This window comes from Eretmochelys imbricata, chromosome 23 (assembly GCF_965152235.1).
Source record: "Eretmochelys imbricata isolate rEreImb1 chromosome 23, rEreImb1.hap1, whole genome shotgun sequence".
Taxonomy (NCBI): Eukaryota; Metazoa; Chordata; order Testudines; family Cheloniidae; genus Eretmochelys; species Eretmochelys imbricata.
Window position 1 is genome coordinate 8688287 of NC_135594.1, and position 112853 is coordinate 8801139.

General features: G+C 52.0%; 1 protein-coding gene across 1 annotated transcript; it reads left to right on the plus strand.

The window, feature by feature from the left end:
- The first annotated feature begins 35329 nt into the window (after positions 1–35329).
- On the plus strand, positions 35330–87858 carry LOC144279295 (scavenger receptor cysteine-rich domain-containing protein DMBT1-like). The gene is made up of 15 exons (XM_077840776.1): positions 35330–35351; positions 36768–37115; positions 37910–38218; positions 39815–40162; positions 40957–41265; positions 42023–42346; positions 45252–45581; positions 56724–57053; positions 57876–58199; positions 59221–59544; positions 60168–60497; positions 77573–77902; positions 79033–79362; positions 80454–80567; positions 81573–87858. Exons 1-15 carry the CDS (start codon positions 35330–35332, stop codon positions 81701–81703), a joined length of 4203 nt encoding a protein of 1400 aa, XP_077696902.1. The 3' UTR covers positions 81704–87858.
- The last annotated feature ends 24995 nt before the right edge of the window (positions 87859–112853 follow it).

The window sequence follows — 112853 nt, forward strand, 5'->3', positions numbered from 1 at the left end:
ACACTGTGAGGTTCAAAACAGCCTTTCAGGTAGAACAGCAAAAAAGCCAAACACTGGCTCCTGGAGGAAATGCACAAGCATTAGGGCTACCACAGGAACTGTGTGCAATAGAAACCTCCCTGACATAACGCGACACAACGGGACCTGTTGGACCCAGGTCACAGCAAAAGAGTTTTCCAGCAGGTGGGAAGAGAAGATAAAAGGGGAACAATAACATCGCGGGGGGGACGGGACGGGACCTCAGACTCCCTGCAATAAGATACCTGGAAACACCTGAGAGACAAAGATTGAACCATGAGAAGTGATGGTCCTAGGCTAGAGAGAGAGATTCCTAGCCTGTGCAAGGAAACCTGGGAAATCCAAGCTGCAAAACCAAGGCAGCTTCTGCCTTAAGAATATGCCAACCTGTTTATCACTCGGGGAGAATTTGCTAATGGATATCCTATCTATCTGGTGTGTAAAGCTTCGTTTGTGTGTTTTGTTTATTTACTACGGTAATCTGCTTTGTTCTGTTTGCTATCTCTTCTAACTGCTTAAAATCTACCTCTTGTAGTTAATCATCTTGTTTCTTGTTTATACCACAACCCAGTTTGTAGTATAAATTAGTAACGGGGAGGAGGGGCAAAGAGTTGTTCATACCTCTCTCGACATCGAGGGAGGGGGCGAATGTCATAAAACCTTTGGGTCTGTACTCCAAAGGAGGTGGGCACCAGAGAACTGGGACAAGGCCCTTCAGCTGAGTCTTCCCAGAGCTGATCTCAGTGTCTGTGTCTTTCTGCAGCTGGGTGTGGCCCTGCCTGTGTGTATGGCTGGAAGAGGCTTGCGAGCCGAGCCCAACAAGACAAGGTAACGGGGGCCCAAGGTGCCAGAACAGGCGGGCTCAGTGATAAGCCAGTACATCAGGTGGCACCTCAAAGGGGGGCAACCCATCATGCTGGGGACTGGCCAAATCCAGTGGGCACAAGTGGGAAGGGGCATGCTGGGTGCCTTTTGTAACTCAAGAGAGGATGTTTTTAAGATGCTCTAATTTAAACAGGAATTATTTGGGGACAGGTCTCTGGCCTGAGTTATACAGGAGGTATAGAAGGACGGATGGTGCATGTGGACAGGGCAGTAGCTGACAGATCAGAGGAGGGCTCTTGGTACCTGTTCATTGCCCTTGAGAAAGGCGTTGATGTAGTCTAGGGTGTCTTTCTCCTGCGAGTCTGGCCCCATAAAACAGGAGGCATTCCCAGGTGATGGTGAATCTGATCAAAGACAGAGCAGTGGTAATACCTGGGGCTGCCAAGCTGCAGGCTGGGTGACAGAGATCTTAGCAGAAACCCTTGCCCCCCGCTCCCACCCCAGCAGGGTAGCAGCCCCGATGCACAACAGGGTCTGGCACAGCCATCCCTGGTTTCCCGAACTCTTTGCTGCTCAGCCCAGCAAAGATCCAGTCAGAGCCCTGGTTCCTAGCGGCCACCCCACTTCCCCGCCGCACCCAGCATGCACGCTGAGCCTGGGGATTTGGGGAGCGCCACACCTGGAAGGAGGCATGATGTCAGGCTATGAGTGGTGTCCCCGCTCTCCGGGCCATTGCTGGAGGGGGCAGAGGGAATGGCAGTGAATCGCTCTGCTCCCCGCTGCAGGAGAGGGAGGAGCTACCCAATCTGCGCGGGATACGGGGACCCAGGGCCTGCCCATTCTGCTTCCTCTGACTGCCTCTCCTGCCATCGACAGCCACGAGGTGTAACCTGGGCAAGCCCTGGGCTCCCATCATCAACCTCCCCACCCAAATGCCCTGTGCTGTGCCATGCATAACCCCCCTGCAAAGGAGCCAGCAGATGGGGCTGCAACATCAGGGGGCATCTCATGCTTTGGCCGGCGCCCTGCAATCCTAGGCTTAACAACCCACCGTGCACAGAGCATCCCCTTCGACTGGTGGAAAACATCTTCCGACCCTGTGTGTGACGGATCGGGGTGGGCAATTCAGTCAGTCTCCACCTGATGCTTCTGCTGCCGCCCCTAATGCCCTGATCAGATGTAGGGGCTGCAGCTGCTGCCAGCAGGAGGGGCCATTCCCCCCTGCCTGAGTTTTCCTGTCTCTCCATCTCATGGCAGCCCAGAGTTGCACAAAGGTGATGGAGTCTTCTCCCGCCACTGACACCCTGGTCTTGCAACCCCAACCCCCAGAGGGGCCAAGCCCCACCGCAATGCAGGGCCATGGCCCCTGCCATTTTTGCAGCCCCTCCGCCCACCCAGGAGGCACCCACTCACCAGCATGGAAGAGCTGAGGCACACACAGCTCCTGCTGCTGCTGTGGGCTCTTCTGCGGACTCTTCCCTGGAGGAGGTCTCGTCTCCTCCCAGGCAAGGATGGGCTTCAAGGGGACCTTGCGGACTTCGTCAGCCATCCTGCAAGAAGCCAGGACAAGGCATTGCTTGTGAGGGATGAGAGGCGACTGCCCCGTTCAGCATCAGGGCCAGTCCACGTATTACTGTTCCACCAGCGCCTACAGCTGCCAGCTGAGATCAGGGCCCTGTTGCCCCAGGTGCTGCAGACAATCCCTGGGCCGTAGGGCTCAGACTCTAACTAGCCAAGGCAGCCAGCAGGGAAACAAGCCAATGGATGTGCTCAAAGTCACCCAGGCAGTCAGCAGTACAGGCAGGATTAGAACCCAGGTCTCCAGACTCCCAGGCCCATCCCGCAGGCCAAAGGCCTCCCCCGGCTCACTCCCGCCTCTCCTTCTGCTGGTTCACAAACTGCCCAGCAGACAGGCTGCATCCGACCACTCAGGATTCTTCCTGCCCAGGGAAATTACCCTGATCCCTTCCCCCAGGAATATTGGGGCCGTGGCAGGTCCCAGCTGGGGGAGGGAAGCGGGGTGGGGGAGCGGGGGGCGGGCTGGTGAGCAACAGGAGTTGCTCTGACGCCACCATTAAGTGGAAGGAGCAGAAGGCGGGAGAGCAGCAGGCAGGCAGGCTGTGCTGGGGCAGAGCTTTGTGGCGATTTCGCAGCTCGTCTTTCCAAGGCCTGTGTGGCAGCAGCTGCTGCAGAGAATCCCAGGCCTGATTCCGCCCACGCTGGGTCTCCTGAATGGCCCCTGCCCTGGGGGGCTCCATTCCTCACCCAGTGTCTCCTGCTGACTCTGCAGCAGCTGTACAGCAGGCGTCCTAAGGCACCTCTAGTCCTCTCCAGAGCTCAGGGGGACTGTCCTGGCATCGGACTGTCCTGGTGAATGGAACAATGGCTCCGGGCAGACGGAGAATGCCTGTTCCCCCGGCAACCTCAGTGCCATTCCCTCTGGAAGTGATGGTGTCAGCAAAGGTGCTGGAGGTGGTCAGGTCTCATGGTTGGAGCTGGACTCAGGAGGCCAGGGCGTGGGTGGAGCGAGGCTGGAGCGAGAGCAGGGCTGGAGTAGGACAAGGGGCAGGGCCACCAGCTACCTCCCGGTCTGGGCACTTACCTGGCCCCACCATGCCAGTGGCTGAGCACACACCTGTTGTGGTATTTAGGCTCTCAACCCCCCCCCGCAGAGCAAGGACCTGCTCTCCCTCGTTAGCTGAGGCCTGGGGCGGCGGGGACTCACCTGATCTCATGCAGAAGACTTACAGAGGAGCGGGGAACTGAACACAGCTCTCCTGGGTCCCAGCCCAATGCCTCATCTAATAACCTGTACCGCCTTCCCGTGCCGTGCCACCAGCCCTGCCAAACCCTCCTCCTTGTCTCCGTCCCCTCCGGGCTCGACTGGTGTGACCCCTTCTGTCGAGCCGCCCCGGGCTCCCTCCTGTGCGCATGCCGCTGCCCGCTTTCTGACTGGCACCAGGCTAGACGGCCGGCACCGGGGCACTTGGCAGACGTGCGCTGCCCAGCCAGGAGCTCGGGGAAGGCTCGGTGTGGTTGGCGATGCAATGGAAAAGCAGAGGTGGGCAATAGAAGATTCTCCTACCTGCAGTCAGGAGTGGGCAGAAACCTGCACGTAAATGGGCCACCCACTTTCTGCTGCCGGTGGCGGAGCTGGATCTGCTGGCTCAGCGTTCCCCAGCGGCACCTGCCAGCTCTCGCTCTGCCAGAGCCAAGCCTGGCAGTGAGGGGATGAGGCTGTGCCAGCCAGCAGGGGCGTGTCACAATGGGCAGACGAGTCACAGACCAGCCAATGTGTGACTCCCCAGCCATGGGATGCCCCAGCCCAGACTTGCTCTGGCCTCGCCAAGGTTTTAGAGCTTGTCCTTTCCCACCAGGTTCATGGCAGGGACCTTCCGCTCCCCACAGTCACAGACGTTAGGCCGGAAGGGACCGCTGGGCTCCTCTAGTCCCAGCTCCTGCAGACCCCAGGCCAGAGCCCCTCCCTGCATCCATGCTATTGGAGCCAGGGGGTCTCTGGATCCCCGAGTGGGAGAATCACTTCCATCCCGGTTCCTCCTTCTCGTAACAGTGCAGAACGGGGATTCATGAACTCTCCCCACCCATAGCTCCCAGCTCACATGGGAGGCTCTTTCCACTTTCCCAAGCTGCTGGGTGCTTTGGCCATGGTGTGTAAAATGGTCCCATCTCTGCTTCCTCTCCCACCACTGCAATGATGCAGAAGCTGCTTTAATAGCAGCCCCCACCCCCCCACGCCCAACTGAGTCTCAGACCTTGCTAATGCTCAGTACCATGACAACCCCAGGAGATGATTGCTGTGGTGTGTGATGAAGTGGGACTGTTCTTAATGTTTCCTCTGAATAGTGTGGGGTGCCTCAGTTTCCACGGTATGTATCTGATGAAGTGAGCTGTAGCTCACGAAAGCTCATGCTCAAATAAATTGGTTAGTCTCTAAGGTGCCACAAGTACTCCTTTTCTTTTTGCGAATACAGACTAACACGGCTGTTACTCTGAAACCAGTTTCCCCTATGCAGTTCTTAAGTATCTAGGTGGTGGGGTAAGCGTGTATGATCATTGCAGAGCCCTAGAGGGCAGGTATGTGCAGGAGTCTGGACACAGAGAATGGCCGACACCCTGTTTCCTGGCAACTGATGGCCTGGCCCTTCCCCCCTGCAAGGTGAGAGCTAAAAGGGTTGGAGAACAAAGGAATTGGGTGACCTCCTGGCCTGGGAAAGGGACAAAGCCCAGAGGAGGAGGGGCTGGAGAGAGTTTCAGTGAGGCTGGCTGGGGACATGGAGTGAAGTACAGACGTGGTTGTCTGGCTCACTACCTCCCAAAATGGATTCAGCTGAGGGGTCCTGTTCTCTGCACCTACAAGCTCTGTGTTAGACCATGTTCCTGTCATCTAATAAACCTTCTGTTTTACTGGCTGGCTGAGAGTCACGTCTGTCTGCGGAGCTGGGGGGCAGGACCCTCTGGCTTCCCCAGGAGCCTGCCTGGGCGGACTCGCTGTGGGAAGCTCACGGAGGAGAAGAGGATGCTGAATGCTCCGAGGTCAGACCCAGGAAGGTGGAAGCTGTGTGAGCTGTTTGCCCTGCAGACAGGCTGCTCGCAGAACGGAGACTTCCCCAGAGTCCTGACTGACTTCATAGAGAGCAGTTCCAGAGCATTGCCCAGGGACTCCGTGACACAGGGGTCTCGGCCCAGGGGGAGGCAGTGACTCCTAGAAGCGGGGAAAGCAGCAGCACTGTAGATCAGGGAGGTCTGGCAATGCCAGTGGCTGGCTGGGGTCTGGCAGCCCTGGCACTCAGAGCAGATTGTCAAAGGCCAAACCCCACTCACCACCGGCTCTGTAGCTCCCCCTTGCAGAAGGTCTGTCTTAGACACCATCCTGGCCCTCATCCCCCTGGCATCCGAGCACTACCCAACCTCGATAGCATTTATTCTAACTGCCCCCTTCAGGGCAGGGTCTGGCAGCTACCCCCACTGTACAGACAGGGAACTACAGCACAGAGGGAAAAAGGGACTTGCTCAAAGACAAAAAGAGCATCTGTGGCAGAGCTGGGAAATGAACATGGGTCTCCTAGGTCCCAGGATGGCACCTTCTCTTTCAATCTCCTGCCCCCTTCGTCCCTAGTTCAGTGTGAGCTGTGGGAGCTCTCTGGGGCACAGGAGCTGGCTGGTGCCCAAATGGAGCTACGTTGCCTATTGCACAGATCTCGCTTTTCCCCAACATTGAAAATGCTGCTCCAACCATACCAGGGCCCGCCAGGATCCTTGCAGCTGGTCAGTGCTAAACTGTGAACTGTGCCCTGGCCTCCCAGAGCGGGGCAATGGGAGAGGGTGGGGCTGGCCCAAGGGCCTGCTGGATTGTGGCTCACGCGTACGGGGTCCCAGTGCTACAGAGCTCTGTGCCGGGATGGCGCTTTGTGGGGGTTTCGCAGCTACTCTCTCCAAGGCCTGTGTGGCAGCAGCCGCTGCAGAGAATCCCAGGCCTGATTCCCCCCACGCTGGGTCTCCTGAATGGTCTCTGCCCTGGGGGGCTCCATTCCTCACCCAGTGTCTCCTTCTGACTCTCCAGCAGCTGCACGTCAGGCGTCCTAAGGCACCTCTAGTCCTCTCCAGAGCTCAGGGGGACTGGCCTGACATCCGACTGTCCTGATGAATGGAACAATGGCTCCGGGCAGCCGGAGAATGCCTGTTCTCCCGGCAACCTCAGTTTCATTCCCTCTGGAAGTGATGGTTTCAGCAAAGGTGCTGGAGGTGGTCAGGTCTCATGGTTGGAGCTGGACTCAAGAGGCCAGGGCGTGGGTGGAGTGAGGCTGGAGCGAGAGCAGGGCTGGAGTAGGACGAGGAGCAGGGCCACCAGCTACCTCCTGGTCTGGGCACTTACCTGGCCCCATCATGCCAGTGGCTGAGCACACGAGTGTTGTGGTATTTAGGCTCTCAACCCCCCCTCCCCACCCCGCAGAGCAGGGACCTGCTCTCCCTCGTTAGCTGAGGCCCGGAGCTGCAGGGACTCACCTGATCTCATGCAGAAGACTTACAGAGGAGCAGAGAACTGAACACAGCTCTCCTGTGTCCCAGCCCAATGCCTCATCTAACAACCTGTGCCGCCTTCCCGTGCCGTGCCACCAGCCCTGCCAAACCCTCCTCCTTGTCTCCGTCCCCTCTGAGCTCGACTGGTGAGACCCCTTCTGTCGAGCCGCCCCGGGCTCCCTCCTTTGCGCATGCCGCTGCCCACTTCCTCACTGGCACCAGGCTAGACCGCCAGCACCGGGACGCTTGGCAGACGTGCGCCGCCCAGCCAGGAGCTCGGGGAAGGCTCGGTGTGGTTGGCGATGCAATGGAAAAGCAGAGGTGGGCAATAGAAAATTCTCCTACCTGGAGTCAGGAGTGGGCAGAAACCTGCACGTAAATGGGCCACCCACTTTCTGCTGCTGGTGGCAGAGCTGGAACTGCTGGCTCAGCGTTCCCCAGCGGCACCTGCCAGCTCTCGCTCTGCCAGAGCCAAGCCTGGCAGTGAGGGGATGAGGCCGTGCCAGCCAGCAGGGGCGTGTCACAATGGGCAGGCGAGTCACAGACCAGCCAATGTGTGACTCCCCAGCCATGGGATGCCCCAGCCCAGACTTGCTCTGGCCTCGCCAAGGCTTTGGAGCCTGTCCTTCCCCACCGGGGTCATGGGAGGGACCTTCTGCTCCCCACAGTCACAGACGTTAGGCCAGAAGTGACAGCTGGGCTCCTCTAGTCCCAGCTCCTGCAGACACCAGGCTAAAGCCCCTCCCTTTTACCTTTATTCTTAAGGTAAAAGCACAGTGGAGATACCGTAAATAAAAACAATAAACAGATGTAAACAGATGCTAAGCATACCTCTGGTCACCCATTGGTAGAGCCGTTCCTTGGGTATGGCGAATTGGGGCAACTGCCCTGGGCCCTGCACTTTGGGGGACCCCGCGGGCGGGGAGGTGAGGCAGAAGGCAGGTGGACAAGCAGGGTGAGGAGGCAAACAGGGAGGTGAGTGGCAGGTGGGTTGGGGGGTGAGGATGAGCCCCCTACCAGATCCTCCCCCTCCCCCCAGTGTGTCCTGCCTGCAGGCAGGCCCCACCAATCACCACTTCCCCCTCCCAGCACCTACCACAGATCAGATGTTTCACGGGATCAGGAGGTACTGGGGGGGAGGGGGAAGGAGTGAGGGTGCAGCATTTGTGGGCTGAACTGGGTGGGGAAGAGGCAGGGCAGGAAGAGGCAGGAAGGTATGGGGCTTTGGGGAAAGGGTTGGAATGGGGGCAGGGCCTGGGGGAGCACCCCCCAGCAGATAGGCACTGTGTTTCTAATGTCCTGGGCCCTGCACACCCCTAGGGACAGCCCTGCCCATTAGCCTGATGGGGCCCTAGTTGGTCAAAGTCTTGCTAGCCCTTCCAAAAGGGTCTCCCCTGCACTCTTGGACAGAAGGTCCGGTTTGTTTCCTGTGTCAGAAAGAAGGCCCCTTGTCAGTTCAAGCTAATCCTTTTTTACCCAAAGCCCTTTCTTTCCCTCCTAGTCTCCCTCAAACACAGTTTCAACCATCTTATGCAACCTACTCCAGGGGGTGGAATATCTGTTTCCAGTCTCAGGGGTGATCACTCCTATTCCTTTAGTTCCTGCAGGAATTGCGGTACCCCTCCCCTGTAGAGTAGAACACAATCACATGTAAACTATTTCCCCCTTTCATTTTTCCTGATTCCTCCCCCCGCCCAAAACTGAGAGGGTTCTGCCCCGTGACATCTGGAGCATTCCCTGAAATGTTGGAATTGATTGGTGCGATACAATGTGCCCCTGTGTCCACACCCTACATGCTCCACCAGTGGGGTGGCATAACTGACCATGCCTGGCACAGACCAAGAGGAAAGATGCTTACTGAGGGGCTGAGCCAGCCAGACCAGCCTGGCTGATGTCACAGGGAGGGAAGAGAGAGTGGAGCAGCTGGGGGCTGTGTGCACAGCTGTCCTGGACTGTGATGTCCCATTATTACAACAGGTCTGGGGTTAGTAACTGCTGCAGAGAAGGGACAGAGATTGGCAAAATTTAAAAGTAACAAACTCAGAGGATCCTGACATTCTCCATTCTCTGAAGATGTGACTCTTCCTCCTGCCCTGGCCCTCCCTGCTGCTAGAACAGGTTTATCAACAGCCAGCTAAGGTTCTCTCTTGTCTTTTCCCCACTCCTCTTTTTTTGTCTCTTTTTACATTTTCTGTATTTTCACAGGGTTTGCTTTCTATTTTCTATTCACAAGCCTGTTTACTCTCCCCCACATGGTTTCCCCACCCTACAGCCCTTCCCACATGCACCCCATCCAGTCTCACCTCTAAAATGTGTTCTTTCTATTTGCTCCCCATTAAGTCTGCTGCAGATGGTCTAATAGCACAACAATTTCACAGTTAATGATAGGAAGGATTGTACCTGCCTAGGGTGGGAGATTCAAAAGTGCCTCCGTGACTGTGAAGTTCATGACCCATGGAAAGTCACCTACCCCTGGTTATTACAGACTCTGAAACTTTCCTAAATTACCTCCTACCCACTGTGCAGCATGTGCATGACACACAATGCTAGGAGTTGAAGCTTTTGTCAGCATAAATTTACAAAGGAAAACATTAACTCCTCCTTTTTCTTTTTGGAATAATGTGGCCAAATCAAACTCAGGTGCATAAAAAAAAAATCTTTGTAGGTTCATAAATTTTAAGGTGCCTAAAGACCAGCCTGATTAGCTAGTCTGACCTCCTGCTTAACAGATTTACGCTCAGGAATTCCTGCATCCAGCCAATAAGTTGTAACAGAGCTAGAACAGATCTTTTAGAAAGCCATCCAGTCGCCATATAGAGACACTTAGATATGTGCTGGATTCTCCATCATGTGAAAAGTTGTTCCAGGAATTAATTATCTCCACTGTTACAAGTCTACATTTAAGTTCCAGTCTACATTTGTCTAGCTTCAGCTTCCAGCCATTGCAGCTGGTTCTGCCTTAGTCTGCTAGTATTAATGCATGACACCATCATGGGTTCTTTCTCATTCCGCTCATGCCTGTGCATACATGCACATGTACAGTTAAGGGCATTAGTGTATAACACTGTGGGAACATCACTATTTACTTGTGCTGAGTGGGGGTGAATTTTTGCACATGAAGAAGTAAAAATTATTCTTGCAAGTGGAAAGAGAGCAGGAGTGAGAAAGAGAGAAACAATTAACTCGAGTCCCAGAAAAGTTTGGCCAAAGGATTTGGCCCTGGGACTGTTTCCTTGAACCAAGTGGGGCTGCTTTCTAGGCATTACTGCCCATCAGAATGACTGCTGTGTGATCCAGGTGAATGGAGTGGGAGGTGGACTCTGCAATCACTCACCCTTGGGTGAGCAGATGTTCCACTGGCCGTCATTGTCATAGTTGGTGGTGGTCATGCACCAGAGCCACTTGTCTTGGCTTCCCTCTCTAGTGCATGAAGAGTATGATTTCCCCTTGTAAATAAAGGAGAAGGAGCAGGTCGGAGAGCCTGAGTCTGAAAGTGAAACACAGAGAAATCAAAGACAGACAAATTACAACCACAAGTGGCATAAAGAAGTGTTGCCTTATTGGAATCAATAGGCCAGATCCCCAGATGGTGTAAAACAGCCACAGATAAAGTGAAACCCATGGAGTTATGCCAATTTACACCAGCTCAGGAGGGGAAGAGTAGGTAAATCTACAGTCAGCGACACAGGCACTTACAGGAAGTTCTTCATTCTGATTTCAGAATTGGTCTAATACCCAAATTCATCCTAGTCCTTTTTAGAAACTGGCTCTGATAGGGTGTTTTTTTGTTTGTTTGTTTTTTATATTGCAAATGATTTACACCAGAAATGCTGTGGGATTTAGCTGCATCTTGGAACAAGGAATCAGATCTCAACCTCAGTTACTCCAGAGTCCATTTGGAGTGACCACAACAATTGTGATAGGAGTCCACCCAAATTCTGATCCCAACTAAGATCCGGATCCTATTGTTTCAGGTATTGCACAGACCCCGAATGAGATCAAGGATATGTGCAAAATGCTGCACAAACACATTGCAAAAGACAGTTGATGCTTCAGAGAGCTCAAAAATCGATGAAGCAAAGGGTGGGAAGGGAAACTGAGGCACAGAGAGAGGCTGTGACTTACCTAGCATTACAAAGGAAGTCACTGAGTCAGAAATAAACCCCAGGTGTCCTAACTTCAAGACCAGAGCCCTGGTCACTGAAGAGCAAAGAGACAAATACTTTCAGTCTCTTTATAGTTTTAAAGGGTTTAATTTTCATTTTTCCTTCTTGATTCTGTTTTCTCTCTCCTTTATGTTTCTCACTAAACCTCTACCCCAGTGGTCACCAGCACCGCTGTGCCACAGGAGATCGCAATCAACTGGGAGATCCTCTAGGATCAACCAGTTGATCATGATCGATCGGTTGGTGACCACTAACTAGTCTAGATAATATTTAGTCCTTCCTCGGTGCAGAGGACTGGATTAGTTGACCTATTAAGGTCCCTTCCAGTTCCACATTTCCATGATTTCTATGAATGGTGGTGTTAGGATCCAACAGGCTGTGGAATCCAGTAGAGCTAGGCCTTTGGGGGATTCTGTTCTGACTTTAACATGACAGTTAAAAGCATGAATTTGGTGCTATTCCAATGAATGTGTGTTTTAGGGTCCAAACTGTCTGTAAAATCTAATAGAACTTGGTCCTTTTGTGGTGAAATGTTTGTGTTTAACCTGCTCTATAGCACTTGCCAAGTAACAGCCATGAAAACAGCACTGTTTGACCAAGTGGATATCTCAGGGTCCAACAGATCTGGGCTTTTTTTGTTCCAATTTCTGTTCTCAATGTGCTCTGCAGTGATCTACTTGTGGGTGTGTCATATGAATATCTAGAATACTTCATTATGAAATACATAACACTGGCCCTAGCTCACTGCATGCTTAAGTTGGTGTCTGTAAGAGGGTCAGCACCCACCTCTCACAAGTGCCCCCTTCCCTGGCTGATAGTGCCTGCAATCACAGGTCTTCAGCAAATCACTCCAAGCCACATTCACTGACCCCTGCTTCTGGGGTCTACAGTCTCAGATTCATTTCCCAACCCTGGTAGGGGCTGTAGCACTAGGGCTTCTTCTCAGAGGCCCTGCCTTCTTAAACAACCCATCTCAGTACCCACAGCTGGTGTCCTTTCAGCAGTCCTCCCTGAGCTCAGTCTGCAACCAAACCAGCAGGGCCAGGTTCTGGGCTCAGTCCCCCAGGCTCAGCCTGCCCCCACTGACCTGTCCACAGTCCTGCCGGGCACTTGGTCTTCCCTCTTCAAGCTTCACAGAATATCAGGGTTGGAAGGGACCTCAGGAGGTCATCTAGTCCAACTCCCTGCTTAGAGCAGGACCAATCCCCAATTTTTGCCCCAATCCCAAAATGGCTCCCTCAAAGATTGAACTCACAACCCTGGGTTTAGCAGGCCAAAGCTCAAACCACTGAGCTATCCCTCCCCCAGGCAGGAACCAGACTCTCTGCTCTGCTGCTTGCCTTTTATATGGCTTTTCTGGCACCTGATTGGTCACTCCAGCAGCCCCTCAGCTTGTTGCTCCTCTGCAGCCACTGTAGTTCTCTGCAACTCTATTCTGGAGTGTAGAGCTGCAAAGCCGTGAGGCCTCCAGCAGCGGGGCCCTGGACCTAGTCCACCCCATCACAGAGTCCAACATGCCATTAAGTACAATGGAAGCAGTCATAAGCCAAGTGCTGCCTTGAACCTGAGACATAACCCTTCATCTAACCCCAGACCTGTTGTAATAATGGAACACCACAGTCCAGGACAACTGCACCTGTATTCCCCTCTATGGTGTCATGAAGGATCCTGGCTCCTCAGCCATCACCATAATTAGACTGAGACTCTTGTCTCTCTATGTTGATCCAGGGTGTTATCCAGACCAGTGAGAGGCTCTGTCATCACCTGACCTGTAACCTGGGGTTCCTGTAATGCTTTGCTGCTGTAGCTCGCAACCTGGATCACTCACAAACAGCTACCAACATGCAGGTGCCCCTGAGTATCTGTATGTAACTGCCGGATGCTAGCCACACACTGCTTACAATCTGGCTCTCACCAGCCTCAGTGACTACTGCAGGGTGAACCCAACGCACGCCCAGTCATGTATTTACCCCCACAACGTAGGTTTGCATTGTCCAGCCCTCTCCTAGACAGTCCAGATGTACCAAGTCCATAAGAACAGACCAAAGGTCCATCTAGTCCAGTATCCTGTCTTCCAACAGTGACCAGTGCCCGGTATCCCAGAGGGAATGAACCCAGGGACTACGTGATGCTTGGGATGAGTTGTTGTCTGGTAGTTTGCTTGTTGTGTGCTTCCTGGACTGAAGTTCTAGTGTGGACTCTTTTGGGGGCAGCAAATGGCAGTTTTGCAAGGGCATGTGACAGTCAGACGCATCTAACAAAGTTACTGTAAACACAGACCAATAGCCTCCGCCCCCCCCCCCAGCCCCCGTCCCCCCCAAAGAACTAACAAACAAAATATCCTGCAGGAATCAAAATAATGCAGGCAGAAATCCAGCAGTAGAGAGGGGACTATGCAGTTTTTTGCACTGAATGTAGCATGTACAATGACCTGCCTAGTGGGCAGATGGCATACGCGTGCACTCAGTGCAAGCAACTCATGGCCCTCAAAAAACCAAGTGTCAGCTCTTGAGGCAAGAGTGGCTGAACTGGGGGAGCTAAGGGAAAGAGAGAAAGAGGTACATGGAGGAGACTTTCTGGCACACAATAATGTGGTCCTCTCTCAGTCTGAAACCCTATTTGCTGTTGAGGAGGATGAAAGTCTCAGGGAAGGAGAATATCAAGCTGGAGCTGAGGGAAAGAATCCCTTAGTTGAGACCCTCCTTCCAGATCTCAGGATGTCCTCCCACACTAAAGATATCCCTCCAAGGAAAGGGACCCTAGTTATTAGGAAGAGACAGGCAAAAGTAATGGGGGATTTGATTATTAGAAATACAGATAGCTGGGTTTGTGACAACCTAGAAAATCGCATGGTGAATTATGGGCCAAATGTGAAGGTTTTGGATGTACAAGACATCCAGATAGAATTATCTGCAGTGCTGAGGAGGAGCTGGTGATGGTACAGGTAACAACAATGACAAAATTAAATACATCATAAGCAGAAGTCTGCCAGATAAGCAGTGGGAACACTGAATGATTGAGGTGCTAAAGGAGCACTCAAGGAACACAAGGCCATTGTGGAGAAGCTAAATGAATTCTTTGCATCAGTCTTCACTGATAACTGATAACAATGAAAGTTGGTAGAAGGGGCAGGAAAAGGAGACAAAGACTAGATTAGTCCAAACAGAAATAGCTATTGATGCCACCAAATGTCTGAAGTGAGCTGTAGCTCACGAAAGCTCATGCTCAAATAAATTGGTTAGTCTCTAAGGTGCCACAAGTACTCCTTTTCTTTTTGTGTTAGCGTTGTGACTGATAAATAAGGGAAGGGTAGGGACTGGAAATCAATGGACCAAAGTTCGTGTGTCAGAAATTAGGCCTAATTGGTGAATGAAACAATGACTGAATGGGCTTGTAACAAAGGACAATATCCTGGATAAACCTTACTGAAGTAAGTTAAAAGAAAAGGAGTACTTGTGGCACCTTAGAGACTAACCAATTTATTTGAGCATGAGCTTTCGTGAGCTACAGCTCACTTCATCGGATGCATACCGTGGAAACTGCAGCAGACTTTATATACACACAGAGATCATGGATGAGCTGAGTCACTCTCCTGCTGGTAATAGCTCATCCATGATCTCTGTGTATATATAAAGTCTGCTGCAGTTTCCACGGTATGCATCTGATGAAGTGAGCTGTAGCTCACGAAAGCTCATGCTCAAATAAATTGGTTAGTCTCTAAGGTGCCACAAGTACTCCTTTTCTTTTTGCGAATACAGACTAACACGGCTGTTACTCTGAAACCTGAAGTAAGTTAAACCTTATTGAATTAATTTTAATACTTTTGTGGTCCATTGTATTCCAAATGCAATTGTTTCATGTGTTGTAGAATTACATGTAACTTTTCTAGGAGATGTGACTAATGTAAACCTTGGGAAATGTTAAGCACTTCAAAGAACTGGCTGGGATAATACGTGTGAAGTGTGTTTCCTAGCAGGCACACGGGAGGCCTTTTGAAGCTATGCCCTGAGGAGAAAAGCCCACTATCTGCTGATTAGCTGCACCTGGAAACCCCAGATCCAACTATCCAACTGAACTGTAGAAAGGGTGGTCTAAACTTTTCATGAGTGTGCTAGTTCTGAGCTGAGGCTGTTAGGAACTTGTGACCACAGAAGCGATTCCTTGGTGGTGTTTGAAGGACTAATCACCTGCCAGAGCCCACGCTGCAGTTGGGGTGATCTCAGGTAAGATTACTAGCATGCATGTAGGTTCTGTTACTGTTTTAACATGCTTTCTCTGTAATGCTTTTACCCTGTGAGTTAATGTGCTTGCTTAGAAAGAGCTGGGTGCTAACTTATCAGTGTGCAATGACACTGCTGTTAGTCACTGAAGAGAAGGCAAAAAGCAGCAAAGGCAGCCTGGAAACACCCCAGTCAGGAGGGAGAGAGACAAAGGTCTCTACCCAAGAGAGATGACAGCTGGGGAGCTGGGAACCTAGACTGGGTGCCCTTGCTGGACAACAGAGAGGGGAATACAGGTGCAGTTGCCCTGAATTTTGACAGGGCTATTTTGCCCGCTACCTCTGCCTGTTTGGAGCTTTAAAAAGGGAGATTTGGGGGACCAAATTGGCCGAGCAGACCCCTGGGATTCCCTGAGGAGAGGTTGATAGCTATTGCTTCACTCCAGAGACTCTGACTTCAGAGGTGGGACTCATTCACTGGGATGTCCAGGCCAGCACACCAGTGAGGAAAACCGTCCTCAAAGCTGGATCATAAAGACCCCAGCTGCATGCACATGAGATCCTCCCCGGTCTTCCCTTCCCTCCTGTGCTCCTTTGCAACCCTTGCTATCTTCGTCCCATCCTACCCCCCTCTCTCTGTTCTTTTCCTGAGCCATTTTGCAAGAGTCACATTTCTAGATTTCAAGGCCAGCAGGGACTCTTGTGACCATCCAGTCTGACCTTCTACATAGCACAGGCCGGAGACCCTCCCCCGGCAAGCCCTGCATCTAACCCCTAGCTTGTGGCTGGACTGGAGCATGTCATAGAAAGACATCCAAAATTATCCAGTCCCCTGAAGGAAGCCCCCCTTCTTGTGTCTCTGCACGGCCCTTCCTCAGCCTCCTCCCGCCTGGGATCCTCCGTCACCTGTGTGACCCCAAACTGATACTGGCCATTCCAGGCCTGACAGACCCCAAACAGCCAATCCCATCCCCGCAGCTCCCAAACAGCCAATCACATTCTGGCCATCCCCACAGCTCGGAGAATGGAGGGATGCACGCCCCCAGTGGGGGGCAGTAAGCAGAGCTAGGCAATGTGGGGCCGAGCCCCTCCCCTGCATGCAGCACAGGAGCAGCTCGGCCAGTGGGTGGCACTGCAAAACCACGCAAGGGCTCCTGCTCCCCATGCTGGCTCCTCTCCATTCCCCGTCTCCACAGGCTCCAGCTCTGTCCTAGGCCACCCCACTCCAGTTACCATCTCCCTTGGTGGAGGGAGCCCACCCACCATCACTGCCAGGAGTGGGGGCTGCCCAGAATGGGGCTGGCTCCCAGGTCCCAGCACTCAGCCAGTGGGGTGGCGTAACTGGAGCGGAGGGGCGGGGGGAAGCCGGAGCCTGTGTTGATGGGGTAGTGGAGCCTGGGGAGCCCTACGAGGCAGCAGCTTTGCAAGCAGCCTGCAGCCCTTGGTGGCCTGGCTCACACACACACTGTGAGCTCTGAGCAGTGTGGCACTGGCCAGGGTCACCAAGCCTGGCACAGACCAGGAGGAAAGTTGCTCACTGAGGGGCTGAGCCAGCCAGACCAGCCTGGCTGATGTCACAAGGAGGGAAGAGAGAGAGTGGAGCAGCTCCCCCAGGGTGGGGCTTGGGATAGCCAGATTCAGGTCTCGGTTGGGCTCCCTCTCCCACCCCAACTCCTGGGTTATATGGAGGAGCCAGCTGGTTTGCAGGGACCAAAGGTCGGTGTGGATTTCCCCTTCTCTGCCTCATGGGAAGCACCCCATCTCCCATCTCTGTCCCAGCCAACGCTGTGGGTCCCTCTGTCCCATCCCCCAGACTTTCCCCCTCCGTATAGTAACCAGCCCCAGATGTTCAGTCCCCCCACAGAGGAGCCCCCTCCCCCAGATGTAACCATCCTCACCCTCGGGCCCTGACCCTTCAGCTCTGCTGGAGACTTTTGCAGATGGGATCTCGGCACTGGAGGGGAGAGGGGTGCACTGTTCACTGTCTCCAGGGGGCACCCACGGCTCTATCCAAAGGCAGGGCACATTCTCGTGGGGCCCCAGTCCAGCCCTCATGTACCCAGCACTGTGCCAGTGACCCTGCTACGCACTGAGCCCTGACTTCCATGCAGCCGCCCATGGCCTGTCCCTGTGCTGTGACAGTTTGTGCAGACTCAGGGGATGAGGGTGAGGGGTTCACATGGCCCAGCCCCAGGCACCTGACCATTTACCAGCCTCCTGACTCCCTGCCATTGTGCTGCCCATCCCCCAGCCTGCTCCTGTCCCTGGACTCCCTGCGTAGCTCTGTGTCCTCTGCACCAGTCTCCCCTTCCCCCGCTCACCCTGCTCCCAGAGGGGGCATAAATGTGTGAAACACCACCTCAGGACGAGCCCAAGCCGTATCTCCCTGCTGCCAGGGGGAGAGTCACCGCTGGGGGCTCCTCTTTGGCCCTGTCCACACCAGGCCAGTAGCTGCAGTTGGAGGCTCGCAGGCTAAGACGTTAACTAGCCCGGCTGTAAACCCTCGTGCAGGCTGAGCAGAGCCCTTTAAATGCTTGTGAGCTGGGTGTGGCCAGGCCCAGGGGAAGCACACACGGTGCAGGCTGAGTTGTCAGGGCGCTGTCTGCACCAGGCTTTGGAACAGGCTTGGTGGGGGTCAGAGCGAACACCTCTGAACAGCCGCATGTCCTGGCAGCCACACGCCTCGGCTACACATTCAGACACCGTCTCCATTCAGATTGGGGGTAAAGCTCATATTAGGCCTTGTCCCCATGGGAACCTTCTCAGTTCTTGTCACCTTTGTCAGCTGCTTCCTGTGCAGGGGCTAGACCATATCAGCAGTGAGGACCTTGGTAGCCAAACCCAGTACCCGCCTCCATCAGCTCTCGGTTCAGTTTCGGCTGCTCTCTTGGGACAGGTTTCAGAGTAACAGCCGTGTTAGTCTGTATTCGCAAAAAGAAAAGGAGTACTTGTGGCACCTTAGAGACTAACCAATTTATTTGAGCATGAGCTTTCGTGAGCTACAGCTCACTTCATCAGATGCATACTATGGAAACTGCAGCAGACTTTATATATAGAGGTATTGTTTCATATTCTCTGTGTATATATAAAGTCTGCTGCAGTTTCCACGGTATGCATCTGATGAAGTGAGCTGTAGCTCACGAAAGCTCATGCTCAAATAAATTGGTTAGTCTCTAAGGTGCCACAAGTACTCCTTTTCTCTTGGGACAGGAGACCAATGAATTACGAAACATGTTTACCAATGAAATATGCTAGGCAGACAGTGATCACGTAGGCATCAAATGCTTCCCTGTTCCGCTGAGATCACCAAGGAGGGGCATAGACCAAACATCCACCCTGAGCACCTTCAGGAGCTAGCCAGAGACTGAGCCACGTGACGCTCGATTTGCAAGGAGGCCGCGTCCTTTCGGGACTTGCCGAGATGACAACATGGGAACGTGGCTTGGGCACAAGCTCAGGTGTGAATGGACCTGCTCTATGGGTGAGGTCAGTGCAGTGATGCCCCTTCCCTGGGCAGACAAGGGCTGTGTCTACACCACAACCGCAGCAGGGCCATAGCCCAGCGCTGCGGCTTCGCCGCTGTGGTGTCGTGATGCAGACGCTGCAGCACTGGAAGGGGCTTTGCCATCACCGTAGTTAATCCACCCTCCAAGCTAGGTCGACCTAAGCTATAAGTGTCGACCAGACCAAGCCTGAGCCTCCTTCAACTGGAATAAGGGCACCCACACAGCCCTCAGCATCGCTTTAACTGCATGGAATGATCCTCGCACACTCAGTCCAACCCGTGCGCCCGTCCCGTGTTCTCCAGGCCTCCGTGGATCAGTTCTGCTGACTCCCGGTGAACCAGCTCCGGGGACAGTCCCTGCACCCCATGTGTCCCAGAACCAGCTGTTCCAAGAGGGGTTTGTTTGCTCAGCATGTTCCAGGAACACGTATTTCACAATCCAATGATATAAATAAAGCCACAGCGCAGGGCACAAGGGTCACTTCTCTGTGGGCTCAGTTGCGCACACCCACTGGGTCACTGCAGGGGGGCGTGGAGGGAGGGGTCTCTGCAGTGAGAGGCCTGTCACATCCCCTGTCCCCTTGGATCCCTGCCCCCTTGGGTGCCTGCCCCATCTCCCCAGCCTCCCAGCCCGTGACCGTCACAAGCAGGGGCGGTGAGTTATATCTCCACGTGGTGCCTTAGCACCAGCAATATTCAGAGCCCAGGGGCCCAGCTCCACCAATATTTGGGGCCGGGTGTCCCCCCCGAGTGTCCCCCAGCCCTCTCTTGCTGCCCCCGGCCCCCCGCGCACCCTGCCTGGGGCCCTGGAGCAGAGCATCCCTGCCCCTGCCTCTGCCTCTTCCAAGCAGCTCCATGGTCCTCGTGCCCCCCAACTCCACTGCCAGGGCAGACTGACTGAGCCTGCCCTTCCACCTCAGACCTTTCCGGCGGGACCCTCCACCAGCACAGCCCCCCCGCCCCCCACAGTCACTGCTTCTTTCCCATGCTGGGCAAGGAGGCAGCCCCATCCCTCACCCCCAGTGAGGCTACAGTCAGGGGCAACAGCAGGGGAGGAGGCGCACGCAGCACCCACCGGCACCCACCGCGTTGGAGGCGAGGGAGATTCCTGGACCTGAGAGGGGCCCTAGAACACATGCAGTGACAGTGGTGGGGGTGAGTGTGCTGATGGGGGGGTGGGAAAGGGGGGCTCCTCCCCCAGAGCTCGCTGTTGCTAGCAGGGAAAAGGCTGGGAGGAGTCCTCCTCTCTGGCCCCTGTCCCGGAGCAGCCTGCCTGCACCCCAAACTCATCCCCAGCCCTGCTCCACCCCAGACCCCACACCCCCAGCCAGAGCTTTCACCTCCCCACCGCACCCTCAACTCTCTACCGTAGCCCTGAGCCCCTCCAACACCCCAAACACCTTATCCCCAGTCCCAGCCAGAGCCCTCATCCCCCCAACCCTCTGCCCCAGTCCTGAGCCCCTCCAACACCACAAACCCCTCATCTCCAGCCCCAGACAGAGCCCTCATCCCCTTGCACTCCAACCCTCTGCCCCAGCCCTGAGCCTCTCTAACCCCCCAAACCCACCAGCCCCAGACAGAGCCCTCATCCCCCTCACTCCTACTCTCACCCTGAGCCCCTCCCACACCCCAAACCCCTCATTCCCAGCCCCAGACAGAGCCCTCACCCCCTATACCCCTACTCTTGCCCTGAGCCTCTCCCATACCCCAAACCCCTCATCTGCAGCCACATCCCACAGCCCTCACCCTGTACCCCCTCCCTCTGCACCCCCTCCCATCCCCAAACTCCCTCCCAGAACCTTCACCCCCTCCCTCCGCACCCCCACCCATCCCCAAAGTCCCTCCCAGAGCCTGCACCCCCTCCCTCCGCACCCCCACCCATCCCCAAACTCCCTTCCAGAGCCTGCACCCCAATCCCCTTCCCCAGCCTAGGGCCTGCACCCCAGACCTCCTCCCCCACCCAAACTCCCTCCCAGAGCCTTGGGCAGGTGGGGGGCGGAGTTTGGGCGGGGGCGGGTTCTGGGCACCACCAAAATTTCTACAAACCTGCCACCCCCGACACACTGAGCTCAGCCTGCCACTCTCACAAGGACGATTGCCTGTCCTAACGCCTGGCCACGCTGCCCCACAAGGACTGTGCTATGAACATGGGGTTTCGTGGGTGCCTCCTGCTCCCAGATGGGCACCCCTTTGGCAGGAGCTCAGCTGCCTGTGCTGGAGCTGGGAACACAAGGATCCCCATCCTTCTGGCCTGGTTTTGGGGTGAGTGACCTTTTCCCTTTGCTCTGGCTTTGAATAGCCCTGGGGGCAACCTGTGATTCTCCAGCCCCACCCATCAGACGTGGCTTAACTGTGTCCTGGGAGCCAGAACTCTTGGGGTCTATTCTGCCTTGGGAAGTGGAATGGGGTCTAGTGGATAGAGCAGAGGGGCTGGAAGCCAGGACTTCTGGGGTTTATTACTGCCTTGGGAAGGAGAGTGGGGTCTAGTGGATAGAGCAGGAGGTGATACCAGGATCTATCTAGCTGCATGTATGATTTTACAATACAATTAGTTTAACTTTTGTTAAGTGTTAAAAGAGTAAAAAGAAATTGCCATGTCTCTGAGTCCTGGAGGTGTTTCCCAGATGCCCTGGGCTGGTCTCTTTAGGAACACGGGACACAGGATGCGTCATATAATCGTAGTCACATACTTATCAAGCGCCATCTTCACGTGAGTTAGCACATTGTCCCCTTACCCATTAGGAGGTTGTTTCTGAACCTTCTTCTCATTTCCAGCCTAACATGACTCCTGGCCCGTTTATCCCCACTTGTTCTTGTGCCAACAATTTCCTTTGGCTTTATTTAGAGTTAATCCTGCTTTGAGCAGGGGGTTGGACTAGATGACCTTCTGAGGTCTCTTCCAACCCTGATATTCTATGATTCTGTGAGTAGCTCTTCTCACTCCCTGTGGTTCCCACGATGGATTCATACGGAGCAACCAGATCCCTGCTCAGCCTGTGCTGTGCCAGCTAAACTAGCCAAGCTCCTCTTGTCTGACCAGCCTCCATCCCCCAACCGTCCTAGCAGCCCTTCTCTGCACCTGGTCCCATCTGAATCCATCTGTCTTGCACTCAGGTGACCAGAACTACACACGGGATTCCAGGATTCCTGTCCTGCTCTCACTGTGTTGTTCAGTGTTTGATGCTTCATTTCTTAATTATTATTTATTATGCAAACACAAGAATTCATGTTACAGCAGCACTGTATGCCAAGCTCAAGGCCCTGTGGTGCTGGGCTCTGCACTGGCAGGACGACAGGCAGTCTCTGCGCTCGAGAGCTCAGTTTAAATGAGAGGGGGATAGGGACACAGAGAGGGAATGTGATAGCAGGGGTTGGGAATGGACCCTGGTCTCATCACTCCCAGCCCAGTGCCCCTCCCTGGTTGTGTCGCAACACACAACCAGAGACAGCCATTATCCTGCTGGCCTCACAGTCAGTCATGAAATGTGCTGTTCCTAGATACAGCCCTTCTCAGACTCAGGTAGGCACTTTCAGAGCCTGTGAGACAAGGACAAGTTAATATTACAAATCTCAGCTCCCTCTCAGCATCCACCAGCATTTCCAGAGGGCCAGCAACCAACTTTGTAAGCCCAAATAAAGAGACGATGGCTCTGTCGCTGGACACTGAAAGAAGAGCTCATCACTGAGAAAGGTTGCAGATGACACAATTGTGGGAGTGTAAATAATGAAGAGGACAGGTCATTGATTGAGTGATCTGAGCACTTTGTAAACTGGGTGCAAGCGAACAATATGCATTTTAACAGAGCTACATGCAAATGTATATATCTTGGGACCAACAACATTGGCCATACTTACATGTTGAACTCTCTCCTGGGAAGCAATGACTCTGAAAAGGTTTGGGGTCACGGTGGATGAACGTGAGCTCCCAGTGTGACACTATGGCCAAAAGATCTGCTGTGATCATAGGATGCATGACCAAGAGAATTTCTAGTACGAGTAGATAGTTTATTTTACCTCCGCATTGGGCACTCGTGTGACCGATGCTGGAATCCAGTGTCCAGTTCTGGTGTCCCTAATTCAAGAAAGAGGCTGAAGAATTGGAGAGGGCTGAGAGAAGAGCCATGGGAATGAGGAAAGGATTAGAAAACCTGCTTTATAATGATGGACTCAAAGAGCTAGATCTTAACAAAGAGAAGGTTAAGGAGTGACTTGATCACAGTCTGTAAGTATCTACTCATGGAACAAGTATTTCATAATGGGTTCTTCGATCTAGCAGAGAAAGGGAGAACAGGATCCAACACCTGGAAGTTGAAGCTAGACAAATTCACGCTGGAAATTACTCATTTATCAAGGGTCGTGGTGGATTCTCCATCACTGTCAGCTTTTAACTCAAGATTGGATGTTTTTCTAAACAGTCTGCTCTAGGAGTTATTTCAGGGCAGGTCTCTGGCCTGTGCTATACAGGACTCAGACTAGATGATCACAGTGGTCCCTTTTGACCTAGGAATCTATGAATCTGTAAAAATTACTGAGTCAGACTAAAACTTTCTACCATCCTATCAAACTGTGCTGGGTGTGCGGGGCTGGAGAAGGTTTTGTGAAGCCCCTGGAATCTCACAAAGCTGCTGAAACACTTTGCATTCAAAGTTTCTCCCTTGATTTGAGACGAGTGCCGTTGCGACCGCACTAGGATTCCAAGTCTCGTATAGAATTCATTCACTAGACTGAACGTAGTACATTGGTTCATTACATACTTATTAGCCATGATGGATCATAGAATCATAGAAGATTAGGGTTGTAAGAGACTTTAGGCGGCCATCTAGTCCAACCCTCTGCTCAAAGCAGGACTAACACCAACCAAATCATCCCAGCCAGGGCTTTGTCAAGCCGGGCCTTAAAACCCTCTAAGGAAGGAGATTCCGCCACCTCCCTAGGTAACCCATTCCAGTGCTTCACCACCCTCCTAGTGAAATATTTTTTCCTAATATCCAACCTAGACCTCCCCCACTGCAACTTGAGACCATTGCTCCTTGTTCTGTCATCTGCTACCTCTGAGAACAGCCACGCTCCATCCTCTTTGGAACCCTGCTTCAGGTACTTGAAGGCTGCTAACAAATCCCCCCTCACTCTTCTCTTCTGTAGACTAAATAAGCCCAGTTCCCTCAGCCTCGCCTCATAAGTCATGTGCCCCAGCCCCCTAATCATTTCCGTTGCCCTCAACTGGACTCTCTCCAATTTGTACACATCCTTTCTGTAGTAGGGGCCCCAAAAGTGGACGCAATACTCCAGATGTGACCTCACCAGTGACAGAGGGGAATAATCACTTCCCTCGATCTGCTGGCAATGCTCCTACTAATGCAGCCCAATATGCCATTGGCATTCTTGGCAACAAGGGCACACTGTTGACTCATATCCCAATTCTTGTCCACGGTAATCCCCAGGTCCTTTTTTTCAGAACTGCCACTTAGCCAGTCGGTCCCCAGCCTGTAGCAATGCATGGGATTCTTCCATCCTAAGTGCAGGACTCTGCACTTGTCCTTGTTGAACCTCATCAGATTTCTTTTGGCCCAATCCTCCAATTTGTCTAGGTCACTCTGGACCTTATGCCTACCCTCCAGCTTATCTACCTCTCCCAATGAAATCCAAACCAATTATTAACTCACCCACGATCCTGGCTTCTTGCTCGAACTCCAGTGCTCCAATTTTCAAACCCAATTTCCCCCATTTTTGAAAGGACGCACACTCCCCAGTCATGCGGCATGTCTACATTGCACACAGGGCATACTGCGGGGGTGTGAATTGCAGAGCACACCAAAGAGCTGCACTTGGACGGCCCTGTGTGGACGTTGCTGGCGCGAACTGAAGTTTCCTAATTCGAGTTAACATGCTGTTTGAAAGAAGACTATGGTAACTACAGTAACAACGCCCACCTACACTAGGCGGGCAGGGGGAGCTCAAACACTGTAACTGCCCCACACACACACACTAGGGAGAGTGCAAGGCCTGGCCAGACGTGGGGGGAACAGGGTGTGTCATGCTCCTCTTCCAGATGTGGTCTGACTACAGAACTTGTTCGCCCACCCCAGCTGAATTCATCGTTAGATCCTTTAATGCCCTGCCAGGTATGGCTGAGGTTCGGCTCCATAAGGGATGTTACACACAGCGCCACCCAGTGGCTGAGCGAGCACTACAGGTTAACATCCCAGTCCATCTCCCCCATTAAGTTCCATGCTCCTACCATTTATTCACACTGTCACACTGGCTGTGAAGTTCAGGACAGATCAGTCTGCCCAGTGTCTCTAAACCGTCCTGGGTTCCTAACTGTAAAATGCCAATGTGTAGCAGCTTGGCCATCTGGCTGGCCATTAGTTGCAATGACTGCTTGGAGTAGTTTTGGAATCCTTGAGTTGTTGGCTATTTGTTCTGCATCTGCCGTTTGTCAGCTTTGCTCTGTGGATTGTTCCTTCTGAGGAACTAACTGTAGCTGCGGATGGTTTCTGTTGGATTCTCCCCTGTCAGTCTCAGTCACACGTAATCTGAGCGCTGCATTCTTTCCGTTGACGACCGCTGGAGTCATCCATCCTTTTTCTTCTTCCAATTCGATGTGAACACGGTCACCGGGTCCCAGACCCGGCAGATCTCAAACAGAGTGATGGCTCTTGTAAACGTGTCTTATCGTGTAGGGACCAGCTGCCCTCACTGGCACTGGGTGGGTTGTTCGGCTGCCCTCTCCCCATGCCAGGAGAGAGGGGAGGGGACAAGGTGGATTTGGGACCCTGGGATTGAGGGGACCTCTGGCCAATCAGAGAACTGTGGAGTAGGGCCAATGGGCAGTAGCCATCACCCCAAGTCAGTCTGATTGACCAGGCAACCAGGCCAATCAGGGAGCCCAGCTCAGATCTAGCCTTCATGCATGTTGGGGAAGGAGACAGCGAGAGCAGCCACCGGGGAGGAGCTGGGGTGGGGCCAGGGAGAGGCCGGGGACTGGGTGGGGCTGAGTAAAGACCTAGTAACACATGTGGGAGCTGGCAAGTGGGGCGGGGCTGGGCTGGGGTCAGTGCGTCCGGCGAGGGTCAGTGATGGGGACAGCACCAAGGTTGGTGGGGGGGTGGGGCCAGGGTTGGTCGGAGGACAGGGTGAAGGTTAGTGAGGCAGGCAGGATGTGTGAGGGGACGGGGTCACTGAGGGGAGTGGAGCCAGAGTCAGCTAGGGAGGTGGGGCCAGTGAATGTGGTCATGAACAGTGAGGGGACAGGACCAGGATTGCTGAGGGGCGGTGTCACAGGTCAGTGAGGGGCGGGGTCAGGGACATTCAGAGGGTGGGGCAGCAAGGGGGCAGGGTGAGGGTTGATCAGGGTCTGGAGGTGGGGCAGGGAGTGGGGCCAGTGAGCAGGGTGAGAGTTGGTTTGGGGGGCAGGGCGAGAGTTCACGGGGGAGCCGGGCCAGGGTCAGTGAGAAGGGTAGGGTGAGGGTTGGTGAGGGGGGTTGGAGCCAGGGTTGGTGAGTGGGGCATGTCCTGTGAGTGGGGCAAGAGTTGCCAAGTGGGGTGAGAGGCGGTGGGGTGGCAGGGCCAGGATCAGTCAGGTGGCAGGGTGAGGAGTGGGGTGAGGTTCAGCGAGGAGTGGGATGAGGGTTTGTGAGGGGGGTGGGATGACAGTTTGTGAGGGGATGGGGCCCCACCGTGACATGGTGACAGGCCCAGCCTGGCAGGACCCTATGGAGGGGAGCGAACCAAGCAGCAGAGACGGGGCTGCAGGGGGGCCTGGGGCATCATGACCTTGCTGTGAAGGAGCAGGAGACAGGCAGAGACCTAGCGAGGGGGAGTGAGTGGGCAGCAGAGAGGGCTGAGCTGTGGTATCCTAGAAACTGCCAGTCCCCCTTACTGCCCTGAGACTTGCCATGCAGGGAGCCATGACTACCCTCGCCTGAGGGGTTTCTGGCAGCCCTTGAGCCAGGCTGATGACTGCAGTCAGCTCTGCAGAGACTTCTCTGATCTGGTCCTGAGGCAAGGCCCCTGCATTAGCCATGCACGGCCTGGACTAAGGCAGCCCCACCTCACAGCAGGTCAGGGAGTCCGTGGCTCAGAGGAGGACGGGTTTTTCTTTTCTTGATTTCTCTCCTTTTCAGTTGATCCTTGGCCTCAGGGGCTGAGTGATCTGATCCCGCAGTGCGTACTTGGCTGGGGCATTCACCAGTGTGGGAGATGGGCCTTTGTCACTCACAAAAGCTACTGGGGAACAATATCTAGTGACCATCCGAACTAGGCTCTCTGTTGGGGGGAAGATGTGGGGCTAGCACAAAAAGAGAAAAAAAGGGGGAAAGTCTGGACACTGCTGTGATCATTTCTGTGGAACATCGAAGGAAGCCCTAACCCAGGGAATGGGACTTCACCCTCATCACACCCCTTTCTGGCACTAGCAAACTGAACAGAGAAATTTCAGCACCCCAGAGAAGACACTGTTACTGTTAAAAGTATGTTGGTTTGTATGTGTACATACAGAGTAAATAGTTCGGTATGCTTCCCATCCAGGTGTAGGTTGTAGTGTGATGATGGTTTTAGTATATTTTAAGCCTTTCAGCTGCTTAGTATATTCTGAAACCTGCTAATAAGTTTTTTCCCAGTTTTAGGCTGTTCCTGAGAGAGATTAATCTATTGTATTTGAGTTGGCATTTTGTGTGTGTTCCCCTTTTAACAGCTTAGGTGTGGATAAACCTACTACCCCAGTTAGGGGAATGTTATTTATTGGGAATCTATCTAGTAGCCAGGCAGGAGCACTCCAGCTCGCAGATAGACCCGACATGGATAAGAGGAGAAGCTGGGGAGGAGGTATTGTGGAATTTGGAACCCCCTGTGCAATAGTTTCCGTTGTTCAGATTCAGTCCTGAGGTCTCACAAGTAGCTGTGAGGTCCCACAAGAGGGAGAATGACTGGTAATTGGGTTGCAGCCTTAAACCCAATCCCAGGGTGTTCTCGGGTCCCAGTAGGCAAGGCCCTGCTGGTGTAGCCTTGCTAGGTAAATTGGGGGAAGGAAGTCCCCTGGAGTTACTAGTGTCCCTCCCCTTCCCGAGGACTGTGCACCATGCCCAGCCTGTTCCTCTGGGTAACACTAGGGTTGGTAAGAGATGGGTTGCTTCTCACCGAGATAACTTAGGGTGGAGTAGGGTCCTGTCATAAATATAAAGGGAAGGGTAACAACCTTTATGTATGCAGTAATATAAAATCCCTCTTGGCCAGAGGTACAGAATCACTTACCTGTAAGGGGTTAATCAGTTCAATTAACCTAGTTGGCACCTGACCAGAAGGACCAGTGGGGAAAGAAGATACTTTCAAATCTGGGGGGAGGGGGAAGGTTTTGTTTGTGCTCTCTTTGTGTTCCCTCTTGAGACAAAGAGAGAGACCAAGCAGGTAATCCAGCTCCTACTGAAATGATATATCTAACATTACAGAAATTGTAAGTAATAGCAAGGAAATGTGTTAGATTATCTTTTGTTTTAGCTTGTGAATTTTCCCTGTGCTAAGAGGGAGGTTTATTCCTGTTTTGTAACTTTGAAGTTGAGCCTAGAGGGGAATCCTCTGTGTTTTAAATCTGTTTATTACCCTGTAAAATTACCTTTCATCCTGATTTTAGAGAGGTGCTTCTTTTACTTTTTTTCTTTATAATAAAGTTCTGCTTTTAAGAACCTGATTAGTTTTTAGTATCCTAAAAACCCAAGGGTCTGGTCTGTGCTCACCTTGTTTACCTATTTGGTTGGTATGTTATTCTTAAGCCTCCCCAGGAAAGGGGGTGAAGGGTTTGGGGGGATATTTTGGGGGGGATAGGGCTCCAAGTGGCCCCTCCCTGAATGTTTGTTTAAATCACTTGGTGGTGGCAGCAATACCGTCCAAGGACAAGGAATTTGTGCCTTGAGGAAGTTTTTAACCTAAACTGGTGGAGTATAAACTTAGGGGGTCTTTCATGCAGGTCCCCACATCTGTACCCCAGAGTTCAGAGTGGGGAGGAAACCCTGACAGGTCCCATTTTACAATACCCCACCCCTAATGACATTACAATAATCTCAGTTTTGCCTTTTTATCCGATTTGGCAAATCTCTTCATGTCTGGCCCCTTTGGAGATTGGTCCAACTTTGGAAAAGAGCCTGTTCTGAGTTGTTTTCCCATCAGGAGTTGTGCAGGACTATATCCAGCAGCTGCTATCGGCGTTGATCTGTAACTCGGAAGAACAAAGAATGGGACTTCCTGCTGTAGGATTTTCTTGGCTGTCTGTACAGCTCTTTCAGCTTCTCCGTTCACTTGGGGTAATGTGGGAGGCTCACAATAAGATCAAAATCATATTTAGTTTGGAATGACAAATTCTGCTGCTCTGAATTGTGGTCTGTTGTCTCTCACTAGTTGCTCTGGATTACCAAAGTGAGCAAAAGTGCACTTCAGTTTCTCCATAACACTATGATATGTCTTTCAAGTACATTATCTCTATATACCTGGGAAAATAGTACATGATGACTGGGTAATGACAGCCTCTGAATTTCCATAAATCTGCAGCTAGTCTCTTCAAGAGTAGAAATGTTTGTACACTGTACAGTTCAGCACTGTCTCTTAAATTGATCTGTATTGGATCTCCTTTCAAAACCTCAGTATCATAAGAATATAAGAATGGCCATACTAGATCACAGCAGTGGTCCATCTAGCCCAGTATCTTGTCTTCCAACAGTGGCCAATGCCAGGTGCCCCAGAGGGAATGAACATAACAGGTAATCATCAAGTGATCCATCCCCTGTCACCCATTCCCAGCTTCTGACAAAAAGAGGCTATGGATACCATCCCTGCCCCTCCTGGCTAACAGTCTTTGGTGGACCTATCCTCCATGAGCTTCACTAACTTTTGAACCATGTTATAGTTTGGGCCTTCACAACATCTGCCCACAAAGCGTTCCACAGGTTGATTTTGTGTTATATCATCAAATCCTCCAGTGAGTTCTTCCACCTTTCTCACTAGGCCCATGGTGGTTGATAGGCTGCTGCTGAGAAGGTTGATGTTCTGTGGTTCTTTGATCACATGCACTCTGAATGCAAAGCTTTTGTCTTAGTAAGCCATTTCTGTGGTAAACTGGCCCATGCATTTAATAGTACCTCCAGGGCTAGTCACAGCCCTCAGGTGACTTCAGCTATGGGAGGATGTGACAGGGTGCACTTACCCCAAACTGGATGGGGAAGGGTTAATTCCTCACTGTGGGTAGAAGAGGCCACACCCCCATGTCCCTACCAGGCATGCCCCAAGGGTAGCGCTTCTATAAAAGGGAGCAGCACAGCTCAGTGAGGGCAGACTGCTGGAGACGAAGGACTCACGCCCCAGGCTCCAGCCCGGGAGCTGTCGAAGCCCCAGACTGTGCAAGCCAGAGGTGCCAAGACTCAGGCACATGCCCAGGTACCTGAGGACACCACTCAGAGGTTGGAGCCACCGGGAGCAGCACAGCCTAGGGAGACTGGAGACCCAGAAGATGTCTAGACCAAGACTACAGGAGTCACAGTAGGAAGTAGCCCAGGGAAGGACTAGCCATTGTCCCTACAGCAGTCAGCATGTATCAAGCAGATCCCCACTGATGAACATCATCCGTGTTTGTGGGGAGGAAGCTGTCCAGTCCCAGCTTCACTCCAGCAGTAGGAATTACGATACCTTTGGGCAGATATCAAGGGACATGATGGAAAGGGGCCATGACCAGGACGCTCTGCAGTGTAGGGTTAAAGTGAAGGAGCTGCGGAATGCCTACCACAAAGCCCGCAAGGCAAACAGCCGCTCCGGTGCTGGTCCTGCAACCTGCCATGTCTACAAAGAGCTGCACATGATACTTGGGGGCGACCCCACCTCCACTCCGAGTACCACCATGGACACCTCAGAGCACAGTCCAACAAGGCAGGAGGAGGAGGAGGAGGAGCAAAGCAGGAGCGAGGGTGCACAGGAGGAGGAAGACACCCCGGCATCCCTAGATGCTTGCAGCCAGGAGCTGTTCTGAAGCCAGGAGGAAGGTAGCCAGGAGCGGCAGACGGTGCTTGGGGAAGGACAAACACCGGAGGAGGTTCCCAGTAAGCGGCTTTTATTTTGGGAAGGAAGTTATTCAGTGCGGGCTCTTGGGGCAAGGAGAGTTAGGACTGCATGCATGCCTAGATGCGGAATACGGCATTGATGTGCTCTCTCACATCGTGGTAATCGGCTTCAGTGATCTCTTCAAAGGTCTCATCCAGAACTTGGGCAATGCACTTAAGCAGGTTTCATGGGAGAGTCACTGTGGTCCTTGTCCCAGTCAGGCTAACATGTCTGCGTCACTGTGCCATGAGGGGCGGGAGGGCCATTGCTGCACACAGGCAAGCTGCTTATGGGCCAGGGCAGAAGCTGGATTGTAGTAGAAGACCCTCCCTTGCTTCCCAAGTCACCCTCAGCAACGAGATGTCTTTTAGGACGAACTCCTGTGGAAAATGTGAGGACAGTGTTCAGTATAGGTGCCCCCTGCAGCTGTTGGCTCTCCCCAAGACACAGAAACCCAGAGGACAGTACAGCCATGAAAGAATCAGTCTCCCTTGACAGGTTTCAGAGTAACAGCCATGTTAGTCTGTATTCGCAAAAAGAAAAGGAGTCCTTGTGGCACCTTAGAGACTAACCAATTTATTTGAGCATGAGTCTCCCTTGAGTAGAAGCAAAGAGGACATGCAGCACTCCCTTAATGAAAATCAAAAAGTGCAGGAGCAGCGGGAGAGTGAAAGGAGGGTTCTCCAGCAGAATGCGGATCACCGGCACCAAAGCACAGAGCAGCTGATAAGCATCATGGAGCACCAAGAAGACTCAATCCAGGTGCTTGTAGCCATGCAGGTGGAGCACTTATGCGCCCAACCCCACGGCAGCCCTTGTCCCAAAACTCTTTACCTTGTGCCCCCATATTACCTCCAACCCACTTTCCCCAACATCCGAGTTCATATTTGCAATCAGCTGCCTCTAACACCTGTAGCTTCACCACCTAGCCCTGAAAACTAGGACCCTGACCCACTGCACTCAACCCCCAGCACCATGCAGTAGAGCCATCCTGAAGTGCAGCACTCATTGCACAGCACTCCAGACAGGAAGGCTGAGTATGATAACAGGACATACGCAAACCTGTGATTGAACCATTCACCACCCCACCCCTTTGCCCTTTGTGTTTCCCAAGCAGTTGTGTTTCTTTTCAATAAATACATTTTCTTTTCATTAAATGGATTTTTTTTGCTTTGAAAACATTCTTTATTATTGCATAACATAAAAGATACCTTAGCCCAGGAAAGCAACAGGCACTGCAAGTCAGTGTATCATACGTAGCAAACACAGATTCCTACTAACATTGGAACCACTGCACTTCACTCCTGTGCAGGGCACCAGACATTACTGGTGGCATTCAGCCTCAAATTGCTTCCTCGAGGCATCCCTAATCCTTGCAGCCCCACGCTGGGCCCCTTTAATAGCCCTGCTCTCTGGCTGTTCAGATTCAGCCTCCAGGTGTTGAACCTCCGAGTTCCATGCCTGAGTGAATCTTTCACCCTTCCCTTCACAAATGTTATGGAGGGTACAGCACTGTTCCGTGGTGGTGAGCATGTCCATGAATACCACAAGCAATCTCGTGTTGCATGCATTACTCACATCAATATCATTGTCGGAGTCCTCACTGTCACTTGGACCTTAAGGAGTAACTCGACTGCCAAACGTGATGTGCTGGCGAGACTCGTCAGCATATTCCTCAGCAGTTCGGGCTCCATTCCCACAGACCAAAAGGGAAGACAGAGCGTGCAGTACAAAAATCATTGAAAGATGGCGTCAATTGTGGATGGAAGCAGAGGGATTGCTGGGATGTGAACCAATGCATCACGGGGCATTAGGACAGGATCCAGAATGCCCTGCACCCCCCGCCTCCTTCCCACAAGCCACAGCACCAGAATGGGAAGAGGTGCTCTGTGGGATAGCTGCCCACAATGCACTGCTCCCAATGCCACTGCAAGTGCCACAAAAGTGGACACGCCAGTGCGCTTGCAGCTGTCAGTGTGGACAGACTGCAGCACTTTCCCTACTGCACTCTACAAAGGCTGGTTTAACTCAAAGTGCTCTACATTTGCAAGTGTAGCCATGGCCTAAGGGCTTGGCTACACTTGCAAGTTAGAGTGCATTAAAGCAGCCCCAGGCACCCTAACTCCCGACCCGTCCACACTGGCAAGGCACTTAGAGCACCTGGACTCTGCAGCTGGAGCGCTCCTGGTAATCCACCTCCCCGAGAAGTATAACGCTTGTTGTGCCTCCGCTGAAACACCCCAGCATCATTGTGAACGAGGTGTTGCTTTACTGCGCTGCGATCGGCCTCCCGAAACATCCCATAATCCCCTTAAGTCAAGTGGCCACTCTTGCCATTGTTTTGGAATCGGCTGTAGGAATGCGGATATGCCCTTTCAAAGCTCCGTTTCTGACAGCCGGCTGCTTATCTGTTCCGGGACAAAGCAACCATTAGTGTGGAATGTTACTTGCTGTGAATGTGTGAGAGAGAGGTGGTGGGGAGGGGCGTCTGAACTAACAAGACAGCACGCTGACACACTCTCAGCACCCCAAAAACCCACTCTCTCTCCCCCCACATACACACAGCACACTCTCTGTCACACTCCACACACACACACCCCCCGCATTTGAAAAGCATGTTGCAGCCACTTGAACACTTGGATATCTACCAAAATGCACTGCTCTTTGTGGCGTTGCAAGAGATGTTAATGTGGCCACGCCAGTGCGCTTCCAGCTGAGAGTGTAAACACTCGGCAGCGTTTTCCCTGCTGCGGTTCCCGAAGGCTGGTTTGACTCTCAGCCCTCTACATCTGCAAGTGTAGCCATGCCCTAAGCTGACAGGAGAGCTCTCCAGTTGGCTTCACTACTCCAGCTCCATGAGTGGCAGTAGCTATGTTGGTAGGACAGCTTCTTCTGCCCACATAGCGCTGTCCATATTGGTGCTTAGGTCGGTGTAACTTACATTGCTCAGGGGGTGGCTTTTTCACATTCCTGAGTGACATAAGTTATACCACAGCAAGTGCTAGTGTAGACATAGCCTAAGCTAAACCATAGCTAGTTTCAGGTTTCTCAATTTGCTCCTGCCTTTTGTTCTGTTGTTTGACTAATTCAGACTGGTTTGCTATTTGAATAGCTGTGGCTAGAGTTAAATCTCTCCTCAGTTGTAGCTGCTGTGAAATTTTTTTATCTGTTAGCACACAGAAATTTTTTTATCTGTTAGCACACAGAGGCTGATTATTGGGTTATTTTCAACCTTTGCATTCCCAAAATCACAGTTTTCTCCCAATATATGTGGAACTCTTATAAAACATTCCAAACTTTCCCCTGGTTCTTGAGTTCTCTGGTGGAAAGAAGCTTTTTCATAAGCTACATTTCTCTGAGATATAATGTATGCATCAAACAGAGCCAGATCCCTTTCATAGTCACCTTTGTGACTGTCTTCAGTAAAGTCAAAGGATTTAAAGATATGCTCTGCCTCCTTCCCATAGCCTACATTAAAGACGATACCTGCATATCTCCAGTTTCCTTGCAACTTGGCAGCAATGTGAAATCTTGTTTCCAGTCTATCCATGGTGAAGTTTGTGAAAGCTAAAGTTCTCTAGGGCACTAAAGAGTGGCATGGTGTTGAGATCCTGCAACCTGTGTAGCTTTGTTCCTTCTGTTTATGTTCTTATGTTACTCCACACACTATGTCATGTTCTTCTGTACCAGACATGGACTGATCACAGAGCTTGCTTTTACATACCACGATCCTTTAATGCTCTGCCAGGAATGGCTGAGATCAGCTTAAAATAAGGTATTTTACACACATCACCATCTAGTGGCTGAACAGTATAATACACTTTTGCATGCCATTACAAGGTGTGTGGGGTTTCACTCCAGGGTCAGGGGATACTAGCCCCAGTAAGGCCTAGGGGGAGCAGGGTGTGTGGGACCTTCAGTGATGAGGCAGTATGAAAGCAGGTGGCTCGGTTTGGAAGGGCGGGTGCAGTGTCATTGGTTCTGATTTCAGAGTAACAGCCGTGTTAGTCTGTATTCGCAAAAAGAAAAGGAGTACTTGTGGCACCTTAGAGACTAACCAATTTATTTGAGCATGAGCTTTCGCTGTAGCTCACGAAAGCTCATGCTCAAATAAATTGGTTAGTCTCTAAGGTGCCACAAGTACTCCTTTTCTTTTTGGTTCTGATGTCGCTCACCACATCTTGTATTTTGTCTGCTACTTAGGGCTCCTCTGCACTGGAAACATTACAGCGTAGATGCTACCAACGCTGACAGAAGAGGTTCTCCCATCAGTGTAGGCAATCCACCTCCCTGAGAGTCAGTAGCTAGGGTCACTGAAATATAACATGCAGCTGAGACCTTTTCTCTCCGTGCATCAACAGATGGCAGGGAAGAGCTTACTCGGGCCACTACTTATATCAGCCAGTGTTTGGAGATCCCTGAAATGTCCAATCATGGAGACAGAGACTTACCTTATCCCTTTGCTTTCTTTCAGCTTCCATGACAGGATTCCCCTTGGCAGGTAAATACGAACATAGGCAGAGGGTGCGGGGTGTATGCGGGGTGCATGCTGCAAGGTGCAGCTCTTTGTGCAGCTGGCTTATAAATCGGGGTGGGGAAGGGCAGAATTAAGATGATTTAATCTAGTGGTTCAAATGTAGAACTGGAGACCTGGGTTCAAATCCTGCCTCTGCCAGACTCACCCTGTGCACTCAGCCTATCACTGCCTCGCTACGTGCCTCAGTTTCCCCACCAGTGAATTGTTAACAAGGTGGACTGTGTGGCAGAGTGAAGGGCATCCTGGCTATTGGGTCCCTGTGGAAATACTCAGGCCACCCAGCATCTCGAGAACTCAGCCTTGCCTAGCAAGTCCGAGTTACATTTGGGCTGTGGCAGCGCCTGGCTGAGCCGCTTAAGTCTGGGGTGGCCCAGATTTCCCCTGGAATAGGATCTGCCCCAAGAGATATTTTTGCCTTTAGTTATTGTTAGAGCCATTTTAGCTCAGCTCTGGCTGTAGCTGGTGCATGGCCCCAATCCCTGCACTGGGGGAGTGGAGGTGCCGTGAGTGACACCAGCTGGGGCCTGCAGGAGGCGGTGGTGGTGTGCCAGGAGCTGGGCTGCTGTGGCACCCTCAGCACCAGGACAGTGCTCAGTTCAGCACGGGGCTGGCCCTGTCTATGTGGATACTGTGGAACATAGAGGAGCTGAGTCAGCCCCAGTGGAGGCTTTCGGGGAGCAGAACTACAGCCCCGTGAGGCTGCTGCTGTTGGCTCTGGTAGACGGGGGCATCGGGGCGCAGACGGGGAGGGGGCTCGGGCAGGGGCAAAGGGCAGTTCAGCCTCCTGACCAGTTACGCCCTTTGCCCCTCGGCTGGGAGCCGCTCGGACTGAGGGCTGGGCTGGGCTGCACACACCTGTCCTGTCATGGAGGGGAATTAACCCCAGCAGCTCATTTCACATTTTGGGCATCAGAGAGCTGCAATGGCTGCAACTTCCACTCACTACCAGCTTGGACCCAGGGCCCCAAGACGTGAAAGTGCAGTGCCTGTTCCCCCCAAGCCAGCCACAGCCCCTGCCTGAGCTGGGGCCAAAGGGGAACCGGTGCCCTCCAGGGGAAAAGCTTCAGGTCTCCTTCCCCCAATGTACTGTGTCACCTCATCCTCCTCGCACAGACTGTACTGGAGCCAGAGTCCCCTGGGGGAAAGACCCTGTGTCCCATCCTCCATCCCACGAGTCAGCCATTCCACCGTGCCTGGGGCTGGATCAGAGCTGGTGACCTCCAGAGAGGAACCCCCCAGTGTCCCATTCTCAGCCCCCCGGAGCAAGCCAGTCTGCCACACTGAGACTGAATGGGAGCCAGAGCAAACGATAGGGAACAAGCCCCATATTCCTTTCCTTTAGCCCATCCCTGAGTGTTTATCCCCTTGGGGTGTTTGCAGACTCTGGCATTTCAGAAGTGGCTCAGCTCCGACTGGTGAACGGCCCGAGTCGCTGTGCTGGGAGAGTCGAGGTGCTTCACGACGAGCAGTGGGGAACCGTGTGTGATGACGGCTGGGATTTAACTGAGGCCAGAGTCGTGTGCAGGCAGCTGGGCTGTGGGATGGCGTTATCAGCCCCATGCGTGTCTCGGTTTGGACAGGGAACTGACCGTATCTGGCTGGATGAGGTTAACTGCACAGGGACAGAAGCTGCCCTCTCCGAATGCAAGGCTCGGCCTTGGGGAGAGCATAACTGTAACCACGTGGAAGATGCCAGTGTTGTGTGCTCAGGTAAGCCTCATCTCTTCTGTCACGGTGGGTGCTGCAGGGAGTGGATTAGGAAGCTTTTAGCCCAGCCCCTGGTTCCCCATCTGAGTTCCCGTGCCCCAGCGCAGCGCTATGGGCCTGTACTGAAGGGAGCAGACTGGGAACACAGGAGGGGGTGCTCTCCCCTAGCAGTCTGGGCTGACCCCAGTCCTCCCGCTGGCTGACAAAAGGTCTGTGCTGCAGGGTATGGGGCTCTCGCCTCACAGTCAGCGACGCTCACAGTTCCCCAGAGCGGCGCTAGGGGGCGTGAGCTGCAGAGGGTGGAGTGTGGGGCACAGTGAGAGGCCTTCTCCCCGCTCTGATCGCTCTGATCCCCCGCCCTCCCTGGCACAATGGGGCGCTGGGTAAGCATGGATCCCAGCTGTGGGACTTGGTGTCAAACAGAGCTTGCAGTCGCTCCTGGGGATAGAAACCCAGGGTCACTTTGACAAGAGTTGGGCTCCTAACTCAGCCATGCTGGACAATTTGCACCACAAACAATTAGCCCTGAACCTGTAACGTCCCCCGCAGCTCTGACTGGACAAACATTTCCCCCAACTTCCTGTCTGCACAGTCACCATATTTCTGTGCCCTGACTCTCAGCTGCCCTGTCCCACCCCGAAGTGGCAGCATGTCAGCAGTGGGGACTGAGCCCTTGGCATGGAGTGGCTGTGTGAGGAGGCCAGTCACACCCATCCGTGGTAGGCGATACGGTCATTGGCATCACTTGTGATCAGATGCACAGGAATCTCCTTGAGTATTTATTGCATTTGCAGACTCGGTCATTCCAGACCCAGGTCCTCTCCAACTGGTGAATGGCCCCAATCGCTGCGCTGGGAGAGTCGAGGTGCTTCACAACCATCAGTGGGGAACCGTGTGTGATAACGGCTGGGACTTAACTGATGCTGGAGTCGTGTGCAGGCAGCTGGGCTGTGGGAAAGCGTTATCAGCCCCAGGGCGGGCTCACTTTGAAAGAGGATATGACCGAATCTGGCTGGGTGAGGTTAACTGCACAGGGACAGAAGCTGCCCTCACCGAATGCAGGGCTAGTTCTTGGGGAAAGATTAACTGTCACCACGGAGAAGATGCCAGTGTTGTGTGCTCAGGTAACCCTCCTCTGTCACGTCATTGGGGGTGCTGCCTGGAACAGGCTGGGAAGCTTTCAGCACAGTCCCTGCTTTCCTGTCTGAGCCAGTGCTGACCCTAGTGTCTCCGCGAGGTGTTGAGGGCCTGTGCTGCAGGGAGATGTGTATGTGTCCCTCTGAGAAACCTTCCCCCGTCTCTGCTTGCTCCAGTTCCATTCCAAGCTATGGCACAATCTGGCACTCCGTCGCCATTGTTCCTTCCAGTCAGATTCAGTGTCAGCTGGAGCCTATAGCTGTTCACTGGGACTGGGAACCCTGCATCACTTTGCTGAGCATCATGCTCCTGACTCCATTGCCCCGGGAAATTGGCAACTTAACTAATGTTATCCTTGGGCAGACGGGATTGGACACTGTCAGGTCCAGTAACAAGGTGGTGTTGCCTAGTGGCCAGAGCCAGGATGGCATCAGGATCACGGCTGGACGTCACACAAAAGGTGAAAGCCAGAAACAGAGTCCGAAGCCTTGCCCAAGGTCAAGCTGCAGTCAGAATTGGTCCCTGGAGTTAGGGTGAGGAAGCAGGAAAAAGGGGCAGTAGTGGGAGCAAGGAGCAGGCACAGGGCCAGGCAGCAGGAGCCAGTAACAAGGTGTGGTAACAGGAACAAGGAGGAGGAACTGTCCCGGGCCAAGCATCAGGAGCCAGGAACAAGGGGTGGTAATGGGAACAAGGAGGAAGAACTGGCCCGGGCCAGGCAGCAGGAGCCAGGAACAAGGGTTGGTAACGGGAACAAGGAGGAGGAACTGGCCCGGGCCAGGCAGCAGGAGCCAGGAACAAGGGGTGGTAACGGGAACAAGGAGGAGGAACTGGCCCGGGCCAGGCAGCAGGAGCCAGGAACAAGGGGTGGTAACGGGAACAAGGAGGAGGAACTGGCCCGGGCCAGGCAGCAGGAGCCAGGAACTAGGGGTGGTAACGGGAGCAAGGAGGAGGAACTGGCCCGGGCCAGGCAGCAGGAGCCAGGAACAAGGGGTGGTAACGGGAGCAAGGAGGAGGAACTGGCCCGGGCCAGGCAGCTGGAGCCAGGAACTAGGGGTGGTAACGGGAGCAAGGAGCAGGAATCGTGTGAGGTGGCAGGAATCTGGTCCCTGGGGTCTGGCCAGCAGCAGCCTTAGCAAGGAGTTGCTCAGACAAAGGGTAGGATGGGAACAGGGAGCTTTACAGCTGGAGGTGTCCAATCAGCAGTCTGCTTCTCGTCACCGGCTCGTGGTGGGTGGGCCTCTGCTGGTGGCCCATTAGCTACAATTCCCTCATCTCCCGGTGATGTGACAGGTAAGGCTGTAGTTCAGCAAGCTTGTGGATCTGGGCTTGAGCCCTGTAGTGCATGGGAGGTGCCTAATTCTTTCCCATTTCCTGCATAAACAGCTCAGCCAACTTTGCCGAGCTTGTCTCTCAGCTGCCCTGATTCACCCCAGAAGTGGGAGCATGTCAGTGATGGGGAGTGAGCCCGTGATGGGTATTCGCTGTGTGGACCCGTGCGTGGGAAGCACTACATTCTCCAGTGTCACTAGTGATCCGATGCACAGGAAACTCCCTGAGTGTTTATCCCCTTGGGGTGTTTGCAGACTCTGGCATTTCAGAAGTGGCTCAGCTCCGACTGGTGAATGGCCCGAGTCGCTGTGCTGGGAGAGTCGAGGTGCTTCACGACGAGCAGTGGGGAACCGTGTGTGATGACGGCTGGGATTTAACTGAGGCCAGAGTCGTGTGCAGGCAGCTGGGCTGTGGGATGGCGTTATCAGCCCCACGCGGGTCTCGGTTTGGACAGGGAACTGACCGTATCTGGCTGGATGAGGTTAACTGCACAGGGACAGAAGCTGCCCTCTCCGAATGCAAGGCTCGGCCTTGGGGAGAGCATAACTGTAACCACGTGGAAGATGCCAGTGTTGTGTGCTCAGGTAAGCCTCATCTCTTCTGTCACGGTGGGTGCTGCAGGGAGTGGATTAGGAAGCTTTCAGCCCAGCCCCTGGTTCCCCATCTGAGTTCCCGTGCCCCAGCGCAGCGCTATGGGCCTGTACTGAAGGGAGCAGACTGGGAACACAGGAGGGGGTGCTCTCCCCTAGCAGTCTGGGGTGACCCCAGTCCTCCCGCTGGCTAACAAAAGGTCTGTGCTGCAGGGTATGGGGCTCTCGCCTCACAGTCAGCGACGCTCACAGTTCCCCAGAGCGGCGCTAGGGGGCGTGAGCTGCAGAGGGTGGAGTGTGGGGCACAGTGAGAGGCCCTCTCCCCGCTCTGATCGCTCTGATCCCCCGCCCTCCCTGGCACAATGGGGCGCTGGGTAAGCATGGATCCCAGCTGTGGGACTTGGTGTCAAACAGAGCTTGCAGTCGCTCCTGGGGATAGAAACCCAGGGTCACTTTGACAAGAGTTGGGCTCCTAACTCAGCCATGCTGGACAATTTGCACCACAAACAATTAGCCCTGAACCTGTAACGTCCCCCGCAGCTCTGACTGGACAAACATTTCCCCCAACTTCCTGTCTGCACAGTCACCATATTTCTGTGCCCTGACTCTCAGCTGCCCTGTCCCACCCCGAAGTGGCAGCATGTCAGCAGTGGGGACTGAGCCCTTGGCATGGAGTGGCTGTGTGAGGAGGCCAGTCACACCCATCCGTGGTAGGCGATACAGTCATCAGCATCACTTGTGATCAGATGCACAGGAATCTCCTTGAGTATTTATTGCATTTGCAGACTCGGTCATTCCAGACCCAGGTCCTCTCCAACTGGTGAATGGCCCCAATCGCTGCTCTGGGAGAGTCGAGGTGCTTCACAACCATCAGTGGGGAACCGTGTGTGATGACGGCTGGGACTTAACTGATGCTGGAGTCGTGTGCCGGCAGCTGGGCTGTGGGACGGCGTTATCAGCCCCAGGGCGGGCTCACTTTGAGAGAGGATATGACCGTATCTGGCTGGATGAGGTTAACTGCACAGGGACAGAAGCTGCCCTCACCGAATGCAGGGCTAGTTCTTGGGGAAAGAGTAACTGTCACCACGGAGAAGATGCCAGTGTTGTGTGCTCAGGTAACCCTCCTCTGTCACGTCATTGGGGGTGCTGCCTGGAACAGGCTGGGAAGCTTTCATCACAGTCCCTGCTTTCCTGTCTGAGCCAGTGCTGACCCTAGTGTCTCAGCGAGGTGCTGGGGGGCTGTGCTGCAAGGTGTGCTGTTTTCCTGTGAGACATACACCTCTCCCTGGGCCAGGAAACAGGCGCCAGAAGCAAGGGACGGTAACAGGAGCAAGGAACAGGAACGGGGTGAGGAAGCATGAGTCAGGAACAAGGATAAGGAACTGGGGCAGGTCCCAGGGATCTGGTCAGCAGCCGCCTAGCAATGGGTTGTTCAGATAAGGGGTAAGATGGGAACAGGAATCTTTATACCTGGAGATGTCTAATCAACAGTCTGCAGCTAGTTACCTGACCATGGTAAGTCAGCAGTTGTGGCCTCTGCTGGAGGGCCATTGGCTGCAGTGATGCATTATGCTCTAGTTGGGCAATCTCATAGGCCTAATTTTCAAACCTGCAGTAACTAAGAAAGACATAATTCTTCCCCACTTCCTGCCTAAACTACTGGGCCAGCTTTCCGTAAACTCTCTCATCTGCCCTGTTCCACCCCAGAGGTGGTAGCATGTCTGTGGTGGGGAGTGAGCCCTTGATGGTCAGTCGTTGTGTGCTTATGCTGTTTAGACCCATCAGTGGGAGGCGCTGCGTTCCCTGGCATTGCTAATGTTAAGATGCACAGGAATCTTTCTGACTACACCCTTGGGATGTTTGCAGACTCAGGCCTTCCACACCTGGCTGAGGTGCGACTGCTGGACAGCCCAAGTCGCTGTGCTGGGAGAGTCGAGGTGTTTCACAACCAGCAGTGGGGAACAGTGTGTGATGACGGCTGGAACATAACTGATGCCGGCGTCGTGTGCAGGCAGCTGGGTTGTGGGACGGCGTTATCAGCCCCAGGGAGGGCTCAATTTGGACAAGGATCTGGGCCAATTTGGCTGGCTGAGGTTAACTGCGCAGGGTCAGAAGCTGCCCTCTCCGAATGCAGGACTAAGTCTTGGGGAGACCATAACTGTCACCACAGAGAAGATGCCAGTGTTGTGTGCTCAGGTAACCCTCCTTTGTCATGCCCCTGTAAGTGCTGCGAGAAGCAGTTCGGGGATTCACTGGGGCGCTCTCCCCTCACAGTGAGTTCTGACCCTGATGCAAAATGCTGGGCTGGGGCTCAGCGGAGGCTGCTTTCCCTGCAGACTCCTGCGTTACCACAAAGCCCCATGTCGTGTCTAAGGGCCTTGCTGCAGGGAGCAGTTTGGAGATGACAGGAGGGGGCTGCTCTCTCTCTGAGTCAGTGCAGAGCCCAATGCCCCAGCGTGGTGCTAGGGCACCGTGCTGCAGGCTGAGGTGTATACATCGCTGTGAGTGTCCCTCTGCCATGTCTGCTCACTCTGATCCCCCCACCCAACTCCAGCCCTATGGGCGCTCTGTGACCAGTGAGTTCTCGTCAGACTCACTTGCTGTCTTATTCTGATGAGACGAGAGATTTGGTTGCCTAAAGGAAGAGCCCTGATGTGCTCTGCTTAGACATCTGCCATTTTTGTATGCAGTGTAGTTGCAGCCATGTTGGTCCCAGGATACAAGAGAGACAAGGTAGGTGAGGAAATGTCTTTTGCTGGCTCAGCTTCTCTTGGTGAGAGAGACAAGCTTTCGAGCCACACAGAGCCCAGATCTGAAGAGTAAGCTCCAAAGCTTGTCTCTCTCACCAATAGAAGCTGGTCCAATAAAAGACATTACCTCATTCACCTCATCTCTCTAGATCGGGGTGGGCAAACTTTTTGGCCCAAGGGCCACAGCTGGGTGGGGAAATTGCATGCACGGCCATGAATGTAGGGCTGGGGTGCGGGAGGGAGTGCAGGGTGTGGGAGGGGTGCGGTGTGCAGGAAGGGGCTCAGGGCAAGGGGTTGGGGTGGATGAGGGGTGTAAGAGGGGGCTCAGGGCAGGGGGTTGGGGTGAGGGGAGCGGTGCAGAGTATGGGAGGCGGCTCAGGGCAGGGGGTGGGGGGTTGGGGTGCAGGAGCGGTGTGGGGTGCGGCAGCAGGCTCAGGGTAGGGGGTTGGGGTGTGGGATGCAGGAGGGTTTGGGGTGCGGGCTCCGGCCCAGTGCCGTGTACCTGGAGCAGCTCCAGGGTGGCAGTGGTGCGGCACCACTAAGGCAGGCTCCCTGCCTGCCCTGGCCCTGCGCCACTCTCGGGCATGGGGAACTGCAGCCAATGGGAGCTTGGGGTTTGGAACCCACAGGTGAGGGCTGTGCACGGAGTCCTCTGCCACCTTTCCCCCGACCCAGGGGCTGCAGGGACGTGGTGCTGGCTGCTTCCGGGAGCAGCACGGCGCCCACAGCGCCACAGGGGTGGCAATCCCGCAGGCTGGATCCAAAGCCCTGAGGGGCCAGATCCGGCCCACGGGCCGTAGTTTGCCCACTCCTGCTCCAGATTCCTGTAAGGCTTTTGTCTTGGCACTGCACGAGAACGATGCAAAATCGACATTGTACATGATAAATCAATTAAAAACTGGCCAACTTCCTGGTCTCAAAATGTAATTGTGAATGGGGAATCATCATCGAGCAAATGTGTTTGACTGGGGTCCTGAGGGATCACTTCTTGGCTCTACACTATTTAACAATTTTATCAAGGGACTAGAGAAAAACATAAAAACATCACTAAGAAAGTTTGCAGATGACACAAAATTTGGGAGACTGGTAAATAGTGAAGAGGACAGGTCCCTGACACAGAGTGATCTAAATCACTAGGTAAGCTGGGTGCAAGCAAACAAGATGCCTTTTAGCATGACCGAATGTAAAATTATACATCTAGAAACACAGAATGCAGGCTGTACTTACAGGAGGGGGGACTCTCCCCTGGGAAGCCCTAACTCTGAGAAAGACTTGGGAGTGGGTGGTGGATAATCAGCTGAACAGGAGCTCCCAGTATGACTCTGTGACCAAAATGGCTAGTGCAATCCTGGGATGCACTTACAGGGGAATCTCGAGTAGCTGTATAGAGGTTATTTTACCTCTGTAGTTGGTGCTGGTGCAACCAATGCGGGAATCTTGTGTCCAGTTCTCTTGCCCACAGTTCAAGAAGGATGCTGATAAATTTAAGAAGGTTCAGAGAAGAACCATGAGAATGATCAAAGGATTAGAAAACCTGTTTTGTGGTGACAGACGCAAGGAGCTCAATCTGTTTAGTTTAACAAAGAGAAGGTGAAGGGACCACTTGATCACAGTCTATAATTACCATCATGGGGAACAGAAATGTGATAATAAAGGACTCTTCAATCTTACAGGCAAGTGATTAATAAGATCCGATGTCTGGAAGTTGAAGAGAGAAATTTAGATTACAAATAAAGTATAAATTTGTAACGATGAGGATTATTAATTGTTGGAACATCTTACCAAGGGCTGTGGGGGATCCTCCCTCCCTGGTAATTTTTAAATCAAGATTGGCTGTTTCTCAAAGATCTGCCTGAGGAATTACTCCAGGGCAGGTCTCTGGCCTGTGCTACACAGGAGGTCAGACTAAGTGGTCACAGTGGGCACTTTGGGTCTTGGGATGTATGAATCCCGCTGATCAGATTCAGTGTCAGATGGAGCCTGCAGCCATTCACAAGGAGTAGGGACCCTGGGATACTTTGTCAAGCATCAGGCTCTTAATCCCATTGCCCTGGCCAATTAGCATCTTAGCTGATGAGCCATGAACTTTTAACTTTTGGCACTATGGTGACTGGATGCAGAATTCTTCTCCATGTCCTCTCTAAATGACGGCCAGATTTCTCTCGCCTGTTTCTCAGCTGCACCCTGGTGGTGGCTGCATATCTGTGGTGAGGAGTGAGACCCTGATAGGTGGTAGCTGTGTGTGGAGGCTGTTCAGACCTGTCAGTGGGAGGCTCTACGTTCCCCAGCGTCACTACTGATCAGATGCACAGGAACCTCCCTGAGTGTTTATTCCATTGGGGTGTCTGCAGACTCCGATATCTCAGAAGTGGCTCAGCTCCGACTGGTGAACGGCCCGAGTCGCTGCACTGGGAGAGTCGAGGTGCTTCACGACGAGCAGTGGGGAACCGTGTGTGATGACAGCTGGGATTTAACTGAGGCCAGAGTTGTGTGCAGGCAGCTGGGCTGTGGGACGGCGTTATCAGCCCCAGGAAGGGCTCAATTTGGGCGAGGATCTGACCGTATATGGCTGGACGATGTTCAGTGCAAAGGGACAGAAATTGGCCTTTCCGAATGCAGAGCTCGGCCTTGGGGAGACAATAACTGTCACCACGGAGAAGATGCTGGTGTTGTTTGCACAGGTAATCCTCATTTCACAGTGCGTGTTGCAGGGAGCAGGGTGGGAAGCTCATTACAGGGCATTGTCCCCTCACAGCCATTACTAACCCCAGCATGGTGCTTGAGGCCTGTGCTTCAGGGAGCTGTATGGTGGTTCCAGTAGAGGACACTCTCCTCTCACACGCTGTGGTGACCCTAATTCCCCTCTACGGATCTATAGGCCTGTGCTGCAGGGAGCGACATGGGGCTCAGTAGGGGGTGCTCTCTCCGTGAAGTCAGTGCTGGCCCCTGTGCCCCAGTGCAGTGACAAGGGGCCTGTGCTGCAGGGAGGAGGCCTGGGTGTCAGTAGGGAGCGCTCTCCCCTTGCAGTTGTGCTTGCCCTAATGCCCCAGTGCAGTGCCATGGGCCCCTAGCATGAGGAAGCCTTGTCTGTGCCCGCTGGGGGGCAGCTCTCCAACTCCCTCAGCCATAGGCCACACAAGCTGTGCCCTCTAGGCGTTGAGGCATGGCCTCTCTCCAGGTTGGCAATAGGCACACTCCAGCCCCCAGCCCTCCGAGTGTCCCCCTAAAGCTCCCAGCCCCTGTCCCACTGGGCATTCACAGCAGTCACAGATCCGCTGCTCCCAAAGGAACAGGGCCCCCAGCTGACCAGCTCCACCTCCACCTCCCATCTCTTCCCCAATCAATGCACAGCCCTAGTTCACTTCATAGTGACAAGGGCAAGTGATTTCACAAAGAGTAGAGATTCGAGGAGTAGCAAGGAGAAGGGTTGGAAAGAAATGGTTCTATGGCCAATAAAATCACACCACCTTGACTAGAGCCTAGACTCACTGAACGAGATACTTTTCTGTCTGGTAGAGCAACGCTCACCCCACCGTCCTTCCAGGGTTTTACTCCAGGCTTGGCTGTGATCTCCTGTTCCTGAGACAAACACTGTCAGCCGCCTCCTGGGTGAAAGGGAGCTCTTGTCCCCTCTCCTCTTTCTTTGTAGGTACAGACCATTGTCTCTTCCCAGAGGAGGTCTCTCTTCGGAGACATATCCTGGGGCTCTTTGTCTTTGTAAATTCTCAGGCCCCCACTGGGTCCAGACAGTGAATATAGCCCGTCTCCACGGCTGTGCTTTGTTCTGTGTGCTGATTGGCTCAGCCGAAGGGATTGCCATGGCGCAGGTGACAAGCTTCACTTCAGCACTTCTGCAGCCTCATATTCCACATTTTACATCTCTCTTCAGCTATGTCCCATACAAACATCTTGCCCCCATTAGGGTGATGAGTGGGCTGCTGGCTCTTGGTAGAGACCTCACATGCCACCTTTGATGATCTATTGTACATATATCTCACCCAGGGGATCCCCGTATAACTCTAGGCATCCCTATGCCCTCTGCCAGTTGGCATCTAGTTATCCCTGGGCCAGACCCCCCTGCAGCACAATGGGGGGCTGGGTAACTATAGCTTCCACTGGTTGGATTTGGTGTCAATGGAGCCTGCAGCCGCTCACTCAAACTAAAAATCCAGGGCCAATTTCTCAAGAACCAATATCTATAATCACTGTGTTCCGAAGGATTTGCATCTCAGGAAATTAGCCCAGAACCTGTAACTTCCCCAACAGCTGGATATAGGACACTTCCTGTCCTACACAGCCTAAATATTTCCCTGTCCTGTTTCTCAGCTGCCTTGTCCTACCCCAGAACTGGCTGCATGTCAGTGGGGGGAGTCTTCTTCTATTGCATATTTCACAAGTCAATATCTATGTAACCCTTCTGCGAGGTGGAGTCAGCAGCGATCAGGGCTGAATTCAATATCTAGGGGTTCCTTTTCAGCAATACCACAGAACTGGCTTGAGTTCCCATCCAGTAACCTGGGACAATTACACACCACCCCCTGGGTGTTTCTATGAGGCAAAGCTTCCCCGCTCACAAGCACAGAATCTCAGTGCAGAAAAGAAACTTTTTAATAAAAGGAGGGAAGTAACCCAGCGTTAACTTGACAAAACGCCGGAAATAGGTTTAATCATGACCAAACCACCTATCCCAGAGTACATTGGACAGTGTCTTGCCTCAGGTTCTTTAGTCCAGCAACCAAAAGTTCCTTTAACATGCCCCTCCCTTCTCTCTCCACCACACCCCACTCACAGTGGTTGTCCTTAGTTAGTGAAGATGCAGAGGTGCACCTGTGTGAGTTCAGCTCCCACCATGGGGGTGGGGAGGAGAGCGCCTGGCTCGCTCTGCTGTCTGGGTGCTTGCTCTGGTGGCAGCTGCCCTGCCAGCCACTCACCACTGTGCTCGCCCTCACCTTCTGCTGCCCCCGGCCTCTCTACTGTGACCTCTGCAGGTCTAGCTCTTGAGTCTCTACCCAGCTCTCAGTGACTGTCAGCTCTTAGTGGAGAGACCTTGGTGCTGAAGCAGGCTGAGCAGAAACACTGTCTCGCAGCAGGTGATTTCAGCTCTAGTGATCATTTAAACCAAAAAGACTCCTAATAGAGCCTTAATTAGCTCTACCTTTGAAGGGGGTGGGGTAGCAGATTGAACCATGCCTAGACCTCTTAGACAGAGCCCTCAGAAGAAAAACCCATCTTCACTCCCTCTCACTCTTGATAGGGGTCTGGTGTCTGAGCCCCCTGGTTAGTGAGTTCAGTTCAGTTGTGGGTGACCCCCTCAGTCAGGGCAAGCTAAGCACAGTTGTGCTGCCCTTTACTCACACAATCAGGGTAACATTTCATTGCGCCTGTATTCAGTACTACAGTGATTTGTAACCCAACACCAGGCAACACAGCTCTTTCTGCTGGATACCTAGGCAGAGTGGGTGTGTCCATGTAAATACAGTCTGGTCCTGAAGCCTTTTCCTCTCCCCAGCTCATCACTAGCTGTCAGGGGATAGCTCATTCCAACCTTGCTTACCTCTAGCTAAGGGATCGGCAACCTTTGGTACGCGGCCCATCAGGGAAAGCCGCTGGCGGGCCGGGCTGGTTTGTTTACCTGCAGCGTCTGCAGGTTTGGCCGATTGCAGCTCCCACTGGCCGCGGTTTGCCGTTCCAGGCCAATGGGGGCTGCGGGAAGAGGCTGTCAGCACATCCCTCGACCCGTGCCTCTTCCCGCAGCCCCCATTGGCCTGGAACGGCGAACCGCGGCCAGTGGGAGCTGCGATCGGCCGAATCTGCAGATGCTGCAGGTAAACACACCATCCTGGCCCGCCAGCAGATTTCTCTGACGGGCCGCATGCCAAAGGTTGCCGATCCCTGCTCTAGCTTGTTCAGCCATCTGACTGTGCATCCTCAAGGTCCAGTCTTCTAACGGGGCTCTCCTCCATCACGTGTGACCATCTGTATTGCTGCCCCACCTCTTGTTTCATTAACCTTTGCTCTCTCTCGTCCTCCCACTCTGTTCCCTGGTCACTCCTTACCGTTCTTTTTACAGCTTCTGCCACTATTAAAAAAAGCTGCCTATCACTTACCAGAACAATTTACCTTTCCCCTGCTCTATGCAAACCTTAATTTTAAAACAACACCTTTATGAAATGGTGGGTAGCTATTATCCATGCTTAACAGAAGAAGGAACCCAAACACAGAGGATTGCCCCAGATCACTTTGTGAGCCCATGGAACAGCCTGGGCTAGAACCCAGGCACTTCTACTCGTTGTATTATTATTTCTAATTTGAATTCCAGTCGCTCTTTGAAGATGTAACGGCTGCTTGAGAAGATCAGGCTAAGCCAAAACTCTGCATTGCAGCAGTCCCTCTGGCCAGTCCTGTCAGGGGCCCGTGAAACCTAGTCCAGGATATGTGTCCCAGGTTGCAAATAGGAAGATAGAAGTTAGGGCTTCTGAAATTCATCAGCAAGCCAGTCTCTGTATCCCAGAGTTGCCGCCCCTCTGTGAGGACACAGCTTCTCAGCCCAGCGCTGCCGTCATTCACCTGAGACTGGTCCTGGGCTGGCAGCACTAGACATGAGTGCAGCAATAGCTGCCACAAAACGATGTTGCCAAGTCAGTCGTGGCAAGTCAGGAGGAATCACAGGGGCAGGTGTTTCCTTCAGGAGGGGGCCGATCTGCTTGGAGGAAGTGTGCATTGCCTCTGCACTGGGCGCAACCCTTGTCAGCCTGGAGCGCAGCAGGTTGCTGCCAGCCGTCACTGCGCTCCAGTCAGTTCTCACGGGGGATCATAGAATCATAGAATATCAGGGTTGAAAGGGACCTCAGGAGGTATCTAGTCCAACCCCCTGCTCAAAGCAGGACCAATCCTCAACCAAATCATCCCAGCCAGGGCTTTGTCAAGCCTGACCTTAAAAACTTCTAAGGAAGGAGATTCCACCACCTCCCTATGTAACGCATTCCAGTGTTTCACCACCCTCCTAGTGAAAAAGTTTTTCCTAATATCTAACCTAGACCTCCCCCACTGCAACTTGAGAGCATTCTTTCTCATTCTGTCATCTGCTACCACTGAGAACAGTCTAGATCCGTCCTCTTTGGAACCCCAAATGGCTCTGCAATCACATCCGCAAACTCCTTTAGCATTCTTGGATGCAGCACATCTGGCCCCATGGACTTGTGCTTGTCCAGCTTTTCTAAATAGTCCTGAACCACTTCTTTCTCCACAGAGGGCTGGTCACCTCCTCCCCATGCTGTGCTGCCCAGTGCAGTAATCTGGGAGCTGACCTTGTTCGTGAAGACAGAGGGAAAAAAAGCATTGAGTACATTAGCTTTTTCGCTTTTTCCACATCCTCTGCCTCCCCCGTTCAGTAAGGGACCCACACTTTCCCAGATCTTCTTGTTGCTAACATACCTATGGAAACCCTTCTTGTTACTCTTAACATCTCTTACTAGCTGCAACTCCAATTGTGATTTGGCCTTCCTGATTTCACTCCTGCATGCCTGAGCAATATTTTTGTGCTCCTCCCTGGTCATTTGTCCAGTCTTCCCCTTCTTGTAAGCTTCTTTTTTGTGTTTAAGATCAGCAAGGATTTCACTGTTAAGCCAAGCAGGTCGCCTGCCATATTTAATATTCTTTCTACACATTGGGATGGTTTGTTCCTGGACTCTGGGTGACGTTTTCAGGGAGCTATGGAGCCAACACATGTAAATTCAATGCTGATGTCAGGCTAAGGCAGCCACTAATGACACGGGTGACTGTGTTCATCTCCCAATCACCAAGGTGCTTATGACAGTGTTGTACCAATAAAATAAAAACCAGCAGGATCTTATTAAAGGGAAAAAGGCAAAATACCACATTTATTGTGAATACAGAAAGAATCATAGTAACCAGTTAGTTATAGTTATAACATTCCATTCAATCTCATATTTATTCACACATTCATTCATACAAACATACACACACAGGTTCTGCAAGGTTGTTATCATAGTTACCAGCCTTAGAGTTGCTCATGCCAAGCCACTGGCCAGGTGGCCTGGACATGAGGAGGGAGCAGGGCCTTGTCAGATGCTCATCTGATGCTCCTGGAAGTTGGTTTGCAGAATCAGACCCCAAAGTTCTCACTTTTTAGAGTCTATTTTTATAGGAATTTCTTCCTATGCCAGTCTATGGGAATTGCTTCATCATGCTGTTGCTGAATCAATCAGCAGATAGCACATTCCTGAGGGCTCCGAGCTGCTAGATGTTATCTTGTTCTTTGGTTCTCCCATTCTTGAGGCTGTTGGGTGGATTCCAGTCTGCCCTCCGGGGGGGTCCTCTGGTTATTTCCACTTGACGCCTTCTTCAGCCGATGGACACTGGATTCTTAGGCTGGCACCTCCCTGATCATTCAGTTATTATCCACACCAAGCATCCATCCACATACATCCTCTATCTCTATTTTAATCACAATTGTTAATACAACAAAAGGGTGGGGAGTCTCTGGGTGCTGTTTCTGTTGTTAGAGTATTGCTTTGAGTCTCTCTCTCTGTGAATTGCTTTGAGAATAGACTCTGTCTTAGAATGTACTAACACAATTAGCAGCTTGCAAGTTTCACACATAGAGGGAGAGAAACAGCACCAAAAACCAAGAGACCTCTTAATTAGTAATACCCTGGAATTTAAACTCTGGGGAATCAAACTCATTTGTGATTTTAATACAGAACTTCTTTAATATGATCCAACATAATCCCCCTTTTGACACTAAGATTTATAATCATCAGTGTCACTTTCTATGTAGCCTATTCAAGAGAAAGTACTGTGAGGCAATTTGAGTTTGTGATTCCAATTCATGCCACATACATGATCCTAGTGATGTATCTTTACTACAAGGTTCTGGGGCAACAGGCAAGGTGAGGCACACCCACTTTTGAGGAGTCCATTCGGTACAACCTCTCGTGTCCAATAGCTTCCCTCCCTCCCCAGCCCACTGGCTCAAGGTCCAGGGTAGCCAAAAGGATCCCATGTGTAATATGGGGAATGGGTTAACCTTCAATACCTTTGCCTCCAGGGACTGTTGGTGTGCAATTTTGACAACAATTTCTCCCATTAACAAGTCGGGTTTACAGTACTAGAAACATATTGCATCCATTCATATTGATAAGTGTCAAACAATGATCTCTTTCTTTTTTTAACAAATGCATCAAACCCTTAATATTTCCCAATATGACCCAGAACATTTTGTGTTCCAAAGTAGCTAGTGCAAGTATCTGCATTTCAGTGCATCCCATAGCTATGGCTGTGTAGTTTCCTATTTCTAATATTTTTTTTTTCTTATGGATAAGCCATGTGGTAGTATTAAGCCATTACTAAAGATTCCATCGGCCTTTTAGGTTACCAAGACCAATTTGGACCAAGTCTACATTGGCATGTACTTGTTTTTGTATCAGGCTGTCCTGTAGCTGGGACAGAAAGCTTAATTTATTTTTAAGTTCCTGGAGGTCTTCAGTATTTTTTTTTTTAAACACACAACAGTGCTAGCAACAAGACAAAACACAAGACAAAACACAGAACACAATTTCTATTGTGACAGTAGATTCATGGTATTGGGTTGCTTTTCAGCTGGCATCAGCTTTTCCTGATTTTCTGAAAGACAAAAAGAACATGTTTCTACCCCTTTTGGGGTGGCAGATTATTGCTTAAAATCTTTCTTTTACAAATACCCTTGCTGATTGCAGGCAAAACAGAGAAATTGCCCCCACATTTTCCTGTTTTTGTTCTATAGGCAGGCCAGGTTTCAATGGCTTTTATCTTTTAAGGGTTATGGGGAAATTATCCCATTGTTTAGTCATTAAATTCCTGAGTTTTTCTTCTTATACAGCAGACCAAGTTTATAATGTTTTTCCTGCTGTGTTAAGCTTTAAGTTTTATTTACAGGTAATAACCGAGAAGCATCATTACCATACGACCTTAAAGGATTTTTCCAAAAATCGTACACACTATACGTTGTTACAGGGATACTTATTATCATTAAATTTATTAAAATTATCTTGTTATCCCATGCCTTTTATTTAGACCATTTGTTTGCTGACCAGGTATGTCCTTTATCTGCAGCTCCTTTGTGCTGCTAGTTCTTTCCTTCCTTTATCATTTAGGTAATTTGCATTTTCACAGAAGCTTCCTGCTCTTGGATTTAAAGCCATCAGCAGCTCAGAGACTCTATCTTAAAAGGGACACAATCAACTTTCACCAGAGTTTTGATTACTTTTAACTTTTGCTTCCAAAACACACAGCAATCTGAAAAAGAAAACCCAACCTATTGTGGCTCCCTTTGGAGCCCTAATAGCATTTTAATTAAGTAGCATGGTATGTTTGCATTTCTTTTGCCCCTTCTACAGTATACCCTGCACATGTTCTGGGGCAAATGCACATTCCTTCCATAGTTTAACTTCTATAACATTATCCAGATCCATTTTTACATAAGGTGTCACTATTTTTTTTTTTGCTTACAGAGTTTTCATGTACCTTTGTCAAAGTGACAGTCTGATTACTCAGAGCCATTTTAAGACTCAGTGTTTCTAACATTGCTTCTTTTTGTTTTGTGCACCTCACCCCTGCTGTTGCTTCAGAGAGGCACTGTCTTTTTTTTAATTTTTTTTTTACTACAACTCTCATCTGCTATTTTGTTACAAAAACAAACAAACAAAAAACAAACAAAAAGAATCCAAATTTTTTTTTTTATATTCTCCTGATTTTGACTGCCCTGCTGCAGCCACAACTTAAAAACATTTTAAATTTTGTAAAGCATTGAGTTACCTTTTAAGGGTTAAATGCCAAATCCCAAAGCCAAACAACACTAATTACCTGTGTCTAGCAAAAAGGTCTGTCAGTTTTGCAACTTTGAATTAAAGAGTCAAATGGATTTTTAGTGGCATTATTTAAAACAAAAACAAAACTAACTGGTCCTTAGAACTTTACATATTTACACACACACAGACAGATACATACACGTTTTCTTTTCCTTAACATCCCTTCCACACTGCTCTGTTTTTTACATCTTACATTCCCTTTATACATTTGAGGCAGTTAAGTTCCAATAGAACCCTCTTATGTTCTTTTATCAAATTTGACTAAATTGTCCAGTCAAATGATTTTAATCAGATAGTTTATTTTTGCCTGGCTAATTTACAGACATTCCTTTGGAAAAGGGCCCATTTTTCTTTCAGAATGGCTGCAAAGAAACCAAGAATGCTCTTTCTCTAACACTTTTCCGTTTTAACATTTTCGGTTAAAAGTTGTTTGGGTGAAATACAAAGTTTAACTGCTTAATTCCCTCCAGCCTCTGCAGAGTTAACTTTTTTTTTTTACTCTTTTCTCTTTGTAATTATGCCTGGGGGTGCCGTACATAGGACCTTCTCCCCCTTTACCTGCCTCCCTCCAGCCTCTGCAGAGTTAACTTTTTCACTCTTTTTGTATTCCTGGAGTGCCTCTTTCACTATTTTCAGCTGGCTTTGGGTATTTGTAGCCAGCACCTTCCAATTGTCTGCTCCCTTTTCCGTTTGTGCCTTTTCCTCTTTACATGAGGACAAGCGGAGGGAAGAATCCTTACATGCCTCCCACAACAACCAAATTGCTGCTGCATCTCTTTTGGCAGCACTAGAAGGTTTGTATATGAGGATATACTGAGCCAATCTATCCTCTAGGTCCGAAATAGTGCAGACATCAGCTAGGGCTTGTTTAGTCCAAGGACTGTGCCCAAATTTTTGAAGGATTTGTTTAAAAGGTGTAATTTCTTTAACAAAAGGTGAGGTTGGAGTTCCTTCTGACTCCATTCCTCCCTCTGGTACTCGCTTACCCTGTTTTCTTTTAAACATCTTAACATGGATATTTCAATCTCTTTGTCACTGCTGGTATTACATAGCAAGTGACACAGCCTAGATTCTGAAATCATAGCTTAATCTATGCGTTTTTCCCCTGCTACCTTCCCGGAGGCCAGCAGGTCCCCTGCTACCTTCCCAGAGGCCAGCAGGTCCAGTTAACCTATTTCTCCCTGCTACCTTCTCGGAGGCCAGCAGGTCTGGTTTAATCTGTTTTCCCTACTACCTTCTCGGAGGCCAGCAGGTCCCCTGTTACCTTCTCGGAGGCCAGCAGGTCTGGTTTAATCTGTTTTTCCTGCTACCTTCTCGGAGGCCAGCAGGTCCCCTGCTACCTTCTCGGAGGCCAGCAGGTCTGGTTTAATCTGTTTTCTCTACTACCTTCTCGGAGGCCAGCAGGTCCCCTGCTACCTTCTCGGAGGCCAGCAGGTCTGGTTTAATCTGTTTTTCCTGCTACCTTCTCGGAGGCAGCAGGTCTCTTGCTACCTTCTCGGAGGCCAGCAGGTCCGGTTAACCTAATAGAAATGCCTAGCTCACTAGAGCTGGCGGTGTGCACACCAATATTTACAATAACTGAGGTTTTTTACCAATATTCCCCCTTTCGCATTTCTCCACCAAAATGTTGTACCAATAAAATAAAAACCAGCAGGATCTTATTAAAGGGAAAAAGGCAAAATACCACATTTATTGTGAATACAGAAAGAATCATAGTAACCAGTTAGTTATAGTTATAACATTCCATTCAATCTCATATTTATTCACACATTCATTCATACAAACATACACACACACACACACACACACACAGGTTCTGCAAGGTTGTTATCATAGTTACCAGCCTTAGAGTTGCTCATGCCAAGCCACTGGCCAGGTGGCCTAGACATGAGGAGGGAGCAGGGCCTTGTCAGATGCTCATCTGATGCTCCTGGAAGTTGGTTTGCAGAATCAGACCCCAAAGTTCTCACTTTTTAGAGTCTATTTTTATAGGAATTTCTTCCTATGCCAGTCTATGGAAATTGCTTCATCATGCTGTTGCTGAATCAATCAGCAGATAGCACATTCCTGAGGGCTCCGAGCTGCTAGATGTTATCTTGTTCTTTGGTTCTCCCATTCTTGAGGCTGTTGGGTGGATTCCAGTCTGCCCTCCGGGGGGTCCTCTGGTTATTTCCACTTGATGCCTTCTTCAGCCGATGGACACTGGATTCTTAGGCTGGCACCTCCCTGATCATTCAGTTATTATCCACACCAAGCATCCATCCACATACATCCTCTATCTCTATTTTAATCACAATTGTTAATACAACAAAAGGGTGGAGAGTCTCTGGGTGCTGTTTCTGTTGTTAAGAGTATTGCTTTGAGTCTCTCTCTCTCTGTGTATTGCTTTGAGAATAGACTCTGTCTTAGAATGTACTAACACAATTAGCAGCTTGCAAGTTTCACACATAGAGGGAGAGAAACAGTACCAAAAACCAAGAGACCTCTTAATTAGTAATACCCTGGAATTTAAACTCTGGGGAATCAAACTCATTTGTGATTTTAATACAGAACTTCTTTAATATGATCCAACAACAGCATCTGCCCTGCAGCACTGCACAGTATCCCACTGGAGGGAATACCAGCACCAGGAGTGAGGGTGTAAATCTGCTCCCCAGGAGGTTCCTGCCAGTAGTGTGGGAGGTGATCTTTTTCATTAAGTGCTCTAGTGGGAGCAGTAGGTCAGACTGCAGTCCAGTCTGCCTAACTAGGTGAGAGCTGGCTGGGAGGGGAGTGGACAAACTTCAACATTGCCCAAGTGATTAGCCTGGTCAGTGGTGGGGAGCCCTTGACAGGCAGTGGTTGTGTGCAGAGACCGGTCAGATCCATTGGCAGGAGGCACTACGTTCCCCAGCGACACGAGAGATCAGATGCCCAGGAACCTCCCTGAGTGTTTATTCCCTTGGGTGTTTGCAGACTCTGGCATCTCAGAAGTGGCTCAGCTGCGATTGGTGAATGGTTCGAGTCGCTGCGCTGGGAGAGTCGAGGTGTTTCATAACAAGAAGTGGGGAACCGTGTGTAATGACAGCTGGGACCTACAGGATGCTGGAGTCGTGTGCAGGCAGCTGGGCTGTGGGACGGCGTTATCAGCCCCCACCGGGGCTCACTTTGGGCAAGGATCTAATCATATCTGGCTGGATAATGTCAGCTGCACAGGGACAGAAGCTGCCCTCTCCCAATGCAGGACTACGCCTTGGGGAGACAGTAACTGTACCCACGAAGAAGATGCCAGTGTTGTGTGCTCAGGTAACCCTCCTCCATCACTTCACTGTGGGTGGTGCAGGGATTGGGCTGGGAAGCTTTCAGCACAGACCCAGCTCTCCTGTCTGAGTCAGCACTGACCCCAGTGCCCCAGCATGGTGCTAAGGGCCTGTATTGCAGGGAGCCTGTTGAGGGTCACAGTAAATGTCGCTCTTCCAATGTTGTCAGCACTGACCCCATTTTCCCCACACAGTTCTACATGCCTGCGCTCCAGGGAGCTGGATGGCGGCTCAGTAGGGGGCGCTCTGCCCTCGCAGTCAGTGCTGAGCCCAGTGTCCCAGCACAGCACTTAGGGCCTGCGCTGCAGGGAGCGGTACGTGTGCCTCAGAGAGAGACCCTCCCCGTCGCTGATCGCTCTGATCCACCTGCCCCGCTACAGCACAATGGGGCGCTCGGTAACTGTGGATCCCATTTGCAGGATTTGGTGTCCAATGGCGCCTGCAGCCACGCAGGGTCCCCTTTTTAAAGTGTAGGGCTCCTACCACCATCACTCCGGGTGATTTCCGTCTCAACTAATTTGCCTGAACCTGTAATGCCCCACACAGCTGTGACTGGAGACTGGGTTCTTCCTCACTTCCTCTCCTACACAGCCCAGGAGTTTCTGTGCTCTGTCTCTCAGCAGCCTTGTTCCACCCCAGCGGTGGCTGCATATCAGAGGTGGGGAGTGAGTCCTTGAAAGGCAGGTGCTCTGTTTAGAGGCTGTTCAGACCTGTCAGTGGGAGGCCCTAAGTTCCACAGCATTACTAGCAATAAGATGCACAGGAACCTACCTGAGTGTTTATTCCTTCGGGGCATTTGCAGACTCAGACATTTCAGAGCAGACTTCGCTCCGACTGGTGAACGGCCCAAATCGCTGCACTGGGAGAGTCGAGGTGCTTCACAACCAGCAGTGGGGAACTGTGTGTGATGATGACTGGAACCTACAGAATGCCAGAGTTGTGTGCAGGCAGCTGGGCTGTGGGATGGCGTTATCAGCCCCAGGCAGTGCTCACTATGGGCGAGGCTCTGACCCCATCTGGCTGGATGACGTTCACTGCACAGGGACAGAAGCTGCCCTCACCGAATGCAGGGCTCGGCCTTGGGGAGACAATAACTGTCACCATGGAGAAGATGCTGGTGTCAAGTGCTCAGGTAACCTTCATCCATCACGTCACGTGTTGTGTGCTCAGGTAACCCTCCGCTATCCTGGTGGATGCTGCAGGGAGTGGGGTGGGAGCTCAATACGGGGCAGTCAGTTCAGATCCCAATGTAACAGCACTGTGCCAGGGACCTGTGCTGTAGGGAAAGCGTGCGGGTTCCTGAGAGACTGCTTTGCCCTCGCAGTCAGTGCTGGCCCCCATGTGGGTGAAGGTACTGTGCTGTAGGGAGCTGTTTGGGGACCACACAAGGGGGCCTTTCCCTCTGGAGTTCGTGCTGACCCCAGTGTCCCAGGGTGCTGACGGCTGTTGTGCTGTAGGAGGCAGGGTGGCGGTTTCAAGAATAACGTCCTCCCATTGCAGGCAGTGCTGGCCCCAGTGCCCCAGCACAGCTCTTAGGGCCTGTACTGCAGGGAGCGGGGTGGGGGCTCAGTAGGGGGCGCTCTCCCCTCGCAGTCAGTGCTGAGCCCAGTGCCCCAGCACAGCACTTAGGGCTTGCGCTGCAGGGAGCAGCACGTGTGCCTCAGTGAGAGACCCTCCCCGTCACTGATCGCTCTGATCCCCCTGGCCCATGATAGCACAGTGGGGCACTGGGTAACCGTAGATCCCATTTGTGGGATTTGGGGGTGAATGGAGCCTGCAGCTGCTCAGAGGCAGTAGAAACCTGGGATCCCTTTATGAAGAGTGGGGCTCCTTCCCCCGTCACTCCGGGTGGTTTCCATCTCAGCTAATTACCCTTGAACCTGTTATATCCCCCACTGCTGTGACTGGAGACAGAGTTCTTCCTCACTCCCTCTCCTACATAGCCCATGAGTTTCTGTGCCTGGTCTCTCAGCAGTCCTGTCCCACTCCAAAGGTGGCTGAATGTCAGTGGTGGGGAGTGAAGCCCTGACAGGCAGTTGCAGAGGTGGTTCACAGCCGTCAGTGGGAGGTGCTACTTTCCCCCGGGTCACTAGTGATCAGATGCACAGCAACTTACTTGAGTGTTTATTCCCTTGGGGTGTTTGCAGACTCAGACATTTCAGAGCAGACTCAGCTCCGACTCGTGAATGGCCCGAGTCGCTGCGCTGGGAGAGTCGAGGTGTTTCACAACCAGCAATGGGGAACCGTATGTGATGACAGCTGGGATTTAACTGAGGCCAGAGTCGTGTGCGGGCAGCTGGGCTGTGGGACGGCGTTATCAGCCCCAGGCAGGTCTCAATTTGGGCGAGGCTCTGATCCCATCTGGCTGGATAACGTTCACTGCACAGGGACAGAAGCTGCCCTCTCCGAATGCAGGGCTCGGCCTTGGGGAATCCATAACTGTCACCACGGAGAAGATGCCAGTGTTGTGTGCTCAGGTAACTCTCATCCATCACTGTGGGTGTTGTGGGGAGCGGGATGGGGGCTCAGTAGGGGGCGCTCTTCCCTCACAGTCAGTGCTGAGCCCCGTGTCCCAGCACAGCACTTAGGGCCTGCACTGCAGGGAGCAGTACGTGCGCCTCAGTGAGAGACCCTCCCCGTCGCTGATCACTCTGATCCCCTGCCCCATTACAGCACAATGGGGCGCTGGGTAACCATAGATCCCATTTGTGGGATTTGGGGTCGAATGGAGCCTCCAGGCACTCAGGGGCAGTAGAAACCCTGGGTCCCTTTATAAAGTGTGGGGCTCCTACCCCCATCATAGTGATTTCAATCTCAGCTAATTACCCCTCAATCTGTAACATCTCCCACTGGTGTGACTGGAGACAGGGTTCTTCCTCACTCCCTCTCCTATATAGCCCATGAGTTTTCATGGCCTGTCTCTCAGCTGCCCGTTCCCACCCCAGAGGTGGCTGTGTATTAGTAGGGCAGAATGAGCCCCTGCCAGGCAATTGGTATGTGTAGAGACTGATCAGATCCGAGGCACTACGTTCCCCAATGTCACTAGTGATCAGAGGCAAAGGAATCTCCCTGAGTGTTTATTCCCTTGGCGCATTTGCAGATTCAGCCATTCCAGAGCAGGCTCCAATCCGACTGGTTGATGGTTCTAGTCGCTGCGCTGGGAGAGTCGAGGTGTTTCACAACCAGCAGTGGGGAACCGTGTGTGATGACAACTGGGACATAACAGATGCTGGAGTCGTGTGCAGGCAGCTGGGCTGTGGGACGGCGTTATCAGCCCCTGGAAGAGCTCAGTTTGGACGAGGATCTGACCATATCTGGCTGGATGACGTTCACTGCACAGGAACAGAAGCTGCCCTCTCCGAATGCAGGGCTCGGCCTTGGGGAGATAATAACTGTCAGCATGGAGAAGATGCTGGTGTCAAGTGCTCAGGTAACCTTCATCCATCACGTCACTGTCAGTGCTGCAGGGATCGGGCTGGGAAGCTTTCAGCACAGACCCAGCTCTCCTGTCTGAGTCAGCGCTGACCCCAGTGCCCCAGCATGGTGCTAAGGGCCTGTACTGCAGGGACCCGGTTCGGGGTCACAGTAAGTGTCGCTTTTCCCATGGTGTCAGTGCTGACCCCATTTCCCCGGCACAAGTCTATGTGCCTGTACTGCAGGGAGCGGGGTGGGGGCTCAGTAGGGGGCGCTCTCCCCTCACAGTCAGTGCTGAGCCAGTGCCCCAGCACAGCATTTAGGGCCTGCGCTGCAGGGAGCAGTACGTATGCTTCAGTGAGAGACCCTGTCCCGGCACTGATCACTCTGATCCCCCTGCCCCACGACAGTACAATGGGGCGCTGGGTAACCGTAGATCCTTTTTGTGGGATGTGGGGTTGAATGGAGCCTGCAGCCGCTCAGGGGCAGTAGAAACCTGGGATCCCTTTATGAAGTGTGGGGTTCCTCCCCTCATCACTCGGGGTGATTTCCATCTCAGCTAATTACTCCTGGACCTGTAACATCCCCTAAAGCTGTGACTGGAGACACGGTTCTTCCTCACTTCCTCTCCTACACAGCCCATGAGTTTCTGTGCCTGGTCTCTCAGCTGCCCTGTTTCATCCTAGCGGTGGCTGCATGTCAGATTTGGGGAGTGAGTCCTTGATAGGCAGGCGCTGTGTATAGAGGCTGTTCAGACCGGTCAGCGGAAGGCGCCAAGTTCCCGAGCATCACTAGAGATCAGATGCACAGGAATCTCTCTGAGTCATTATACCCTTGGGGTTTTTACAGGTTCACTCAGTCTAGGCTTTGCTCCATTCCAACTGGTGAATGGCCCAAATCCCTGTGCTGGGAGAGTTGAGGTGCCTCACAATCAGCAGTGGGGACCGTGTGTGACGACAACTCGCAGTTATGTGAAGCTGCCATCATGTGGAGGCAGCTGGGCTGTGGGACGGCGCTATCAGCCCCAGGCAGGGCTTGATTTGGGCTAGGGTCTGATCCCATCTGGCTGGATGATGTTCACTGCACAGGATCAGAAGCTTCCCTCAGTGAATGCATGGCTAAGCCTTGGGGAAATCATAACTTTCACCACAGAAAAGATGCCAGTGTTATGTGCTCAGGTAACCCACATCAATCACCATGATGCAGGGAGGGGGATGGGAACTCAGTAGGGGCACTCTGCCCTCACAGTCAGTGCTGACCCCAATACTCCAGTGTGGTGCTGAGCACCTGTGCTGCAGAGAGCAGCTCAGGGACCACCATGCGAGCTGGATGTCAGTGGTGGTGATTCAGCCCGGGACAGGCAGTCACTGTGTGCGGAGGCCATTCAGACCCCTCAGCGCTACGTTCCCCAGCATCTCTAGCAATCAGAGGGACAGGAATCTCTCAGTGTTTATTCCCTTGGGTGTTTGAAGGCTCAGGCATCTCAGAAATGTCTGCTCCAGCTAGCGAATGGCCACAGTCGCTGGGCTGGGAGAGTCAAGATGTTTCATAACCAGCAGTGGGAAACTGAGTGTGATGGCAACTGGGACTTACATGATGCTTGAGTTGTGTGCTGGGCTGTGGGACAGCGTTATCAGTGCCACATGGGGCTCGGTTTGGACATGGATCTGACTGTCCCTGGCTGAATGATGTTAACTGCACGGGGTCAGAAGCTGCCATCTCCGAATGCAGGGCTAGGCCTTGGGGAGATCATAACTTCAATTATGCAGAAGATGCCAGTGTTGTGTGCTCAGGTAACTCTCACCTTCCTTTGCCCTGTTGATGCTGCAGAGAGCCTGTTGGGAAGCTCAATAGAGCATGCTTTCCTGTCTGAGTTAGTGCTGACCCCAGCACCCCACCACTGTGCTGTGAGCCTCTACCGCAGAGAGGGGTGTGTGTGCTGTGTGGAGAGGCCTTCATCCCCATTTGATTGTTCTAGTTAGTAGAAAATTGATAAGGGAAGCAAAGGGGCAGAATAAGACATCTATGGCCAGCAGAGTTAATGGCAACAAGAAAATATATTAAGAACCAAAAGAATAAATATATTTTTAAATATAATTTTAAAATAAATATATATTTAAATATATTTTAAAAATATATTAAGAACCAAAAGAATCCTGACAATGATATCGGTCCATGCTTAGATGGAAATGGGAGAAATATCAATAACAATGCAGAAAGAGCAGAAGTGTTCAATAAATATTTTCGTTCTGTATTTGGGAAAAAGAGATCGTATAGTTTCACCATATGGTGATGATAATACTCTGTCCATTCCACTGATCTGTCAGGAGGATGTTAAACAGAAGCCACAAAAGGTAGATAGTTTAAAATCAGCAGGTCCAGATCATTTGCATCCAAGGGTTTTAAAACAGCCAAGTAAGGAGCTGGACTGTTATTATTGATTTTCAATAAGTCTTGGAGCACTAGGAAAGCTCCAGCAGCCAGGAAGAAAGCTAATGTTGTGCCAATTTTTAAAAAGAGTAAAAGGGATAACTCGGCTAATTAAAGGCCTGTCAGCCTAACGTCAATCCCAGGGAAGATAATGAAGTGGCTGATATGGGAGTCAAACAATAAAGAATTAAAGGAGGGTAATGTAATTGATGGAAATGAACATGGGTTTATGGAAAATAGATCTTGTCAGACTAACTTGATTTTTTTTTTTGGATGAGATTACCAGTTTGGTTGACAAAGGTAATAGTGTGGATGAAATAGACTTAGACTTCTGTAAGGTACCGCAAAATATTTTGATTAAAAAACTTAGAACAGTATAAAATTAACATGGCAGGGAGTGGTTCTTGGACCTATGATATTTAACATTTTTATCAATGACTGAGAAGAAAATATAAAATCATAGGCATTAAAATTTGCAGACGATACAAATTGGGGGAGTGGTAAATAATGAAGTGCATAGGTTACTGATTCAGCCTGATCTGGATTGCTTGGTAAACTAGGTGCAAGCAAACAATATACATTTAAATGTAAATTTCTATATCTAGGGACAAAGAATGCAGATCATGTTTACATGATGGGGGATTATATCCTGGGAAACAGTGACTCAGAAAAAGATTTTCAGGTCGAGGTGGACAATCAGCTGGGCATGAGCTCCCACTGAGACTCTGTGGTCAAAAGGGCTAATGCAATCCTGGGATGTATTAAGAAAGGAATCATGAGCAGTAGAGAGGATATTTTACCTGTATATTTGGCACTGCTGTGGCCATTGCAGGAATATTGTATTCAGTTCTGGTGCCCACAATCCAGGAAGGATGTTGATAAATTGGAGAGAGTCATAGAAGAGCCACAAGAATGATTAAAGGATAAGAGCCTTACAGTGATAGGCTCAAGGAGCTCAATCTATTAACAAAGAGAAGGGTAAGAGGTGACTTGATCACAGTCTACAAGAATCTACCTGGGGAATAAATATTTAATAAAGAAAAGGAGTACTTGGGCACCTTAGAGACTAACAAATTTATTTGAGCATGAGCTTTCATGAGCTACAGCTCACTTCATCAGATGCATTCGATGAAGTGAGCTGTAGCTCACGAAAGCTTATGCTCAAATAAATTGGTTAGTCTCTAAGGTGCCACAAGTACTCCTTTTCTTTTTGCGAATACAGACTAACACGGCTGCTACTCTGAAACCTATTTAATAAAGGGCTCTTCCATCTAGCAGAGAAAGGTAGAACAGGATCCAATGGCTGGAAGTTGAAGCTAGACAAATTCAGAGTGGAAATGAGGTATACATTTAGAATGGTGAGGGTAATTAACCACTGGCACAAATTACCACAGGTTGTGGTGGATTCTTCATTGCTGACAATTGTTAAGGCAAGAATGGATGTTTCTGTAAAAGCTCTGCTCTAGGATCAGACTAGATGCTCAAAAAGGTACATTGTAGCCTTGGAGTCGATGAATCTATGACCCCCTGCCCTGCTATGGCACAATGGGGCACTGTGTAATCACAGACCCCACTGGTTGGGTATGGTGTCAAATTGAGCCCGTAGCCAATTACATGGACTAGAAATGAGAGTCACTTTGTCAAGAGTAGGTCTTGGATCCCCATTCTTGTGGCCAATTTGCATCTTAGTTAATTAATCCTGAACCTGTAATGTTCTTCTGGAGCTATGATTGGACTCAGGCTGCTTCCCCACTTCCTGTTCTAAACAGCTGGGCCATATTTCCCTGTCCTGTTTCTCAGCTGCCTGGCCCTACCCAAGAGGTGGCTTCATTTCAGTGGCGAGGAGAGATCCTGTTCTCCCATTCTCATGCAGTCTCGGTGGGTGGAGCCTGTTCAGACTAACAGAGTTTAAGGCTGGAGGGGAGCGTTTTGAGCATTGAGTCAGGCCATCAGCAAAACAAGGCTAGAGAGAATCTCTCTTGAGTCAAGGCCACAACTTCTGTTTGAGTTGTAACAGATTTTTAAGAAAGACGCCCAGTCTTCTTCTTCCTGTATAGACTTAAAGTGCCAGAGGATCTCACATGTCCCTAGATACATTGTTTCAGGAATTAATTAACCTCACTGGTATCAATGCCCTGATATTTCTGAATATATCTAGCTTCAGTCACTGGATCTCATTCTGTTTTTGCCTGCTGGATTCAAGAGCCCTCTGTGTCCTCCAATAGGTACTGATAGAGTGTAATCAAGTCATCTGTTAACTTTCTCTTAATTAAACTAAATAGGATGAATGAACTGTAAGGTGGATAGAAAGCTGTCTAGATCGTCGGGCTCAACGAGTAGCGATCAACAGCTCAACGTCTAGTTGGCAGCTGGTATGAAGAGGACAACAAGGCGTCCAGTGACAACTTAAAGACTAACAGATTTATTTAGGCATAAGCTTTTGTGGGTAAAAAAACCCACTTCTTCAGATCCATGGAGTGAAAATTAGAGATGCAGGGATTATATACTGACACATGAAGAGAAGGGAGTTACCTCACAAGTGGAGAACCAGTGTTGACAGGGCCAATTGGATCAGGGTGGATGTAGTCCACTCCCAATAATTGATAAGGAGGTGTCAATTCCAGGAGAGGGAAAGCTGCTTTTGTAGTGAGCCAGCCACTCCCAGTTCCTATTCAAGCCCTAATTAATGGTGTTAAATTTGCAAATGAAGAAGAAGACATCAGGACATCAGGAATGGTAACATACAAAAGCCAGTAGGAGAACACTTCAGTCTTCCTGGACATTCTATAACAGATTTAAAAGTAGCCATACTTGAACAAAAAAACTTCAGAAACAGACTTCAAAAAGAAACTGCAGGACTAAAATTCATTTGCAAATTTAACACTATTTCACTAGAAGGGTGGTGAGGCACTGGAGTGGGTTACCTAGGCAGGTGGTGGAATCTCCATCCTTAGAGGTTTTTAAGGCCTGGCTTGACAAAGCCGTGGCTGGGATTATTTAGTTGGGGTTGGTCCTTCTTTGAGCAGGGGATTGGACTAGATGACCTCCTGAGGTCTCTTCCAACCCTGATAGTCTGTGATTCTATGACAGAGCTTCCTACGTTTTTTTCATTGTGATGCAGGTTTTCCAGAACTCAGACCCTACTTGGCGCTCTTTTCTAAACCCTTTCCAATTGGTCATCATCCCGTTTGAAGAGTGGACACCAGAGCTGGATACAATATCCAGTAACGGTCTCACTAATGCTGCGTACGGAGGTGATACCACTTCCCTGATCCCACTCAACATCATTCTCCAATTTATACATCCTGGGATTGCAGTGGCCCTCCTAGCTACAGCACCGAGCAGAGAGCTCATGTTCAGTTGGTTTCTACCATGACCACTACATTCTTTGCGGAGTCATTCCTTTCCACATTACAGCCCCCCGTGCTGTACACGTGACCTACATTCTTTGCGGAGTCATTCCTTTCCACATTACAGCCCCCTGTGCTGTACACGTGACCTACATTCTTTGCGGAGTCATTCCTTTCCACATTACAGCCCCCTGTGCTGTACACGTGACCTACATTCTTTGCGGAGTCATTCCTTTCCACATTACAGCCCCCTGTGCTGTACACGTGACCTATGTTATTTGGCCTATATCCCAAAAGGGACTCAGGCAGCCACATCCCAGTGCAGTCAATGGGACTTAGGCACCTAAATACCCTTGAAGACGTGGGCCTTTTTTCCTAGGTGTGTGACCTCACACTTGTCTGTGTTTAAATACATGTTGTCCAAATGAGTCCATCTTACAAAGTGACCCAGTTCGCTGTGTAGAAAGGACCTGGCCTCATCATTATTTACTGCTCCACTAGTCTTTGTGTCTCCTGCAGACTTTACCAACAAGGAATTGATATAGCCTTCTAGAGTAGATAAAGATATTGAATAGCACTGGATCAAGACCAGATCCCTGTGAGACCACACCAGAAACAATCCCCCCCCCCCCCACCCCTACGGATTATGTTGGTTCTGTATAGTGTTAATGTTTCTTATCAGAATATCTAACTCCTTACAGAGTCTAAGTATGGGCAACCTTCTGGCAGGTGGAGCCGGCAGCAAGGGTCAGGGTCCATACAAAACAGAAGAAACACAATACAAAACAAAGCAAAACAGAACCGACTCAAGCCCCCACCCACTGATCTGGGAAAATTAAACACCACCTCGGGCGCCTTGCAAAGGCAATACTTGCCAACTTGCAAGCACTGACTCTGCGTATAGCAAAGATAATATCTAATGAAAAGGCAAAAGGAACCCGCATTAGTTTGGGAAAACATCACAACCACCATTCAAAAGCATATGACCATGAGCAAATACCCACCCCAGAGTATGTTGGGCAAGTGTCCTTTCCCTCATTCAGATCGTGCTTACATATAGTACATAAATACTGTTATATTTATCAACCGAACCTGTAATCCTGCTTCTTCCCAAAGGCAAAACAGAAATACTGATCTCCCATGTCTGCCTTTTCTGCATCCTTATTGACAGTTTTACCATCCCTGCCATGCATCGGATCTAGGCCATTCCTAGGATTTCTGTTTGTTCCTGATACATTGCAAACACAACTTTTTACTGTAGTTACTCCTTTTTGATCGGAGCAGTTAGCTAATTTTCAGGATCAAGTGGGTTGTTTCTGATAGAAGGGGAGATTGAAGATGCTGTAGCTAAGCGGGCAAACATGATCCTGCGATGTGTAAGTGGAGGAATATCAAGTAAGAGGAGGGAGACAGTTATTAACATTGCTGGATTTCTGCAACGCAGTCCTGGTTATGTACAAAGCATGTACAAAGTCCCGTCTCGCTGAACACAGCAGAAATCAAACTAAGGGGGAGAATTTCGTTGCTCACAGTTCAAAGTCTCTCTCAGCTCACCCTGACCCCAAGGCTCTTAGCAGGTTTCAGAAGGTCACATGATCAGCGATTCTCTGGCTGTGTCTGGGCTTCTTTGCTCCTTCTCTGCGTCATTCTCTGTAACTTCAGACTCAGATAAAGATCCAGCATCAGCCCCATCTGTTGGTATTGGTGCTGTCTGCACTGATCACTAGAGCTTTCCCCTCCCCACTGCCAGTTAAATGAGAATTTAAAACAATAACTCCTAGGAACCCAGGTACTCTGCCATCCACACAGGTTTCCTTGTCACCCTGCCTGCTCGAGTCCTGTATTCGCTCATGGAGATATCAGTCATAGCTGGACGTAGATTATCAGTGAGTTCAGGGCTCATGCCCTCTCGGTGAGTGAGGCCTATCTGTGGTGGACAGGCTGTCTGTAGAAGATGGCAGTGTGCTGAGGTAAGTTGCATCATTTCGGTATCAGCAAGGATAAATTGTTCAGCTTTTAATGACCATGTAAAATCCCCTCCAAAAAGGAGTACGTTCGGGATTGTTTTCCAGGAGGCTTTTTCCAGGCGTGTAGCCGCTGCTGCACCTTCTGTCCTTCCTGCACGGGCATTCCATTCTCCTCTCTCCTGGCATCTCGTGTCTGCCACGCTCCCTTCCGGCTCCTCTTTTCCTCCACCTGCTGGAATGCTGTCCTCAGGCCACTGAGACAAGGCCAGGGTTATGCTACACAATTACTTCGGTATAACTACGTTGCTCAGGGCTGTGAAAAATCCGCACCCCTGAGTGACGTAGCTACACAGACCTCAGCTCCCCATGTTGAAAGTGCTATGTTGGCAGGAGAGCATCTCCCGTGGACATACCTACTGCCTCTCACGGAGATGGAGTTAGTAAGCCAACTGGAGAGCTCTCCCCTCGACTGAGAGCAGTGGCTTTCAATCTGTGGTGACAAAAGGTTGTCGTTACCATAGAACCGTGGTTTTCAGCCTGTGGTCCATGAACCCTTGGGGGACCACAGACTATTTCTGAGATTTCCAAAGGGGTCCCCTCCTCCATTCGAAATATTTCAAGGTTCGCAAATGAAAAAAGGTTGAAACCCCCTGGCTTAGTGCGCCTTCATCAGAAGCGCTACAGCTGCACAGCTACAATGAGTTGGTAGTGTCGAGCTGCCCTAAGACTCCACCGTATCTCTGACCTGTGTAGGTGCAGGGGGCCTGGCCAGTTCTTGCTGCTGAGCATCAAGTCCCTGAGAAGCCCGGGTTTTCAGGGTCCACAGATTATCTCAGAAGCAGAGTAAGGCATAGTTGATTGATGGCTGTGCTAAGATAACAAATGATATCTTCTTTTCCCAATCTTGTTGGTCTTCATCAACTCAGGCTGTAAGAATGGAACCAGTGGTGTGGTTTACTCTCTCCACTGCCCCTTTACTCACAGGATAGGCAACACGGGTACTCACCTTGGTTATCTGGAGTTCTCAGCAAACCTCGTGCAGTAACCGTGATACAAATTCCTTCTCCTCATAACTGCAGACGCAGCCTGGTGGGATGAACTGCAACCCTATCTGTTTCATCAGTGCAGTCATAGCTGTTTCAGTCCTTTCACCCTTCAGTCACTGCAGCACCACATGCTTTGGGAAAGTGTCGTACATGGTCAGTGACTATTTCCAATTTCCAAGCAGTGTTTCTGGCAGTGGGCTTTTCAAGTCCATCTGTGTCACCATTAGTAGGTTGGGGCAGGGCATGACTCCCAAAGGACTTTTGCCTCTCCCTGCTGACAGATAAGACAGGAAAGTATCAGATCCTTAATATCTGCAGAGAGGAGCAGCAAGAACATGTGTTGGATACATAACTCAGGTTATTGGGTCTGACGAAAAAGGGAGACAAGCTTCTTGCAGCATACATGGGAACTGGGGAATACTGCAGTGTGTCAATTTGCCAAGGCTGTTGAGCTCTGTGATAGGGTGAACCCAGGGGGATGGAAGGATGACTTAGCCAATTGGAGGGGAGATGAGAGGAGGACACCTTTGCCCAAGGGAGGGTGAGCGATCTCCTGCCTCGCCTTGCTTAGGGAGTGTGAGTAATCTCCTGCCTCACTGTGTCCGAGGCAGTGTGAGAGATCTCCTGCCTCACCCTGCCCGAGGGAGTTTGAGCGATCTATTGCCTTGCTGTGCCTGAGGTAGTGTGAATGATCTCCTGCCTTACTGTGCCAGAGGAGGAATCTCCTGCCTGGCCTGCTGAGGGAGTGTGAGCGATTTCCCTCCTCTCCCTGCCTAGCAAGTGTGAGCGATCTCCTGCCTCACCCTGCTCAGGGTGTGTGACACTATGGGCAATAGATCTATTGTGATCCTGGGATGCATAAATAGGGGAATCTCAAATGGGAGCAGAGAGGTAATTTTATCTCTGTACTTGGCACTGGTGTGACTGCTTCTGGAATCCTGTGTCCAGTTCTGGTGTCCAGAATTAAAGAAGGATGTTGATCAATTGGAGAGGGTTCAGCGAAGAGCCACGAGAATGATTAAAGCATTAAAAAACATGCTTTGTAATGGTAGACTCAAGGAGCTCAATCTGTTTAACAAAGAGAAGGTTAAAGGGTGATGTGGGGAGGTGCACTCACCCCATACTGGAAGGGGAAGTGTTAACTCCCTGCTGTGAGCTGAGGAAGTCATATCCCCACGTCCCTACTGGGCATGCTCCAGGTGCAGCCCTAGTATAAAAGGGAGCAGCTAGGCTCAGTTTGGGCTGACTACCGAGGAGGAAAGATGTTCCTTGCTGGCTCCTGCCCAGGAACAGCTGGAACCCCTGACTGTGGATGCCGGAGGCACCGAGACCAGAGATATGCCCAAGTGCATGCTGACACCCGAGAGGGATCAGAGTCACTGGGAACCGCATGCACGAGAAGCCTGGTGATCTCGACGGCAGCTCCAAGAGACATGGTAGGAAGTGGCCCGGGGGGGACTAGCTATAGTCCTGTGGGAAGTTGGTGTATTTTGGTTGGAGCTCCGCTGACTCAGTGGTGGAGCGCCCTGCCACTGGTAGGGCCCTGGGCTGGGACCAGTGGAGCAGGGTGGGCTTGGGTCCTCCTACCCTGGCTGCCACACACCCCCCCAGCTGGTGGCCCATTGGCACTGACTGCAAGACCTTATCGCCCTGCAGATTAGGGCGACTCTACTGATTCTGGCCACAAGGCCTTACTGCCCTGCGAGTGAGGGCAACTCTGCTGACTCTGGCCATTGGGCCACACAGCCCTGAGACACGGGCAGTCCTATTGGCTCTGGCCTTTGGGCCATCCAGCCCTGAGGGAGAGGGCATCTGTATCAACCTTTACCATTAGGTTTTCTACCCCTGAGGACAAGGGGAGAAGAATTGACTCTGACCACTCAGCCATACCATCCCAGAGGCAATTATATCGACCGTAGCCATTGGACTCATGGCGCTGAGGCAGAGGGCAGCTCAGAGTAGGGGGTGCACTCACCCGCATTCATTGCGGTTCTCTCACCCCGTCACACATGGTGCAGAACGTGGGCACCGATCGAAGCCTCCTGATAGGCTTACGCTAGGAAACCTGACAGAGGGATGGGTTTTCCATGTGTGTGTTGTAGTGCATTAGCACTGGCAGAATATTAGGATTAGAAGTGGAGTCTGATAAAGTCTTGCAGTGGTTACCTGAGAGCCAGCGACCACAAGCAACAGCAGCACCAGGCGCAGCTGTTGCAACCGATTGCTAACTAGCAACAGCTACTGATGAGTGAACAGCCTGTGCAGCCACAGGGCCAGCAGCAAAGGCTAGTTCAGCAGATGGCAATGTTACTCTGGCCTAGGGGGACTTTGACTGTCATCCCGACAGAGTCCAATCCAGGGTCCATGCTGCCTGGCCTCCCACTGCAACTTGCCAAGATGGGGCCTGGGGATGACCCCAAGGCTTTCCCAGTGACTTTTAAAGGGTGACCGTGGCCGCTCAGTGACCTCCAGAACACTGGGCTACCCTTCTAGCCCCATACCTGGGGCCAGCCCAGCTGTCTTACCAAAACTTGGATCACCAGGATGCCTTGGATTATGTCAAGGTGAAGGTGGCCATCCTTGACCAGACTGGTACCAGCAGTGATCCCATCGTGAGCGGTTCCCCACTGGGGCTAGACCGAGGTGCAGGAGCCCAATGCCTCAGAGATTATGCCTGGAGGTGGCTGGAGCCCAACAAGAGGTCTGGAGCCCAGGAGGCAGAGGCTGTAAACCTTGAGCAGTTCACCCAAATCCTCCTGGCAGGAGGGAAGAAAAGGATATAGTGACACCAGCCTGTGACACTTGTGGATGCCGTTGTACTGCTGGAAGCTTACTTAGCAGCCGAAAGTGTAGAGCAATCTCACACGACTGGTGAGTCGGGGGGAAGAGGTAAGCCATTGGGGAAAGTACACACCAGACTAAACCTGGAGGGCCATGACATTCATCTGGGTGCCTGGGCATTACCTCAGACCTGACCCGGAGATTGATGGCCACCCGAGTCTCAACTCGGCAAGAGGAAGACCCCTGAGCAGAGACTGGCTTGGTAAAAGCATACCCATCAGCTGAGGAAGCCCAGGACTGTTCTTGTGTGTGTGGCCAACAGGGATATTTCCTCTGGGATTGTCACTATATGGATAGTAACTGTTTGGGTATCCAGCCCACGCACTTGAAAGAGGACCCCGGGGATGCTCGGAGTCCCTGTGCTTGTAAATAGGACACCCGTGGTGGCGCTGATTGTCTCTGTATGTAGCCAGACCCTTTTCCAGGGTGAACTGATCCCAGATCCTGAGCCGAACAAGACCCAAATACCATTACAATGCATCCACGGAGATGTGCGCTCTTATCCAACTACCTGGGCAACGCTAGACATCCCCCACCGTAGTGCAGCCCTTCAAGTTGGTGTGGCCCCTAAACTGCACTATCCAGTGATCTTGGGGTGGGACTAGCTGTGGTTTTGGAAACTCCTGCAAGGATGCACCCATTACTCGCTAATAGCGGATAATGATGGGACAACACTGAGGGAGCTCCTCAGTCACAGCCTAGAAGACCCTCTCAGCTTGTGAGGATCCCTGATCTTGTCTCTCACTCAGGCAGACACACCCATAGAAGATTCACATGCAGAACTTGAGAGTGATGGTGATTTCATCCGCAAACAACAAGAGGACCTGGCTCTTAGTCGAGCCTGGGAACAGGACACACTTAGGGACCAGGAGGAAGAGGGTATGCCCCAGACCTCTTGGGGCCCTACTTCAAGATGGGACTGCCTCTATATGGTAGTGGAGGAACCCCAGACGTAAGAAATGCTCTGACAGCTGTTGGTTATTTGAAAATTGTACTGGGGCCTCTTACATGTGGCCCACTCAGAGAAAAAACCCTCCAGAGGGTATCATGGAGGTTCTTCTGGCCTGGCATCCATCGAGAGGGTGAAGGGAGTGGCTCATGTGTTGCAGTTGCAGGAACGATTCCTGATGCTGGGGACCTTTGCAAGAGAAAATTTAACACAGGCCCAGAGGACCCAGGCTCAGCAATATAACAGAGGGGCCCACTTACCGAGTTTCAAACCGGGTTCTACTCCTGTTACCTTCGATGGAATCCAAACTCCTGGCTAAGTAGCAAGGTCCCTTCAAGGTCACTCGGCGGGTCAGACCAGTAGATTATGAGATCTAGCTACCAGTGTGATGTCATGCAATGCACATGTATCATGTTAATCTGCTGAAGGCATGGAAAGCTAGGGAGGCCCTCCTTATCAACCCCTATTCCTCCAAACCAGAGCTTGGTCCGCTAGTTGACGGCCCTCTTGAGGCTGGACCGCGCAGCTCTGAGGTGCAGGGGAAGTCCTATTGACTCTGGCCATTGGGCCACACAGCCCTGAGGGATAAAGGATATCAACCCTTACCATCAGGTTTTCTAACCCCTGAGGACAAGGGCAGCCGAATTGACTCTGATCACTAGGCTATACAGTACTGGAGGCAGAGGCAATTGTATTGACTCTAGCCATTTGGCCTCACCGACCTGAGGCAGCTCGGAGGATGGGGTGCACTCACCCCACACTGGACAGGGTTCCCCCGCCCCGTCACAGGTGATTTGATCAGCCTATAAGTCCCTACATAGGGAACAAACAGTCTAGCTGAGAAGGGTATAGTACAATCCAGTGGCTGGAAGATGAAGCTGGACAAATTCAGACTGGAAATAAAGCATACATTTGTACCAGTGACAGTAATTAAGCATTGGAACAATTTTCCAAGGGTTGTGGTGGATTCTCCATTGCTGGCAATTTTTTAATCAAGATTGGATGTTTTTCTAAACCATCTGCTCTAGGAATTGTTTCTGGACAGTTCTCTGGCCTGTGTTATACCGGAGGTGAGAATAGATGATCACGGTGGTCCCTTCTGGCTTTAGAACCTACAAAACTGTGACACCAGTTCCAACAGATGATTCCCTAACAAAGTAGGATCAAGGGGTCCAGCACATCCCAGTGCTGCTCCCTTTTCTCGAGAATCTTCCACCCCAATGTGATCACTGGGATTCGGTGTTCCCAAGGATTTGACTCTGTGGCCCCTGTCAAAGTCCCTCTTCTGCTAAGTTTTCTATTCATCTTCCTTCTCCTGAACTTTCTGGAACTCAGACCAGCAACGGTCTAGTTGCATACATTTTGGGGTCATTCTGATAGTTGGCTGACCCTCAGCCCTACCATGAGCCTGTCTCTGATACATTCTTCACTCACCTCCCAATAGCCACAGTGTTCGACTAGGTGCTCCTGGGCTCTTATAACTCATTCGCTGGCTCCCCCTTCTCTGGCTTACATAAGTGAAATTGTTCCTGCTCAGACACCACCATGCAGCGTGGCATGAAATGCTCATCCAGTTCTTCTTTCACTGTCTTGAACGGTTTCATCTGAGCAGCTGTGAGGCTTCTGGGAGGGACAACGACTCTGCTGCAGGCCCATTGTACAGTGCACGGCACTCCCTTGTTTCTCCTCTGATTGCTGAGCTCAGAAAGACTTACACCTGAGGCAACTTCTGCAATCTGCCTACCCAGAGTGGCCAACCCGCAGGGTGCTGTCAATCACATTCTGCAGGGGTGGAGTTTGGAAACAGCTGGGTCAGATGGAGCTGTTTCTGCTGTTTTTACCAGACTGTAGACCCTTCCCCTCTTTCTGTGCTGCCTTTGTGTAGCCTAGGGTGATGTGGTCCAGTAAGGAAGCATTTGTTGACAGATGTTGCTCTGGGTCTCATTTAGGGTTGCCAACAGTCCCATATTACAAGGGATGTCGCTTATTTAAACAGAAAATTGCCTGTGCCGTACTGAGTCAGCATGGGACACCTTTTATCCTGTATTCCAACAGCAGGGGCCAGTACTCACAGGTGCATCTTTCCACTCCCCTCCCGACCCTTCAGTGCTTCTCAGAGAAAGCAGATATGGCTGCGCTCAGGGTCGGGAGGGGAGTAGAAAGATGCGCCTGTGAATACTGGGCCCCTGCTGGACAGGGCCCCTGCTGACTCCAGCCCTTGAGCACGGCCCCGGTGCAGGCTCCGTCTAAGAGGGCGAGTGAACGGGGCTGGGTCCCTGGAGCTGTGCTGAAGGGCCATGGTCAGGAAGGGGCTCTATCTGGCAGGGGGGGTCAGTACTCCCAGGGTGTAGCCCCCCTGCTCGCAGAGTCTTGCCAACGTCCCCCGTAGGGTTCACAGCCCTGCAGCAGGCAAAGACCAGCAACTGCAGCCTCCAACTCGGCACCTGGCTCCCACGCAGAACCTGAAGAGGAGTTGCAGCAGCTGCTGACCCAGCACCTGAGGCCCTGGGATCTCTCCAGCTCCAGATGCTGCAGAGAGACAAGCCCTAGGAAGTCGGGGGTGGGGGAAGGGACTTGCCACTAGGGGTTCAAGTCAAGACTGGGGACATCTGAGGTCTGGCCTGTATTTTTAAATACAATGTTGGCAACCCTCATCTTAGCTTCTGCATCCCTTACTCACCCACCCTCATTCCCTGCTGCAGCCTGGACTCACCACAGCCCGTCTCTTTGGGCCCTCTGTGCATTTAGGCCTCTTCTCCATCTGCTCGGCTGTTAGCTCTGCAACTTTTGGCTGTTCTGGCCTTGCTGGAGAGCCAACTGGTGTGTTTTCCTTTCCCCCTTTCTGAGGGGGTGCACTGTGATCTCTTGGGCTTTTCTTCGATCCCACCCCTCATACCCTGTAGAGATGACAGATACCCAGGGCTGCCTTCAGTTCCTGTTTACACACAGAGACTCTTACCTATTTGCTCTGTGCCCCTAGTGATCGCTCTGAATGATCCCAACTAACCCTGCAATCCCCACCAGCCCCAGCATAACTGTACTGAAGTGTACTGGCCATAGATTATATACACTGATACTTTAGGTTCCCTTATCAACTGTCTGCATCTCCTTACTGCTAATTTATAGCCTTCGCTTTCAGCTTCCCTCATTTTGTTTGTTAGATATTGTTTTTAATTACTAATCATCATTATTTGTTGCTGCATTACTTCCCTTCTTAACCAAGATATTTTTTTAACCAACTAATCCATCTTCTGTGATTGTGGAGTTGACAGCTGGGGCTGGGGGGGGTGGGGGGTTGCAGTGTTAGTTGGGATCATTCAGAGCAATCACTAGGGCATCCTAAACATTTTCCAATTATCATTCACAGTTTGGATTTAAACCTTTCTTCTCAATCAATTTTGCTCATAATTGTTTTCAGCTTTGGGAAACTGGCCCACCAGCCCTCCCTGTCCCAGCTTCACCAGAACGGGCCTCTAGAAGGAGCCAGCCCTTTTCATCTGCCCTGCTGGGCCCTGATCTCTCTCTGCTCCCCATGCTTCCAGGTGCTGAGGGACCAACTCTCACTGATTCTGCCTGCAGCTGATCGTGGGAGACCTCTCAAGGCATCCCCTGGCAATCTGAACTTGCTGCTCTTCCCTTCCAGCAGGGCAGCCTGTCAGGGCAGGGTGTGCCAAAGTGGTGGGGTGTCCAGCAGAGGGCAGCAAACATCTAGTACACCCCATCACCACTGTCAGGGCAGTTTTGTGTTTGCACATAGCCAGTGTAATCAGGTCTGGATCACTTGCACCTCTGCACCTTCCCATTTGTAATTCTGTGATAAATTCTCCTTTGTCCATCAGTCTCCTGTAGGGCCAGCCCGAGTCAGGGGCCATACTTCTTGTGTTAGAAAATTATCACTGATCATTCTTAGAAACTCCAGGGATGTTTTTCTCGTGGCAGCACAAGATCCCTGCAGGCTCCCATACACTGATTCCCCAGAGCAACACAGAGTGTCTTTCAACACATTGCAGCAGGCGTTCAAAGTGCTGTTCACCCTAGTCTTTGATTTGTGGGGCGTTGCAGATCCCAGTGGTACCCCCTCTTGCCATGTCTCAATGGGAACAGTGTTCCCTATGCTTTCCATGTCCAGCACTGTTGAGTGCTCACTAACTGTAAAGCAAGTCAGGGTGCCACCCCCCACTGCCATGTGCCCCCTCTGCTCTTCCTAAATGAGGAGTGTTGCCCATTTGTTGCATTATCCATAGTCGGGCCTTGACAGGTGTTTCTGGGCAGAGGAGAAATTGATTACACAAGTCAAGTGTTTCTTTTGTGCAGTCTGGTTTATTTACAAAGTCCTGTTTCCCTGAACACAGTAAAAAACAAAAAGCAGATGGCATTTTCCTTGCTCTCAATTTCCAGAGTCTGCCTCTCCAGCCAGTCCTGTGTCTCAAGACACTACGTTCCCTGTGTCACTACAGATCAGATGCACAGGAACCTCCCTAAGTCTTTATTCCCTTGGGTGTTTGCAGGCTCAGGCATTTCAGAAGTGGCTTCACTCCGACTGGTGAACGGCCCGAGTCGCTGCGCTGGGAGAGTGGAGGTGCTTCATAACCAGCAGTGGGGAACAGTGTGTGATGACACCTGGGGCTTGTCCGAGGCTGAAGTCGTGTGCAGGCAGCTGGGCTGTGGGACAGCATTATCAGCACCACATGGGGCTCACTTTGGGCAAGGATCTGACCGTGTGTGGCTGGATGAGGTTCAGTGCACAGGGACAGAAGCTGCCCTCACCGAATGCAAGGCTAAGCCTTGGGGAGAGCATGGCTGTAACCCTGGAGAAGATGCCAGTGTTGTGTGCTCAGGTAACAGAAAGGGTGGTAGGAGCCTGTGCTGCTGATAGTGGGGTGGGGGCTCTGAAGAGGGTGCTAACCCCTGAGAGTCAGCCTAGGTGTGGTGGTGTATGTGTGTTTTGGGGTTTGTGTGTGATTGTCTCTGTACCTGTTTGTGACAGCATCTGTGTGTGTGTGTATGAAAGGGTGTGCACAGGACAGTCTATGAATACTTGCATACATGTGTGGCAGTTAGGGTTGCCAACCCTCCCAGACTGCCCTGGAGTCTCCCGGAATTGGCCTTGATCTCTCAGAGGCTACTGAAACCAATCCAGGAGATTTTAGGAGCTAAAGTCCAGCAGCGCAACAGGGCTAAGGCAGGCTCCCTACCTGCCCTGGCTCTGCATGGCTCCCAGAAGCAAGCACCACGTCCCTCTGACTCCTAGGCACAGGGGTGGCCAGGCAGTCTCTATGCGCTGCCTGATCCTGAGTGCTGACTCCGCAGCTCCCATTGGCTGCAGCTCCCATCCCCCTTCTGCACCCCAACTGCCTGCCCCAGCCCTAAGCCCCCTCCCGCACCCAAACTCCCTCCCAAAGCCTGCACCCCACACCTCCTCCTGCACCCTAACTGCCTGCCCCAACCAGATGAAAGTGGGTGGGGGATAGCGAGCGACAGAGGAAGGGAGAATGGAGTGAGTGGGGGCAGAACCTCAGAGAAGGGGGCAGGGCAAGAGTGTTTGGGTTTGTGCGATTAGACAGTTGGCAACCCTAATGGCAGTATGTGTGTATTTGAGGCAATGTGTGTGTGCATAAGGATGTATGGGAGTTGTGCATGGGACTCTGTGTATGCATCTGCTTGTGTAGCAGCATGTGTATGGCTGTGCAGTATGTATGTGTATTTGTGGCAATGTGTGTATGGGTGAACAGGGCCATATAGCAGTTGTGCATGGGATTGTATGTGTGTCTGCTTGTGTGGCATTGCGTGTGGGGGGATGCAGTGTGTGTGTGTGTCTGTGAGTGCGTGTGCGCACACACAGGTGGGGTGAAATAGAAATGCTCCTCTCTGCTCTGTGCAGACACCCCCCCCATCCGCGTGCGGTGCCGGGTATTCGGGCGTCTGGCAGCAGGGAACAGCCTCTTGTGCCCTGTGCTTTGTGTTTCAGATCAGGGCCAGCTGAGGCTGCGGCTGACAAGTGGCCCAAGCTCCTGCTCCGGGCGAGTGGAGGTGCTGATTAACGACACCTGGGGTGCCGTGTGTGATGCCGGCTGGGGCCTGCCGGAGGCGGGGGTGGTGTGCAAGCAGCTGGGCTGCGGCACGGCGCTGTCGGCCCCGGGCGTTGCTCAGTTCGGTCACGGGGCCGGCGACGTCTGGCTGGAGGGCGTGAGCTGCTTGGGCCAGGAGTCTCTCATCACTGAGTGCCAGCTGAGCCGGCTGGGTCCCGGGCTGTGTGGCCGTGGCTCCGAGGCCAGCGTGGTGTGTGCTGGGCAGGCCGGTGAGTGACCAGCGCTGTGCGCCGTAGCCATGCCCATGTTCCTGCAGACATGGGGTGAGCAGGAGTGACACCCTGGCCGTGCCAGGGGGTGGCCGGGCTCCAGGGGGGCAGCGCCAGGGCTCCTGCTCACCACACCAAGGATACTGGCTGTCCCAGCGGTTCCGACAGCCCTGCTCAGCCTGGGGCACCGCTCCTGGGTCTCTGAGCAGCCTCCTTTGCCACGGGGCTCCCTCTCCTGCCAGCCCTGGCTCTCGTGCTGGAGGCTGCAACCCCTGCAGGCAAACCCAGAGCACAGATCTGCGGGGCAGAGAGCCTGTGGGGTCTGGGAGAGGAGACTAAGGGACAGGGCCTGTGGGAGCAGCTGGGAAGAGGCCTCTGGGAGCTAGTGCCCCCAACCCTCTCTCTAACACATCCCCCTCCCCCAGACTCCTTGGGCTGGGAGTGTTCCCTGGGGGCAGCCCAGCCCTGAGCCCCTTCCCGCACCCAAACTCCCTCCCAGAGCCCATACCCCCTCCCGCACCAACCCCCTGCCTCAGCCCGGTGAAAGTGAGTGAGGGTGGGGGAGAGCAAGCAACGGAGGGAGGGGGGAATGGAGTAAGAAGGGGTGAGGCCTTGGGGAAGGGGCAGGGGCGGGGCAAGGGTGTTTAGGTTTGTGTGGTTGACAACCCCTTAGCCATCCCCCGCGCAGGGCCCTGCACTGCCCCACACTTCGCCCTCCTCCTCAGGGCCTGTGGCAGAGGGCATGGGCTTGGCAACCAAGGTTCTGAGGGCAAGAAACTCAATCCCAGGTTGGGCTGTGGGGTGGGGCAGGGAGGTGGCCTCAGGATGGGGGCTGTGGAGGGCAGAACAGAATCAGCTCCATAGGGACTGTGGGGCGGGGGAGGGAGTCAGCCGTGGGGGGGGGGGGGCTGTGGGGTAGGGACAGTAGGGCCATGGGGGGTTATAGGCGAGGGGATGGAGTCAGCCTTGGCAGGGGGCTGTGGGAGGGGAGAGTCAGTCTCAGGGGCTGTGGGGCAGAGGCAGGGATCAGCCCCATGGTTGTGGCAGGTCCGTGGAGGGGGGCACAGCTCACTGCCTGGCTCTCTCCCCAGGCTCTGGGCTGCTCTGGTCCGTGCTCCTCGGCCTGGGTGCTGTCGTGGTGCTGATCTGCGGGGCCCTGCTCTGCTGGAGGAGGTGTCGGGGCAGAGCTGCTAGGAACCCCCTGGGTAAGAGGCCTGGACCCCGAGCACAGCGCTGCAAGGAAGCGGGGCTAGGATGAGGGTTGCCATCCTAACCCAGGAGTACAGCACCAGCTGGAACCCAGTGCCCTGTCCATGCCCTGTGCTGCCTCCCTGCATGGGGACCTGCTGCTCTCACAGCTACTGGGGACCCTGCTCTGACTGCCACACACAGGCCCACGGTCCCAGCCTGCAGGTGCCCCATCCCTACAGCCCTGCCCTGGCAGTGGGGTTGGGTTGCCAGGCATCCAGTTTTCAACCAGAACACCTGTTCAAAAAATGACCAGGGCAGCTCCGGTCAGTGGCTCAGCAGGGGCCTGGGGCTGTGGCAGTCTCCGCACGCTGCCTCCTCCCCAAGTGCTTGCTCCACAGCGCCCATTGGACGGGAACTGCAACCATGGGAGCTGTGGGGGCAGTGCCTGCAGACATGAAGACAGTGCATAGACCCTCCCTGGTCGCTCATGCACCTAGGGGCCACAAGGACCTGGTGGCTGCTTCCTGGGAGCCGCAGTAAGCGGCGCCAGGACCTCGCACCTCTAACCCCCTCCTGGACCCCCACCCCCTGCTCCAGCCTGGAGTCCCCTCACTCAAACTCCCTCCTGGAGCCCATATCACCCACACCCCCCGCCCCATACATCCCAACCTCCTGCCCCAGCCCCCTCCTGCTCTCCAAACCCCTCATCCCCATCCCTGCCCCAGAGCCCACAGTCCCAGCTGGAGCCCACACCCCCTTCTGCACCCCAACCCCCTGCTCCAGCCAAGTGAAAGTGCGTGAGGGTGGGGGAGAGTGAGCAATGGAGGGAGGGGGCATGAAGCGAGTGGGGGTGGGGCCTTGGAGAAGGGGAGGGGCAGGGGTGTTCAGCTTTGTGCGATTCAAAAGTTGGCAACCCTACGGTGAGATTCTATTTAAAAGGCGCCCTGGCACCTGGGTGAGGTGGTGCCAGGGGCAAAGGTCATTGGCCCAGGTGCTTCATCCTGTCCTCTTGCTTGCAGGTCATGTGCATCTGGAGGAGCTGGGGGCTCCAGATACCCCACCCCAGACCCAGGAAGTGGCAAATCCAGAAACCCCCGAGGAGCCCGATAACGAGATGACCTGGCTGGTGAGGGAAGACATGGTGCTGTGAGAGCCGCATGCAAGCCAGGCTGAGCTGGGCTCAGCCTGCAGTGAGAGACGGGCCAGTGGGATCCTGCACAGAGCAGTCCCAGGGCTGCCAGCTGCCTGGGTTGTGGGGACGCTGATGGGGCTCCTCTGGGGGCTGGGGCTGGGAGTCTCCACTCCCCCTGTGGAGCCCCTGGCTCCATTGTCCCCTGCAGATCACCTGGAAGATCCCCTGCTCCACCCCACCCCCAGCTTTCCCTGGTGTAGCTCCAAGCAGCTCCCATGCCCATCCCTGAGTAGCCTGTGCCCAGTCATGCAGACAGCATGTGGTGCGCCATGCAGAACCATTGTCAGGTGCACAGGACAGCCGGTTCCATCCCCACGCAATGACCATCCCAACATTTAAATGAGCTATGGGGAGAGACTGACTACAGGTGTCTGCCTGTGCCCGATGCGCCAGACCCTGGTAAAGCCTGGTGTTCTTGTCTGTCTGCACCCAATGCCCCCTGAACTCAGGGCACCAGGCCCCATCTGTCTGTCTGTGCCAAATACACCCTGAGCTCAGGGCACCAGGCCATGTCTGTCTGTGCAGCAGCCAGCCTGGGCCCCCAGTAAATGATGATTACAGTTTCTAGTGTGTAGATAAGGTGCAGAACTGAGTGCAGCTGCAGGATGGTGCCTTGCTTAATGGAAAGGAATGGGTTAGGTTACAGATACAGAGAGCTTCCCTCTAACCTTCCCAAATTCACTCCCCGCTCTGTCCTGGCCCCTCAGTCCTTTCCCGTCCCCTCCTTGTGCTGTATAAACACCCTGCAGTAATACTACACAGTTGCATCCAGACACAAGCCCCATTGCACATTTCACAGGGGATGATGTTTGGGAACAACCACATTATTCCCCCTTCTCTTTGTGTGAGTAGCATGTTGACAGCTGAAACCTTTCTGATTTCTTGTAATTCCCAAAAGCTTCCACAAGGTGTCAATGGCTCCCCACTCCTCAAAATGCCCCACTCTCACCCTTTCTGTAGTAGGATGACCATACGCCCTGTTTTGGCAGGGACAGTCCCCTTTTTCAGCTCTGTTCTGGCCATCCCTACTTTTTCACTAAAACTGGACATTTGCCCTGATTTGTGAAGGCAGCGCTGCCTTCACAAAGAGCTGCCCCCCTGGGCAGCAGTCCCTGCTCTCCACTGGACACTACAGGCAGTTATTATGGCTAGGTCAACCTAGGACAGCTCTTCACTGCTTGCATTACAGGATAGTGAGGAGTTTACGTAAAAGGATTGAACCTCAGCGATGTATAATCCCTTCCCAAGGAGCCTGGTGTTCTGGTAAAATGAGTGTGCTGCACACATTAAAATGGTGCACTCCTCCCTGAGCTCAGTGACTGCAGTCGTGACTGGTCTTTGGGTAGGACGCACGAAGAGTAGGGTGACAGAGTGGAGAGCAGAGAGCTGTGGCTACTGCCAGGGGGATCAACTCTGAAAGCAGCGATGCCCACCAGCAGCAGCAGAGAAATTTGCTGCTGTCAGGCGGTGCTAATTTCAGACCAGGCCCCCAGGGAAGCATCCCCACCTGCTGGCTGCAGGGCAGAGCAGAGAAGTAAGGGTGACATGGTATTGCCACCCTTACTTCTGCACTGCCTCAGAGTCTGAGCCTTCCTTACTCTGAGGCTCACTACAGAATGCTTTGAGCAACTTAACCGGAGGCTGTATAGAAGCACTAAATTAATTTTCTTATCAGCTCAGTGCAAGGTCAGCCCCAAGAAAGTAGGAACTGATGGGCACAGATCATGGCTACATGGATTGTCAGCATCCGCAGGGTTGAAGGGTGCCGCACGCAGGCCATCCGATGGGGGTTAGTGGCAGTGCTCCAATTCGTAAACGCTGATTTTTACTGGTTGGGTGAGTTGCAGCCGCAGGCTGAAAGCAGCGAGATGGTCTCTTCCCAGCTCCAGTGTTTGCCTCGCTTGGGAGCCGGAGTGTTGAGACAGTGTGAAATAGGAAGGGCTTTTAATTGCACATTTTGTGGTAGCTAAGAGTCCCCCTGAGACAAACAGGCTGCCTGCCGTATAGGCAGAGTGCTGTGTTCAGCTGTTGGGCTGGGCTAGTGTTCTGAGAGAGCCCTGTAAAGGAACACTTGCAAATCAATTCTACCCTGGTGTTTCAGTAGCAGATCTACCAGGCCATGGAGATCTCTGGTGTAAACCCTTTGACTTGGAGATTAACTTGGCCCATAGCAAGAAATTGGTTCAGCAAAACAGGGGCTAGCAGGAGCTGGGTCCCAGCCAGAGGCAGACTGACATTAGGGGCAGCGAGTTATATACACTCGTGGTGCCTGGGCTCCAGAAATATATAGGGCCTGGCTCCACCAACGTTTGGGGCCAGGTCTCTCCCCCAGCCCTGCCAACCGCCCTTCTGCACCTCCCCCAAATGTCCCCCAGCCCCCACTTGCTGCCCCCGCGCACCTGCCCCAGCCCCTGAGCCTGCAGCTCACACAGACTCTGCTCTGCGGGCTCCCCGCATCAACTGCTGCTGCCACCTTTCATTAATGGCAGGGCAGGCTGCCCTTACCCTGCCCTTCCGCCCTAGCCTTGAGCCTCTCCAATGTCCCAAACCCCTCAACGTCAGCCCCAGACAGAGCCCTCATCCCCCCCACACCCTAATCCTCTGCCCCAGCCCTGAGCCTCTCCCATACCCCAAACCTCTCATCCTCGGCCCCACAGCCCTCACCCCTGAACCTGCTCCTATCCCCAAACTCCCTCCCAGAGCCTGCACCCCTCCCCCTTCCCACACACCTCCTCCGTCCCCCAAATGCCATCCCAGAGCCTGTACCCCCTCCACCCCCAAACACTGTCCCAGACCCTGCACCCCTCAGCCCCTCCTGCACCCCCACCCCCAGCCCGGAGCCTACACCCAGCACCCAAACTCCAGCCAAGGGCCTGCAGCCCTCCTGCACCCTAATCCCCAGCCCAGGGCCTGCACCCCAGACCTCCTCCCCCCCACCCAAACTCCCTCCCAGAGCCTTAGGCAGGTGGGGGGTGGAGTGGGGGCGGGGGGAGACACAGGTTCTGGGCACCACCAAAATTTCTACAAACCTGCCACCCGTCTGACATCATGTATCCAAAACATCCCTACAAGGAGCACACACAGTTCATTCACACATATGATCTCCTTTGTCAAGGGCTGGTTGTGTTACAAGTAAGGGTGGCAATACCACCATGCTACTCTTACTTCTGTGCTGCTGCTGGGGGGGCACTGTCTTCAGAGCCAGGCATGCCAGCAAGCAGCTGATGCTCTCCATTGCCCAGCTGTGAAGGCAGTGCTGCCACCAGTCACATGATGTTGCCAGGTGATGCTTTTATTCTTTTTGCGGGTGGGATGGGGGGGAAGGACTTGTGCATACCTGTGTCCTTAGAAGAATCAATAGTTTGTGTGTGGTCATTTTTTGCTATAAAAATGTCTAGGAAACATCTGTGCAATTGTAATGAAGACCTCCAAAAACAGTTCAAGTTTTTAAAAAAAGACAGGTTTCAGAGACACTTCAACATTAGACAACAGCAAAGTTGTATGTGAAACATGAAGAGCACGTCTCCATTGCTAACGGTGGTCAAAATGACATTACCCAGCACTTTCAAAGCAAGAAACACACTTATGCTGGTAAAAGTAAGTGTTTAACACCAAGTGTTTCAGGATTTTTTCTGAGGCAAGACACAGAAACTAAAAGTTTTGGCCAGTGAGGGAGTGTTTGCTTACCACTCAGTGCAGCACGGACACAGTTTCCTTTCTAGGGGCTGGTTTCAGAGTAGCAGCTGTGTTAGTCTGTATCCACAAAAAGAAAAGGAGGACTTGTGGCACCTTAGAGACTAACCAATTTATTTGAGCATAAGCTTTCGTGAGCTACAGCTTCATCATTCAAGCTTATGCTCAAATAAATTGGTCAGTCTCTAAGGTGCCACAGGTACTCCTTTTCTTTTTTTCTAGTGACTGTACATCACAGTTAATTAGGAAACTATGCTAATCTAAGGGCATGACGACACTTGCAGATGTAGAGGGCTGGGAGTTAAACCAGCCTTCGGAGACCACAGCAGGGAAAACGCTGCCGAGCGTTTACACTCTCAGCTGGAAGCGCACTGGCATGGCCACATTAGCAGCTCTTGCAACGCCACAAAGAGCAATGCATTGCGGTAGCTATCCCAGCGTTCAAGTGGCTGCAACATGCTTTTCAAAATGTGGAGGGTGGGGTGGAGTGTGTATGTGGAGGGAGAGAGAGTGGGTTTTTGGGGTGCTGAGTGCATCAGCGTGCTGTCTTGTAAGTTCAGACCCCCCTCCCCCCGCCTCTCTCACAGCAAGCAACATTCCACACTAACAGTTGCTTTGTCCCGGGGCAGATAAGCAGCCGGCTGTCAGAAACGGAGCTTTGAAAGGGGATAGCCGCATTCCTCCAGCCGACTCCAAAACACTGACTAAAGTAGTCACTTGACTTAAGGGGATTATGGGGTGTTTCGGGAAGCCGATCGCAGCGCAGTAATGCAACACCTCGTCCACGCGGACGCTGGGGCATTTCAGCCAAGGCACAACCAGCGTTATGCTTCTTGGGGAGGTGGATTACCAGGAGCGCTCCAGCTGCAGAGTCCAGGCGCTCTAAGTGCCTTGCCAGTGTGGACGGGTTGGGAGTTAGGGCACCTGGGGCTGCTTTAATGCACTCTAACTTGCAAGTGTAGCCAAGCCCTAAGTTTTCATCTGCTTGTACAAAATCTGAGGCAATCGTTTGCAACGTCTTAGCCCCTTTATCCATTGAAAACGTGCAGCTTGAGTTGGACAAGCGTTCCTTTGTTACTCTTGCCCACTCCTGTTCTACATGCTTCCCAAGATACACAAACAGGGGAACTCAGGCAGACCCATCATAGCTGGCTATGGCACTCTTACTGAAGGAATATCGGGATTCATAGAAACCATCCTTAAAGTGCTCACCACACAAAATAAATGTAAGAGCAGTAGGACAATGGAACAGACGCCTAGGAAGGTTGTGGAAGCTCCTTCACTGGAGGTTTTCAGAAGGATGCTGGAGCCATCTGGCTGCATGGGCGATGGGTAGAGCCCCCCCTTTGGGGAGGCTAGCCCCGGCTCTGCCATTTCCACCCCACTCCCATGGCTGGAGCCCCAAGACCTCCTCCCCACCCCACAGCAAGCGTAGTGCAAAAAACTGCTACCTGTAGGAATTTGCTACATCTGATAGCATTTTTTTTACAATCCCTTACATATGAGTAACTGCTACAGGTAGCAAATTCCTAGAGCTAGCAGTTTCTCGCACTACACGGGGACCCCCAGACCGCTCCCCCGGAGGAGCCCTGAGACACCCCTCTCGGCCAGAGGAGTCCCCCCAGCTCTGGAGGAGCCTAGGGCCAGCCAAAGCCCCGATCCCCTCTGTGACATTCTATACCTTGGGGGACCATCCTGGAACCCCCATATTCATATAATCGTGATCTTACATATAAAGCATGTCTTGTAAGGTATCAGGGGAAAGGTTATGACCTGCTGAGAGCCATTTCTTTATCCATATATGTATATCATTAATACATATGAAGTTAAGAGAATTGTGTTGTATGATTGTCACTAAAACATGCTGTAAGTTCAGGAATCCGCCAGATATTAGCTCCCCGGAGGCAACAAGGAAAGTAACCAACGCCTGGGCAGGTGTCAAACAACCATCAACAGCCACTGTCCAGCAAGGGAGCTGCAATTCAATGACTCACCTGCATAACGCCACACCAGGGGAATTGCTCAACTTTACCTGGGGACTCAGCAATGCCCCAGACATTCCTGGACTTGTGTTTTCCAAGCACATGGACTGAGGGCATAAAACAGACACAGAAGCCATGTTCTGGGCCCTTCTCCTGCCCCCACCTATGCTGCAAGCACCTAAGACACTGAGAAGAAAACAAGACTCCAACAGAGGAGATTGGCCCAGATTTAAGGAACAAACCTGTATATTAAGGACTGCAGTATCCAGTGGGGTGAGAAAAACTGCTTAATCTAGATGTTGTCCAGTCTAATAGGGTTGAGAGTTTAGACTGTGTACTTATATTTTATTTCCTTTGGTAACTAACTCTGACTTTTTGCCTACCACTTAATATCACTTAAAATCCATCGTTTATAGTCAATAAATTCGTTTAATTGTTTATCTTTACCAGTGAGTTTGTATGAAGCGTGGGGTAAATCTGCTCAGGTTTAACAAAGGCTGGTGTATGTACACTTTCCATTATTGAAGTGGTGAACCAATTAATAAATTTGCACTGCCCATCTTGAACAGTGCAAAATGGTATATTCTTGAGGTACAGTGCCAGGAGCTGGGGGGATTGGGCTGGTGCCTTTCTCTGTGTGATTCATGAGTGGCTCTGGGAGCATTCATGCAATCTAGCTGGGTGTGGGGGTTCCACATACGGTTGTGCTGAGTGATCACAGCGCCTGGAGGGGTTTGCTACTGGTCACTAGCAAGACACTGTGAGAGACAGCCCAGGCTGGAGAGAGTTAAGAGGGCACAGCAGTCCCACAGGCCCAGGCTGCACCCCAGGAGGGGATCCCATCACCTCCCAACCTGCTCAGAGGAGTCCAGGGTCAGCTGCAGCCACATCGTGCTGTGCCTTCCCTCCCCAGACCCCGAAGAAAAGCACCTCCCAGACTTTCCTCCAGAAGAAGCTTTTGATGAGCCTCATGCAGGTTCTGGGGTGGCTGAGGAGGTGGTATGTGCTGAAGCTGAATAGCACATACCGCCTCCTCAGCCACCCTGGAACCTGCATGGGGCATAATAAATCAAAAACTTCCCCCCCAAAACCCAGCAACTGGGGGTTTGGCGGCCGCAGCAGCACCAGGGAATGTTATTATTATATTATACCCACCACCCATGGCTGGCCGTCTTTCTGATTCCCTTAGTAACATTACTACAGAATTCCTCAATATCTTCACTGATGCATTGCTCATTCACATATTCCTCACTTTTGCTTCTAAAGAATTTCCAAATTGCCTATTTAGTGGGGATATTATCCTTGCCTTCAGTATTTCCTTGATCTATAGTTAATGTCAGGAAGTGGTCACTACCCAGTCCTTCCTCTCTGTACATTTCCCTGCTGCATTCACTTGCTATGGTGCTAGAAGTTCTTCCCAGTTCAAGACATGAGAAATTTCTGTCTGCCGTATTGAACCTGGTAGGTACTCCATCATTTAATGTCACAAAATTATTCTCTTCAAGGAATTTCTGTAAATATTTTCCACTGTTATCCTTTTCCTCACTTCCCCACAATCTGCTGTGACTACTCAGATCAGCACACATAATGAAAGGGCATGTGATATCTGCAATCAATTCTTTCAGGTCCATAGCCTAGTTTCCTGCATAGGCTATTGTGTCACCCACAGGGTACAACCTGGACTGTGGGACCACGGTGTCCCCTTTTACTTTCTGGATCAGGATTCCTCTCATACTGCTCTGCTAGTGACAAGCAACCCCTTCAGGCTTCATTCTCACACAACCATTAGCCTGTGAAGGCATACCCACAGTTACATGCAGGCTCTCACAGCCCCTCATGAACTATACACAGGAAGACACCAACAAATCCCCCCAGCCACAGCCTTGCACCCTAGAAATGTACTCTCTTACATTGCTCAAGACCTTTCCTTAAACAATGCACAGTAATTAATTAGTTTGCCACTTCATCAAAGGCTAGTGGACATGCACCAGCCTTTGCAATATGAGCAGATTCCCCAAGCACTTTAGACAAACTCGCTGGTAAGGATAAAACATAAAAATAAGTTTATTAACTGCAGAAAGATAGATTTTAAGTGATTATAAGGGTTAGGCATAAAGGTCAGAGATAGTTACCTTAAGAACATAAAAAGTAAGCATGGTTTCTAAATCCTAAACTTTTAGCCTAAGCAAGAGTTGAATTGAACAGCTTTTCTCACCCTGACAGATGGTACAAGCAGTTCCTCAATACACAGACCGGATTCCCTTTCCAACCTAGGACCACTCTTCCCCAGTTCAAAGGCTTTATCTGACAGACATTCTTCCAGGTGTTGATTTGGGAGGGAGAAAAGCCAAGTGATGATGTCACTTCCACTCTGTGACACAGGACCAGAAAGGGTTACACAACTAGCAAACTAATTGACCCAAACTCAGCCTTTAGAGACATGTTAGAGAAGTATATAAATGGTAATTAGGGCTATTCCTTATAAATAGTTAACATAGCCATGTTAAATGAACTAAGGCTTTGAAGTGCAAATCTGTATTGTTAGAGAATTAGAGGTAATACTAATTGTATGTATTTATTTATGGCTTGTTAATGTTAACCATGTAAACAGTCAACTGACAACCAACTGTAACAGTGCCACCGGACAGTCCCCAGCAATCACTAACCAACAACCAACCACTAACCGCCCCAGTGGCCAGTCCCCAACAATCAGCAACCAACAACTAACCGCCAACAGTCCCCAGCAATCAGTGACCGACAACCAACCGTAACAGCCCCAACAGCCAGTCCCCAACAATCAGGAACCCATCACCAACCACTAACAACCCCAACGGCCAATCCCCGGCAATCAGTAACCAATCACCAACCACTAACAACCCCTGTCAGTAACCAATCCTTTATAGGTTTCACAGTAGCAGCTGTGTTAGTCTGTATTCGCAAAAAGAAAAGGAGGACTTGTGGCACCTTAGAGACTAACCAATTTATTTGAGCATGAGCTTTCGTGAGCTACAGCTCACTTTATGCATCCGATGAAGGGAGCTGTAGCTCACAAAAGCTTATGCTCAAATAAATTGGTTAGTCTCTAAGGTTCCACAAGTACTCCTTTTCTTTTTGCGATCCTTTATAGGTCACCAATAATCTGCTCTACATTACACCAATCAGCCATCCATAGTAATCAGTAATCAATTCGAGCCATCAGTAATCAACCCCGTCGCAGCTATTGATAATAGCCATCAATAACCAATTAGTCATCAAGAATCAGCCACCATCAAAGCAACCAGCAATCGACAGCAATCAATAATTAACTAGAGTAATCAGTGATGTGCCCCATCACAGCACTTAGCGACTGATAATAGTAACTATTATCAATTAGAGTCAGGAGTAATCAATCATCCAACAATCAATAATCAGCAACAGTAATAATCAATTACTATAATCAGTATTACATCACAGCAATCAGCAAGCAATCATCTTAATAATCAGTTATAATAATCACTAATCAGTGTCCAGCTTATTAGTGAATAAGCAATAATTGATCATTACTAGGTTATAATAGCAGTGATCAATATAAATAATCAGCAATCAGTAACAAAAAATCAGTAATCGTTTAATTACTTATCAAAATAATTGTTAGTAAACAATAATCAAAAAGCAATTAGCATAGGAATCTATAACTGAATAGCAATAATAGTTAGCTGTAAGATATCAGTATTAATAATAACTGATCAGAATTGGTAGTAAGTAAACAGTAATCCATAGTAACCAATAACTAGGAATGAAGAATATTCTTCAGTATTTGGCAGCACTAGCCAATCTTAGTAAAGGAGACTGATAATCAATGTGCGCTGGATTCACAAAGGGACGTAGGCACCTAATTGCCACTTCAGGCAGCTAAATCCCAGAATCAGATCACACTGAGAGTCACCAAACCTCTGCTCAGCTGCTCGTGAACCCTGAAGTTGCCTTAACTCACCTGGCACCTGAATTTTTGCAGTAAAAATTCCTTAGGTACCTATGATCCTGCTTCTGAGCCCGCGCACTGCAGCTCCACGCCAGGCATCTGGATGCCTTAAGTCCCAAAGCCATGCATGAACCGGGAAAATAGGAGTTCTTCCACTTAACTAGCCTGGGGCTTGATCTGGTCAGCATACTCAGAGCTCACCTACTGGATCAGGCCCCTATAGCCAAGCTAACACAAAACAACTACAGGGAGGGGGGCAGAGGCCCTTGCGCGTGACTTTTAGCCCAGTGGTTAGGGTACTCACCTAAGGCATGGGAGATCCCCAGTTCAACTCCCCTTTCCATCTGAGAGAGGGGAGGAGAATTAGGATCTGCCACCCTCCACATGGGTGTTGTAACCACTGGGCTTGAGGATACCCTTATCTGGGGAAAAGCCCCCACTCACTCTTACTGAAGCTGTGCCACTGTGGAGAAATAATTTAAAAAGTCATCGGAGCAGAGTGTCTGGATCCCAGGTCTCCCACCTCTCCGATGAGTGTACCAAGCACTCGACTACTCAGTCATTCTTATGCTTGTTTTCCCTCTAGCCCCATGAGTTTTCCATTGTTTATCCACACTGGAACAGCTTCAATATGAGAGAGTGAGGGAATCCCCTTCCTGAGCAATGCCACACCGAAATTCGTTTGTGAATCTGTTAGGGGGCTTATTCCTTCACCCGCTTACTTCCCTGGTCCTTCTCACATGAACAGAGAGCAACAATACCCGAAGTCCAAAGGTGCAAATAATTCGATGTTTATTGGAGTGAACTTCCAGCAAGCAATGATTCCAATTTTGTCCCCCTTCCCAGCTCTGACACCACAGAGCCTTACACCTGTGTCCCTGTTCCCATTTCCCCCTTTAGCAAAACATGATTCCAATTTCCCCCCCCACCCCACTTCCTGATTGACTGCAGACTATATAGTAAAACTTGAGTTCTGCTTTGCTATACCTTAACCAATCATTTTCCTGAAATTTAACTAACCGATCCTAACATATTGTAACCAATTATATCCCACCACCTTAATTAGTTTAACCCAGCAAAATTAATTATACAGCAGACAGGAACAATCACAGAACCAGACAGAGATTATACAGATAAACAATACCAAAGTGGGAACTATAATGACAAAACAATACAGAAGTGAGGATTTCACATCCCAGCTATTGATAAGTGAGTTCTTGCCAGACAGGATACTATCAAACTAAGTTTCCTTTTACATTTTCTAGGCACTTCCCTTTCTCTGGAGGCGATAGGCACTATCAGGACAGGATTGTATTCCTAACAACCCAATAGCACCTTATTTCAATGTGACTAGTTTGGAATGTGAGGATGTGACCATACACTTCCCAGCTTATGGCTGCCTCTGGTGCTTAGCCAAAGGCCTTAGCCTAAGAACAGGGCCTCAGACTGTCACAGTAAGAGAAGGCCCTTATACCAGCAGACGGTGATTTTGATTCTTTCTTTCTTTTATATCTCTATAACTAGCCAAGTGATAAGAATACACCTAAATTCTTCGAGTACAGGCCTTTACCGACAGGCCTGAATATCTATATCCTAACAGAATCTATCCCCAAATATAATTGATCAGCAGAAAATAAGTGTTTATCTTAGTATGAATGATAATTGGATTTGTGTGACAGTCTGTACCTCAAAGTAGCAGCCTTGAACCTTCATATTCACCATGGTGATATGATTACGATATGTTTTCTACAAAGTAAACCTTGTAAGGTATCATTTTAAAGTCTTGATCTGTTGAACATTAATACCCTGTTGGATTGTATGAACTAGCATGGTTTGTGAAGTTATGAAGTATTTCTATATGTGTGTTACTGAAATAGGTTGTGAAGTTGGGAACACCCACAACCAGCCTTTCAGTTACAACAAAGGAGTAGCCATCAATAGCCAGACAGCGTTAATGGCTCATCAACACCCCTCAAAAAAAGAATCCACTATCCCAGAGACCCCTTAGAGAAGGCACATATGCAACGGAGACTGCTTGACCAATGGGGACTGCCTGATCCCCACTTCACAGCAAAGATCTTTCCAGCAAGCTGAAGAAGTATAAAAGAGGGTGTGACTGGGGTCCCAGGGGGGGTCACCCTGAGATTGCTTAATTGCAAATTGCAAAGAATGTGGCAGAGAATCCCCAGAACTGATGGTTATTGCCAGCAACAAAAACAGCTTCCACAGTGCTTTACTGGTTACCCAGCAGGCAAAAATACAGTTCCTTTAAAGCAACCCAGCCCTGGGCGTCCACCCACACAGCCAAGTCAGATATGATGAGGATTATTGAAAGTCTGGTTCATCATATAAAAAGCTGTGCCAAGGCTAAAGGCTGGGACACCTTACCTCCCAGGTCAGTGACTATTTCAGCTCTTGCCCTAGTGCCCGCAGCCAACCCCCGTGAACTAAACGACGATGGATGACAAAGACTCGGGAGAGAGCACTGGTTAAAAGACCAGGGTCCAGGCAGGCTTGACTAGAGACCTGAGCTCAGCTCCCCAGTAGCGATGCTGCGCTTCAGGGCTGCCCTGCGTCCCTTTCAGGATGAGTCCATCCGCTCATAAGGCCCCAGTGCCCCAATATTCCGCCTCGGGGTGGTCCCGAGGGGGCAGGAGGCCGCGACCCCCCGAAGCTTTTGATCTGGCGACTGGGAGCGGTGGCCGTTTGCCGGCACCAGACAGACACCGGCTATCGCTGAGCCGCGGCGCAGGCGCAGGGGGCTCGGGGCCCTCGGGCCCCTCACGCCCGCCCAGGCGCACGGCCCACGCCAGCGACGGGGCGGTCACTGCGCATGTGCACAGCCAGCCCCCAGCGAGTCTAGCTCCGAGCAAAAGCGGGGCCGAAGCTCCGGCCGCCTTCTTGGCGCCGGAAGTGGGGCTGCCCCTAGTCACGTGGGCTCGGGTGCTGCCGCTCGGAAGTGTTGCTGGGGGGAAGGGCTGGTTGAGCGGTCGGCGGAGCCGTTTTGCTGAAACACCGGCCGGATGTGAAGGGTAGAAGGGAGCGAGCTGGTGGTGGCCCGGTGAGTTCCCTGACCGCCCGCCCGGGGATAAATACCCCTCCCCGGGAGAGAATGTGATCGTCCGCGCCTCATACACAGAGCGGGGCGGACGAGACCATCTATGCGCCCGGGGAGGATCGGGGAGACCAGGGGGAGGATGGACTTGCGGATGGGGGAGACCATTATGTGGGGAGGATTATGATGTGTTGAGGGTGATTGGGGCGGTGAGTGGATGGAGACGGGGGATACTATTGTGTGCACCCTGAGGGGGGAGGGGATGTGGTTGCACATGGGGGGAGACCATTGTGCGAGGGGGGGGAGGCAGGAAGGGGATGGGGGAGACCATCTTGTGCACCTGGTGGGGATGGGGTAGCAGATGAGGGATACTAATGTGGGGGGGGCAGGGAGGAGATGGGGGAGACCATTGTATGAACCCTATGGAGTGGGTGTGGATGGGGCAGGAAGACCACTCTGTGCGTGCCCTGTGGGGAGTCCTAGATCCCGAGGTAGAAGGGACCCTTCCCGTAAGCTAGCACGGCCCAGAGAACTGCCCCACACTGATCCCCGGGGCAGAGCTCTTAGGAAAACATCCTGTCTGGGTTCAGAAATGGCAACTGATGGAGAATCCGCCACGACTCCAGGCACCTTCTTCCAATGATTCGTCACCTTCCCCATTGTACAGTTACGCCTTATTGCCAGAATGAATTTGTCTGGCTTCAGCTTCCAGCCGTTGGGTCATGTTCGAGCTTTCTCTCCTAGACTGAAGAGCATGTTGTTAAATATTTGTTCCCCATGTCGGTTCCCATTTTAAAACAAAACAAAAGTCCTTGAGCCCACTCTTCTCTCAATTCCTTTCCTCCAGTTCCATCCGAGACCCTCTCCAATCTGGCTTCCACTCCCAACACTACATTGGCGCAGCTGTCACCAAAATCTCCAGTGACCTGTCCCTAGCCAAATCTCAGAGTCACTGCTCCATCCTCATCCTTCTCCAGCCAGCCACCAACCTTTGATGCAGTTGACCATGCTATTTTTCTTGCAGTCTAGTCCTCCTTGGGCTTCTGTGACTCTGTCCTCTCCTGGTTCTCCTCCTACCTCTCTAATCACTCCTTCACCATGTCCTTCGGAGAATCCTCCTCATTCCCCCTCCAACTTCTGTAGGGTGTGACAAATGTGGGAATTTTGCTAATATCTGTATGATTTGTATGCGTGCCTCAGTTTCTCTCCATGTTTTGCATTGCTGTGGATGGAATGTAAAGGGTTAAAAAGCTGCTTTAGGGACAAAGCAGGAGACATGACATAAGACATTGGGTCAGGTAACTATTCATAGAATCACAGAATGTCAGGGTTGGCAGGGACCTCAGGAGGTCATTTAGTCCAACCCCCTGCTCAAAGCAGGACCAATCACCAACTAAATCATCCCAGCCAGGGCTTTGTCAAGCCTGACCTTAAAAACGTCAAAGGAAGGAGATTCCACCACCTTCCTAGGTAACGCATTCCAGTGCTTCACCACCCTCCTAGTGAAAAAGTTTTTCCTAATATCCAACCTAAACCTCCCCCACTGCAACTTGAGACCATTACTCCCTGTTATGTCATCTGCTACCACTGAGAACAGTCTAGATCCATCCTCTTTGGAACCCCCTTTCAGGTAGTTGAAAGCAGCTATCAAATCCCCCCTCATTCTTCTCTTCTGCAGACTAAACAATCCCAGTTCCCTCAGCCTCTCCTCATAAGTCATGTGTTCCAGTCCCCTAATCATTTTTGTTGCCCTCCGCTGGACTCTCTCCAATTTATCCACATCCTTCTTGCAGTGTGGGGCCCAAAACTGGACACAGTACTCCAAATGAGGCCTCACCAATGCCGAATAGAGGGGAAAGATCACCTCCCTCGATCTGCTGGCAATGCCCCAACTTATACAGCCCAAAATGCCGTTTGCCTTCTTGGCAACAAGGGCACACTGTTGACTCATATCCAGCTTCTCATCCACTGTAACCCCTAGGTCTTTTTCTGCAGAACTGCTGCTGAGCCATTCGGTCCCTAGTCTGTAGCAGTACCTGGGATTCTTCCATCCTAAGTGCAGGACTCTGCACTTGTCCTTGTTGAATCTCATCAGATTTCTTTGGCCCAATCCTCTAATTTGTCTAGGTCCTTCTGTATCCTGACCCTACCCTCCAGTGTATGTACCACTCCTCCCAGTTTAGTGTCATCTGCAAACTTGCTGAGGGTGCAATCCACACTATCCTCCAGATCATTTATGAAGATATTGAACAAAACTGGCCCCAGAACTGACCCTTGGGGCACTCCTCTTGATACCGGCTGCCAACTAGACATGGAGCCATTGATCACTACCTGTTGAGCCCGATGACTAGCCAGCTTTCTATCCACCTTATAGTCCATTCATCCAGCCCATACTTCTTTAACTTGCCGGCAAGAATACTGTGGGAGACTGTATCACAGGCTTTGCTAAAATCAAGGAATAACACGTCCACTGCTTTTCCCCTCATCCACAGAGCCAGTTATCTCATCATAGAAGGCAATTAGATTAGTCAGGCATGACTTGCCCTTGGTGAATCCATGCTGACTGTTCCTGATCACTTTCCTCTCCTCTAAGTGCTTCAGAATTGATTTCTTGAGGAGCTGCTCCGTGATTTTTCCAGGGACTGAGGTGAGGCTGACTGGCCTGTAGTTCCCCGGATCCTCCTCCTTCCCTTTTTTAAAGAACGGCACTACATTAGCCTTTTTCCTGTCGTCCGGGACCTCCCCCGATCGCCATGAGTTTTCAAAGATAATGGCCAATGGCTCTGCAATCACATTGGCCAACTCCTTTAGCACTCTCTGATGCAGCACGTCCGGCCCCATGGACTTGTGCTCATCCAGCTTTTCTAAATAGTCCCGAACCACTTCTTTCTCCACAGAGGGCTGGTCACCTCCTCCCCATGCTGTGCTGCCCAGTGCAGCAGTCTGGGAGCTGACCTTGTTCGTGAAGCCAGAGGCAAAAAAAGCATTGAGTACTTTAGCATTTTCCACATCCTCTGTCACTAGGTTGCCTCCCTCATTCAGTAAGGGGCCCACACTTTCCTTGGCTTTCTTCTTGTTGCTAACATACCTGAAGAAACCCTTCTTGTTATTCTTAACATCTCTTGCTAGCTGCAACTCCAAGTGTGATTTGGCCTTCCTGAGTTCACTCCTGCATGCCCGAGCAATATTTTTATACTCCTCCCTGGTCATTTGTCCAATCTTCCCCTTCTTGTAAGCTTCTTTTTTGTGTTTAAGATCAGCAAGGATTTCACTGTTAAGCCAAGCTGTCGCCTCCCATATTTACTATCCTTTCTACACATCAGGATGGTTTGTTCCTGTAACCTCAATAAAGATTCTTTAAAATACAGCCAGCTCTCGTGGACTCCTTTCCCCCTCATGTTATTCTCCCAGGGGATCCTGCTCATCAGTTCCCTGAGGGAGTCAAAGTCTGCTTTTCTGAAGTCCAGGGTCCGTATTCTTCTTTTTTTTCCGAGTCAGGATCCTGAACTCGACCATCTCATGGTCACTACCTCCCAGGTTCCCCTCCACTTTTGCTTCCCCTACTAATTGCCTGGGATGGTATCAATGGGTTGTTAAAGGACTAGCTGAAACCAACCCAGACCAATGGAGCATCCTGAAAAACAATGGAAACCCGAATGGCAGGGACTTTCATGCCTAGCAACCAACAGCCAAAAGGAAGGAAGCAGACCAAAGAAAGACCCTGAGCTGGAGAACAAAGGGGGAGGAATAAGGTGGCTATGTTAAGAGCTGGTCTTTGGAAAGAAACAGATGCTGTCACCTGAGACGGACGGACAAAGAGACAGCCAAAATGGATTCTAGCAGCTTGACTGGGTGGAGCCCTGGCCTTGGCCAGTCTGAACTCTGTCTTCACCTTTGCTTCTCTGTGCTAACCTAAGGACTGCCCTGCTGTGTTCCAGTTGGCTAATAAACCCTGCTCTGTTTTGAAAGGGCTGCCTGGTGTCAGTGGAAATCCTTGATGAGGTGCATTGATCCCTGAAGAGGGCAGAAAGTCTCTGAACAGGAGTCTGTCTCAGTGAGACTTGTTGGGCAGAGCTCACAGGGTGAAGCAGGAGGGCTGGAGCCCAGAGTCTGAGGCTTTGAGGCATTGAAGCTGTGTGGCCTACCCTTAAGGATGAGTGAGACCCCTTGGGGGTCTGGCACACTGATGGTGTTCCTGCAAGGGGCTGTTCAGAATCTGGGGTATAGCACAGATCCCACAGGCCTGGGACGCTTGGTGGAAGCCGTAAGGATACTGAATGCACCAATAATATTTTGCAGTAAGTGACTTGCAGCAATAAAAACAAGATTAGTGAAAAGAAAAGGCAAGACAGTGGTGTATATCTACCTCCCTAAGAAGAGCTGTGTAGGGAAAGAGAGTTAAATGTTGGGAGGTTAAACAAGGCCCAGCTCATTGCCTGTATGGAGAAGAGTGATCGAGCCAGGGTCCAGGCCCAGGTGGAGTCCTGAGAGAGTCTGAGGGCAACAGAGGCAGTAGCAGGGTGTCTTTACGACCTGACTCCCCATCGCCAGAGTTGGAACAGTGCAAGTTGGAGCTGGAAGTGAGAAAGCTTCAGCTAAAGGAACAGACACTAAAGGACCATGAAAAGGAGTGAGCTGATTGATAGAAACAATACAAACATGAGGAGGAACAGCTCCAACATGAATTGGCTAGGGAGAAGTGAAGGAGCACAAGGTCCCATACAAGGGTAGGTGGGGAGAGACCATGGGAAGCCAGTTCCGCAAGGAGTCTAGATACCAAATTGCTCTAGTTTATTGGGAGGTGGGATATAGATACCATTGAAAAGGCTTGCAATTTGAACTTGGTTGACTCTGTGGACTGGCTTCACTGCCTCACCCTGTTACCTGGTCCCAAAGCTATAAGAGGCATATAGCCAGATGGGTGGAGTTGACACTGGGGCCTTTGTTGCTTACATTTGAATCGACACCTGGAGCTTCTAGGAAAAGGTTTCAGTGTGCACAAAAGACCCAGGGTGTGACGTATTTGGAAGCCACTACCCTGATGGGAGAATCTCTCTACAAATGGGGTAAAAAGGTGCAGATATCAAAAAAGATATTAGAATTGGAAAAAGTGCAGAGAAGGGCATCAAAAATGATGAGGGGTTTGAAACAACTTCCATATGAGGAGAGATTAAAAAGACAGACTGTTCAGCTTAGAACACAGACAACTACTGGGGGTAATGACAGAGGTCTCTAAAATCACGACTGGTGTGAAGGAAGTGTTATTTCCCCCTTCACGTAACACAAGAAGCAGGGGTCTCCTGATGAAATTAATAGGCAGGAGGTTTAAAACAAACATAAGGAAGTACTTCTTCACACAGTGCACAGTAAGTCTGTGCAACTCGTCGCCAAGAGATGTTCTGAAGGCCAAAAATATAACTGGGTTCGAAAAAGAATTAGAGAAATTGATGGAGGATAGGTCTATCAATGGCTGTTAGCCAAGGTGGTCAGAGACACAACTCCATCCTCTGGGTGTCCCTAAACCTCTCACTTCCAGAAGCTGGGACTGGATGACAAAGGGCAAATTAATCAATAATTGTACTGTTCTGTTCATTCCCTCTAAAGCCTCTGGCAGTGGGCATTGTCAGAAAACAGGATACTGGGCTAGACAGACCATTGATCTGACCCAGTTTGGCTGTTCTTACATCACTACGCTGGAGGATTTATATAACCTATAGGATTGAAACAACTCTGTGGGATCTGTCCCCATGAGCTTAAAATGTGGTCAGTGAACATTGTAGCGCAGTGTAGCGCAGACCAACTGGGTGATGAGTTTGTGGATGGTAGGGCCCATTGGTGAGGAGAACACTAAGGCCCAGGTTGGGTACCTAGAAGGGGGGGTCATCACACAGTTGCCCCAGAAGTGGGATTTGAGTTAACCCAAACCAAGGGAGACCGCCAATGTGGGTTGAGCATCTCCAAGAGATCCCAAAGACCTGTGGTATGATATCTATGGATATTGCCCAAGGCTTGATGAAATGAGGTTTAAACAGGACTCTTGAAAGGTTAACTTGGTGAAAGCCAACCTTCCCAAGCCTGTGTGTACACCCGATGGGGGAGACCTGTGTGTGTGTTTGCATGCTCTATGGCACGGGGATGGGGGAGACCATTGTGTATGAATGCACCCTATTGGGGAAACCTGTGTGTGTGTGCTCTATGGCGTGGGGATGGGGGAGACCATTGTGTGAATGCACCAGACGGGGGAGACCAGTGTGTGTGTATGTGTGTGTGTGTGTGCTCTATGGGATGGAGATGGGGGAGACCATTGTCTGTGAATGTACCCTATGGGGGAGACCAGTGTGTGTGTGTCCTATATGGGGGCATGGGATGGGGATAGGGGAGACCATAGTGTGCACCCTTTGAGAAGGAAGAAACCACTGTGTGCACCCTATAGGGGGTGGATCAGCCTTCTGTGCATTGGGGCAGAGTCCGTGTCGACCTGTGAATTGCTTCAGGCACCTCATGTCACTGTTCTTGATGTCACTGCTGCATGTCGGTTGCCTGCCCATCAGGGTGACCACCTGTGCCCCTCAGCTCAGCGAGGATAGCTAGCTGGCACACGGAGGCTCTTTTCTGGCTACAACCATGATCCTGGCTTGCAGGGGACTGGCCCAAACCAAACTGTGGGGGTGACTTGTGTCCAGTAGGGGCATCCATGGGGCCTTAGGCACCAGTTTAACTGAACCGGTTTGCAGTGGTAGTGCTGATGTGCAGAAGCATGCAGTTCAGACAGACACGTCCCTTACTTGAGGATTTATTAGAGGATACTCTCTATTCCAGTAGAGAGGTGAGGATAGAAGTTGATAAATACAGGTATGAACCAAAGAGAAACAGTCAAACAAAAGGGTCCTATTCAATTACTATATGTAATTTTATATATTACTATATATAAAAACTATATGTATACCCCAAATAATAGTTTAAAGAGAACAGTAAGAGGACCAAAAAATACCACCATGGCTAAACAACAGTGTAAAAGAGAGAGTTAGAGGCAACAAAGATGTCTTTTTAAAAATTGGAAGTCAAATCCTACTGAGGAAAATATAAAGGAGTATAAATTCTGGCAAGTTGAGTGTAAAAGTATAATGAGGCAGGCCAAAAAAGAATTTGAAGAGCAGCTAACAAAAGACAGCAACTAACAGCAAAAAGGAAATTGTAAGTACATCAGAAGCAGGAAGCCTGTCAAATAATCATTGGGGCTTCTGGATGATCAAGGTGCTAAAGGAGTATTCAAGGAAATAGAGGTTGTTGTGGAGAAGCTAAATTAATTCTTTGCATCAGTCTTCACTGCAGAGGATGTGAGGGAGATTCCCACACCTGAGTCATTCTTTTTAGGTGAGAAATCTGAAGAACTGTCCCAGATTGAGGTGTCGATAGAGGAGATTTCGGAACAAATTGATAAATTACCATCTCCTCCTGAGAATTTCTTATTGTTTATTCAACCAAGAGTTCTGAAGGAACTCAAATATGAAATTGCAGAAATACTAACCGTGGTATGTAACCTATCGCTTAAATCAGCCTACCAGCTGACTAGAGGATAGCCAATGTAATGCTATTTTTTAAAAAAGGCTCCAGAGGCGATCCTGGCAATTATAGGCTGGTAAGCCTGACTCCAGTACCAGATATATTGGTTGAAATTATAGTAAAAAACAGAATTATCAGATTCCTAGTTTGGGGACTGTCAGCAAAGCTTTTTAGAATTCTTTGAGGGAGTTAACAAATGTGCACATGGGTGATCCAGTGGATATTGTGTACTTGGACTTTCAGAAAGCCTTTGACAAGGTCCCTCACCAAAGGCTCTTAAGCAAAGTAAGCAGTTTGGGGATAAGCGGGAAGGTCCTCTCATGGATCAGTAACTGGTTAAAAGATGGGAAACAAAGGGTAGGAATAAATGGTCAGTTTTCACAGTGGAGAGAGGAAAATAGCAGCAAGAGGAAAATAGCAGATCTGTATTGGGACCAGTGCTGTTCAACATATTCATAAATGATCTGGAAAAAGGGGTAAACAGTGAGGTGGTAAAGATTCCAGATGATACAAAATTACTCAAGATAGTTAAGTCCAAAGCTGACTCTGAAGAGTTACAGAGGGATCTCACAAAATGAGGTGACCGGGCAACAAAATGGCAGATGAAATTCAGTGTTGATAAATGCAAAGTAATACACATTGTAAAACTTAATCCTGACAATACATACAAAATGATGGGGTCTAAATTAGCTGTTACCACTCAAGAAAGAGATCTCTGAAAACATCCACTCAGTGTATAGCAGCAGTCCAAAAAGCTGACAGTGTTATGAATCATTAGGCAAGGATAGGTAATAAAACAGAAAATACCATAATGCCTCTGTATAAATCCATGGTATGCCCACACCTTGAATACTGCATGCGGTTCTGATTGCCCCATCTCAAAAAAGCTATTTTAGAATTGGAAGAGATACAGAGAAGGGTAACACAAAGATTGCACGTATGTAACAGCTTCCTTTTAGGGGAGATTAAAAAAACTGGAAATGGTCAGCTTAGAAACGAGATAACCAAGGGGAGATGCAATAGACGTTTGTAAAATCATGACTGGTGTGGAGAAAGTGAATGGGCAAGTGTTATTTACCCCTTCACATAACACAAGAACTAGGGGTCACCCAATGTAATGAATAGGCAGCAGGTTTAAAACAATCATAGGGAAGTACTTTTCATGCAATGCACAGTTAGCCTCTGGAACTCATTGCCAGGGGATGTTATGAATGCCAAAAGTATAACTGGGTTCAAAAATAAATTAGAGAAGCTTGATGGAGGATAGGTCCATCAGTGGCTATTATCCAACATGGGCAGGGATGCAACCCCATGCTCAGAGTGTCCCTAAACCTCTGACTGCCATAAACTGGGAGTGGATTACCGGGGATGGATCACTCAAGAATTGCCCTGTTCTGTTCATTCCCTCTGGGGCACCTGGCACTGTCCACTGTCGGAAGGCAGGACACTGGGCTAGATGGACCTTTGGTCGGACCCAGCATGGCCGTTCTTATGGTTGAACAGGCACAACTCTGCGTAGAGACAGGCCCTTGTTGTCCTGGTGCTGCTGAGGAGACCGCGGAGGTGATGGTTGGGACATGGGTGACGCAGGTCCATACTGTCATGCTTGGTGTCATGTGAACTGAGCCTGGCCCTGAAATGCTTTAACAGGATCCTTTCCTGCTGTTGTGGGACCTTTCCGGGGGTGCGGGTGACCCCAGATAGAGGGATGCAGGCCCCCAAGCTCCTGAGCCAGTGGGTGCGGGAGGAGTGGGGTCGGATCCTGCCCTGCACAGGGCTTCGGGTATCTTTTGCCTTTCCCTCAGCGTGGTGTCATGTGAACTTCCTGGCCTCTGCTGGTGAGAGCCAGCCCCTCTGCACTGGCTGGATGTAGTCATGGCAGGACCTTGCCCCTCCCCCACCCTTTTTTCCCCTCCCCTCCCCCTCGAATGCAGAAGCTCACTCTTCCTCTGGCAGCCTTGAGTGTGGGCCCCACCGGCTCCCTATCAGGGAGCGATGTGCTGCCTTGGGCGGCAGGCTCAGCCATATGGCAGGGGGTGATCGTGCTGGGCGAGCTCATTGGGTCCTGCCTGGTCCATGCAGCAGGAGCCAGTGCAGGACAACTCCCTGCTGCCTGCTCCCCTGGGCCTGCCCCCCACCCTCAAGAGAGTTGCTGAGGCTGATCGGTCCCACCAGAATGAGCTGGACCAGACTGCCCCCATGGCCGAGGCCTCCAATCATTCAGGGCAGAGTGCTAGACCCTGGTGCAGTGACCCTGTCCTGAGAGTCCTGTCCTGTCCTGGATACTTCCTCTAGGGGACCACGGGGCGGGGACATCCACACACACAGAGGAGGAGTGGGGGCAAGGGAACCTGGGAACCCCTGGGGAGGGAGAGCATCCTGGAGGGAGCATTATATGGATGTGGGCCACACGTCATCCTGACCATACTCTGCATCCCCTCCTGTCTCGCTCCTTGTTCTCTACTCCCATCCCTGTCTGTGTGCTTTCCCAGCTCTCACCCACCCAGCTTTGGTTTTCACCCTCCTGCCCCTGGAACGGTTGTGCCCATGTCTGACCTACTCCATCGCACCCAAGGGGGTGGTAGAACATCATGTGTGGAAAAGGCATAGACCAGAGTAATAGCCGATTTGGGATTGGGGGGAAGGGCCATGCTCTGCACACTCTCCTCCCCAAATCATTCACCATGCACCTCCCTACCCTCCACGTGTCCGGCTGGTGCAGGTGCTGCCCCTGTTCCCTCTCTGCCTCTGGTGAGCTGATTAGTATGGTAACTGCTGCAGGTGAGCCATGGAAAACCCCTTTCTTACTGGGATAGGAGCCTGGAGATTGGGCAGAGAGCTGAGCAGAGGGGGAGGCAGGCCTGCAGGGGTACCGCTAGGGCAGGAGTAGTGGGCCTTGCCAGGGTGAAGGTGGCCGTGCCAGGCTCTTAACTCTCCATCCTGGTCTCTTGCAGAGGAACCTGCCTGGGACGGGGGCTGGCACAGTCATGGAGGATGATCCGGCTTCTTCTGCCAGCAAGGCCCCGTCCCCGCTGAGCTGTATCCGGATGGTCCAGGCGGGCTGGTCGGAGAAGGAGGATGCGGCCTGGGAGCAGAGCAGAAGCGTGCAGGATCCAACGATGGTGGGGAGCTCCCCGGGGCAACCCAGGAGTTCTCCCTCTCCTTGCCCACCCAGCCAGTACCAAGGGAGGCATAGCACTGCAACCTGCCGGGACACTGATGGGACAGGCCAGAACCAGAATGGGGGAGAAGAGGAGGTGGTGTCCCCTCTGTGCCGGGAGCCACAGCCCCGCAGGCCGTTCCGGCGGAAGCACCGGCTGTACATGAAGCTGGCCCCTGGCCAGGTCACTGTGTCCCCAAGCCAGGACCGCAGGCAGCCAACGACTGCCGAGGAGCCAGGGCCCTCCCAGGGCAAAAGGCTGCGGCTGCTGCGAGGCCAAGCCAGCAACTTCCGGAGGAAGAAAAGACCCTTGGAGAATGGCCAGCAGGCGGGGCCTGGTGACGTGGGGCCCTCCCTCCCACTCCCCCAGCGCAGTGGGGAGGAGGGGCAGGACCCTGCACCGGAGGGGGAGGAGGAGGGGCAGGGCTTGGCATTGAAGCGGGAGGAGGAGGAGGGGCAGGGCCTGGCATTGAAGCGGGAGGAGGAGCAAGAGCAGGGCCTGGCATTGGAGTGGGGGGAGGAGGAGGAGGAGGAGAAGAAGTTCGGCTCCCCCAGGCTGGCTGGGCCTGGCACCGCCCGCCCCAAGCCGGACTTCGTGCAGCTGATCGACGAGCACGGGATCTATTCCACTGCCAAGCTGGTGCTGGGTGGCGCAGCAGGCGAGCTGGACGAGGGGGCGGTGCTGCCACCACACCTGCGGCGGGCAGGCCCCCAGCTGGAGATCCGGGAGGTGATCGTGGACGACAAGCCCTTTGCGTGCGGCGTGTGCGAGAAGACCTTCAAGCGGGCCTGGGAGCTGTTCAGCCACGAGGTGGTGCACAACGAGGAGCGGCCCTTCCACTGCGACCTGTGCGAGGCCTCCTTCAAGCGCCACTCGGACTTCAAGAGCCACCGCCTGGTGCACACCGAGGAGCGGCCTTTCCACTGCGAGATGTGCGGCAAGAGGTTCAAGCGCTCGTCCAACCTCCAGGAGCACCGGCGCATTCACACCGGCGAGCGCCCCTACCAGTGCGCCTGCTGCGACAAGAGCTTCAAGACGCCCTACGAGCTGCAACGCCACACGCTCACCCACTGCACTGAGAAGCCCTTCAAATGCGGCGACTGCGGGAAGGACTTCCCCACCTCCAACTCGCTGCTGCTGCATCAGCGCCAGCACTGCGACGACAAGCCCCACGTCTGCGGCATCTGCGGCAAGAAGTTCACCTACGGCCACAGCCTCAAGGTGCACGAGCGGGTGCACACCGGTGACCGGCCCTTCGTCTGCCCCATCTGCGGCAAGGGCTTCAAGCAGTCCAACGCCCTCTCCTCGCACGAGCGGGTGCACACCGGCGAGCGCCCCTTCGTCTGCAAGACCTGCGGCAAGGCCTTCAAGCAGTCGTCCTACCTGGTGATCCACGAGCGCTCGCACACGGGCGAGCGGCCCTACAAGTGCGAGGTGTGCCAGAAGGCCTTCGCCCGGCCCTCCCTGCTGCTGCAGCACCACCGGGTGCACAGCGAGGAGCGCCCCTACAAGTGCAGCTTCTGTGACAAGTTCTTCAAGGACCTGGCCTATCTGACGGTGCATGAGAAAGTGCACACGGGCGAGACCCCCTACAAGTGCAGCGTCTGCGACAAGGGCTTCGCCCACCCCTCCAACCTGCTGCAGCACCAGCGCGTGCACCGCGACGGCTGACCCGACTCCTGCTCCAACGTGCCCCGCCAGGGAGTGCAGCCCAGGCGACGTGCAGCTCCCAGTGGGTGCCGCCCTGGCTGGGCCCTCATGGGAGACAGCTGCCAGCGGGCACTGTGCCGGCCAGGGGGCCCATGGAGACTACATCTCCCAGTGTGCACTGCGGTCCCTCATGCGTCAGGGTGAAGCAGTGCATGCTGGGAGGAGCATTTCAGCTAGCCACACCCCCTCACGATAAGGGGCGATGAAAGCTCCTATGTGCGCATCGGGTATGGGCTATAGGTCTGCGGAGGCCTGGGTTGCCCTGGCCTGAGTCACTGCTTTGCTCCAGGGCCCGGTGACCCTTCTCTGGGCATTCCCTGGAGCTCGGGGAAAGGGAAGAATGGTTGGCTCCTCAGCGTCATGTCCCCTGGGAGGGGTTTGCTCCATGCCTGTCATGGGGGCTGGGCTGGAGAGAGAGAAGTCAGGTCGGACAGCAGGGAAAAGCCCCCTGAGCTCTACCCGTCTGCTCAGCAGGGCAACGCTAGATCCAGCTGGGGGGAGCTCCCCCTCCCCACAGGGAGCTGCAGTTTGGTGAATACTGAGCAGGGGACCAGACTGTCTCCTCTGTGCTCCCTGGCTGGGAAGGGGTTTGTGAGCCCCACCTCTGTGCCATCGCCCCATGGCAGCCTCCCGAGAGGGTCAACAAACAGACTGGGCACAGCCAGGGCGGCCCCTCGCCAGGCCCCTTGGGGATGCTCCATCAGCATCCCTGTGGCCCAGGATTCCTCTCCTTGGATAGCATGGTCCCTGCCAGGGGGTTGCGAGCTGGCAACTTCCCGAGTAGCTGGGAGGGGCTCTCTGGGCTCCTGGGTGAGCCCCAGGGGAATGGGAAAACAGGCTCCTTCTGGGTCAGCAACAGAGCTCCCAGCTGCCTCCAGCTGAGTGGAGCTTATGCTCGCTGCACACCTCCAACTCATTCCCCCACTGCAATGGGGAGTCCCATCCACCCGGTTTAGGGTGCTGGGTTGCTTTCTTGTGGGAACTGAACCCACAGGGCAAGGGCTGGGTCGCAGCCCCTCCTCTCGTCTGGCACCTGCAGCCCGTAGGCGCTGGGATGTGCATGTGACCAAGTCGCACCCATCGCTCCACAGACAGAAGGGGAGGTAACGGGATCAGCTCAAACCTTTTCCCCCCCTCTTGGTGTCACAATAAGAAAACAAGTTACACTAGATCCAGAGCGGGCTCTCTCAGCCTGCACTACGTGTGAACGCGCCAGAATGGCGTACAATGTGAATTGCAGCCCAGAGCCACTTGCTGCTAGCTGGTGCGAGGCCCACCCCGATGTGCTGTCTGCTCTGCTGGGCTGGAGGGCTCCCTTGGGGACTGGTGAGTTGGCGCGGGGGAGTTCTCAGCTCTGAGTGTCCCTTTGGAGACACAAGAAGGTACAAAGAGGGGTTGAATGAGGCCCCCCTTGCCGGGCTGGTTCCTGGCCCCTCTGTCCTGGGAAGGCAGGAGTTAAAGATGCCAGTTGTGCCAGACTGCAGAGCTGTGGAGCCGGCGGGAGTTTAGGGGGCCGTGCTAGCTGAGCTAGAGCCTGGCCTCTGGGTGACCCACACGAGCCGAGGGGTGGCTGGCACCGGGCCGTGCCTGCCCAGCACAGCAGCTTGTTCTCATGGGATCCTGCACTGCCTTTTGTTACGGAGCGGCCGGGCCGCCCGTGGACAGTACCTCACGCTGGGGAGGGGCTTTCCTGCGTTAGCACCAGTCCCAGGGAGTGTCACCCTGCTGGAGCTCTGGTCACAGGTGTTCCCATCTGTGCTGAGTTACACCGGGCATGGTGTCAGTCACCTCGGCCCTCCAGCCCCCTTCGTGGCAGGACCTGGCTAGTGAGGACGAGGTTCAGTTGCAGCCGTTGTGTGCTGTTGGCCCCTGAGGGTGGACCCAGAGCCAGCAGGCCTGGCTGTGTGGGGAGTAGGCAGCAGAATGTGTCCCCACCACCTCTGTGCTAGTCCTGAGGGAATGTAGACGGGGCTGTGGGGTCCTTGCCCTTGTGTCACACAGCCCTGTTCTCGGGGATTAGGAGATGTGGAGCCAGTTCCTCAAATGGCCAGTCCTCCTACAGGGACAGCACAGATGGGCCCCCTTTCCTGCACCCATTTAACTCATGCCAACAGGACGCTGGGAGGGGAGTCCCCTGGTTAATGCCTTAGCAGCCTTGTCCCATTTGGGGCTGAGAGAGCTCCTGATCCATCTGCCTCTGCAAGCCTTCTGAGGAGACCCTCAGGGAACCCAGCTCAGGCCCTTTCCTGCCCTTAGCTCTCCCCAGGGCACACAGTGTGTCCCTCACCCCCTGTGAAGTTCCCTTTTAGAACAGGATCAATGAGGCAGGTGCCCCCCCTGCAGTACCCCCTTCTCTGCTCAAATTGGGTGCGTTCCTGTAGCTAAGGCTGCTCAGAGGGACCCCCAAGCAGAGAAAGGGCAAGAATGTGTGAGATGGGACCAGCGGAGCCATGTGTATAGTAGCAGAAGGGTTTACAGCCTCCCACTCCAGGTGGGGTGAGCCAGGTTCTCCTGCGGCTGCTGATTGCGCCCATCAGCCGGCAGTTCTCTCCAGGGCTGCGTTTTGGGGCTGAGTGGGGGGAGGGTTACTGCTAGCGTGGGAAGAGCCTGGGGGGCAGTCCAGAACAGGCCACTCCCCAATTCAAAGGGCTGTAGCTGAGGTGAAGACTTGCTCAGACACACAGCTCCTGCAGGGCGGGTGGGAGTCGTGCCAGCCGGTGCTGTGCCTGCGAGGAGATGTCTGCCGGCTCTGGCCACCCAGCAGCAGGGCACCTTGCTGCCCATGGGTCGTGCCATGCAGCAGGGAGCTCGGCGGAGCAGAGGCAGGATCACGTTCGTTACAATGGTGCCTAGGGCTCAGTCGTGCTGGGCGCTGTATGAACTAAGGGGCAGTCCGGATGTGTCCTGCCGGCCTGCTGCAAGATACCCTGCAAGAGCCCAGTTGCTGGGGTGAGGGGCAGGGAGCTGAGGCAGGTGCAGCTGGCTGGTGGGGTTGTTCCCCCGCAAGGGGCACTGTCCCCATGGGGTTGGCGCCACTTAATGGGCGGCCCAGGGATGGATGGATGCTAGGGACAGGTCGGTGAGCTGGGCCCACCTAGAACCTGCTGATGGGAGGAGTAACTTGCCCTGTTGCTGGCGATGGGATGTTCTCCTGTCGCGCACACACCCCTCCAGCCTCTGTGGGGTGCATACGGGATGTGACCTGGCAGGGGAAGTGGCAGCACTGGGCTCTGCCCCAGGGAGCAGCGGGTAGAGCAAGTCACCCACGCCGTGTCCAGGGAGTTCACCTGACAGCTGCAGCCTGTCGCTGTGTGCTGCATCCCCGTGCTGTGGTGGCCGTGCCCTGCTCCGTTTTAGGCAGTGAGGTGTGGCCCGGTGGGTTGGCACTTGGCAGTGTGCGGCCCATGGTCTGAGGGCACTGTGTTCACGCTGTAGTGGGCATGTTTGGTTCAGCATGTGCCACACCCAATGCGTATAGATTCCAAACACTAATCCCCACCCCTCCGCAGGGGCCGGGCCTGGCTGTTGGGTGCCCAGGCCTTGCCGGGGCTGCCCATCCACAGCTGGTTGGCATCTGCAGGGCCTGGCTGAGGACACTATCCCAGCATGCCCGGGGCCCATGCCTTCCTTCAGGAAGTTGGGAGCAGGGCAGCCACTGGGCACAGATAATTATTTAAGTGGTCATGGGACATTTCAAGTTCCTGGGCAGGTCCTGCATCGCCTGCAGCCAGGAAGGAGTGTGGGGTGGAGGGAATGGGCCCTGCCTGTGCCAGAAACTCATCCAGTCTCGGGGAGAGTCAGGTGCCTCGTCACTACACCGCTGGGCCTGCCTGCTTCACGGGGCAACTGCCGGGCAGCGTCTCTGGGCTCCGGCTGCTGCTAAGCTCCGCTCTGGTTCCTGTGGACTTACGGCTGTGCCTGCCCATCAGCAGGGGGAGGATGGGGAAGGACCTTTCCCGGAGAAGGTCACACTGGGGGCTAGCAATCCCCTGCACCCAGACTCACCCTGCATCTGTGCTGGCCTGGAGGTGCCTGGCTCCACACTAAACTCCCCAGCACCGAAGCCATGGGACTCTGTGCGTGGACTCTCATTGTCCTGGGTCCCCCTTTTGTATTACTACTGTAGGGAAGGGTGGGGGATCCCCGCTCAGCTCCTCGACACTAATTACAGGACAGTTATTTAACTGTGTCTCTGTGTCATCTCTGCTCTGTGGGCCAGGCCTGATCACAGCTCGCCAGTTGCTCCTGCTATACCAGGGGGATCTACTGCCACCTGCCCCAGAGCCACTGGTTTTAAATGTGGGCCCAGTTTGGTGCTTGTGGAAGAGGGGGTAGGGCAGGGACAGGGGGAGAACGGGCAGGTGTTACCTAATCCACCTCCCAGAGTAATGCTGGTGTCCCAACCCTCAACCCCTGCCTTCCCAGCCCTGAGGTGCCCCTCAATCCTATCCCAGCCCTGGGTCTGTCCCTCCCCAGCTTTGCTGGTGCCCCTCAATCCTGACCCATAGCCCCCTGCTGTCCTAACCCTCTGCTCCCCTCCCTCCCCCGCCTAGCTCTGCTGGTGCCCCTCAATCCTGACCCATAGCCATCCTCCTCTCCCTCCTGCAGTGCTAGGCCACTCCTGAAAAGCAGGGTGCTGTACAGTGGCTTTGTGACATGCACAAGTGGGCTCCAGCATAAAATGACCCACTTTTATGGCCAAATGCAGAGAGTGGAGCAGGTCTTGTTTCACAGAAGCGGTGCAAGCTGGAGTGCATCTGTTTGCTCTGTGGGTGGTTGATCTTCTTTGTGTCACAGGTTTCCATGGGGCTCGGCCGAAGGCAGGCCCCCTTATGGCCTGGCTACTGCTTGGAATGGCAACGGTTCTAACCCAAAAGATGCCAACTGTTCCCAACCTTGCCTCTCCGACATCAGTGGAACTGCAGCCTCCCCCCACGGGCATGGGGGGTGGGGTGAGTCTAGGAGCCAGGTTGGTGCTCAGCCTAGTACAACCCTAACGGATATATGTGGCCTAAATCCATCGGACTGGATTATGATCTCAGTTCCTCCAGGGTCAAGCCGGAGTCACCCATTCACTGCAGGTCTATAGCAGTGCTGGGTTGTATAGGGCCCTCTGCACTAGCCAGTAGACCACATAGAAATGAGCCAGCTGCCCAGATTTTGAGCCTGTTTGCAAGCCGTGGTCGGGTGTAAGTAAGTGAGAGCTTCCCCCATCCCAACACCAGGGGGCCATTGGAACTGATGGTCTCACACAGGGCAAAGAAACCCCCCAAGCCTGCACTGAGCATTGCCAGCCCCAGGACTTCAAAAGTCATGATTTGGGTCCCTGAAATAATGGGATTGGCTTAAAAATCATGCAGTTAAAAAACCTGGAATTCTTTTTATTTGCTGTGTCTTCTGAGCCTTTAGTGGTCACATTTTGAAGCTTTTCTTTGCAACCAGGAGGACTACAAACCATTTTTAAAAAATAAAAGCTGGAATTCTGGCTTATGCTCATGGTGCCAGGGGCTCAGGCTTTCAGAAATACACAGAATCCTGCCAGACTCACAATGAGATCCTGAGCGTTGCCAGCACTGACGTAAGTGTGCCCTGATGCAGTGATGGTGCCTGAGTCTGCAGCCAGCCTGGCTTTCCAGAGGGGTGTGAACCAGCCCCATTCATCTCAATGGGGTGTTGATTGTGAAGTGTAAGGATGGCAATGCAAGTTGTCAGCGCTGTTCATTGGGGTCCCAGCTGTTCACATTAGAGGCAGCATACAGCTATTCACTGCTCAAGACAGGTTGCTCTTGGGGGCGGGGGTGCTGAGAAGGGCTGCTGTGCTGCTGGTGGGAAGGAGGATCATGGTGCCCCAGAGGCTTGTACCTGGTGTTTTGTGCCTCAAGTCTGAGCCCGTTTCTGCAGCTGATTGCCCTTGGCGCAGCACGTTCACCAGGGGCCTGTGAGCTGCGGAATTGCTGCCATTATGTGGAGTAGGTCTCTGGCC

What these genes read in the sequence shown, in the direction of transcription:
- LOC144279295 (XM_077840776.1), top strand. Translation starts at nt 35,330, where the DNA reads ATGACAGGATTCCCCTTGGCAG. An exon ending in TGCTGGTGTCAAGTGCTCAG is followed by an intron (nt 58,200 to 59,220) that starts GTAACCTTCATC and finishes TTGCAGACTCAG; the next exon opens with ACATTTCAGAGCAGACTCAG. An exon ending in TGCTGGTGTCAAGTGCTCAG is followed by an intron (nt 60,498 to 77,572) that starts GTAACCTTCATC and finishes GGGTGTTTGCAG; the next exon opens with GCTCAGGCATTTCAGAAGTG.